This window comes from Leuciscus leuciscus (assembly GCF_965113295.1).
Source record: "Leuciscus leuciscus genome assembly, chromosome: 19".
Taxonomy (NCBI): Eukaryota; Metazoa; Chordata; class Actinopteri; order Cypriniformes; family Leuciscidae; genus Leuciscus; species Leuciscus leuciscus.
Genome location: NC_138743.1, coordinates 26,487,649 through 26,631,827, shown reverse-complemented (window position 1 = coordinate 26,631,827; position 144,179 = coordinate 26,487,649). Strand labels below are relative to the sequence as shown.

At 38.1% G+C, this 144,179-nt stretch overlaps 3 protein-coding genes across 4 annotated transcripts; 2 read left to right on the top strand and 1 right to left on the bottom strand.

The window, feature by feature from the left end:
* Positions 1-52,442: 52,442 nt before the first annotated feature.
* brf1b (BRF1 general transcription factor IIIB subunit b) lies at positions 52,443-118,334 on the bottom strand. Its single transcript, XM_082146946.1, has 19 exons — positions 118,108-118,334; positions 117,324-117,524; positions 112,462-112,542; positions 109,358-109,531; positions 104,639-104,670; positions 102,326-102,398; positions 93,426-93,575; positions 90,200-90,293; positions 89,728-89,854; positions 88,924-88,963; positions 88,472-88,567; positions 88,023-88,310; positions 73,563-73,627; positions 73,106-73,187; positions 72,654-72,706; positions 71,783-72,054; positions 56,188-56,242; positions 53,623-53,794; positions 52,443-53,258 (listed from the first exon to the last, which is right to left on the bottom strand). The coding sequence occupies exons 2-19, from the start codon at positions 117,502-117,504 to the stop codon at positions 53,221-53,223; spliced, it is 2,073 nt and encodes a 690-aa protein (XP_082003072.1). The 5' UTR covers positions 117,505-117,524; positions 118,108-118,334; the 3' UTR covers positions 52,443-53,220.
* btbd6b (BTB (POZ) domain containing 6b) lies at positions 95,896-101,234 on the top strand. 2 transcript variants are annotated; one of them, XM_082146857.1, is made up of 5 exons: positions 95,896-96,432; positions 98,388-98,682; positions 98,771-98,861; positions 98,954-99,072; positions 99,801-101,234. In XM_082146857.1, exons 2-5 carry the CDS (start codon positions 98,477-98,479, stop codon positions 100,831-100,833), a joined length of 1,449 nt encoding a protein of 482 aa, XP_082002983.1. In that variant the 5' UTR covers positions 95,896-96,432; positions 98,388-98,476; the 3' UTR covers positions 100,834-101,234. The 2 variants fall into 2 exon arrangements, with proteins under 2 accessions (XP_082002983.1, XP_082002982.1); XM_082146856.1 differs by lacking the exon at positions 95,896-96,432 and having other exon boundaries at positions 96,460-98,682.
* A 257-nt stretch (positions 118,335-118,591) lies between the features above and the next one.
* Positions 118,592-123,917, top strand: xrcc3 (X-ray repair complementing defective repair in Chinese hamster cells 3). Its single transcript, XM_082146894.1, has 7 exons — positions 118,592-118,954; positions 119,033-119,170; positions 119,245-119,457; positions 121,396-121,550; positions 121,627-121,839; positions 121,974-122,020; positions 123,084-123,917. Exons 1-7 carry the CDS (start codon positions 118,900-118,902, stop codon positions 123,313-123,315), a joined length of 1,053 nt encoding a protein of 350 aa, XP_082003020.1. The 5' UTR covers positions 118,592-118,899; the 3' UTR covers positions 123,316-123,917.
* Positions 123,918-144,179: the final 20,262 nt, after the last annotated feature.

Below are 144,179 nucleotides of genomic sequence, written 5' to 3'. Positions count from 1 at the left end.
GTAATAGGTTTTCTATGCTAAAGTGTACTTTTTTCACAAGGTATAGTTCACCTAATTATTAATATTCTTTCATTTACCCTCCCTCATGTCGTTCCAATCCTGTAAGATCTGTTCTCTTTGTAGAATATAAAAGGTGTAGTTCCATACAGTCCGTCTCATGCACTATATTGCAAGTCCCAAGTCTTCTGAATTCAACAGCTTTGAGTGAGAAACAGACCAAAATTTACATAATCATTTACCGTTAATTATTCAAATTTTCCCATTCCAGTGGACTGTTAACTGCTGTGAGCGGATCGAGTCAGTGATATCAGATTGGAATGAAGTGATTCATTGAAAAGAGCCAACACTTTTGCATTCTTTTTAAAGGATTCAGTCCCTGTTTAGTGTAACTGCATGGAAAAGAACAACCAGCAGTCATTCAAATCTCCCCTACAGAACAGAAAGAAAGTCAGAAAGAATCTGAATGACATGAGTGTGAGTAAATAATGACAGAATTCACGTTTAGGGAACTATCACTTTAACATCCAGATTTGCACATTAGAACACACATATCGCTTTTCAAGTTGACAGAGCTGATATTCAAATAGCCTGCATGCAGAGGATTTAGTGAGTGATGGAAATGAATTTTGATTCATAATCCTTATGGCTCTCAAGGGACCCGCGTTGACACTGCACAGCTCCCTAAACGCGAGCTCCCTAATTGAGGTGGCATGCACGACCAGCTTGATTGGTTCCTAAAGCCCTTAGAGGAGCGGTGGGGGAGGGGGAGCACAGGATATTAGCACTGTTACGGGAATCTCTGCTCGTCAAGCCACCGCTCCGGTTTGGAGGAAAAGTGAGAAAAACTCAGACATGATTAGGGGGAAGTGAGCAGAAGTATTTAATTAAAGATGCACACAGCTTATGTCCGGAGAGACGCCATTTCCCACCAGAAGAGTCTGAGTGGCAGGAGCACAAGCTAGGGAAAGAGAATAGAGTGGAAAGAGAGTTATACTCTAATCTAGGGTTTGGAATCAGAATTTTTGTTCAGAACCGATTCCATTGTTTACTAAAATAGTGGTACCAAATGATTTTCATGGCCTTATAGTTCATTTAATGGTTCTTGAACATTAGCATTCTTCCGCAGATGTGAAACTAAAACAGTGCTAAAATACTCAGAGAGTGTTTCCTGCGCCGCTTTAATGAATCCACAGCCCAAACAGATAAATTATATTTCAGCTCAGCTTTTAGCTTGCACTTTGAATTGAATGTAATTGTGGAGAAACACTGGGCAACACAAAATAAAAAAAAATGATGTCCAAGTATACAACTGATTATACTTGCTATACCATAATATTGTATTGTATAATGTAGAGTTAGCGTTCCATTAAAAGAAATGGAACCATTTTTTGTTTAGTGTTTTAGTTTTTGCTTCTTTAGAAAATGTGTTAATGGAATTTTTAATAAATAAGAATATAATCATATAGTTCCTTAAGATTCACATCCCTGCTTAAGATTCGTCCATACGAAAGAAAACAGCATAACCTTTAATACCTACATCTAAAGTAGACCCACTCAATAGCAACAACTAAATGAGTCTCTAATCAAAGTAACCATGAAATTGCCAATGCATGGGAGAACATATCGGCCAAATTTCACCGTTTTAGATTTCCATAACCTGAAACCTAGGCAGAGAGAGAGAGAGAGAGAGAGAGAGAGAGAGAGAACCCCTGCAAAAATCTAAATCACCATAAAACTCCGGAAAACACTCCAGGAAATCTTCTCTTTTGAAGGGAAATGAAAAGAGCAAGTGCACTCTCAAGTGTGCATGAGTATCACCATTAAATGTGTCTAATTGTGTTTCTCGCTCATAATGAAAGCCATTTGGTAAGGCGTATTCAGTTGATATCATCCATAACAAGGGCACTGTTTAATTGCACAGCTAATGTATTGTTTATTGCTCATGACTTTGACAGCAGAAGCTGGCAGTGTGTGTTTTGGTGGCTCTGTTGTCCCTGCGAGAGAATTCTGTGCTCATTCAAAAGCTCCGCCAGGATAAGCCTCCTAAACCCCAGCAAAATGATCTCCCTCCTCCTCCCGAGGGGTAAAGCGAGACAGCTGTATCTCAGCACTGAACAAAGACAGCAGAGGAACACAGAAGCATCTCAAAAGCTCATTAGAATATTTTTAAATTACTATCGACCATCTATGATGAAATGGCCCTGTATGTAACATATCCCATTTGAGGAAAGGAATTTTACTCTGTAAACCACATGAAGTCAAAGTCAGGTTTACTGTTATTTGCATGGCAAAATGTTGGTGCAAACAACAGTGCAGCGAGAGAGACAATCATTTAAATGTGCACTGAAAAATAAAATAAAATATTTAATGGGAAAAGTATCTGAAAATTGCTTAATTACAGTTTACCTTATATTATATACACTGAAAAAAGGATATTACATTTAATATAATGATCCATGTAGTTTTATAATAAATATGGGTTTTAGAAGAAAAAAAGTAGCCTATCAATTTATAATCAAAATCCGTCCAATTCAACAAGACTTTTGTAGTAAATACTGTTAAAATTGTGCATGTTCTGTGACTTAAGTGTTGTGTTGTGTGCTGTCCACACATGTTCATTAGCTATTGTTCATGGAAACAATGTACTTTAACATTATATCTTAGGGTACACTATACAGTATGTATTTTACTTTTGCCACTCTAGGAGTAATAAACAAAACTGCATGTGTCCTGAGGAAGAACATTGCAGCCGGGGCTACTTCTCTCTGTTTGTGGACATGATCAGTCACGCAGGTACTGGGCACCTCCGCAGCGGTTGGCGTATATAAACACTTACAGCCTGAAATGATTTTACAGTGAATTTCTGACAGACACAACTGCCTTTTTTATCGTACATTTAATAGGATTTTGTTTTACAGTGTGGGCCGTTTCAGCTGAAGGCTAGTTGAAGGGGGATCAGAGGCAGACGGGACCGACATGTTCACAGATGGGATTACTGGTGCTATAGCAGAGCCACTGTTGCCAATGCCAAGTTTTAGTCAGCAAGACCTCTCACTAATATTCTCATTTACCACTAGGCCATGATAAGAGCCAGTGACTACACCTGATTATCAAAGAGTGCAGCGACACATCTGTGATGTGGATGTAAAATATCTGCCCAGTTGCACGCAATATGATCTGGTTCAGAAACACATTTAGATTTATACCAAACAACATTTCAATTTTGAAACCAGTTATGCAGGTTGTCCAGTTACACTCAGGTTTACCCTATAATTAAATTAGTAAGGCATGTCAATAATAAATAATACCAGGAACAAACACACATACCGTAATACTTTATTAATTTATTCAACTGTAAATTAATGTACACTATTTAAAAGTTATCAGAAAGATTTATTTTATGTTTTGGAAAGAATGCTCACCAAGTCTGCATTTATTTGCTAAAAAACAAAACAAACAAAATAAAACAGTATTAATGCGAAATATTATAACAATTTAAAATAACTGTTTTTTTTATTTACAATTATCTTAAAATATATCTTAAAATGTATTCTAGTGATGGCAAAGCTACATTTTCAGTAGCTATTACTTCAGTCTTCAGTATCACCTTTGATCAATTTAATGCATCCTTGCTGAATAAAAGTATTAATTGCTGTAATGTAATAAAAACGTCTCAGGTTACGTATGTAACCCTGGTTCCCTGAAGAGGGAACGAGACGTTGCGTCGAGATGCTGTGAGAACGCCCCTGCGTAATACGTCATGAAGCACGTGTGAAATCAGTCTAATGGCGTGACGGAACGTCATAGGCAGGTGAAGTCATCGACCAGGAAACTATAAAGCATACCCAGAATCAAACCATGCTAACTTCTGATAGGCTGAAGCAAGTCGATCAAAGGCATGCAGGGAGTATGGCAAGGCGACGCAGCATCTCGTTCCCTTTCAAGGGAACTCGAGCTGCGTCGAGACACTGTGGGAACCCCATACCCACGCCGCCGTACTAGCAAGTGCCTTTATGTGCGAATTGTACTAGCACACTAGGGCTAGAGCACTCAGGAACCTGGAGTGGAACCCACATCCAGGCTATAGAACCTGACAAAGGTGAGCGGTGAGGACCAGCCTGCCGCATCACAGATGTCATTAAGGGAAGCTCCCGAGAGCAAAGCTTTAGAAGCGGCCATACTCCTGGTAGAGTGGGCCCGCACAGCCATAGGTGAAGGCTGACTTGCTGACTCATATGCAAGTGTCGACTACCCACTTACTCATCCTCTACTTGCATCCTCCACTTGCACCCCTTCCTGGGTGACCCGAAACGGATAATTGATCCGACTTACGCCACAGGGCAGCTCTAGCGTCTAGGGCCCTAATTGGGCACAGCAGATTAAGTTTTTCCTGGTCTGGGGTTAAGAAAGGTGGAGGATAAAAAGGCCTGCACCGTAATAGGCCCTGCCACATTGGTGGAGACCTTAGGAACATAACCCGGCCTAGGGTGAAGAAAAGCTTTAACCATGCCAGGGGCGAACTTCAGGCATGACGGAGCTACCGATAGGGCTTGTAAGTCTCCAATTCTATTGAGAGACGAGATAGCAAGGAGGAAGATAGTCTTTAAAGTGAGGAATTTTTCTGGAATCTCTTCAATAGACTCGAAGGGAGCCACCATAAGGCCTTCCAACACACTAGCCAAGTCCCATGCCGGATCAGCACACTTTTCTTGGCAATTACCCTTAACCCCAACCTCTTCATATGGTTGAGAACAACATCTCGATGTTGAACCGCCATGTGCTTTGACAGCTATAATTAACCAATCGTCGATGTAATTCAACACGTGAATGCCTAGATGTTGCAGTGGAGCCAAAGCTGCATCCACGCATCTCGTGAAGGTGCAGGGTGATAAACCTAGGCCGAAATGAAGTACTCGATATCGGTATGCTTCGCCCCCGAAAGCAAACCTCAGCAACTTCCTTTGTTGTGGAAGGATGGAGACATCAAAAGTATGCGTCAGATCTATCGTGACAAACCAGTCCTTGGTTTGTGTCCATATCAATGGTGGTTTCCGTGCCGGTGTCCATGGCATGGTGTGCATGTCGGTGCCCGTGCCAGTCTCCGTGTCCGTGCCGGTGCCTTGTTTACTGACCTTATTTACTCACCCTAACGTTGTTCCAAACCTGTATTCATTTCTTTCTTTTATCTTCACCACTTTGGCCTAAATGTCTGCCATTCTATATTTTGTTAAAATACAGACATTAGTTTGGCTGTAATGCCCAAACATAGTAATAGTAAATAGTAATAGTAACAATAGCAATAGTAAATCGTGATAAAATCGTGAATCGAGATATTTCTGAAAAAAATTGTGATATGATATTTTTGCCATATCGCCCACCCCTAATTCATATTTTCATGCTGCATGTGTCACATGTTTTGAGTCTGTTTTTGAACTCAACAGAGCTCCACAATGACACACTCAGATTACATCAGAGGCTCCGTCTCATTATTCAGTGTTGCCAGCATCCACTCTGAACTAACCGCCGCTGTCACCGGTCAGCAACACATGACGAGAGACTTGTGAAGCACGCACATCTCTCCCAAGGGGGGCATAAGATGGCCCAGAGTGTTGACAAACGCATGAATATTTAATGCTTTCGCTTGGATAAGCAGAAAGAAGCCGAAAACCAAAAAAAGCACATACAGCACACCTGCTATCCATCAAAAGACATGTATAATACACAAATACACACATAAACTTGGTCATCACAGTTTCAACCAATTAAAAAGAAACCCAATAGGGCTGGAACCAAAGTCAGGGGTTTTCTCACCTCAAACACGCACATTAACAGCTGTGTGAAGCTGTGCCTCTGAGCCAGGTGTCAGCTTTCACATGGATAAATCAGGGTGTAATGGAGAGAACTTGTCCTATACAGCACGTAGAGGGAAAAAAGGATGAGGGCCATGCCCAGGGCAGAAGCCATCCGCAACAATAGATCAAAAGCCTGACTCAAACATGTGCCCTCCATCTTTCACAGGGACCATGAACACAGCCACAAGAGTCCAGAACAAAGCACTGCAGACAGGTTTTTGAACATTTTACCTGACTCGAACCCAAATGATTGGAACAGAGATTTTTAATAAGCGTAGGCTACACAATGCCCCTGCAGTAACTGGGCAAATATTCAACGTCAATTATACATGGAAAAATGCTTCAAGTCACCATGAAATCATAATTGACAATTCTTATTTTTTATGGAATATTAATGATTGATCTGTTCTGTGCGCATTATTATTATTATTATTTAATTTTTTTAATTCTTGTGTCCTCGTAATCTCAACATCTCTACTCTTCTCTGATTATGTTTACTGGCAGGAGGGCGGGGCAACATGTCACTCACACGACATCACAGTATCACAATTATTTTATTGCAGCTTTAACCCTTTTAAAAGTTTATTTTGTGCTTTTTGTGGTTTATCAACATTCACCTTCCTCTAAAAATCACAAGTGGTCACTGGAGATGCTATTGAGACACATTATTTAGACCTGAGTACTAAGTACCTTGATTCAAATCTGATTCTGATTCATTTAGGTACATATAATGTCCATTTTACTCACATATGAAAAAAATCTTCTTTCTCTGTTAACACTGTAAATCATATAGGGCTGTGGTTATCACATAGATAACTCACATAGATCACACAGGTTTTAATACCATGTATAAACAAGCTCAATAAAAAAACTAATTTACATAGGATGTAATGCGATTCATAAGGAGATAGCATGTCAGAGAGTATCTTCAGAATAATTCACTATCTCACAGCCAGGAGATGCCTCTCTATCATTCACACACCACGAACATTTTCCCTCCTAATCGGCAGTGTAACAAACCATTTGAAGGCTGAATTAATTCGCCTCCTTCACAAAAGAAAAATAATAACCACTTCACTGGGCTTTAAATGTGTTTGACACTCTACGCTTAAAAACTCAAGATGTTCCTGCTGGTTTTCATTGACCTCAAAATGAGTCTGTGCCGCAGTCAGTGCACTGGAACCATAGTGTTTCTGAATTATGTACTGTACTGTAATAGAACTGTCACTTTGATCAGAAAAGCCTTTAGTATCCAATACAAATCCAACTAGGTTTGTTCTTGTACAGACAAATTGAAGGTCAGTCTTGCTTAGCAAAATGACCACTATTCTCCAGGTCATCCAGAGATGTAGGCTATTTGGTAAAGGAGTGCCCGCCTATTATTGAAGATTAATATCTCTTCTCAGAGATTGCGATTCTGGCTCCATCCGAAGCAGTTAGTGTAGTCTGGGAAGTACTTTCTGACAATCCTTACATACACCATTTTACCACAATCAATAGACAATCTGTCAGGCCTTGTATTTTAAGGCAAACATAAGGCAAGACATAAGGAAGCTGTTTGAATGATTTATTAAAGATGATGGCTGGAGATTAATATGTAGAGTATGTCACAGCATCCTTTGCTAAATCCATTATGGAAAATAGCTAAACTTACATTACTCCCTCGTTCAGTCGTTCAACATTCAATACTTTATTACCATATCAACAATTGCAGACATCTCACCGCTATAACCCGGAAAATGTGAAGTATTTCCATATAAAAGGTGACCTTATTGCTTGTCTCTTGCCATATTAATTGCATATCTAGTGTACAGTAAACTAAAACTAATTAGAATGTCAACAGCATGTTCAATACTGGTCCTGGTGATTAACCTTCTGGTAACCTCTATGAGCGGAGCCGGGCTGGCTGATGTTTGTGAACATGGAGGGGACTGCAGTTTTCTTGCGTTTGCTGAGGTGGGCGAATGGTGACAGCTCTGACAAATGGGGCAATGTGGCAAGACCCACTGAGACTAGTGTACAATACTGCAAACACCAAATAGGCTAGCCACAAACACAATAACGCCTAAGTTTTCAACAACTGCAAACTTAGGAGAAGCACACAATGTCAGGTAAGCACAAACTACAACAAAAACTGGAGAAGTGTATGTAGATCTGAAATAATTCACTCTCAAGTGCAGTGTCCTGTTGTGACAAACTCATTACAATTAGTACACGTTAACCTAGACTACTTCTATGTTTTTTGTCCTTTTTGCTGCATGACAACCTCAGTTGCTATTAGTTTTGTTCTATGGAAATATAGTAATATTATATTTTAGTAATCTGTTGACAGATCCAAATTAAAATCATGGTTAGGTTTAGAGTTATGAAAAAGCACCTCTGAAAAGAAAATAAGATATTATGAAGAATGTTGGATCTAATGAAGGATGTTGGGAACCAAACAACATTGGAGCCTATTTGAATTCCATTGTATGGACAAAAAAAAAGTATGAAGACAATTCTCAAAATATCTTATTTCATGTTCCATTATGAGAAAGAAAGACAAAGGTTTGGAACAACGTGATGGTCAGTAAATGACAATGTTCATTTTTGGGTGAACTATCCCTTTAACATCAGTTTGGCCAAGCTGGGGGTACTGTTAGACCATTAGATCAGGTTGGTCCACCTGGTTTCAACAGGTCTTTTCAGCAGAGTAGTACTGGCAGCATCTTTTCATGCCCTTCCGAGGTCCTTCTCTTGAATATTTTAACAGACTGTGTCACCAAAGAGTCAACGAATCAATCATTAGATGACAAAGGAAACCGAATATGCCTTCAGTAGCCTTCATCATTTTGAAATAATTCACCAATCCTCAGACTCCCTCCCTCCTTTTCGACCATCTGCAGGTGTTCTCATACTACTGCTCACAGCTGTCATCTCTCATGGCCGAAGATGAATGAGGTTTTCACCCGTCCCGCTCTCTCTATCTAAGTCTCATTCCCTCTCCCTTAAGAACACTCTGAGAGGGAGTATGTATGTGGGTGACTAGCATTGTGCTGCGGTGGGTATGATTCACAGAGCTCTCCCACGTCTCCTGATGCGGTAAAATGATCATAAAAGAGATTTAAAGAGGGCAAAAGACAAACAGCTGCTCTGCTGAGGCACAACTCTACACAATATGTCTAAGAGAGGACACACAGCCTTCTGGGACATGGTTTATGTCATATATGATTGCGTTTGTTCCTAATGGTGATGTAACTGCCATATTTCAGCCTAACAGTCATATCCTCTGATCTACATCTTGAGGTCTCTGTCATGTCACAACATTTACTGTGATGTTTTAACCACTTCCAAGGAAGCAGACACATATACAGTTAAATAGTCAAATAGTTCAGGCATTTCTCAAACTTTCTTTGGCATGTCCTGCGATTTGCTATAATCTAAAACTTTTTTGAAGGAATAGTTCACCTGGAAATTCTTTCATTATTTACTCACCATAATGTTGTTCCAAAACTTTCTATATGAAAAAAAGAAGATTTTTTGAGATTTTTTTTGTCTATTTCAGTGAAAGTCAGTGGTCATCAATGTTGTTTGTTTCCTAACATTCCATAAAATATCTTCTTTTGTGTTCCACAGAGGAAAGAAATACAGGGTTGGAACGACATGGAAATGGACCCTTTTAACATTTCCGGGTTTCTCAGAAGCGGAAGTCGTCATAGTTGGGTAAACTTCTATAGTGGTGAATGAGAGACTACATTAAATATATATTTTTGTGTTCCCATTTGTTCAAATAGCAAAAGAAAAACTGAAAGTGTTTTCACAACTTTCAAAAAGAGTTAAAAAAAGAGGGATTGATAATGACAGTCAGAAGAGAGAAATATGCCAATTTGTCACTCCCATCCACCATATTAAAAACACCCTCAACTTTATGCCAGTATTTATGCAATTTTTTTTATTTATTTTTTTTATAATTTTTTTCTTAAAATGTATGCTTTATGCTGATCGCTTAGTGTGAAACTTTGCGTGTTACGTTCATATTCTGAGTCCGCTTGCCTGTTCCTATATCTAGTATTGCCTACATACCCAATAAGGTGCGAGTTTGGTCTTTTATATCACTGTATTAGTCCATCTGACCGCAGGGGAATCCTGGAGAATGACTTATTGAGGGAACCCTCAGTTTTGCAGCACAGCACCGCAATATAAAGTTAAGAAAACTAAACAACCGAGAGAAATATATGTCTACTACCTCAGATTTAACGTTTTATCTGTACATCAGTATCGGGGTATAACAGTATAATCTTGTTCACGGTAGAGAAAGCTGCTTACATGTGCAAAACTAACTGTGAAAACTTAAATGTAAACACAGCTTTTGTGTCTTTATCAGCTTTTCCATATATAAACTGGTCCTGATAATCATCACACATAATTACCACTTGCTCCATTTCTGTAAATCCATTTTTATGAATGAATGACTCTCTCACCCGTTGCTCTAGTCTTCATCAACAGCCGCTTGCACCCCCTGCTGGTGAGGTCTACTAACAGCTATGGAGATTATCAATCGGTAATCTACTGATATCCCTGCCGTTCCCGGATGTCAAATGTTGAATTTTCTGTTGAATTTTAACCACTGAATTTGTGGTAGCGAATTTGTAAAGCGAAATAAAAGGGACCGAAAATTGCCTGTCGAATATTATTTTTTAAACAGAATGAATATTTTGGAAGTGAAATCTGAAAGGTGAATATGTGTGAAATGTTTTGAATTGAAATATTCACAGCTTAAATATACAACCATGTTGAATTTCAGCCCATATAAATGCAAGCCCTAAAAATACAATGCATTTAAATGAAAGCAGGGTTAATGCAATGCATATCTTTTCAAGTAGTGCAATTCAGCAAGCTTTTTTTGTTTCAAAAACATTTGTCATTATTTTACTTCAATAGAAGTCTCTTATGTCCACCAAGGCTGCATTTTCTTGATCAAAAATACAGTAAAACCATTAACATTGTGAAATATTATTACAATTGGAACAAAAACTGTTTTCTAGTTTATATTTCATAATGTAATTTATTCCTGTGATGCAAAGCTGAATTTTCAGCATCATAACTCCAGTGTCACATAATCCTTCAGAAATCATTCTAATATGTTGATTTGGTGCGCAATTATTATTGCTGCTAAATTGTTAACAATGGTTCTTATTATTATCAATGTTGATGCTTCTTATTTTTGTGGAAACTGTGATACATTGTTTTAGTAATGATGTAATGTAATGATGCTGAAAATTCAGTTTGCCATCACAGAAATAAATATTTTCAGAAAACAGTTATTCTAAATTGTAATATTTCCCAATTGTACTGTTTTTATTGCATTTTTGTTCAAATAAATGCAGACTTGAGCAGCATAAGAGACTTCTTTCAACAACATTGAAAATCTTACCGACCCCAAACTTGATAACGGTAGAGCATGTTGGCTCTCAACTCTGCTCTGAACATTTTGTGTCTTCTTTAACACACCTGATTCAGATCTTCAGCTTGCTAAGAAAGAGCTCCATGAACTGAACTGTGCCAGACAAGGAAAACATACAAAATGTGCACAGCAGTGGGTCCCCAGGATCAGATTTAAGAACCACTGCAATAAAGTGCTGTACATATACACAAACACAAACATCATGAATAGGGACTATTTATAACATACGGATGGGCCGTAAGCAGTTTATCAGTGACAGTGCCCATCACTCCCATTCATCTCCCAAACAGAATGCAGCCGACATGACAGCCAGCAGAGGCTCCATTTGCTGACAGCTCTGACCTTCTTCGATTAGACATTTCTATTTTCCTCCCATCTCTCTCTCTCTCTCTCTCTCTCTCTCTCTCTCTCTCTCTCTCTCTCTCTCTCTCTCTCTCTCTTTCTCTCTCTCTCTCTCTCTCTCTTTCTCTGGGGGGTGGGTCAGTCCCTGGGTATAATACGCAGTGTTGACAGTGAAGTATGACAGTTAAGAGTTCGACCTTGGGCTGCCGTTTGCAGCCGGAGTCACACACATACCCAAAGTGGGCGATGTACTGATGACCTTGCTATCATATTTCAAAACTCCAGCGCTCAGCAGATGAGCATGTGAGAAGATTTCATTTCCACAAGACATACTCTATTTTTTTGTGTCAGTGGACACGCATCCCATATGACATGGCGTTAACGTGAGAGAACATTTAACGGAACAGACAGTGTGTGGAACTTCTGGAACCTTTTATCCAACATCAGAACTGTCACAACATGGCTAATGATTTGGGATTTCTTGAAGGCTACAGATACTTGAGCTTTGGTCCATGTGTGTGCTATCTATATCTCCACTGAGAGAACATGTACAAGCATACATAAGGGAAAATATACAGCATTTTATATTTTAGATTACTCTGCTTAAAAAAACAAGTCCATTACTACAACATAGAAAACAATCGGCAAAACAAGACAAACACAGTGCAACAATATTACAATATTGATTTATATAATATTCATCTGAAATCCAAGCAATTTTTTCTTTGGAATACTTAGTTAGCTAGCATATTTAGCTACAATGTAACATGTCTTCCTCTATTTAAAAATGTCCTTGAACTTTAAATATAATTAAACTGGAAAAATTTAAATAAAATTAAAAATAAATTATATATATATAATATGTATTTTTTATATTTCAAGTTATTAAAAATAAGTTTAAACATATAGGGAGCAAAACAATGTGCTGGATATATAACTCTAGACAAAGTGGAAGCAATATTGTCATTGTTATAATAATTGAATCTTGATTAAAATCATTGGAAGCTAAAATTTTAATTGAAAGTCAAATTTGATTAATCATCCAACTGTAATGATGGCCAATAAACTGATGAATGACTAATATTAAAATACTATACTATCAAGTCTCTGCAAATGTGATCTAAATAAGCATGGACAATGAAATATCTATATAGACTGATACTGATAATTTTTTAAAAATCTAATTAAGGGCTTCATTAGTTGCACCAGTTGTGCTTGAGCTAGAACACATGAAATATCTGAACTGGCTAGGTTTGTTGAGTGTCACTTTTGACTGCATGTTAGAAATATGACTAAGTCAATCATCGCCCTTCACAAACAAGGAACAGGATACAAAAAGATAGCAAAGGCACTAAATGTTCCTAGACAGTAACTAAAGCATGCGGTTTCCATGCCAAAACTCCAAGACGTACACCAGGGGTCGGCAAGTAACTTTGGCCGCGGGCCAATATTTTTTTTAGCCAGTAGATGGCGGGCCAGCTACACAGAGTAGGCCTATGGATACAAATTAAATACTCAATAGGCCTATAATCGCGGAATATGATGGGTCCGTCACCGTCCGTGGATCATTCGTTCAATCATTTTTTCAAATTAAAACCAAAAATAAAAAGATGAAAAACGACTTGTTTTTCCATTATTTATTTCCTGAACTAAAATGAAAAAACGAATAACGACGGGTTTTCTGATTTTCTGATTGTGCTCAGATCAAAAATAGAAAAAATTAATTACTGGATTAGACCAATTTTAATTTTGATTTTTAATTTAATAACACCTTAGGCATATATCAAGGAAATCATTTTAAACAGATCAAGTAGGCCTAGCCTACTGTGGTAACAGATTACAGCCATTTTTATAAAGGTGTGAATAGCAATCATGCCTCATTCGTTTACAGTCCGACTTTTGTTTTTATTATTATTTTTTCGGGACACACACATACACACCTAAGGTTTAAGGAGTTCTGCGCGGGACTGTTTCCCCCGTCCCGCTCCCACGAGGTTCTATTCAGCAACCGCTTAAAATACACTCGGTGTTCACCCGCTTTATTTCCCGACCTGACGGGTCCGCAAAATTTAGATCTCGTTTCCATAATCTCACATTCAGATGTCTCTAATGGAAAGGAGATTAAGTATAATAATTATAAATGCTATACAAGAATTGTGTTCGTGTCAATATAAATATTAGGCTATTTTAAATTGTAGCCTACTGTCAGCAGAGAAAAAAAATGCCACAGAAAAAAATTATGAAATATAAATAGCATAAATTAAATAGGACAAAGCCTATCACTCAAATTTCTAAGCAACATAAACGAAAATCATATTGCCCTACTGACAAATGAAGTAGGCCTAAGCTATTTTCTGCCGATTCCGAACTATTTCAAACATCCTTGCAAAAAAAGAATGTTGTTCAAGTTGACTGACAATGGTTTCAGTACCAAACAGCTCCTCAGAGATAGGTGTACAGGCGGTCAGAATTAAGTGCGGATACGCTGTCAAAAGATGTCGGGAGTGGGCTATTGTCAGTCAGACCGCCCGCTCCGTCCAAAGTACACCAGAGTTCTGACCGCTACCGTCTTTTGATGCGCGAATGGACACAAAGTGGTCAAGCGTATAACTAGACGCGGCAGGCGCGAATTTGACGCGCTATTCGCGTCCGGTGTAAAAGCACAGTTATAGGCTACTTTAAAATGTAAAGCGCCGCATGATTCCCTATGGGCGTTTCACACAGTATGCGGCGGTGAAATCGCCGCGCGACAACGGCTTTTCTCAAGTCGTGGAAGAGTTTTGTGCAGCATTTAGGACTTACAAAATAATCCGGCGGGCCAAGAAAATATTACTGGCGGGCCAGTTTTGGCCCGCGGGCCGCCAGTTGTCCTTCCCTGACGTACACCACTACTGACCCAAAAGCACAAGAAAAGTCCGTTCCAATTTGCTCAAAATCATATAAATAAGCCACAGAGGTTTTGGGATTCTGTTCTGTGAAGCGATGAAACAAAACTGAAACTTTTTGGCCTAAAAGACTATACATCTCATTTGCAGCAGGTCATAACAGCAAAAGGGTGTTCTACGAAGTACTAAAGATGCTTGCCATTGAATAATTGAAGTGGTTGAATAATTTTTGAGACTGCAGAAGTCATTAAAAGTTGCATTTTCAGTTGAATTTGGGGAATCTTTTTGTGTTGAGCTATTTCAATGACTTTTGTTTGATTTGTTCATTGCAAACAGCTGAAAGTCTGTACATTTTGCCAATACACCTGATTGCAATGGGGGTTGAATAATTTTGATTACAACTGTATATATCTTGCATCTTCAGAATTAAGTACTCCAGAGAGCAGAGTAAAAAAAATATATTCAGCAGGAGGTCAAACTCAATCTGTGAAAGTTATTTGTATATGTAGCCTATGGTTTTTGCTTTCACTGCTTATTTCTTTCCCAGAGAGGTGATTGCAGTGAAGGAGAGTTGGCCTGTAATTAGACAGTCTGTGAACTGTGAGCGGCCTTCCCATCGGGGGCCATCGGCGCAAAAAGAGCGAAGGGGCCGCAGGAAGACCTTCTGAGTGACAGGCAGGTCAGCCAACCCCCGAAACACATTCTTCTTACAGACCTATTAATGAGGCTTTTCGATTCATCACAAAGAAGACAGATGCCTCTCCAGGGGCTGAGGAGGGATGAGACCCTTTATTCATGAGGCCAAGAGAACAGTATTGATTAAATGAAGCAACAGAGCTGCTTACATAATGGTGGTAGAATCATTAGATCATCCAGGGGTTACATAGGTCAGTCAGAGTATTTATATAGTCACAGGCAAAGTTATTCTAGTAAATCAAAACATAAATCATCTTAATGCAGCTTGGCCAAATATCAGCTCATTATTCCCAAGAAACCTTCTCTTTTTTTTACTTGAAATGTACACAAAGTAGTTCAAAAGACCACAGAAGTCAGGGATACGGCTCAAATAGGTAGACGTCCCGCTGTGAGAAAGCATCTCCACACATAATCAATTCCCGCATCCCTCCCTGCCTCTTTCCCCCTATCTCAGTCTCTCAGAGGCTGACTCACATACTCAATTAAGAAGATTAACATCAAGCAAGAGGGGAAGTGTGTGTTGAGTCTCTCTGACTAGCTGAGAAAAAAAAGGGAGGAAGGAGCCAAGCCAAGCACTCCAGAGGAAATCAATGCAGCAACACACCCCGAGCCACAGACAGCGCAGGGCGATACCTATCAGCCGATGTGACGGCCACACATTACAAGTACAATAACACTAATCTTTCTCAGCAAACTGTTGCAAGTGCAGGCTTTTGGAGAAAAAGACACCCACAACTGGAAAGGAAATAAGCGTGTTTTCCAGAACATCCGGAAAAAATAAAATAAAGATGTCATCTAAGATGCATGGCCATTCCCAGTGCATTTCCAGGAGGAATTCTCTGGTTCTCATTAGAGCGTTGAGCTGCAAAGCTGCTCTTCTGTGACAGACGAATACTGCATGGTAAATTTCAGTCAAGCATATGACACTCCCAATATCTTTCAAATATTTTTGCCAAGATCAAACTCTACAACAGTATTCTACTGTATAGTTAAAGTTGACTTGGAAAAGAATACTTCCTCTGTCTGCAATTGGTTGAACAAACACCATTGGTTGCGTCAGAGTTGGTGAGTCGAGCTGGTCAAGATACTCAAAAGAGAAGGGATGCTCCAATATTAAATCTCTGGTTAGCACAGTAAGCCAATCATAATTTTCATGTTATGGCTGTAAACTGCTAAATGGCTGATTTTAAAATTATATAGGTCTTTAAATCAATGTTTTTGGAATTTAGGCATCACAACATTATAATGAATAATATGAAAATTTCTTATTTTGAGATTTGCTAAAAATATATATTTAACATTGTTTTTGAATTGTTAATGTTTACAGATTAAAGATCAACTTTAAGTGTTAGATGACGTGGGTCATATAAATTGAGGAAATTACCATGCACAAATTAATATTGGATATTTAATTATTGATGCTCATTTCCACAATTTTTACATTTAGGTTACATTTGCCAACATCTAACGCTCACTTAAAGTTAATATTTAAAACCACTAATAATTTAATAACATGTTTAAATGTATCTTTGCAAAGCTCAATATGAACACCCATTTTCATTCTCTGCATAATAATTTTGTGATGCCTAAATTTCACTTCGAATTTAAAACGTTATTTTCTGTTATTAACGTTATTTTTCTTGTCTTTAATTTTATAGTTTATTATTTTTTATTTATTTAAACAAAGTACTATAAAAAGTATACATTTTAAAACTGTCCATATAGTGAGAAAATAATTTTAAAGTTCATCCGTATTGGCCAAAATGTTAACTATTGCATTCCTACAAAATACCATAAAATCAACCTCTTGTATAAATGCGGTCCTCCATGGTGTAACTGCGTGTGTTTACACAACAACTAGAGAGATTACTGCTCCTGTCCACTCTGTCCTGTAAAAAAAACTGTAATTAAGTTTAAATGGATTGGTTCTGAGGCAGTGAGTGACAGAGAAGCCTTTCAGGAAGGCGGTACAACAGTCAAGTAAACTGTGATTTGTTCTTTGCTCTTATAGTGAATATACAGCTTACATCTCTTATCTCTTGTTATGTTACTGTCAATTTAATAAAGCATCCATAAATAACACGGAGAAGAAGACATCTACACGTCGATGTCCTCTGTTTAACATGAGATCCGTTGTGGAGGGTGCTAAATCTTCATGCAGTAGAATGGAAACTGACAGATTTTCGGTGATAAATGCCCATTTTAACATATTCTCAGCACATATTGTGTATAGAACGAGAAAAAATCATGTGGTGTGATGGATTGTGGGTTGCAACATCGTTTCCCAATCATCCCTTTAGCTATCCATTAGTATCACATCTTATGTTTTCCATTTAAATGTATAAGTGTTACTGAGAGTCTATAGAAGTGAGCATGTGTGTGTTTGTGTGTGTGTGTGTGTGTGTGGCTGCCGTGGCCTCATGGCCCAGTCTGTCTTTGGGTGATAAGAATCGCTCCATGATCCAAAGCTTAATTGCTCATGACGAGCAAGGGTGGAGATGATTATGGCTCTTTCACATGCCAGCTGCCACGCGGTGAAACCGCGAAGCTTGTTTTTCAACTCTCTAATCGTAGGAAACAACTGCAGCCTATTGATTTGCAATTAGCCTCTGCTCTCAGCTCACACACGCTTCTCTGATACTCAAGGATGAGAGGGGCGAAGAGCACAGATGAAATCAAAACTACTTTATTTAGCATGTTCACTCCTGCTGTTAGGATTAGCCACTGTTTGCTGGATGCATTGTAACTGATTGCAGCGCATACTCCGCGTAGACAGTGTCTATCTATCTACCTATTTTTTACTCAGAAATAGGCCTACGTCACAATAGGGAAGAAAATACTTCAATTTCATTCCACCTTTAAGAATTGCCCATTGAAAATGTGTTAAATGCTAATCAGATGGTTCATGATAATCAAATGGTAAATGTTGAGTACATCAGACATCCATCCTACTTATTATCAATGTCAGACACATCAGTGCAGCCGCATCTCTAATCACAGTAAGCTGACATCAGACACAATGAAATATCAGCATTGACACAATGACACACTGTCTCAGGCATTTTACATATTTTATAGCGGGCCTAAATATCTAAGATAAACCTGCCTCCTTTTCAAAGGTTCATCGCATGCTACACAATAAAAAGCTCATAAGTATTTATATTGTGTATGCAATTTCATGAAAATGAAATAGTAAAACATCCCATTAATTTTGCCTGTGTGAGCTCACTGTGCTATAAAAACCAAATTAAATATAGCCTAACATAAAAATGTTTATTTAGCTTTAACAGATTGCACATTTTGAATCCATTCTAAATTATAGCTTTTCTCTGGCAAAAACGACTAACTTCCTCTGCAGAATCTATTTAATTATGAAAGTGAACCAGTATGTTACCAAGGGAATATAGTTACTGGCCAAACAATCAAATAAAGCAATAACATCAGCAAAGCCCTGCCAATGGGCTTCCAGGATGTCAGATATCTCATAATCTGATTGCTGTGGGAGCAATCTAAGATATTTGATGTTGCTGCAAGATCGGACTAGATTCACAACACTGACACATCTCGTGTTGTCGTGTGGATTGTGGGGTATATTGAAAAGCAATTATTTCAGCACAGCACTTTAATGTGAACTAAGCAGTAATTTGTTACAGTTATAGATTTACAGCTAAAGAGACAAAAACAGCAAAGATTGCAGGATGCATTTCACGTACTTTGAGAGGGGTCGTGCATCAGCTGACCAATTATAGCAGTTGCTGATTAACAGCTTTCTCTGAAAATTAAACACCTCCTTGGGAAACAAACAAAAAATACTTACACCTTTAAATAAATCTGTGTATGAATCAGTGTTGTTTTAGTATTGATATGCTATTATAGTATTTATTAATTTTGAAGTAAATTAAATTTTTAAATAGGCTTATTTTGAGTTTTCATTTTAATTTGAGTAATTTTCTTATCTGCTTTTGTCATTCTTTTTTTTATATGTCTAGTTTTTTTATATATCTATATAGATTTGATTTATTTGTATTTTATTATCTAATATATTTAATTTTATTTAAATTTCCAAAAATGATTTTTAATAGTTTAGTTAACAATAACAACACTGTTATGAATCTTGTAAGATGTGAGAGCACTAAGTAGTCTGTCAGAAAAGAGCACTTGGCTTTTTGTTGTTGTTGTGTTTATCTTCCTCTGTGAAAGAGAGATGTGTTTCCAGCCTGATTGCTCTGTCACAAACAGGCCATCTCCGCCTCACGTCCTCGTGATCAATCAATGAATATTTCATATGCCATGTGAAGTAACACATTAATTATTGACAGGGTCTCTTGCATAATGTCGAACCCAAAATGCAGCATTTTCACCCCCTTCTTATACTGAAAACTGTTCTTTTAACACCAGCATAGAGTCAGTGTCAACATGAAAGTTACAGCAGGCTGCACTATTCTATACTATACTACTGTAGTGATTTATTTCATATTACTGCATTTATATAAAATTGGCCTATATAATAATAATAATAATAATAATTCATTACATTTATATAGCGCTTTTCTCGACACTCAAAGCGCTTTACATAGAAGGGGGGAATCTCCTCAACCACCACCAATGTGCAGCATCCACTTGGATGATGCGACGGCAGCCATATTGCGCCAGAACGCCCACCACACACCAGCTTACTGGTGGAGAGGAGACAGAGCGATGAAGCCAATCAGTATATGGGGATGATTAGGTGGCCATGATGGACAGAGGCCAAGGGGCAAATTTGGCCAGGACACCGGGGTTACACCCCTACTCTTTCGAAAGACATCCTGGGATTTTTAATGACCACAGAGAGTCAGGACCTCGGTTTAACGTCTCATCCGAAGGATATATGATATATGATATCATATGGCTTGAGACTTCCAATTGAACCTTACTTTTTGATACAGGCTGTGCCCAAATGTGTTTTTGATGGACATACAGTATGATCAGCCACTAAGATTCATTTTTCATTGCTAGTGCATCACACAAGTTTATCTTAGTGAGAGACTAAGTTAATGGGTTTAATAATAGACTTGAGTGTTCTCATTATAAGTATGTGTTAGACGTAAAATGACACATGCTGATCCTCTGATACTGTCAGACCAGCCCCAGGGCCGTGTGATTTTTCAGCTCTGGTGCACTTGTGCCCCCAGTGCCCATCTTGCCTCTGGCTATTTTGCTCCTCTATTACTGCAGCCATCAGTCAACCCATTCTGAACCATCTGAACTCACTTCTTCACCCAGCACCACTGACACATATAGTCAAAAGGATGCACACCTAAACCTCCAAACATATGTGTGCTGAGGAACAAAATGTCAGGTTAGTATTATATAGTCTCACTGAAAACAAAAGTGCCCCTAGGTTCAAAGGTTCCTAACTTTGTTTCGGAGGTCTCATACAACAGCTTTACAAGCGATTGTACACACTGTACAGAAAGACAGTACCAATGGTGTCTATTATTAATTTGAGTGTGTGGAAGAAATTGTATCTTTAAGATGTGTGTATGACAGAGCACACACAAACCTTATTCTAATATGGAATTGTATTGGAATGGTGAAGTGAAGTGAACTTATTCAGTGATTGAAAATACCATCATTGGCCTAGAAAGATAACATTCTGGGAGTCAAGACTATAAGAGAGGAAGGATGCCCTCCCTTCACTGTCACACTCTGCAGCCACTCTGTGTGACTGTATGACTGCTGACCTTTTCTTGCAAGAAAATAAACCTCATTAAAGACAATTGGGAATGTTTATCTCTTATTCAGTGATATAATTTTGTTTGCCACCACAAGTGCAGGTCTGATGATGAAACATTGGAAGAACTAGTTATTCAACTCGAACCTTCATCGCAAGGACGACTTGTGCACGACATTTCTCAGTCTGACGTACATTATGAGATGCCTCTATCAGCATTAGCAAGTGTATGCCAATCAACAACCCGATGTGTATATTTCTAATTTATTGAGGTGTTTGTAAAAGAAAAATTTTGCTCCATCCTTTATCTTTACTCAAAGTAGTAAGAACGACAGACAATCTGCATTAATAGACATTTTTAGGTAATAATGGCCAACAACTGATTAGCAGAACTGTTTCAGTAAGACAGTAATAACGTGAGTTAGCCAGTTAGCCGGAGACCTACATAATATAAAACACAAAAGACAAAACTACGTATTTTTGATCACTCGATACATCAATATTTAATCATACTTACAGGTTGTGATTCAGAGGAGCAAGTTTGTCCAAATAAAATGTGTACTGTCCCATCTTTAATGGATGAGCATTTTGCAAATCCTGCATTGACCTCGGTGAGATTTGAGCAGTTGTCATCAATAAAATGACGGGTACACAACTAAAGGTTATAATGCTGTTGTATCGCTGTGTTCATTTTAACCACTGACTTCACATCCTCATCCTTCGGAAATTTGCTTTTGCAAAGCAGAAAACAGCGTCTTCTCAGCATGTACATAACACGAACCAGCTACAGTGTTTGAGGGCCGGTCAAAGTAGACGTTGTTCGCGTGCAGCCAATGAAGACCACAGGCTGGCATAATGCAAATTTGTTACATTGTTACGTATGTAAGTTACGGAAGTAAGACTGGAATTACTGATGACTTGTTTAAGCGGTTCAGAATCGATTCTTTCTTTTAGGAGACGATAACATTAATTGTGCACTTTGATCTTTAAAACTTTGCAGACATTTTACATAAACAGACAGCTATATTACACTCTGCATGAGAGTTAATATCTGTAAAAGCATAATGGGGCACTTTAATACGTTGTAGCGACATTCATTCATTTCAATGGAGAGCTGGCAGTTTCTGGAGACACGAGCGACAGTGATGTGGGATGTAGGCGTGTCCAGTGACGCGACAGTTGAGATATGTTTCTTATGCAAATGAAGCCAGTGGAGCCCACGTGATCCGTAATTACATCCTGAGTGGAGTGTTGGCAGCAAGATAGAGAAGTTAATTTTGGCGTTCAGCAACTTTTCTAATATTTATGATATGTCTCTGTGTACAGTGGAACTCACCGTGCTGACCCCGAACCTGGATGGTTTCGTGAACCCAGATAGATGCGCTTTTGCTGCAAATAAATAGCCATAATGGCAAAGAGCACTCGCTGTTTCTTGTTCATCTTTAATATTAGCATTTTATGTACTGATTCCATTTATATTTAGTCTTTTACCTCCAAAAAGTTTTGTTTTTAGTGGCAAGAAAACTGATTTGTTGTCCACAACATGGAATAACATCCGTGAAAGCCATTTACAAACATTACTAGGCAACCAGAAGTGGGAACGCCTAGAGAAAAAACCGCCAGTAACTGGCAACATGTAGCAACAAAGTCGCTGGTAATGTGAATGCAGCTTAACACATTTTTATGATAAACAAAGTCAGTAACTATGACATTTTCTAAGACTGTAAAGGCCGTTCACACCAAGGTTAAATATTTAGTTTTAAAAATCATTTGAAATGTAAAAGCTGCTGAGTTCACACCACAACTATAACGATAATGACAGAGGAACGATAAAAAAAATTTCAGATGATGAATGATAAAAGCATTGACAGCCATCCTGCTTTAAAGAGCTTGAGAATTTAAAGCGGCAGACGACAAAACTGCAGCGCGTGCTTGTAATAAACAGAGTTTGTTTGTTGATGTGGATGCTAATAGTTGTCATTATAGTCATAGGCGTCGGACTGGGGGTAAAACCAGTACTGATTACCAGGGCCTCAAGGGGAGAGAGGATGCCCTTGAAAAGTCTGGAATATATTTTATTTTACCTGGATATTTTCATTTCCTAATTAAATTTCATAATGAATGTCAGATAAAATGTAAAGTTAGTGTATTGGCTAAATAACTTGGTTGATTGACTGACTGGTCCCACCCCTTGCTAATGCGCCAAATGGTTTAATCCATCTGCAGGCATTATTTTATGTTAGTTAGTTGAGCATCTGGTGGAGCGCAAAATTCTGCTGTAGAAATGTCTTTATCAAAGAAAGCCAAATCAGGCCACCAAAAAAGAAAGGAAATGAAAGACAGGAGAAGGAAAGAAAACAAAATGAGGGGAAACAATTGGTAACTGACTTCTTTTCAAAGAAAGGTGAGCACAAACTAAAACATGAAGTGCTAAACTGCTTGAATATCTCCGCGATCGTTAGTGCTAAATATGAACTGAGACAACCCATTGAAAGAGCAGAACATACACTTTCAGATGATAATTTCGTTATACATGTAATCTGAGGTAAAGGCTAAATAAATAAGCTGTACACTAACAATGCCGTTTTTCATACAACACACCATTATAATAGCCTAAATTGAAACCGGTTTAATTTTAAATTAATAGGCTATAATATCTCAAATTAGCAATAATTAGCAATTGTATAGCCTACATTGGAATATCATTTAGCTTAAACTTAGTAAACACAGTAAAGTAGGCTAGAGAATGTTGGGAAAGGAGGTTTGAAATGTGTGTAGACATATGCACACATGACAAATTATCAGGGTACTCTAAGCATTACAGTTAATAGTTATTAGGGCCCATCAGGACTGCCAATGCACAGGGCCCGGGATCTTGTGCTACGCCCCTGATTATAGTTATCTTTATAGTTATTGTTTTTAGAGTGAACAAGCCTTTAGTCTTTAGAACTTAAAAAATGCTGTAAACTCACTTACTGAACCAATATACTGGTGTTAAAGGTCACAAGTCAAGAGCAAAGTTCCATCGACTATTATCAACAGTGTAGCAGTTTATGAAGCACAGCTCACACAGAAGTCGCCTACAAAACCAACAAGCTGCTTTCTGTTGGTCACATGACCAAATCAAACTTGTTTAGAAATCTGCACTGGGAAATGGTTAACTTAACTTAAATTTATACACCAACCGTGCCAACTGCCGTGATACATGAAAGCTTTAAAACCAACAGAAAGTTTGTACAAACAACAACAACAAAAATCAATGGCAGTTCTCTCATCATGGTACAGTACATTTCAAACTATTGAGTGATCAATTGACATACTGTAGGCATTTCAAATATCACTCACCACTCAGCTGAATTCACTTTTATAAGTGACTCCAACTCCATCAGATGTGAGCTGTGATGGCGAGCACATCATGGAACAGGAAGTGATGTTTGGCTTATGGGAGCAGCTAAGGACAAGGATCATGCTAAAGAGATAGCTCTATCCTTGAAAAAAAAACACACACACAAGGTTGTTTAGATATCTTCTGTGTCATTTAGAGATTTAATGAATGTTACATAACATTTTAGTTATGGAGATTTATGGAGAGCGTCTGCCTTCATGCATCTGAGTCATCTGTTTAAACAAGCCTTAATTTATTTTATGCAAAATGAAGAGTAGTTTGACCCATGAAAACAGACAAAGCAATCAAGGTAGTTTAAAGCAGTCTAGTTTCTCCATGAATCATACTAGACAACCCAATTAATTATAGGTACTATAAAAATTATACAATTTCTGATAGAAAACCTGAAGAATACACTGTTGACAGATATATCTAAATCAGTGGCATGGTGGTTTTCTGAAATGAAAAGGCTCTCACCCTATGTTTTTTTTTTTAGACACATTTACGTTCATGTTTCTATAATGTGTAATCATAATTCCATAACTGAATATGATGTAAGCTTACTTCCATATGATGTTTACATAGTTTCTGTGTTAAATGCTATGAAACAGCATTTAACGTTACACTTTCAACAAGAATACTACAATATCCTGTACAGGTAGGCCTATGTTTAACATGGGCTACTATTTATTAAAATTAAGCAACAAGTCTTAAAGGGGACCTATTATGCAAAATTCACTTTTGCATGCTGTTTGGACATAAATGTGTGTTGGCAGTGTGAGTGCACAACCACCCAATAGTGATACAAATCCACTCACTCCTTTTTTATTAATCCCCATAAATCACAATTAAACCATAAATCTAGTTCTCACAGTGTCTCCCAACGACCTGTTTTCAGAATGCGGCTTTAGTGACGTCACTAAAGCCACAGGCCCCGCCCACGACTGTTGACAGACACTGCCGTTTTAACATAGACCCGCCCTGATCGAGTTCACAGCGAGTTGTACACATCCGCCATTACTGCACTGACGAGAATGTCTCCCAAGCAATGTAGGTGTTGTGTGGCTGGATGTATTAATCCACATAGCTCTATTTACTCCCGAAATCTGAGGCAGCCGCTGAAGACGAGGTGGAATTATTTTGTTTTCAAAGAAAATGCTCCCTCAACTCTACCGAAATTCGTTTATGTACTTACGCACTTCTTATACTGTGTTTACTCAGCTCTTACGGTGATTTTCTGGAGTAAAACTGACGCTTCATCTTTTGTGTGATGTACAATAAACTTAATTAAACTCATCAGTATATTTTTGATCATCATTCGGACCTGGTCCGAAACAGCAGACTCGTAGGCTATTAATAGTGGATACATACATGCAGATGACAAATACGTTATAACCGTAATTAAACTACTAAACTATACCTGTTCCATCTCCATACAGCACTCTGACTCTGTAGGCATTATTGTCCGACTCCGGGTCGAAATGACCACCGTTAGGCTATGTTCACACTTAGCGTCTTTTTTCAAACTGCCAGCGTCTGTTCTACATTATAACCCTATGGAGTAAACCGTTTTTTCAAAAAAGTCCTGAGCGCTTTTTTAGACGCCACCGCCGGCGTCTTTTTCTGCAGCTCAGAGCGTCTTTTTAAGTTGAAAAAAGTTCAACTTTTCTGAAAAGAACGCCCTACGTCAAGCGCCTTTTTGACAGCTGACCAATGACAAGCGGGTAGCGAGACCTGTCGTTTTCATAGCAATGATTTGTAGCAGGTCTTCAAACTGACTTTTGTGTAGTCTAAAATATGCCACAAACCGTGCATCATCCAACCGGAGCTCCTGGACTAAATTGTTGTAAGCACCATACAGTTTCCTTCCCCGTATAATGTCGTGCACCCACAAACGTCTTTGTGAACCGACATTCTCCTCCCCGGTAACTTCAAAAGCCAACGCAAGAGCCAACTTTCTCTTTCTCGACATTTTTTGCATCACACAGCACTAGGCTACTGTTGCAGCTGTTGTTATAGCAACAAAAGACGCGCTCGGCTGCTATTTGTAACCGAACGCTGCCAGCGTTTTTTTTTTTGCTAAAAAAACGCCGTTGTCAACTTTTTCTTGTCAAAAAAGACGCTAAGTGTGAACATAGCCTTACTGAGAGTTTCTGATATTGTCATCATTCAGTGAGATGAGATTGTCCTGAGAGACTGAGCGAGAGCTCATGAAGCTCCGCCCCCTGTGCCGTGCAGCAGCAGCTTATTTGCATTTAAAGGGCACACACTAAAACAGCGCGTTTTTCTGAGCACCAAAAAGTGACAATTTAAACATGCTGTAAAAAATTATCTGTTGGGTATTTTGAGCTAAAACTTCACATACACACTCTGGGGACATCAGAGACTTATTTTACATATTGTGAAAAGGGGCATAATAGGTCCCCTTTAATATGTTCATACTTTTTAAAAAGTTTACAATACTTTAAAAGTAATTACAATCATTTACACACATTGTAAAGTTTTGTTTGACGCTTTTAGTTTGGATACTCGCCTTGTTGAATGCTTGATCCACCAATCAAACCACAGGTAAGTTACGGTGCACACACAGATTAATTTCGAGTCATCCGAGTTTAATTAGTCTGTCCATTTCTACCAGTTTAAGCATTCAGACCTATTTTTGTGGATTATTTTCCCTTTTAGATTTTCAGATGGTCCGGGATGTTAAATTCCCTATTTTAATTTTTTTACCGCTACGCGGTAACGCGAATGACGCCATTACAAAATTACGTCAAACTAGACAACCCAATTAATTTTAAGACAAGATATAAGCAAACATTTGAATGGCTTTAAAGTTGTCGTTGTTGTTGTTTTACATTTTGTATCATTAGATATGAGTATTACATTTTGTATCATTAGAAATGAGTAAGTTGAACCCCAATATACTTACGTTTAGATATGGCAATTTCTCTAAAAAAGAAAAAACTTTCGTCAATGAATTCTGGATTAGGCGAGGCCGCGATGGATCCATCAGTTATCTTCATTTTATGGGAAACGAGGGACGCATTTGGAGGCCGCATTTGAAGGAGCCTTCGAATTGGGACAGTCTTTGTTGCGCCGCGGTGAGGCAATCGACCTTCTAATAATGCGGCCTTGGAAGGATGCGGACGCAGCAGACGTTTACTGAGACAAACTGTCACTCACATTTTTAGATCACATGAAGAAAACCACAACCATCCTATCAATTTCCCATAGACAAAATCAAGTCCCGCCCTAAATTGTTTTCCTTGTTCGAGAAGCCGTTTCACTTGACTCGGATATGTCACAATAGGGAATAAAAAATACTATCAACATTCATGCCACCTTTAATATGCTAGCCTTTTTTTTTCTTCTTTTTTTTTTTAGATCAAGTTATTGGAAGACACACTGTACCTGCCAAAATAATCCCTTGAACACAACAGGGTGTATCTGATTTGACCCGTTTCTTTATCCTGAGCCATCCTGTTTCCTGGCTGTCATCCGTATTGATTAATGTGTTTTTGTCCTTCTGTTTTGGACATCTTGTTTGATTCCCACTTCTAACTGCTTAATTGTTCCTGTGCCTTAATTCTATTACAAAGAACAGTTTTTGTATTGAAATGCACAAGGATGAGCTTAATCAAAATTGGTAGCTTGTTGCTGCTTAAGCTGATTCTGCCAGGGGTCTCATCAGGATACAGAAAGCAGGAGTTTATCACAGTAGGGCGCACATGAAGACTCATTGTGCATGAATATGAGGCAGATGTTTATCAGTATTCTCCAAAACTGCAGAAGAGAACATCAGTTGATAGTAACTGTGCTATCATACTGCAGTGAGTAATGTGTGTAGTTACTCAGTCGCACAATGATCTCACAGTATGACAAATGAATATGTGTATTAATAAACAGTGTTGTTGCAATGACCTGTGAGATGTAGTTTGGAGACCCTATGGAGATGTGTTGTAATCAATATATATATATATATATATATATATATATATATATATATATATATATATACACACTCACCTAAAGGATTATTAGGAACACCTGTTCAATTTATCATTAATGCAATTTTCTAATCAACCAATCACATGGCAGTTGCTTCAATGCATTTAGGGGTGTGGTCCTGGTCAAGACAATCTCCTGAACTCCAAACTGAATGTCAGAATGGGAAAGAAAGGTGATTTAAGCAATTTTGAGCGTAGCATGGTTGTTGGTGCCAGACGGGCCGGTCTGAGTATTTCACAATCTGCTCAGTTACTGGGATTTTCACGCACAACCATTTCTAGGGTTTACAAAGAATGGTGTGAAAAGGGAAAAGCATCCAGTATGCGGCAGTCCTGTGGGCGAAAATGCCTTGTTGATGCTAGAGGTCAGAGGAGAATGGGCCGACTGATTCAAGCTGATAGAAGAGCAACTTTGACTGAAATAACCACTCGTTACAACCGAGGTATGCAGCAAAGCGAAATGAAATTGAGCGGAAGTACGAAGTCTGACGTAGTCAGGCTAACAATTTGCACGAGCTCACCAAAATTGGACAGTTGAAGACTGGAAAAATGTTGCCTGGTCTGATGAGTCTCGATTTCTGTTGAGACATTCAGATGGTAGAGTCAGAATTTGGCGTAAACAGAATGAGAACATGGATCCATCATGTCTTGTTACCACTGTGCAGGCTGGTGGTGGTGGTGTAATGGTGTGGGGGATGTTTTCTTGGCACACTTTGGGCCCCTTAGTGCCAATTGGGCATCGTTTAAATGCCACGGCCAACCTGAGCAATGTTTCTGACCATGTCCATCCCTTTATGACCACCATGTACCCATCCTCTGATGGCTACTTCCAGCAGGATAATGCACCATGTCACAAAGCTCGAATCATTTCAAATTGGTTTCTTGAACATGACAATGAGTTCACTGTACTAAAATGGCCCCCACAGTCACCAGATCTCAACCCAATAGAGCATCTTTGGGATGTGGTGGAACGGGAGCTTCGTGCCCTGGATGTGCATCCCACAAATCTCCATTAACTGCAAGATGCTATCCTATCAATATGGGCCAACATTTCTAAAGAATGCTTTCAGCACCTTGTTGAATCAATGCCACGTAGTTCTGAAGAAGAAAGGGGGTCAAACACAGTATTAGTATGGTGTTCCTAATAATCCTTTAGGTGAGTGTGTATATATATATATATATATATATATATATATATATATATATTCTCATTTTCTCTATGTGTATATATATACACATTAGGCTACCTGTCAAATGTTTGGTAACATTTAAATTTTTTATGTTTTTGAAAGAAGTCCTTATTCTCACCAAGGCTGCATTTAATCAAAAATACAGTAAAACAGTAATATTGTGAAATATTATTACATTTTAAAATAATATTTTTTTATTTTAATACATTTTAGTGTAATTTTTTTCCTATGATGGCAAAGCTGAATTTTCAGCATCATTACTCCAGTCTTCAGTGTCACATGATCCTTCAGAATTCAGTCTAATATGCTGATTTGCTGCTCAAGAAACATTTATGATTATTATTATCAATGTTGAAAATAGTTTTTGCTGCTTAACATTTTTGTGGAAACAATGATACCATTCAAACCTTTATGGTAGATTAAAAAAAGAGAGAGAAATCAATACTTGTATTTATCAAAGATGTATTAAATTGATCATAAGTGACAGTGGAGACATTTTTAATGTTACAAAAGATTTATATCTAATAAATGCTTTAATAAATCTATTAAATGCACTGTTCATTGAACTTTCTGTTTTCAATATATATGAACTTACAGACAGATTTTGAATGTACAGAGAGAAACATGAATGTAACTTTATTGGCATTAATTATTTTTATCTTACACAATTTTTCTTTTTAAGTAATTCGATCTTGTTTATGCATGTTTAGATGGTTTTTACTGGAAAAATATTAAGAAAGTGAATTTTGCAGTGTAGGCGGAGGCAAATCTGTAAAACGAAACATTTCTGAGAACTGCAGCGCAAAAATTCACATGCTTTATATCAAGATCAAAATTTCCATTTTTATTTATTAACTTGTTTCACATCTTGTGAAATGAGATGCCACTTTTCATAACGTCTACACACTGTCTGTCTCGCAGTGGGAAGGATCCGTCTCACACTCTGTCATCTGTCCTATGCGGTATCCTGGCATACTCTTCTCACTTCATCCTCAGAGCCGGAGGGGGGAACAGCGGACGTCTCAGCTCAGGCGTATCATGGTTAATGCCACATGTGGTGCTGCAGCAGCCCTTGCCGATTTTGAGAAAGAAGAGGGAGAGAGAGAAAGAGACCAAGAGAGGATGAGTGCAGGTTTAGCGGAGTCTGGAGAGCTCTGGCATCCCCAGCATGGGCAAGTCACCCTGTACTTGACAGCTTGCCCACACCGCTTCAACATAACCTTAGCAGCTTTACTGAGATTTGCTCTCCACGGGTTTCAGTTCATTTCGTACGCTCAAGAATCCAACACACCTCTTATTCTGCTGCGATGTCAAGGGGTTAGGACAGAGAATAGTCTCTTGTTGAGAGACTCAGACTTGTAATGGGGTTTGCCACACATTTTTTTAATTTTCTGCTGCGAGATTCCACCATCATACAGACTTCAGATTATTCCTTGTCCAGTCTGCGAGTGCAGCCCAGACTCGATGTGTGGACTTTCTAGATCATCAAGACTGACAAATGAAAAGATGACTGATAATCCCTTCTGACTGGTCAATCTTCTTTTAGTCTTACTAATCAGTTTCTTTTATTCAGGCTTATCAACACTGTAGATAAACATCACTTTGAAATATTGGCAAAGCAACAGCAGCCTAATGGTTACATTCTGTATAATGCAACATTTAAAAAACACAGCAAGTTAAAAGAATAACTTAACTTAAAAAAAACGTGTCTCGTGACCATGCGATTTTTCCCATTCCACTGCCCTGCATCTCACTTTTATTTTTGTATTTTTTTTTTGTCTGTGTGATTGGCTGCAGAGAGCACGTTATTGCATTCAATTGCACTGCATTTCCATTGTTTTTCTATGTAAACAATAAACATGCGCTAGATGGTAATATGTTGGACCGCTGCACTCGTATCATTTGAAGCATTTGTGCATGACACAGCATTTTAAAAAAAGTGGCACTCAACTAAAAATATAACTTGATATAAACTTTTAAAGCCCATGCCTCTAGACCTTGCATTAATTTTACATTCCAGTGCCCTACATCTTGCATTTTTAAATCCAAAAAACGTGTTCTTTGTGAATGGCCGACTACATTTTGCAGGACCCATGGCGATCAGTAAAAACTCATTTTAAATTATTTGTAGAAGTTCTATATATATTTTTTCTGCCCAATTGTGTCTGATGGCAGACGAAACTGTAAATTGTGATCGCAGTTTTGTCCATGGGAAGTTAAACGAGACAGATTTCCTTTCTCTAAACCCATGCACTTCATCTAAATCCCACGTATAAAGAAAACAAACAAACGGCACAAGCTGAATAAACAATGCGCTGCCAGAAGTGAAGAAATCTGCTGTTTAACACCTCTAAGGGAGAGTTAGCATGAAGTGAAGTGGTGATCTTGCCCACTCAGGAGGTTCACCTTTCCTGCAGGCTGAGCACAAGGAGGAAGCCAGGAGCCCGTGTGAGGAGGAGGCACTGGAGGGCACTGCTGGCATTAGACAGGCGGGAGGATTCAAGTCTTCAGGGCTTAGTGCCCAAATGCTGCCCCATATTGCTGCCTGGCAGTGGAGCAGCAGCAGAAGGCGGCATGTGAAACGTGAGCGTGTTTGTCGCCACTCTGCTCCACACAAAGCAGACAGATGTCTTCATTATTGTAAGGAATAATGATGAAGGATCTGGATTATGATCTGGCAAATAAATAGGAAAATACAGATGGATACGAGCAGGAAACTGAAACACACATGCTCTCACACACTTATATTCAATAATGCCATGCTGTTATACCATTGTCCATCTGAAGGATCTTCACAATTTTGCACGTCCATGCCTCGCTGCCTGCAACGGTAATCAAACTAAAATGACACCCTTGAACAACAACAGAGAAAAAATAGAGCTTTTGCTGTTTATATACCTGCAGCACTTAGGCAGTGAAACAGGAAAGCGGAGAATATTTGATATTCAACAGATTCTCAACTTTGTTTACATGATGTCCATATAACCTAGCCTTGGGAGTAAGCAACAGACAGCACACAAACCAGAAAGAGAGAATCGGCAAGTACAGACTATGCTGATTCACCAAAACATTCGAAATCATTTCATGTTTACTTCAGCCTCAACGCAGAAAAAATCATCTGAAAGACTGCCTAGTTCCAGGCTAAAATGCATGTTTGAGCTGTTTTAACTCAAAGCAACTTGCACATCTTAAAATATGTTATTTTAGAAAACAATAAAACTTGATTTATATATGAATAAATAAAAATTTAATTTTAAGTGCCATTGTTTTGTCTCAAAGATGCACACGAGTAATGTTTTTTTTTTTTTTTTTAAGGCACATTTATAAAAGCTACTTAAATGTCCTAATTGAACAAAGGCCTAATCCTGGCTTAATCTAAGCCCTGTCTGTGAAACCAGGCCATACTGCAAAAGCCTCAAACTGCAGAACGAGGACCACTTCCTGTGCCAGTAAACTGATGATCACCTTTTTTTTGTATTTTTGAAGGCCAACCCAGCAGTTAGTATCACCCTGCTTCCCTTGACAAAAACCCAATAGAGTTTTGGCTTCTTGCAGAAAATAAGCTCTGTGACCAACAAAAGTTCATGATTCTTACACAAAATCTTCGAAACTGAACACCTATTATGAATTCTGAGGCCTAAATACAAACACCAGGAGACGTAAAACTCTAAATAGGCTATAAATGAACTACACCACAGTCACATGACCAAACAAATCATTCTTCCGACAAATAAGTCTTTATTTAAAAAACATTTTCCCTGAAAATTTGAGTCAGAAGTTTGCAAGAGTGAGATTATAAACACAATGTGACTGTAAAAGCGAACTAGGTGAGTTTTCTTTTTCGGCGTGATGACGTTTAATATCCCTGAAACCTTTCTAGTCCCATTTAGCTACTTATTAGCAACTGCTATTTTCAAGACAAGTAAAAGCCTTAAAAATCACAAGGGGGTATTGTTACTGGTGTATTTTATATTGTAGAATAAAGGGAGAAAATCTCTTGAGCTTGTGTTCACCACAGACCTTATTTCAGGCATTTAACCAAAAAGCTATTCGAAAAATTTCGGGACTATGGAACCGGCAGTGCTAAAATCCTAACTCGCTTTCGGGTTATGATCGGGTTAAGGTCACTATTTGGGCTTCTGAAACATTCGGAATAACCCGTTTACATGCGTGAGCAGAGAGAGTTACTCCTGTATACATGGAATTTGTAATCAATTGGCAATATCCCTATGTAAACGGCGACGCACGGTTAGCGTCTGGACGTACGGACAACCTTAAGACGCAATATGCGTCATTTCCAATTCTTCTTCCTGTATCCAAAGACAACAACAACAGAAGCAGCACGCGGATAATGAATAGTTCGGGGCAGATAGCGATCGCCTTTGTTTGCGCTTTCCTCCTCGCTCCAAAAGTGTGGTGCTGTGCTGCGTCTCGCCATGTTTACCCTGTGTTTACCTCTACTTCTTGTTTACTTCCGGTATACTGCACGCGGGTTTTTGTATGCGCCGTCTCTCCTCAAAGGACCAAGATTCCTTGCGAATAGAACATGCGCAGAACACAAATCAATGTTCCTTTTGACGGGGATATGCCGATACGCGTTTACATGACCAAATATTCGGGTTAGAAAAGGGGTACCCCAGGGATCCTATCCGGGTTTTTGCCGGGGTTTACATGGCCGTGCGCGACCGGGTTATTGCTAATATTCCGGTTTTGAACGGGTTATTGGCTGCATGTAAACGTAGTCAGTGTAAGTTGTGTGTAGCATGCGTACCCTTCGGCGTGCCCTGACCATAGACTGTAAAAAAAGATTGACGACGCCCCTTCGCTCTCTTCCATTGGTGAGAACTGAAGCCGCCAGTGTCCCGATATGGCACTGACATCTTGGGACTTGAGTCTGCGCAGTAGCGATCTCGGGACCAGACCTGCGCAGTAGTGAGCAGGAAGTAAAGCCGCTAAATCAACGCCCCGCCCTCACTCTCGCAGAATGACTCTCCCTCCACTTTTTTAAGTGGCTTATGTCTGCTCCGTTCCTCCGTTCTGTTCCAATTTTTATGTCTGTTGATTGCAGTACGACAAGAGGCTTCTTAAAATAAAGTAAATGCAATCTCCTAAGTCCTCCGAAGATCCCGAAAAAAAGTCCGTTGGTGCTTCAGTAACTACTTCGCTCAGAGAACCTGTCAATCACAGCTGTAAATGAACACATACTTACAGGCTGTGAGTCAGAAGAGCCAGAATGTACTTACAAAGAAGGAATTGCCCAACTTTTTAGAATCAGCCTTCATGCGCAGCCGGCCTTGTACTCTCGCAGGTTCTGGAAACAGTCCTCCGAAAAATGCGGAGCACACAGTCGAATATTTTGGTTGTACTGTTCTGGAACAGTGTTGTAAATAAAGCTTAATAAAATAAAGCTTTTCTAATTGTGTCCTCTTTTGGAAGGCCAAAAAAACCACACAAAAAACAGCGTCTCCACGACATGGCGCCGGCGGCAACAGTAACACAGCTAGAATAAAAGTTACGCCTTCTTTCTTTGCGTATACATTTAGGCGGTGTTATGAAACTATGCCCCCACACACTGACATTTGTGGGGGCGTGTTTGAATGAAGCGTTTTAGGAAGGTGTGGCTGAGCCTTAACTTTTCCAAAGAATACCTCTTTGGGTTTGAGACTTTAAGCTTTGTAACTCTGCAGATCTTATACATGCACTAACAGCTACATAACACACTAAAGAAAAAGGAAAACAAGAAATCGCATCATATGAGTCCTTTAAACTCTCGCTAATACAGGCACATTTTCAGATAGCCAGTGAAATCTGAAACAACCCTGATCTTTGTCGGGATGCCATTCAGCGCAATTATCAATGTCAATTAGTCCGATTCCATGTGTTCCCCATGAGTCAACTCAGCTAATAATGAGCCATATCATTTGGCAGGAAAGTGACTGCTGAATACAAAAAAGACCTTTGTGACCCCGGATATTCATATTCAACACCAATTATGCCATAAGCAAAAGTGTACTGGAGCACTCGTGCCTCTCACAGACTTAAAGGGATAGATCAACCAAAAATGTTATTTCATTTACATAATTTATTCAATGTCATGTTGTTCCAAACCCGCATTACTATCTTTTTTTCTTCTTCCGTGGAACACAAAAGAAGATATTTTTTACAATTATTTTGTCCATACCATGAAAGTCAGTGGAGTCCAGAGTGGTTTTGGACCCCATTGACTGTCATTGTATAAACAAAAACAGTTGAAACTGTATTAAAAGCATCTTCTTTTGTGTTATCCAGACGATAGAAAGTCACACAGGTTTGGAAACAACATGAGGCGGATGACTGAATTAAATTGTTTTGGTTAACTATCCATTTAAGCGGTGTTTACACATAAAGTGATGTGCAGTATCCACAAATCATTAACTTTCAGTGAGAATTGATAAAAAAACAAATATTTGTCATACATACCAAATGTAATATTATAGCTAAGCTAAAACTAAAGCCTTTTCGATTAGCTACAAGACACCCTGATCATGCACCACATTTCTGATTAGGTATTGAGTAAGGGGAGATATTATTTGCCGTCTAGCGACAAACAACAGCACAGCGATCTGACCACCTCCAGCAATAAAATCACTGTCAGTGTGAACAAGGCGTTAAGTGAGTGAGCTCTTCACTCCCAAAATTTCAATCCTTCTTTATCTGCATATGTTGTAAACTAAGATCACAACAGATGGTGGCAGAGAACAAGGCTGACAGCTGGTACATCGCATCATACTCTTAAATAACAAAATATAATCATGTCTGTAGTGAGGAAAATGGAAACCGTGAATAAAGAATAGAAAACCCTCATCCATGAGTGAAAAATGCTTAATCCTGACACTAATGCAAAGAATTTATGCAGCCCGGAGAACAACACAACATGTCATTTCTGTCAGTGCTTTAGCTTGAAATTGTCATTAAACCTGCAATCTTAATTTCTTAAACAACAGGTTTTGTGGTCCTTAATTACCCTGAGACTGGGGGAACTGACTGGGGATCAAAATTCAAGCAGCCACATGCCAGGTGGAAAACACAAAAGGACCCTTCACATAATGAGCTGCCGTATATAAGGGACATAATCAGGGGTCAATTTGGGATTTGGGATGTTGGGAGATCTGGAGGATATCACATGAACTGGCAAGATTTGACATCACCCCTCCCCCACCACCAAAAAAGCAAACCCTTTTGTGATAATTCTATATACAATACATATACTTGTTAGGAAAAATAAAATGAATGGTCGGTCAAAAATTAAATGCACACATGGTTCTTGCTTTGGCAGTGTTTAAAACCCTTTTAAAAACCTGTTAACTGTCACCCCCCTTTTTTTGAGTAGACAAGAAAATGCACATTTCGAACTTAAATGGTTGTAATTAAAGAATGCTTTGGAGTATAGACATACAATTGGTCTTGTTTTAAAGAAGACATTTGGCAGATTTTTGTAGAAGTGAAATAAATTAAGAAAGTGAAACAGGAAAAAAGTTATAGAAGTTTGAGTTTATGGAAATGTACGATGTAAAAAAAATATTATTCATATTTTATATAATATATATATTTTTAAAACCTGGGTGACTCTAAAACTGCAAAAAAATCTGAACAAGTTGTGTTTCAAAATTTAGGTTGATATCTCAAAAAATTTGCTTTCAGTGAGATTTTGTTTGGGCGCAGTACCAAACTTTTTCACTAGGTGACAGCCAGACTCCATTACTGCCCATATAAGGGCGCCTCCATTTCCATATGTGTTTTGAGTGATCTGAACCATATATTTCCACAATTTTCATACAATTTATGAAGTAGACATTCTAATCAGAAGTAATATGGGTAATATAAACACATAAAAATGTTCATTGCTATTTCAAAATAAAGGTCTGAACACGCCTTAGGAATATTAAAATATTCTTGTTGCAAATTGATAAATTACGGCTCCTCTGTAATTTATTTTGAAAATCAGTCACCAAATATGAAAACTAGAGATTGTAAGCTTTCAAATGATATATAGTTTGTCAAGATTAGTTTAGGTTTAGTATAGGATATTACTGTTTTAAATATGTAATGGATTTGGGCCCACCGGTGGGCCCGTGACAGTTAACAGGTTAAAGTAATAAACAAGCAAAATTGCTGCAACACATCATTAGATAGAAACGGAGTGCATTTGAACTTGAAAGGTTGTTTTGAGTGAACATACTCACTGAACAGAGACAGAATGTGTACATATACATATATGTTATGTATAAATATTATATACATATATTTATTATATAAAAAATTATAAAAAATAATTAACAATTATATTAATTGGCACACAAAGCTTTGTACAAATGCGTTGTGCATACTTTGAAACATCTGTTCACTCATTGTAAATGAAAGTTCTCAAAGGTGATCCATGCATTTTCCTGCTAAGATAATTGGTTGGTGTTTCAATAATTAAAGAGCCATTAGGGGTGCAACAAACCTCGCTCTCCTCACTAAACGACACCGTGAAGTAATGATGTAGGTTTTGAAAACAAATCTGTATATGGTGCCTTGTGCGTCAAGAGCTGTACGTACTATTAGTTACATATCGGCAACACTGAAACGTCTCCTATCATTGCTGAAGCAGAATGTCAACCACTGAGGCACTTTTTCTGCTTCACAGCATGTACATTCATATTGTGTGATACATGCATTTATTCCTAAAAGGGAACTGCTGTGTGCTGAATGATATGGTTAATAATAGCACATATGCATGAGTCAGATGGTTGTGTAAAAATATGAATGGTTATATGTAGGGTGGTAATTGTAGTGAGGATTGCATATTAACAGCCTGTCAACAAACATACAAAATGATCACCGGATTATATGGCCTAGTTATGATTATCATAAACTGTCAATGTAATTATGTGTAACGTGCTCGGATAAGTAGGCCTGCCACCAGTAACATGGCCAAGTTTTCATTTTTTTTCTGGGCCTAAATTAAAAAGACATTACTGTTTTTGTATGGGCAATTTGCTAATATGGGGTAGCCTAATGCATATATGCATATGCATATGCATAAAATAAAATATCTTTAATGCACAAAGCTTCAGTGTAAAAAAATACTTTTCGCAATTGTAAATAAAACAGATTTGGAGCACATTTTACAAGAAAATACTATTTCAGTGTTTTACTTCAAAATGTCACGTTTAATGTGTAACTTGCTTTTTCTTTGTAATTATTTGTAAAATTGAAAAACTGTTTCAAAGTAAATCCTACACCAAATTTGTTTTGTGCAATAATGAGTGACCTGTTATAAGCCTTTCACATGACTCAATACCATTGTCCATGTAACTATACCATTATGCGGCAAAAAAACTTTATCTCCACTAAAGGCCATGTATTCTGACTGTATACTTTTTTTGTAAGCATCATCATTCATGGATATTTCATTATAGAGGATGTTTTGGAGGGCAGCTGAGCAACTGCCACTGAGATAATGGAAATGCTAAAGAATAGCTTTCTCAATATTACAGACCTCCTTATGCGCCTGGCGTTGCTCAAGCATTGTAACGCGACACTTGAAGTTCAAACAATTTCAACTTTGACCCCATCTGCCACTGACCTTTCAAAGCACAGCCAATAATTACTAGACAATACACATGACATATGAGACATCCTTGCAATGACTGCTCCCACTTTGCCTGATGTATTTAAGAACATAAACCAGGACAAAATATTTTAAAACAGCCAAACTTCATGAAGACATTTCTTAAGAAGATTCAACTTATTTTTTCTTTGTACATTTCTCAGTTCATGAAATCATTTAAATTCAAGAGAATCCTGCAGTAGTTTCACGAACGTTCAACGGATCCCTTTCTTCTTTCTACAATGTATCAAAAGCCATCAGCAGGACTTTTTCTCTGTTTTAAGCTCAAATTTTCACAGCTTACTGTGTACACTTTCTGCTCTCTTGCTATGATAACAAGCTGTCGGCTGTGTTTTCATGTGGAAGTCAATGAAACTAGCCTTGAAGCTCTGATGCAAGTCATGTTAAAGAACCTTAAAAGTGCACAATTGTAGTGTATGCTGAAAATAAATGGCAAACTGTACACAGTAACACTTTGAGAAACCTTAGAGTGTTTAGGGCATTTTAATTTTCCCTCACTCCCCTGTAATTCACACCAGTGAGATTGGTTATGCAGTAAGAGATGCCCTCCGTGACTCTGAAACCAAATGGATTTGAAAAGTCATATTAGTTTTTCTTTTCTTTTTTCTCATATTAGATAAATATGTGCAGTTGCTTATATGTCCAAGGCAACATCAGAGAGCATTTATGTACACAGTCCACAGAATTATCCCAAAATCAAAACCATATATATATATATATATATATATATATATATATATATATATATATATACACAAACGTTACGGGTCATTTACGTTAACTAATGGGGCCATATTGTAAAGTGTTACAGATTTTTGAAGTCTCTTCTGCTGACCAAAGCTGCATTTATTCAATCAAAAGACAAAAATATTATGTGACAATATATAATATAATGTTATTACAATTTAAATAATTGTTTTCTATTTAATATATTTTCAAATGTAATTAACTCCTGTGATGGCAAAGCTGAATTTTCAGCATCATTCCTCCAATCTTCAGTGTCACATGATCCTTAAAATGTCTTTTTTTAATATGCAGATTTGTTGCTCAAGAAACATATCCCATTATTATCAATGTGGCGTTCAAAAGAACAGTATTTTTATGAAACAGAAATCTTTTGTAACAATGTTAAAGTCTTTACTGTCACTTTTGATCAATTTAATGGATCCTTGCTAATATTAATTAATTTATTAAGAATTAATTAAAAAAGAAAGAACAAAACTTACTGACTCTAAACTTTTGAACCATAGTGCATAGTTTCTGTATACTATATATTTGCAGTATATATTACAATTATCAAATTATCAAATATATTTATAAAATTATATAAAAATAATAAGCATAGCAAAATGAAAAGCATGAAACCTGTTTCTTTGAGGAGTATTCAGGCCGCAGAACCTCGTATCTGTTGTCCAGCAGAACCCCTGTGGTGTGTGTCCATCTGTTGCATCCCACCCTCTCTGGCCTCTCTGGTCCATGCAATGCTTGCCTCTCCACCTGCACTTCATAAAAACACTCAATATGACCTCTATTGTTAAATGCATGTCAACACAGGGCTGAAGGTCAAAGTTCACCCTAGGTCAGTAACCCCTCGTCTCAGGAGACATCTGAGAGGCCCCATATGGAGTTGCCATGGAGCCAGACTGATCAGAAGTGATCAAAACAGACAGGGTGTGTTTATGAGGGTGTATGATTAGAGTTCGGGGTCTGGATCTGAGGGTTTACAACGACCAGGATTTGGTGTCCAAAAGGGGCACCGTGAAGTCAATCGCCTCAGGGGCGTTTCTGCTCCGGGCCTCTTAATCTATTAATGAATTCAATTACAACAGCCACAGCGTGTGGCACAAGGGGGCTGAGGGACGTCTAACTGGCCCAGATGTTCACCAAAAAGACTGAAGCATAATCAGGATTCTCTTTCCCTAACAACCAGCAGGAAGCAGAGAGTGAGAGAAACACAGTGTTATTATTGATATCTAAAATTATAAAAATTTGATTTTGGTCAATGAAATAAAGCTGAAATAAAATAAAACTAAATATAAATATTAGATGACAATTTTTATAATTTTTTTTATCTTTACTTGATAAATAACTGCCGCCATCAAAAGATCAAAGAAAGAAAAGAAAATGTACAAGCATTCAATGTAACTTTAATCACCAAATAAACAAACAACAAAACGTTTGCCGTGAATTCATTTAACTTTTGGTGTGAAAGGGCCTTTACATTTGCTAAAACCTTCTTTTTTTTTGTTATTAAAAAACAAACAAGCAAACCCAACATTAAGAAGTAAAGCAAAAGTAATGTAACAGATTACTTTCCATAAAAAGTAACAATGCAATTAGTAACTTTTTTAGGGAGTAACGCAATATTGTAATGCATTACTTTTAAAAATAACTTTCCCCAACACTGGTAGTGACCACTTTACACAGAAAAGAGGGATGGTTGCAATGAAAACAATGATAAATAAAAAAATAAAATGTGAATAAATTATTTAAAACCCTAAACTTATTGTATTTCAGCTAGTTGCCAAGAAACATTTCTAATTTTCATTTAGTTTTACTTGATGTACTAAATCAAAATGAATAAAAACTATACAGGCATATTTAAAAAACAAAAACTAAAATGACAAAATTACTAAAACATTATTTGAAATGAATACAGAAAATAAAAAATAAAAACTACTTCAAAACATTTATAAAAACTATAATAGGATCTCAATGAATACTAAAACAGCTCTGCTATCCAGGGCATAGTGAGGTGAAGCGCTATCATGAGTGTTTTTAGCACTTGGCTAAACTAGATTGCATGTGGCTAATGACTATGATGCAAGTTTTTGCAAATAAAGTACTCCACAATAAGTAGCGCAACTGTTATTGAATCATCACCTGAATAGTAACAAGCAAAGATCACCCATTTCATCCTTTTTTCAGCTTTAGAGAACATCTTGTTATCTTAAAAAGACAAGAAAACACATGAACCCCACAGGAAGGGCAATTTTTGCACAAAATCTGCCAGCACAGATTTCATTCTCTTGGAAATTATTCTCAGACCTTAGGGTGGCGTTGAGAGAAAGGGTAATTTAAAGAGTGACAGTGCAAATGGATGAGAGCTGATCCAGGGAAAGATGGAGGCGCCCCCACGGCCCAGGAGAGGCGCTGATTTATGAGACCTGAGGGGGGAAACAATGCTAACCTCAGCCAAACCTCCCCATTGACACCACAACCACCCGAGCCTTCTTGAGCCCCTACCCTGAGGCCGAAAAGTGAAAAACGTCAAGGGTTGGAGGAGCCAGCGCCGATACGGGAGAGATGTCTCTCTCACCTGGTTCTCCTCCCACATTATTCCATCTCTATTTCCAAACACCCCCACACACACACACACACACACACACACACACACACACACACACACACAAGCTGGAAAGCAGTTCCAATATGCACATATGCTATTACAAACATGCTTAATATGCAGTGAATATAAAACACAGTCTGATTAGTGTCTCTTTTGCCCTATAGCATTAGTCCTCTAAGGAAAGACATATGAATCCTGGCTGTTGTTTCTTTGGTCCTGCGTAGGATGGAAAACAGCAAGTTCATTTCTGAAATGCACAACAACATTGCTATTTTCTCCCCGTTGATTGAGAGGTGGTGAGAAAGTGCATGTTTTTGAATATGTTTTTGTGTTATGTAATCTTAAGTGCATCAATATATTACTAAAATCCAACATTCAAATCCATGTTTTCAAACCACATATACACCTCACAACATTCAATTCTATCATAATGGCAACAAAAATATGTTGCAACAAAAAGCACTTGAATTGACCATAAGTCAATACATTTCTCAGCTAAATCTAGTGTTCTTGTTATTTCGTGGCATGATTAATGCAGGCAGCCTGTTAAGCTTTAACTGTGTCCTTCTATTGTTATTCATTCATTTTATTAACACAAGTCGTGCAATATCACTAACTGCTTTGATATAAAACTCATTTCTGTGGAATAAGGAGAGGCTTTTATTCACACTCAATGATGCTGACTAATTTGGACCAGAAGAGGATGATAATTATGCTTTTTGAGTATCTGGGTTGCCCTACAGGTCAAACAAGACAAGAACAACCCAAAAACAGCTATTTCATACTCCGGCACACATGTCCATTATTTGCACACATCTTCAACAAACCGTGAAAAAGGCTCCAGCAATTTCCTGGGATGGAATGAACCATAACAAGCGGGTTATTTGTGATCATCACAACGTTTTAGGAACAACGAATAAGGCAAAGCTGTAAAAATGAAGCACTTTTACTGCACGTTAGAGATGACCCTGTAAACCCGCTAAATGAAAAGGCCATGGGTGATTTGTTCCTGATTAGACTCTTTGGGGACAGAGGAGAGTGTAATAAATAACTATGAAAAATAGCATGTTTAACCACATTTACAGATGAAAGGTGCACACTTCACATTCATTTATCAGCACTTGAGCCTTTTTTGCTAGTGTGTGGCAGTGTTTAATTGAGCATACTACTAGTTTGACTGCATTTATGTGTACATGGACACAGCAAGTCTAATTACATTATAACATTAAAATAGGCATGGGTGTAATGATAGTATGCATTCACATATATAGTCTACTCTCACACAAAGATTTGGTTTTTAAATCTTCTGTTTAAGACTGTCTGCACTGTCATTTTTTAAAGGAGCACTCCACCGTTTTTTGAAATAGGGCTTATTCACCTTCTTTCCTACATTTAGATAGGTGGGCAAATGCATTTTTGTCTCAGTGCATGCATTGTTTTAGTTTGACAGGGTTGGCGCTAGCTTAGCTTAGCATAATGAATGGAATCCTTTGTTGCCAGCTAGCATGTCCTGAGTAAAAGTGATATAAAAAAACCCCCAAAAAAACCACCTAATTACTTCTTGTGGCCTGCGTATTCACAACGAGTACAAATAGCGATGCAGATTAACACTAGGCGATTTCCTATGCAGATTTTGACTTGGGACTATATTAGGGGGAAGCACAGGCGAAGCACTGCTACTTGGGCGCAGAGATATCACGCCCAAGTAGCAGTGCTTCGCCTGTGCTTCCCCCTAATATAGTCCTTAATATATAAGTCAATATCTGCCTAGGAAATCGCCTAGTGTTAATCTGCATCGCTATTTGTACTTGTTGTGAATACGTAGGACACAAGAAGTAATTAGGTAGGGTTTTTTTATTTTTTTATATCACTTTTATTCAGGACATGCTAGCTGGCAACAAAGGATTCCATTCATTATGCTAAGCTAAGCTCACACCGACCCTGTCAAACTAAAACAATGCATGCACTGAGACAAAAATGCATTTGCCCACCTATCTAAATGTGGGAAAGAAGGTGAATAAGCCCTATTTCAAAAAACGGTGGAGTGTTCCTTTAAGTAATATAATCAGATCAGTTTGTTCAGACAGTGTAGTCAATATCAGTTACTACAGTACAGTAATGATGTAAAGATCAACACAATGTCAGCAGACTTTCTAATATAACAACTGCGAGCTGTCAGCAAGGAAATTTTGCCTCTGCTCATGTTAGTAATGGCATCTGAACTTGCTGAACTCACGAGGTGTGTGAGAATACAAGCGAAAGAGGGATTTTATGTTTACTGTGTCTAAAACAGCTGCTTGTTCACTCATTCACTCCATAGTGAAAGTCACATAGTCGCCATATGAGGAAGAAGCGAGCAAAAATGTGTGTATATTTGGTCACAGCTATAGACAACTTTGAATAACGTTACGCATTGTGTCTCGAATGAAAATTTAAAACTGAGAATTTTTTTTTATTTTAATTGAATTTCAAGCCATACCAGATCAGGGTTTTATAATGTTGAGATAGGCCAGCATCAGATGCCTGCAAGCCAGTAAACTGTGTGTATGACGTGTTTGCACCTTTACGATTGAATGGTGATGATGTGTTATATGAGTGGAATCGCTCTAAAATCAACCTTTTTTCTGATTATCACACAGAGCCTCATGCAGCTGAACTCTTATTAATTACATTAATTCTCTACAAAGCTGTTTAATTCTAAATGGAGTGGGTTCACCACACTTGGGCTGTTCGACATGAGATCACATGACCAGGTGTGTCATGAAATTGGCCGATTCACTACTACTACTAATAACAACATGTACTGTATACTTTATATAGCACTTTGCAAAGCATGAAAATCTAAGTAGAACAAGCAAACTAAACAATATAACAATCCACAAGAACTTTACGTCACTGTAAAAAGTGATCAGTTGACTTAACTTAAAAAAGTGAGGAAACCTGTTGCCTTAAATTTAAGTAAATAAACTTCATGCGTAATTGAAAAAATTAAGTTATGTGGAATTGTCAAGGTCATTTACAGAATAATTTTAAGGCAATGGGTTTCCTCACTTTTTTTTTTAAGTCAACTGATCACTTTTTACAGTGTCCAGAGATTGATAATAAATGGTTAAGTATGAACACACTAATGAATGTCTAATTCATGGATGTGTGTCATATGAGACTGAGTAAAACAGACAAAAATGAACAAAACAATAGATCAACAAACAGGTACGGCATTCTTTCCCTTCTTCATATCAAATAGTTTTACCGTTTACTACACTAATGAATCTGAGGTCTCGCACATTTACAGAAAATATCTTACTTCCATGTTGAAAAATATTGAGTCTCTCTAATTTAAGTTAAATGATTTAACAGAGGAATACGCTTCACTGCTGTTCGAGGCTAAGCACCAGTCTGTTAATAAAGCATGTCTGTTGTCAGATGTATTTACTTTCATGTTCATTTATTTTATTGTAATGTCGTGATTCAACAATGCACTTTAGTATCTCACTGAGCACCAAGCGTGACTGTGTGTGAGTGGGTGAGACAATTAAGTCTGATTGGAAGTTCGTTGAGCATCTATGTCGTTTCAAAAGTCAGGTTAAATGAAGTGTGCTACAACTCTATAGATTGAAACGCATGACTTCCTACGCACTCTGAGCTAGAGAAATGTGTCTGGATCTGAGCAGTGCTGTCTGTGTAAGTTTACTTTGGGTTATCAGACAGTTCATTTTGTCTGACTACTCAGTGGTCCAAGACTAGTATGGTTAGGACACTCAAGCTCTCTGTTTGAAATCCAATCGTTTCAAAAGGATTCCATGCGATAAGGGTTTTTTCCCCACGCAGATTTCGCAACGGTTTCAAATTGTTCACGTGAATTTGCTAGGCTGACCAAAAAACAAAAAAAAAGCTGCTTGGTTTGAAATGTATGGTTTGATTTGTTATAAAGCACTGCTCACACATAAATCACTTTCAAATCAAACAGCTTTCTGTTAGTCAGCGCTGAATTCAAATTACCAATTTGAAAATGAGCAAAATTGGGAACTTTTCCGTCCTAACGTGCAGCTCCCAAACGCACTGATTCCTATTGGAATTAATCAATTCTGGCAGCGAAATTTCAGTATATAGTAGCGCTATAGGCTTTCTTTTATAAAAACAAAAAACTTGATGCTTGTAAAACGTGTTTTCAGTGTAGCGTGTCAGGCATGTACTGTCTTGTCCCTTCATGGTTACCTTGTCTCGTTTATTATGTTTGAGGTTGTGATGAATACACCGCTGTATAATTTACAGACTACAAGTGAAGTGTCTGATGGTGAAGAGATTGCTGTAGGCTTTCATGATCAAAAGCAAAATTATGTCATGATATAATAACAAGAGGAATGGGACTTTCCGAAAATGTTTCCCACACAGATGGTGCTGCTAGACACACGACAAGGCAGAGCACTGAGAGGAAGCCATAGCCAAACTGCATTGTTTTCATACTATAACAAAAGGTTCATTCTTTTTGGGGTCTCAGGGTCATTCCGCTAGATCTAAAAATATACTTAAAGTGTTAGGTTGATACTTCATGGTTTGTCATTTCTTATGAAAACATACACATAATTTCAATGCAAGCTATATTTTTTTATTTACGTTAGCCTACTTCTGTTTGGGGTCTCAGATATTCAAGATATAAAATATAATTCAGTTACACTTTATTTTGATGGTCCACTTTAAACATTCTACTAACTATAAGTAACTTTGCAACTACATGTCAACTAACTCTCAATAAAATATTAGTACTAGACTTTTAGGTTGGGCTTAGGTGTTAGGATTCGGTTGACAGAATAAGTAGAATAAGTTGACATGTAGTTGCAAAGTTACTAGTAGAATGTCTAAAGTGGACCATCAAAATAAATTGTTACCCATAATTATCTTTTTATCATTTCTTTTATTGCATTTTATACAACGTGTTTGTGGCATGTCAATAAATGAAATGGACACCAACTGCAATTTAGAAAAGTGTACATCATCATGTCTACATTGTGGTAAAACAAAATATAAATAGTAAAATATACTCATACAAAAGGCCTATTAATAATTATTTTAAATAAAATATAAATATTTTAATAACAAATAAAAGCAGTTGAAGACAAAATAAGGTTAATTTCAAAATAACTATTATTATTTAATATGTACATATTTGGGCCCTGTGGGACACCAAACATAAAAAGAGTCATTTAATTCTGAACAGAACATGAAGTTTAACCATCATTCGATAAAAGACAATCAATAATACACATTATGAGAGAAACCAACCAAGATATAATTTGATGCAATAGCTTTAAAAATAGATGTGGAAAGCTTTGCTGACAAGTCTAGTCACTCACAGTCAACAGTAGCAATTATTTGCAGATTTTCACACTTTGCAGTCATTTTTTCGAATAAATACTTTTAAAATGATGCAACCGTGCATCACTGTGCAATGACATCGCAGCTATTGTCACGTGTTGTCCTCTGTCATTAAACTGCCCCTCACATTTTTCTTCAAAAATGACAAAGTAATTAGGCACTCTGGTTAAATAAAGGTTATATTAAAAACAACTAGAAAGAGAATAAATGTCTGGGGTTAAGAAGTGAGCCAGAAGAATGCACAAGTGGCGGAGCAGCAGATGGCTCAGAGGGGGCTGGGCTCGGGCTCGTTGTGTTTAAATAGATCACTGAATGGGGCCCTGGCGAGTTTGTCTCTTCATGGCTACGGTGTGTTATACCTCTTAATGTGCATGTTACATTCTATTGTTCGCACCATTGGGTTTTTGTGCATAATTAAGAGGCATGTGGGACATAGGGCTTTGAGTTTGAAGGTACAGAGGATTGAGGTCTTCTTCAGCTAAACTGTCTCCCAGAACAGCTGAGCAATGAGGGGACTCACTTCAGCAGATATGGCGAGCTGCCCCATCACGGCAAGCACGGTAAATTTAGCAGGCAACAGCACAAGACAACTCTGCAGGGAATGAAAGTGCAGAGGATGTTCTCTACATGGTGTACTGTTACTAGACAGTGATCATTTGGAAACGTGACAGCATCTCTGTGTGCCTGCGTGGGACAACCTCTGAACGGTTACATAATTGGTGCACTGCAGGAAAAGATAGAGTTAGGTCGCATATATCTCTGGTTCAGTCTGCAATAACTCAGAGAGATGCAGAGAGACATGAAGAGCAGGACAGAGGACAAATGGACAACAAATACTAGGAGACCATAATATCTTGCACAGTTTTGCTATTATAAATGGAAAACATGACAATAATTCGGATGAACAGTAGCTATTGTTTACACATGCTTGTAACAGTTGCCCCACCCCTTCTTCTGATTGGTCCACAGTTTTGAAACTGACATGGATTCGCTACACAGTGTGTCAAAAGTTGAACGTTTGACTTTAAATGACAATATCAAACAAATTCAAGTTATGTAAACGATAACTTGCTGATCTAAAAAACATTTTCCCTGAAAGTTTGAGTTATTATTGAGTTATAGCGTGATTCTAATAATTGATGATGAACCAAATTATTAAAAAGTAATGCTCAGACTCTTATTTTTTAATAATTCAACAGCCTGTCATCAATGATTCCTTAAATATTGTAATACATATTGCAAGTTTAGAAGTTTTGAAGTATCTATATAAAATTCTGCAATATTTACGCATATATAAAGGCATTTATGAAGTGAAAACATTTTTATGACCATTTTAATTTGTGGAATTTATTATCAATAACTGTGTAAGATATATTTTTTCCTTTTCCTATCCCATGATCATGGCAACATTTCAATATATCAATTCCTTACATCAATACAACTAAATTCAGCTTCTTCTTAAAATAAAAGTAAATAAATAAATAAATAAATAAATAAAACATTTTGGCACAAATAGCATTTTTTAAAACACAGAGCAAGATGCACAATGGTCAACAGCACATGTTTAGTGCATGTTTACATATAACAATTTAAAAGCAGCGCGTTGTTGTTTCCCCCCCCCCTTTTGAGGTGTATATGCTTGGTTTGGCCTGGTGAACAAGATCAATGAGATCATGTTTGCTCTCACCTGAGTCCAGTGGAGTGAGAGACAGATGAGCTATCTGCCAGCGCACAGCATACAGGAGAACAGTCACATTGTATAAATCACACAGCCATCTACCCTGAACCTCCAGGACACAGCTGGCCTGTGGTACACAAGAAAATGATTATGCACAATCCACAGGCTTTGCCATAGCTCAAGGCCAAGAGCAACTCAAAACAGCCTGAGACTAGGAAGGGTGCAAACAGCATGCATTGTTGCATTTGCTCTGAAACCTAAAGGGACCGTATTAATCACTTATTCATCACAACCATCATTGTATCTTAATGAGTGTCATAAGACATTATCATCCATTATTTTCCACTTAACGTCTACGAACAGCATCTGTGGCATGACGTTGATTACGACAGAGTAATTTCAATTCATCCCTTAACAAAGCACATATTTTTGTTAAAACGTATATTAAAGGAAGTCAACATTTTTAATTCTATCATATTTACTCAACCCATGTTCTTCCAAACATGCACAACTCTTTCTTCTGTGAAAAAGAAGATATTTTGAAGATGTTGGTAACCAAACAGTTATGATTCCCATTGATGGCAAAAATTTATTAAAAACTTTTTGGTAACTTGAACAGTAAAATGTTACCTAAATTGCCTTTTGAGGTAGGACTATATTTTTAGGTAGAGGAACTGCATTCTATGTTAATTTTTATGAACTGAGAGACAAATCAAACTGAAGAAATGTAACCATGTAGTTAAATTAAACAAGAAATTTTACCTTTAGTACAGCGTTCTTCAACCCTGCTCCTGAAGGACCCCCAACACTACACGTTTTCTTTGTCTCCCTAATCAAACACACCTGATTCAACTCATCAGCTCATTAACCCATGTGATAATGAGCTGATGAATTGAATCAGGTGTGTTTGATTAGAGAGACAAATAATACGAGCAGTGTTGGAGGTCCTTCAGGAGCAGGGTTGAAGAACACTGCTTTAGTAGTAGTTGTAGTTGCTTGACATGAAAAATAAACAAGAAAGGGTAAATATATATGAAGAAATTAACCCTGAATTCACAATTTAAAGCATTAGTTTACATTTACTCACCCTCATTTCGTTCCAATCCCGTATGACTTTCCTTCTTTCTTCAGTGGAACACAAAAGGAGCGGTGGTCGTTCTTTTTCAGTCAATTACAATGAATGAGGACGGTTTATGTTAATTTTTACAAACTGAGAGACAAATCAAACTTTCAAATAATTTTACCATGATATAAGAGTGTTATAGGTGTTTGCAAGGGTGGTTCGTTACAGCTCAAGTTCCTCCTTTAATGCAAAAATATGGGATTTTCTTCGTTGCTTTATCATCCATCAAGCACGTGTTGTCTAAAAAAGTAAGCAAAAAAAATGGTGATGAGCATAACTCTCTTTAATAAGCTGCATGGTAACATAACTAACTTCAATTTGGGCTGGTAATTATGAAATCCAGTCCAGCGGTTGCTTGCGGTTATCTATAGAATGTTAAAATCACAGTGTTGACCTTGCTCTGAGAAGACTGTGATTAATATACCAGATTAACTGAAACCAGAGTAGGTGTACAGCCAGACAGAGTGGGAAGCAACTGGAACACAATGCTTTGAAAGAACTGAACCTGATACAGTTGAAGTATAAGGGCACCATGAGCCTGCATCTGTGGACAAATCAAATCAGATGTGAGTGACAGGCAGCAGTACTGCAGAAACAGACTATTATAGTGTCTTGTTACCCTTCAGTCTGACCACCGGAGCGGGTTAAATGGGCTGCAGTTTCTTCATACTCTCAAAAGCAAACACATACTGTAGACTATGCTGGAATCTTAAACCTCCTTGTAGCCACATATACTGCTCTGCCGTGTATGAATTCGGCCATTCACACAGACAGGTTATTTAGGGGTAAATGGTTCTCTTTGGAGGCTTTCGTTCTAATGAGCTATCCGTTGATGAGCTCTGTCAGGGTATATGAGCCACAGGCAAAGCCCAACGCAGTCGTCTGACCTCAGACTCGTAAAATCTATATCATTAGCCATTACAGTGCTCGCAAATGAAAATGGGATTTGTATGTTCCAGCTTTTGTGGTTCTTGAATGCTCAGATCATAGTCACACAAAGACTGCTCTATTCTTATAATGAAATTCAGGAAACACTGATGAATCGCAGTTCTAAACCACCTTGACCATGACTCCTGAACAAATCTGATTTGAGACATTTGTGATTGTATCACAGACGTGTAGCTTTTGGGAAGGAGAGTTTAGGCTGTTATTCTGTAAGATTGGTTTGGTTGCCCAAACTAGAGTGTGTGTGTGTTGATAAAAAGCTAATAATCAATCAATCTTTTTTTTTTTTTAACTGTTAAAATAAAAAAATCTAAATAAAACACTTAATAAAAGTTAGAATTTTTGTTTACCTGCACGTCATGTGACCAATAACCAACATTAGATAACTGTAAACATGCAAATATGTAAATTATTGATATATTAACAAACTCCTGGGGGGTACTTCAAGTAAATATTTTATGTCAAAGGGGTTTGGGTGAGAAAAGCGCTTGGGAATCTCTGCTGTAAGAGGCTGTACAGTAGTTGCTTGACATGAAAAATAAACAAGAAAGGGAAAATATACAGTATATGAAGAAATTAACCCTGAATTCACAATTTAAAGCATTAGTTTACACAAAAGTCATCATTTACTCACCCTCATGTTGTTCCAATCCCGTATGACTTTCCTTCTTCAATGGAACACAAAAGGAGAATTCTTGAGGAATGCGGTGGTCGTTCTTTTTCAGTCAATTACAATGAATGAGGACGGGGGCTTTAAAACTTCAAAAATAATGCAAAAAGCATCATAAAATCATCATAAAACATCCTGAACAAACGTGAATTTATTCACATACATTATATTGTTCTAGTCACTAGTTTCCAATCACAGATCTGTACTCTGAAATCTACATCTTACAATAGTATTCAATGAAAACAGATAAAAAATACACTGCAGTATATTACACATTAATATTTATCATAACCCAACACAGAAGAACATTTACTTTTCATGGAATTAGGAAACACAACATTTACACATTTACATATATACAGACATTTGTAGCATTAAATAGCTTAAAAATAAAAAGTTAAACACAGTGACATATATTTACAGCTTCTTACTATATATGTACAATCAATGCGGTACAAGTGTAAAACAAATCGCTAGTACATTGTCCCACAATGCATCCAACATTATTAAAAAAGCTGAGCAGACATCAGTATCTTCACATGTTCAAATCCTACTGGCACCTGTGAAACATCTTCTCTGAGATCCTCAGCAAACTCCTTCAGTGCTTCCTGTTTCTTAGTGAAACATTGGCTAAAATGGTGCAAAATAAGTGCTAAAATGATTTTATGCACTGATTGTTCTTCAGTCTAAAGCTGCCAGCCACCTTCTTCCGTAGTAGCTCACTCATCTCACAGATGCTGCAGTTTAACCCGTCATATGTAATGCACTGAGCGAGAATGAGCGAGAATGAGCGAGAATGACCTTTCGTAAATGCGCAGCATATTATAGGCGTCTCAAATATGCCTTAAATGCTCTGGGTAACCTTGTACAGGGTAATGAAAGGACAAGTTTGGTGGGCAGACAAGTTCAGTCTAAAAAACCTCCTCTTCTTCAGCTTCACATCCGTAATCTGTAAAGACAAAGGTTTTGAATGAATTCTGTGATTTCGGGATAAATGGTGAAAAAGTCAAAACGGTAAAGATTAGATTAGATGGTAGACTGCTACCAGGACACTTCTGTGATAAGCAAGTATTTGTAGATGTATGACTTGCAGAGGAGACGGGATCGGAGCAGTTTATCAAGATGATAAACACTTTAAATGCAGTCTGCCACGAATGCTAGAGAGTTACAGCCCACTTAGCATTACACTATTTGTCAAGATGAAGAGCCAGACCTTGGAACTAATCTGGGAAACCCTTGATCACTGAACCCTCGAGCCATGACTTCATTATCCTTGTCAGTGACAAGGCTACAATCCGCTGTGACATACTGACCATTTCCACCTATCAGCTCCATGGCGCTAACGCAAGACTCTTCCGCCTCTTCCTCATTTTCCTCTTCTTCCTCTGCGGGTTCGTCATATGCTACAGGCCCAATTTCCAACATGGGGGGAGGGGTGGGGGCCGGAGGGGGCTCTGGGGCTGCAGGAGGCAACATCGTGGTGACCTGAAATAAATAATAAAGCAATGTTTTAGAACAACAAACATCAATTGCCAGATTAACCATATTTATTTATAAATTCACAATGCTCCCCAAACTCTGAATTCTACTGCCAGATTTAAATCTTATCAATACTTTTTGGTTTGGTGCCATGGTACAGTGGCAACTAAATATGCATCTAAAACATTAAAATGTGGTGCTTATGTGGGTAATGCCAGTTTGAATTTGATCTGCAAAATTTCCTGATCCCATTCCTTTTCTCTTTTCTAATAATCTCCATTATTTTCAGTTCTGAAGTGCAGTGGCTAAGATATGTACATATCACATGTACATGTACATCTAACATACTAAATCGTGGTGCTAAATATATCCGTCTGATATGTTCAATCTTGGTGCTCATGTGCGAAATGCAGGTTTAATTCTGGCCTGCAACAGGTCCTGATCCCATTTCCCCCTCTTTCTCATGAATAATTTCCATAATAATGTTTAATACCGATTCTAAGTCGGCACCATAGTGTGGTGGCTAGCATATGTGCATGTGACACTTTCAATCACGGTGCTCATGAAGGAAATACAGATTTGAATCTGAATTCCATTCTCCCTTCTCTCCCCATCATAATTTACTATCATTCTCCACTGTCTTTCCAATTAAGTAAAAAAACAAAAAACACTAAAAATAGTTATTCTTCACATCAGTCGAGCAAAAACAGAGATAAAAAAAAAGATTCAGGGCTACATCTCCCAGCAGGCATCTGTATAAGGAAGTACAGCTCAGGGGAAGCAGAGGCCTAAATCAATTATCATGTTGTGAAAAACGGAGGAAGAGCATGAAAGTCTCAGTGGTAATTATGGCACAGACTTGCCGCTGTACCGTGAGGCCGCTCTTCAGGCGGTGCCAGTAAAGGGGAAACAGCAGCAGCGGGGATCTTGTAATAGGGACTGCCAAGCTTGGCAAACGCCTAAAAGACGCCCTGCAGCTCACCTGTGGGTTACACCCTGAGTGAGTAACCCAGGCTGGGATCACAGAGACATGCAGAGGCCTGATGGCTGGAGAATCTGGGCTGGGGCATTAATGATCTCATTAGGAACAAGACAATTTAGAAAACTTGAGATAATATTCCAGTACTTTTCTGTGTAGTACTTATATTTCATTCTACGGTTCCTTGCCACATCTGAACTAAAACCCCTTGTGTATGAAACGGTGCTCTGCTTGTTCTTGTTTTGTGGGGGAAAAGGGGAGAACTGCTAATGTTTCTGAATAATGTTCCATAATTCTGAATCTCGCAGATAAAGGCACAATACATTATATTACACTGATCTTTTTTCAGAAGATCTCTGTAACAACCTGGATGGGACATCGGGAAGCTTCAGGGCGTGAGCAAAGTTGACCCCTGCAGTCATTTTGTACTTGATTTTTGCCACAGCAAATTTGTCTATTTGTGCATGTACTTTCGTATGTTTGACTTCAGACCACATTGCTGCTTGTTCAAGCTTGACCATTTTGAAGAGAGACAATAAGACACTAAGACCTAGAAAAGCCAATCCATAAAATTTTGTGGCTTGAATGAACATTACCACAGATATTGACTTTCAATTAAATGTATATGCCATATTTACCCCATATTGTGAAATATGCTGGTCCGCTATTTTATTGCAGTGACATTTAGCTATGATGGATTTGATTATCGTGATGGATTTACCGCTGAAGTCAAGTAGGGTTAGTCAAGCAAATTTGATTTGACCTCTATCAAGCTGAAAGCTGAAATATTGCTCATTGGGTCAAGAAGAAAACAGACCGCAAACAGTTCTGCACTGAGATGCCATTCAGTAATCACATTAGAGCCTTGGGTTAGAAATGAGGCGCATAGTTCAAAAAGAGAAGAGCAAATTCTTGCCATATTTAGTTTTTAATGTCCAACCAAATGTGTTAAAAAATAATAACTATGGTTTGTGCTGACATGTGTTTTATGTTAAAACTATACTAACACTTACATTTACTAAATGTCTTTTTGCATATTGCTAGGTCTATGAATATTTGAAGAATGTTTAGGTTTTTTTTACTGCAGGACTTTATACTGCGGGATTTATAATGCGGGACTACTTCACTGTAAAACAATTATTTCCATGTTTTTTTTTTCTTTTATCAAAACAACTTAGATAATTAATGTGATTCCGATTACATATTTCGAGTTTCTATTTATTAAACCAATCTTATTGATTGTATAAAAATTTTCGTTTCAATGAACTAAACATTTTAAGGCAACCCCAGGTAACTTACTTTTTTCAAGTTAAACCAACAATAATTTTTTACAGCGTACTCTGTCAAATGTAAAATAATCTTTGAATGGAAAATCAAACATATTATTAACATTAACAGTAAGGGCCTTCATTTAACCTACCGGTGTGACTGCTGTCCTCTTCTTCTTGGGAGCGGATGATATTAAAGGGCGGAGCCTAAAGAAACAAGGTAGAAAGGTAAAGTAATTATTTAGTGATTTTTCAGTGGCCTCACCCTTCTTCACAGCAGCTCATGCATTGATTGAAGAGCTCAAGAGCCCGTAACAAGCTTAATTTTCCTTCTAAAAATATGAAAATATGAAGCATACTTCCTGCCCCCTCCTTCACTCCCACCCCACAGCAGATTACAGAGGCATATCTAAAGCAATAGATTCACACAGAGACCTGCACTACTGGGGCTAAAGAAGCCCTGTGGCGCTGATGAAATGCTTAGCTTACACTTCCTGGCGACTGGATTTAAACATCAAACACCAGCACTATTTAGGGCTAATATTAAAGAGACCAGTATAAAGCATTAATTAGTTTGATGGGGGAAGGGAGATGGGAAGAGGGAACGTTCTGAAATGAGAATGACCTTGATCTGGCTTCATGTTAGTCCAGTGTGCACCGTGAAGACAGACTGCTATTTATGTCATAATTATGATAAGCTGGTTCAGAGCTAAAGTGGAACAACGGCAGTTACATGTTTTGCCTGTGCATTTCTATATACAAGGCAGAAGAAGAATATATAGGCAAGCTATTTATGTACAAAATAAATAGGAGTACTGTGTATGCTATACTCAAAAACTTAAGACATGTCTTCACTTGCTTTTTTAAAAATGTGAATGTTTGGAGCTTTTCTCATTTCAAAGCTCCATCTGATCTCATAAGGTTTACGTTAAGAGTGTGTCACAAAATCAAGGCTTGGTGTGTAAGGTGTCTTTTAATGCCCAAAGACTCCCCTAATGTGTTAGAATGGCTGAGCATAAAAACAGCATTATAAGTAGGCAGGAATTTGCACAATGCTATTTAAAACAGCACTGATTGTGAATAGAAAGTTGCCTTCAAAAGATTTTACAGCAAATTCCACAGAAAATGCAAGCCAAATAATCCCAAAATTTTGGAAAGCTTAACCAAAACAGACTTGAAGGGTGTACATTGTTCACTCTGTTACACTGATGTATTAATTTATGATATACTTGCAATAGTACTGAAAGTACTGCTTATGCAAATGCAGCTTCATATAGTCTCAATATTGTCTAAATATACATAACAACCCACACAAGTACACTCACACAGGCATATAAACACTCAGTGAAGTGCAGAAAAGCTGGGCAGCGACTGTGCCTCCCTGGTGAGATCTCCCAGAGGACTTTGTGAGAGCACTTTCTTGGCCGATAAGGGAAAGTGCTGCTAATTAATCTGCTTAAGGAAGAGAGGAGGAGGAGAAAAAGAGTGAGCGAGAGAGAAAGTACACGCTGAGAACGGGGCTTCCTTTGTCGTAACTCATTAGGAGTGGCGGCCTACATCAGCCATCTGCAGCATGCTGGTCGAGTCGAGTCTGTTCTGGACAGATCTGCTCTATGCACCAGTGTCCTGGCCCTGGCACACATCCTCAACATAACTCCAGTATTAGGATTATCCAACACATTACTGGAAAACACAATCACCCCCGAGCGGCCTCGCAGAGTGAATAGTCTTGGGAAGAAGCGCAGATCTACAACCCAAGTGTGACTAATACACTTACAAATCTTCAGCCATGGAAGTAAAATGGCCTCCAGCTGAATCTAGAGCACTTATTGTGTATCGGATGCCTTTGCTTGCGGGGACTGAGAAACGTAGATAATCTTACAATACCGAATGCACGAGCTCAACTGAAGGGAGTGAGGATGCTGCTAAAAATGAACCAGAAAGAAGATCTGAGCAGAAAGATCAAGCGATTGTTTTGCCCCTTCAAGGGCACATCAAGGGGGAACAATGGCAGACCTTTTTAAAACAAGAAAGATTTATTTGAGAACCAAATTATGTAAAACACCCCAGAGAATATATTTTGAAATACGCAAGTTTATTTTACTTTATTACAATATTGTAGAAGAAAAGAAAAATCAGCAAAAATATATATTGTGGTCATGGCTATTTAGAACAAAAACATGTGTATCACATTTACCTTTGTACGCGAAATTCTGAGAGCAAAACGCAGTCATCTCAATAGAAATCTGTACATCTGTAGTTTTCAACGCTATTCTCATTGCAATTAGTAACTATTTAAAATGTTGGTGATTTTTGGTGGCTAATTCACATGAATTTAAACAATGTCATTTGTATGTTTCCATGCGATCTGCGATCCGCAGTGACGGGTATGTTGAGGGGAGCTTCATACTTACTTTTTTCTGATAATCATATGTTTTTGTATGATTCACATTGTACGAATTCATACGCCACTTCGTAACAGTTATGTTTTCCCGTGAGATCAGGTTGATAATTTTGCATGAGGGACACGGGCAAAAAGTTCCACCACCTGGACTTCGCATTGGATTCAATTTTGTTGAACTGAACCAATATAAAGCTGCTTGGTTTGAAAGGTTTGAAATGAGCTTGGTTTAGAAGCGGTACTTCCTGCATAACTACAACCCTGTCTGCGAAATTTCACAGAAGTTGAGCTAATGTCACGTTAAATAGATTAGAACAGAGTGTTTGAGAGAAGCAGCCTATGAAGACAGCAGACAGCAAGGCTGCTCATCAGGGTTTGGATCAGAGCCATCAGCTCACAATCTTATGCACATGTCAGAGGTTTCCGCTCTAACACAGACGCACTTACACCGGCTCCTGAGTACAGTGAATACTGACCCTCCCACGGCCTTCTCTATAAATCACTGATGCAATTTATGGCAGACCGTCTGCTCATCTCTAAACACATTACAATCAGACAACTCGGCACACAGGCGGCACTAAGGCCCTTTAACCAGGCAGAATTAACCACCAAAACTCCTGTGTCAGATTGACAAAACCCTGTAAACACATCCAATTATACTTCAAGAGCTCTTTTATGCATTTAATAGCGGGCATCTGCTGCCCAGAGATGTCAGATCAGTGAGCGTCAGAGAGAGAGATAGAGAGAGAAAAAATTTGAGAAATAGAACAGGAGAACAGGATCATTCATATATGTGTATCCCGAGGACAATCTCTAAATGTGACTGTTGAACCCTGACCTTCTCCATCTCTGTTTCCACAGCACTGCCCCTTCATGCCCGGCAGGGGCTGACCACATCACAAAACAATCCTCCACCACCCCTCTGGGTAGCACATTCACATACTACACACACGACTGCGAGTGACACTGAGCTGAACGGCCCCTGGCATATGACCTGGACCACTGAGAACCATGAGGGTCCTGTATGTGTTTGGAGGTTAGATGTCAAGATGAGTACTGTAAAAACAAACATTCAGTATTGTGTGTGCATGCTCTGAAATGTGAAGGGTAAGTGAACGATGATGTCAGTAGGAGTGTGTTTGGTCTGTGAGGTAAGTGTGAATTTCAGTGGAGTGTGATGCACTGGAGTGAGGTCACATTAAGGCCACATATCAAATATGTATGATGTGAGATTATGAACAAGGTTGTTTGAATTAACCGTCTTCATTTGCCCTAAATTCCTGTTTTTGTATGCTGTGTCTCACTAGTTCCATATGAGTTAGTGTATCATGCATACACATTTGGGTACAGACAAGGGACTTGATTCTCTGAACATTGAGACACCGATGAACTAAAACTAAAACATCACTGATACTTATCAACGGCATCACTGTACAAACGTTCAAAAGTTTGAGATGCATCTGGGATCATTTGTTATCTTTATCATGCAGCTTCACTCTCCATTTCTGTTGGGTTGAGACTGGAGAAAACATGATGACAGTTTCAGCAAGTGAGCATATTCATTTTAAGAATTTTTAATGAGCGAACATACCGACTGCTCTACATCAACTGTCTTTTGAGTCAGACTGTGAGATATACATCTTAGCTAAGACTTTTGTCACAAATGACAGCACTGACTGGCATTTTAAGTCCCCAGAGTCTGTGTTCATTCTGACATCCTCATTTACGTACAAAATGTGAAATACTAGCCTGACAAGCCACACCCACATCAAGATGTTGGGTCTGGGAACACAGCATTGGCAGGGCTCAATCCGAAAGGCGGGATAAACGGTTGTCGTTCAAATTCCCTCTGCACGCAATAGGATAGCGCTACAACCAACCAGAGCGTTTTCCCACCAGCGGAGCTAGTTGATAGATTAAACTTTTGCCGTATCCGGTCGGCAAAACTCAGAAAAACTTAACTCCAAGGGCCCTATTTTAACGATCTGAAACGCAAGTATCAAGCTCGAAGCGCAGGTAACTTTGTTGGCGGGTCTTGGGCGCTGTTACTATTTTCCCGGCGGGATAAATTACTCTTGCGCCCGACGCAAATCTAAAATGGGTTGGTCTGAAGTAGCTTCATTATTCATAGGTGTGGTTTGGGCGTAACGTGAAATAAACCAATCGGAGTGACATCTCACATTCCCTTTAAGAGCAGGCACGCTTGTTCTATGGCGGATTGATATTATAATGGCGGATTTGCCAGGTGCGTGCCAGCAGCGGTTCACAGCCAAGGAGGCCGACGTTCTCGTCAGGGCCGTAAAACACAGAGAAGTGACATTGTATGGGGATGGAGAAACCCACCCAAATTAAAATCTATCTATCTATCTATCTATCTATCTATCTATCTATCTATCTATCTATCTATCTATCTATCTATCTATCTATCTATCTATCTATCTATCTATCTATCTATAATGTATGATTTGCAAAAATGAAAACTGCTGCTTCTGTGTAGATGAGAGAATCAAAGTGTATGTGCATTGTGCACACGCTACATTGATTATGGCCAAGCATGCGCCCTTAAAATAGCATTTTAATAACATGCGCAACGCGCCACTGACTTTAGACTAGGTTTTTCCTGGTCAGTGGCGGAATTGTTTTCTAAACCTGCAAAATAACATCAGGAAACGTTTGCGCCGGAACACGCCTCCTCTTTGCGCTGAACCGCCCCGGGGAGCACAAGTGTATTTCCGAGTTTACCGACGTGCGTCTGTGGAGGGAAAAGTCCGCTGTGCGCGGGTGCAAAATAGGAATGATACATGCGTCGGTGTACAAAGTCAATTGCGCAGGGTGCAAGATAGGGCCCCAAGTCTTCCAGAGTCGCGACCAAAGCAGATTCGAAAGCCCGCTGTTCGCCAGCAGTAGCAGCCATCTTCTTTGTTTTTAAGAAGCAGGGAATTCATGCAGAACCGTCACAACTCTGCCGTCATTATGTTAAGCCCGCCCACCGACTCTATACACGTGATTGGCCAGACTACAGTTTGTTTTTTCCAGCTCGCAAGCCAACGGAGAGTTGCTAGACGACACTGGCTGCAAAAATTTTAATTTGCTGCCGCTAGGGTGCGTTTAGATTTCTAGGCTAGTGAAATACTGCAATGCTGTTAGAACTTCATCTGAGACTAAGATATTGTAAAGGCAACTGATCCAAAGCCGCCAACTTTGCCCTCCGACAAAAAATAAAATAAAATGTATGATCCTTGAAATGTCTCTTAGTTTAAAACAATCTCACTGATCTTTCAGTGAAACCTAAAGGGTTGAATCAGAGTTAAATATGACAGAGTACAAGGTTCGATTTAATATACTGAGTAATGAACTTCATTAAATTGAAAATAGTCTGTCAGCCTAGCAAAGCCATAGAGGCAAAACACAGTATCTTCACATATCCTGTATACAGGAGGTCCGAGGCACATTCACACACTGCAACATCAGGTAGCATCTGTGCATTGCTTCCCCCTCACAGGATTTTCACAGGTGCCTGGCACCAGGCGAAAGTGTGAAGTCAAAATGGGTACATCTGCAGAACAGAACTGTGGCATCTTTACTGAAAATAAATCACTAGAACCAGATGGCTGACCTGCATTATTGAACAGGGTGCTACATTTTGGGTGTCCCTCTTGTGACCTCTCAGGAGGAGGTAAAAACGGGCCTATCCACAGGTCAGACGGGGTGCCCTCAGGGCTGAGTGGGTGAAGCTGGTGAGGACACCCAGCCCTTATGCCAGGCTTCATACACCCCCCGGCAGTCTGCACCCGCCCTGGGCCAGATGGTGAATGAGCTGGCTAATGGAGCGAATTCATGCAAGACAAATTTGCCCACTTAACAATCAATCCCAACACTGCTCTGTCATCAATAATTTCCTAGGATCTCCCAGGACTCTTTCAAAGGCAGACTGAATCACTGCTGTAAACACCATCCGGTCTATGAGAGAGATAAAGCTTTGAATAAACTGCCAATCAAACAAAGGCAAATACAATTGTTCGATATGCAGTCTAAAGCATGTTTTCAGAAATACATGATATAACTGAACCAGGTTGGATTTATTAGATTTATTTATTAGATTATTACTGAAACATTATTATTAATATACTTTTTTAAAATATTATAATTGTATAAAAACTATTAATATATGTAATAATCTACAATAAAAATAGTTTAGATTATAACTATACTATAATAATCATTATTATCATAAATATATAATATAAAAATTATAATCAATACAATACAATACAAAAAAAAAGATCTAAATTGTGACTTGGTTAGCCGCAATCAAATTTGGAGCTATAACCGTACACACATTTTATATTAATATTTTTATTGGAAACCATAAATAAATAGCCTACAGTAAAGTTAATGATCTATTTTACATGTGGAAGATTGTTTATTATGATTCTTAATAAAATCAATATGATTATTATTAATAAAACAAATTTAACTATTTACTGAGCATTAGTGTCTATAATCACGCCACAGAACATGCCTTACTCAAGCTAAAATTACTGCAATGCACAGCCTCTCATGCCTTATTTCTTTAGTAACATAGGATAAAAGCTTTGTTACTTGTCTAAATTTAAACAGTTGTTTCCTCATCCTCCAGCTGCAGATTAAACATATATGTAATTCTAGAAACAAAGTATGCATGAGTATTTGAGTACCAAAGCTAACAATCTATTCACATTTGGGTTATATACAGTATAACACGCTGAAGGCTGTAGGGCGGAAATCAAACACTTCCACTATTACTGATGTGTTCTTATGGGCTTTGTAGCTAGGCAACACATTTAAACGGCTCTTAGTGTGATCTCATTTAAAAAAAAAAAACTGGCCTAGACTCAGCCATTTCAGAGGGAGCACTTTTGCTCCGCTGGGCCCATATGCCAGTCTGTCAATAATGCATGTCGATGAAATCTGACAGGGGAGGGAAGTAATATTTCTGTTGAGCCAATATCATACAGCAGCTGGCTTTGTGTAAATAAATCTAAGGGGGGAGAGGGGTGTAATGGGTGGAAGCTCTCCACCAGCTTTGGGTGCCACTATGCAGCTGTAATCCCCGCTCTCCAGCTGGGGGTATCAGCGGTTAAGTTGTAAGGGTAGTCGGAGAGCAGATTTTGGGGCAGGTCTAAAAACACAAAATGCTAATATTCATAAATAATAAAAAAAATAATTAGCTAAAATATATAGATTTATTAATGCTCCTGAAAATGGAATGGGACTAAAATACAAATGCAGCAAAAAAAAATCTGATTCATAAAAAAAGGCTATAATGAACCAATTCTTTTTAATGAGTTGATCTAAAGCTGCAGTCACATTAGCGAAATTTCAGCATGATTAAAAGGTGCTATTGTTATTAGCGCAGTAATGTATGAAGCACAGCTCACACAAAAGTCACTTTCAAACCAAGCAGCTTTCTGTTGGTCAGTGCGACAAATTTACATAACCAACAAAAAAAAACAAAAAAAAATCTGCATGGGGAACTTGTTCGCTCTTACGCAAAACTCCCAAATCTGTGGTAAATGAGACAGGCTAAGGCCTGAATCAGACTCACTCAGGTAGAAAGAAAAAAGCTATACACTAACTAAAGCAAATCTCTATATGGTGATTCTGTCATTTGTCAACTAAGAATCATTTGGCTCCTAAATGTTTCATGAGAGCCAATTACCCACTCGTCATTAAACAAAACACCATATTATATATTTATTCAAAACTAAATCTTAAGCTAAAAAAAAAAAGCATCTAGCTGAAACACAAAAAACAAAAACAAAACATCAGGCAATGGGTTTCAACCCAGTGCCTAAGCTACTGTACAGCTCCAATGACCTATAATAGTCAAACCCACTATTACTTCAGTGACCCTCATTCCTCATGAAAGTGGTTGCACAGCTAGAAAAATATCCAATAATAACCATCAAATATCACTGGACTCAGTGGGGAGTTTACGCAGAGTCTGAGGGATGAATCGAGAAAGGGGGGTAAAAGCAGCAACACATTCCAAAAAAAGCTTCCCTAACAAATACTCACAGAGCATCCCTTTCCTGAAGGACAAAGCTATTACACATTCAGCTCCTTCTTTCAGATCTAGCATGATGGAGGAGATACAGAGGGAAGACATGCAATCTGACCCTGGAGGAGGCAACAATTAGGGCCCAGTTGTTTCCACACCTCGTAGTGTCAAGGCATCTTATCACACTTCCTCCAGGCCACTGAGGAAGGCCCCCAGCGGTCTGACCCGGGGAAAAGGCTTCGAGAGAAAGAGAGATACATAGAGGAGAAGAAAGGTGTGATTATGCTCTTTGTATCTCACCCTCCAGCGGTCTAGTACAACAGAGGGAAGGTGGGATTTGTCCCTGATTTCACTATTGTGACTTTGATCAGTATTTCACCAATACAGCCACGTCATATTACAAATCTTATTGTAATTTGAATCAAATAAAAGTAGCCTTTGTGAGCATTTCTTTTAAAAACTTTTGAACGGTAGTGTGTGCATATACAGTATATGTGTGTGTGCAATATATATATATATATATTAGTGCTGTCAATTGATTAAAACTAAAACAACATAAAGACAGTATATTTAAAAAAAATTTAATGGCATCTTTCTACGAAGCATTATGAATGACTAATATCAGTACTGATGCTGATGTCTCTACTACAAGGATTAGGCTAAAAAAAAAATCGAACAACTTTTAATTTAAGTGAATTTCTTTAAAAATTCACAGAAACCCATTGTAATAAATGTCACATTTAGATGTGCATGTCACGTTTTGAGTTTGTTTGTTTATGTTTTGTTTACATACTGTATGAATTTAAGCCTTCTGAGTCTGTCCCTTGTATTGGGTTGTTGTTTGAAGTCAGTGTGTTGTGTTTGTGTTTGTGGTTGTGTTTCCTCTGAGTTATTCTCCTGGTTATTATTTTGATTCTTGGATTAGAGATTTATTTTGAGTATCTCCATCGTAGTACGGTTCATTACAGCCACCGACCGTAACAGTGCCTTTGATATCAGGGCTCAACAATACGTTTTTTTTTCATTGGCCCAGTCAGACTGTTTGATTTCTACCCGCCTTGCTAAAATGCACAAAGAGAGTGATTTTCTCTCTTTTGTTCTTTGATTAACATTAATGACACAGACAGCAGCAGGTTTATTAGGCCGCTGTCACTTTAAGACCTGACGCACACGACGGTGGATCTGACACGCATCCTATTTTCATACATCTATTTACATTTATTTAACACTTTTTAATTAATTTAAGACTCTGCTTACGAGGATACTCCCCAGTTCAAGCGTGAAAGAGTACTCAATGTGGCTCTGGCTTGTCTGAAGCGGCATTCTGTGCGTGTGTTTCAGGTATATGTTCACAGAAAGCTGCTTCAGAGACAGCACGCCAGTACAGATTTTTATTCTTTTTTGCATCTTATCACGCTTGAATGGTTTAATAGCACTTGAATGAATGGTAGCGTCATCATATAATGTAACGCCAGCCAAAGGATGCCAGGAAAAAACAGATGCTGCGTTGATTGCGTTAAATATTTTTAATTGCATGCGTTAACGCGTTAATTTTGACAGTCCTAATATAGACATACATACATACATACATACATACACACACACACACACAAACATATATATATACAGTATATATATATATATATATACACAATACACTAAAACTATACTGTCTCAAACACTTATTCACAGTCACCAACCATGGCGTTCTTGATCATTCCCTACCACCAAACAAAACAGTGTGTGGGAGTGAGAACGCCTTGAACTGATCACACATGAAGAATTTGACATGCCGCAAAGCCTCCATGAGGCAAGTAGCAATTTTCTTTCATCATAGGGACTGCTGCTTAGGAACAGCTTTTGTCCAAAACCTGTAGCGCTTTGTGTACAACAAAGCGATCAAAACCTTGCAGTGGCAAGGAAAGTGCACAGGAGGATCTATCACCTGCAATCATAATAACATCTGTACATGCATTCCCGCTCCATGCCACCAGAAGAGAGAAAAAGTTTCCATTACGGCTTCAAGTCAGTCAGGGAAGATGAGTGGGAGCAGACTCCTGCTGATACAGCTTGAGAAGTGTGCTGTGACTGAGTCAACCTCCCTCTGTGACTCTAGTGCAGATGGAAAAGAAGGGTAAGAGAGCTCGCAAAGCTTTCAAGATGGCCTCTCGGCATCACCTACAGAACCCTGGCCTTGTAACATCTGCTGAGGTGAGACTCGGTGGGGAGGCCTATAGAGCACAACAGCCAAGTTTTGGAAGTAAAAATCTCATTAATTTTCTCCATATTTTAACAGTAACCCTTCAAAACATGAGATCCGAGATTAGTAAGTGATGATACGCTATCATTAAACAGTTTGGGGTAAGTATGATTTTTTCTAAAGAAATTAATACTTTTATTTAACAAGGATGAATTAAATTGATCAAAAGTGACAGTAAAGACATTTAGAATGTCACAAAACATTTTAATTTCAAATAAATGCTGTTCGTTGTAACTTTCTATTCATCAAAGAATCCTGAAAAAATGTGTCCACAACTGTTTTTAACTGTTTCTTGAGCACTAAATCTGCATATCAGAATGATTTCTGAAGGATCATGTGACACTGAAGACTGGGGTAATGATGCTGAAAATTCAGCTTTGCCATCACAGGAATAAATTACATTTTTAAAATATATTAAAATAGAGAACAGTTATTTAAATTGTAATAACATTTCACAATACTGTTTTAACTGTATTTTGATCAAATAAATGCAGCTTTGGTGAGTATGATATGACTTCTTTCAAAAATATTAAAAAAATATTATCAACCCCAAACGTTTCAACAGTAGTGTACTCCTGTAGACGTCAAGAGTCTGTGAGAATTCAAAATATATTTTTCAAACACTTTGGACAATATTTTAAATTCTCTGTGAAGATATACACTATCCACAATCCTGAAATGGCAGCGCCTTGAATCCACCAATCAGAGAAGTCGGTGTTGCCAAAGAAATGAGAGCCAGACCCATAGTTGCAAATGACAACTAAATCAGTCCAACAAACAACTTAAATATTTATATATAACTGACTATTTATACTATTTATTTCTACTTCAAATACATTTAATTTGATATTTTTTAATAAAAAATACCAAATCAATAGTATTGCATCATTCACAATGCTTCATGGGCAGTTCTTTGACACATGAAAGATATTAATTAAACAGTCTTGTGCATTTGAGCTTTCTCTGATTTTCAAATATTTTTTGCTTCAGAGCTGGGCAGTTTTGTTGATGCCTTTTTTTGTTGAAATCCCTATGAAACCTTATATCTCAGTAATATATCATCGGATAAACTGGACTCGAAGGACAAGAAACTTCTGTACATCTTATTGGCAGCAAGTAAAAAGGCTTTAACGAGGAGATGGCTTAAACCAGAATCACCAACAACTGAGGACTGGATAAACATTGTGTACGAGATCTACATAATGGAAAAACTGTCCTTTTCACTGAAAGTGCAGAGGGACGCTTTCTATAAGATGTGGTCCAAGTGGACGGAATATGTTAAACCGATTAGATCTGATTTTCTGTAAACACTGCTGCTTCTTACTAATTGTGCACTGATTTAAAAGTCTAAATGAACAATATAAATAATATGGAATTAATTTGGTTTCCCCGCCACCCGCCCTTTTGAGTTCTGTTGTCCGTGTTAGAAAGTTAAAAATGTTAAAGCAACGTACTGTACTTCATATGCCCAACAATATGTAAAATTCAACATGCTTTTTCAATAAAAGATAATATAAAAAAAAAGAAATCCCTATGAAGTAAAATACTTATAGACCCAAGAATGCTAAAAAACGTGTGGTGTCATTGGTGTCTGTGGATTTCCTTCCATCATTATTGTGATTTCATTATAGCCACTCTAAAATCCAGAGTTATTTCTAATGACCTCACAAGATTAAATGAAACAATCCAGCTGCTTTGTCTCGACCAAACATGATTCCCATCAGCAGGATGTGGCTCCCTTACTCCCACCACCAGACATTCTCTGGACTAACAGATCTCAATAGAGCCCATCATGCTGAGAGACCCAGCCTAAAACCTTTTCCCTGAGCTTAGAGGTCAAAAACCAGGCACAAGATGACCCTAAGAGGTCCTTCCTACCGTCTTATCTCACTTAGGCCTAAAGTACAACCATTTACTACAAGAGATTTTCTGTGACAAAAGTCTTTAGAGAACAACTTTGCTATACCGCTAGACGGTTCCATGCTGTCCTGGGTCAACGTGACCACATTATAAACAAACAAAATGACTCATTCTGCTGGTCTAGTTGCTAGGAGGTGGTGAAAGGTTTTTGGCGACAAGGCGCCCATTGAGACGGACCGAATGACACACTCCACAGTCGGTTGCCTTGGTTTCCTGCCCTGTAGAACGCAAGATGACGGGTTCAAACAGTATGGACATTGAGAGCCCACTGTAATAATGAGCGAAAAGCCATACTACTGGAAGTGGACTAACGTCAGGGTGGAAACAATGACATTTTAGTGTGGGAAACTGAGCCGGGTCAAACAGAAAGGAGGATCTGCGAAACACATCAGGGCACACAGGCTCACTGGCTATTTCCGGATGTGCCTGGCAAAATAAATGAGAGGTGCTGTGAACTTTACTCAGTGTAGGCCTGGTGGAAAGCACATCTCAGGAACAACTCTAACTCATTCAGTCTGACCTTAACCTAACATTTACAAATCAATCTCCACTCACATTGTCATGGAGCTGAAAAAAACAGACTGGATCTGGTACAGAGCAGAAATACATATACTTCTTCACTCCCAAGTCTCAAGGGTCGATGCTGCTCCTCAAATCGTCAGTTTGATTTCAAAGCGGTAGCTGTTACTATAAAACGAGGATCAGAAACAGGATCAGGCAGCACGCTAGAGCTGGGAGGCGAAGCGTTCTGTCGTGCTGTCACTTTTTCTGAAGTATGCCGAGAAAAGAGGCATAGACAGGTCATCCCCGCGCATTGAGATCAGATTTACACTTCAAAAAGCAAATCTCTGCACTTTTAAGAACGGTAAGCCTTTACAAAAAGACAAGGGGTAGAAAAGGAAGGGGGTTTGAAGAGGTGAAAAAAGGAGGAAAGACATTAAAGAAAAGGAACTGGATGCCAATTATCTTCTTATCTTTCAGGAGGAGAGCTTCTCTGTTGCTGTTAGTTTGGAGGTCGTGCGGAGGTTTAATCTGGCAGCTGGTGTTTGAGGCTGGTAAAGGGGGATGGAAGTCTGATTCTACCTGGTTAGCGGAGCGTCTAGAAGGAGTCTGGGAACTACTAAAGGCAGCGAAGAAGAGTAACAACAGCATCTTTATGCAGGCAAATAGATCTGTGTTAGTCTATTCAGCCCCCAAAAATACCTTGTATACCAGTTCATATACCAAAATATCTTTGAAGAAATGTGCTTTGATCAGCTGGCGTGAGAGTTCCGTGACGAGTAATGCATGCATTGTGAATGCTAAGCAATTTTAGACATTTATTTCTGCACACTTCAGTCAATCCAGAAAAGAAAAGGGGCTACTCGCTCTTTTGAACCATTTGTTTCTAAAAGTACTGCGTGAAATATCTTAGACAGTTGCTACTTGCAAGTTGTGGCAACAGAACTAAAAAGTATTTGCCCTCCCATAGCAGCTCATTACAAATGTTCCCATGATTCAACAGAAGGGGGAACAAGCTCTCTCAACTGGATCTGGAACTAAATTCAAGTTTATCGTCCAATTTGTTCCACAGTGTCATCAGACTATGATGATTTAATATTTTTACACAGGCCTCTGCTGGTTCGGCTCAGCTGATAGGGTGAACAAGAGTTCAAGCAAGGTAAGTTTACATACATCATGCCTTGCAACAATTAGGGGTTTTCATGAATACATCTTTGTATTCAATTAACAAATAACATTTGACTTCCAAATGTAAGTACCCTATGGTCTTAAACACAGAATTCCTTAATAATAAAAAAAATTACTCAATATAAAGTGATAAAAATAGATAAGTTTGGGGTCAGTATGATTTTTTTTTTTTACATTGTAAAAAAAAATCTGTTTAAAAAATGCTGCCTTGTTGAACGTTCTAATCATCAAAGAATCCTGAAAAACCATCAACAGTTGTTTAAAAAATATTAAGCACAACTGTTTTCAACATTGATAATAATAAGAAATGTTTCATGAGCACCAAATCAACACATTGGACATGTGACACTGAAGACTGGAGTAATGATGCTTAAAATTCAGCTTTGTCATCACAGGAATAAATTACATTTTAAAATATAGAATTAAATTCTATTAAAATAGAAAACTTTTTTTTTTTTTATATATATTTCACAATATTGTTGTTTTTACTGTATTTATCATCAAATAAATGTAGCCTTGGTAAGCATAAGAGACTTCTTTAAAAAAAAATCGTACCGACCCCAAACCTTTGAAAGGTAGTTTAACAAAAATAATAATCATTTAAAAATATATATTGCATTCCCACCAGACAAAGCAAATGATAACACTAGCACACTAGCCAGCTATGTTTTTATATCTTCAGGATATCCATTATATTTATATTAAAAAAATCTCAAATGTAATAAAACTAATGTGAGAGTTGTATAGTTTGTTTCAAACACATTCGTTAATGTAAGATTCAAAAGAAAGGGGACAGTAAATTGCCTTTTCGAAGCTTCAGAATATGAGGTCTCCGACAGTGTTCGTATGTCTGATTCATCATCATCTCACCATTCAGTATGAAATTAGTAATTATCATTAACGAAATGGACTGGAGGAAAGGCATCACACAATGAGAAATTATCTTTCAACGCCAAAGTGTAGAAGTCATGATCTTGCGCTCCGTCTGTCGTATATTCATTACTTCTCTCACAGGGACGTTTGGAGCCCTGGAGGACTATTAATTGGAGAAGGGGCAGGCTCCCAGCATGCACTACAGGGTGCCAGGTGATGGCAGACAGACAGTCCTGGCACTGAATTGATGACAAGCTTTCTCCTGGTGGAAATGACTGTGAAGGTCAGCCAAAGGAGCAAAGCAAAGACAAAATGTTGGAGGCCGACAAGAAGAAAAATGTAGTCCTCCAAGGGCAAGGGAACAGCCTTTTTTATCAAGTCCTTTGTCTGAGGAACAAAAGAGGCCCTTTACCACTTGGAGTGGGTCCCTGTTACTACATAAAGACAGACTTAGTGGTTTCTGGGAGTGAAAAAGTAGAAAAAGTCGCAAAGCACAGTGTGAGCCAACAGTAACCAAGTAAAAAACAACAACAACAGATTCCCTATTCATTAAATTCTCACCTCTTGCCCATGAGGCTTGCGGGTTTAGCGAGCCCGAGATTGCTCTTGTTTGGCTGCTTCTTGCGGCGGGTCAACTTCTTGCGTCCAGAGCCACCGGCGGGCACCTCCTCGGCTTGCTGGGTGGTGTTGCTCCCACTGCCCTTGCTGTTGAGGTCCCACAAAACATCATAATTGATCTTACTGGAGATCTTTTTCTGCTCCAGCATCTTCTCTATGGCCTCTCCCGCAGTGCTGGCCAGGATCGGTTCTCGCTTCTTGGACGGCTTCTTTGGCTACACAAATTGAGATAAAAATTGTTTACAGTGAAAAACAAACATTGGGGTCAGTGCTTAGATGGCTCTGCTTCAAAGCGAAGAGTTCTGGGTATCATTTAAATCTGAGTATCATTTAAACAGTGTATTTTCTCTATTGGGGCTTGATAAAATGATGTCAGACTAACAGCTGTCAACAAGAAGGTGACAGAATCCCATTAGTAGCCTGGAAAAGCAATCAAGCTCATCTGATCTGGTCACCGCTGACCATGTTCCTCATCTACCAAAGTGTAACAAGTCTCTTCACATTCAGCAAGGGGACGACTGTATCTGAAATTGCTATCAGGCTCAAGGCACCTCATTAGAGGTGCAGAGCGGGGCTGACTAATCCAAGCTCAACTGGGAGTCACAGTGCAGATGTCAGAGCAGACAGGTTAAGGAGAGGCGGCACTGAAAGCCTGGGGTGAAACCAGAGGAGCAATCGAAGTTCAAATGGAAAGTATGCGGTCTCCTAGGATCCCTAGCTGCTGAGTGTATAAAGACCTCGGAATGGGAGAGAAGCCCATGTCGACATAAGTAAGAGCCAGACACACACATGCACACACTCATGACTTACTCACCTTCTCCTTATAGGTCCCTTGCTCCTTCTCTTTAGCTATTCTTTCTTCTTTTTCTGAAAAAATAAAACCAAATGGGAGCACAATGGCTTTATCAAATGGAGCGTTTTAGAGTAGACACAAAAACCAATACAAAATAAAGGGCTTTAAAAACTCAACAATCTTTTGAGCAGATTAACTTCAGAAGGTCAATCGTTTAGTTATCACAGGTGTTTTTCATTTACGTATTTTTTAAATATCGAGCCTAATCTCACAAGGTTCAGTCGTGGGATGAAATTGAAGTAGTTCACTTTGCCAATTGAGTATTTAAAAAACAAAATCCTTCCTTTCACTGATTTTTTTTTTTTTATCTCTGTGGCTGAGCAGTTCTCTAGTTAGACACATGCCTCTGACGTCAAATCGGGTTGTGTTAATAAATGCACAGGTACTAAGCTCTTCTTCTCCTTTTTGCTTACCTTTCTGTTCCCTCAAATACTCCTCATTTTGCTTCATCCACAGCTCTGTCTTCGCCTCCACCTCTATCTCGTTCAGAATGTACTGGAGAAGAGATAACAGAAATAACGCTAAGAGGTGATAATTTGTGAATCTGGGATGCAAGACATCAGACAGTTTTTGAACTTCACATGACCCTGCTAAAGTTCAGAAGAAGTTTAAAGCTCCATCCTCAGAGAACAACACAGTAATGTGTTATACTGAAAATACTTTTTTTCTCTTAATTAGTATTTTTGTCTTGTTTTTCAGTAAGAAAATAATATATATATATATAACAGGTAAATTTATCTTCTTGTAAAGATGTTTTTGAATATTTTTTTACCTTAAAACAAGACAAAAATACTGATTAGGAAAATTACTTTTGCAGGGTAAGATAAAGCGAATACATACATTAAATCCATAAACCCATTAATAACATACCTTTTCAATTTCATCTTCATCAATCCCATCTAGATCTAGTTCCCCATTGCCTGATTTATCTTCCACTATAGAAAGACAAATATACATGCATTAATAAAATGAGAAAAACATGATGAAAAGGAGTCTGATGCACGTGACAGTGTTTACCACCAGACAGCATGCACGATATTCAAGTGAGTTTCTATTTCAAAATAAATCAGAAGAAAATCATCCTGCTTGACTGCAGTCCACAGCTGTCAGAGATGGTATGCTATACAGGAAGTACTTTGGTGGCATCCTCTGAATAATGCACGCACTGCCAGCTCATTGTTGTGTAATTGCCATTAATAGGCTTAGCAGTGATTTGAAAGGATTTTGTGTGTTCCTTAAATACTTTCCAAATTGTCTTGAAATCCACAGTGTCAAATTTATTAATCCCTAAATTGAAATCTCATACTGAGGCAAATATGAAAAGAAATGTTATGTATGCTAAAACAATGCCCTCAGGTACTAATAAATGTGTGTTATAAACACCACCTGAATACTACTAGCATGTGTCTGTAGGAAAAAATAAATATGTATGAGATCAGGGCAAGAAGAGTGAGCTGTAAATATACATGATGAGAGAAAACAATCACAATATAAAGCAACATCTTTGCCTGTAAATGGGAATCTAATGGGTAGTAAAAACACGTGAACTTTGCGAATGCAATAATCAATAGCGTTTACTCATGATGAATCAAAATAACATAAAAGAAACACTCTGATTCTGATTAACATTTGTATACAGTTTTGTGTGATCGATTTAAAAACCTAAGCAAAGATTAAACTAAAGCAAACAGTGAAACGTGCTAAACTTTCTCTGTGACTTATTTTCATTTAACAAAAATGTTTTTTCTAAGTGTGAAGAGCTGCAAAAGTTGGCCTGGGAAAAGTGTGATTGGATTGGTGGAGCCTCAGTGGATCAGGACCAGATGTTCATTAATTGAACATAGAGAGATCTGAACGTCGTCTTTACTGTGGCCATCCAACTCACATTCACACGCTCTGACGTTCTCACAGCAAGACTGGCTAGGGAGAACAGATTTAAATATCTGAACTGAGACAAACGAAAATGGGTCACAATCTGCCCTCATCTAAGATTCGTACACTTGCATGTGTGAGGTATAAGATACATCACACAACTTCAAAGGCTGTAGTCTCCAGTATTAGAGATACAAAAAAAGAGATTCTAATTCCAGTTTGACTCAAACAGTCATATATAAAAACTATTTTTTATTCTATACATTATTATACAGTAAACATTACTTTAACAGTAAAATGTTATTAAAATAAAATATTATTATAAAATTAAAACAAATACTAAATGTACATATAAATATATTAAAATATACCAAATTTTCCAGATAATGTTTTAATAATATACTTTAGTGTAATGGCAATATAAATGCATGTTGTCTTCATAATATTTATAATTATAATCTCAAATTGGTCTTTATACATAACAAATATGCAGCAGCCTTTATATTTAAATTTAAAGACCCCTGGTTTAATTTAGTTAAATGGTTGACATTCTTCATGAATAACAAGACATCTAGTTTAATAGCACATCTGAAGGTAAATCCATCCTCCCCTTGAACATTGACGTTTGTTACCAACAGTAATGCAAAGATGCATGTCAAAGTATGTGCAACAAAGCTGAGTGCTTCAAATGTGTTGATCAAGAAAATGTGTATGTATATAGTTGCGTAAGGTGTGATTTTTTCCTAACTCACAATGTACGTCACATGGTGTCAGTCAAAAGCCAGTGTCTCATTTGGATTGTTTGTAGTTGTTCTTACTGCCTTCTCCACACCGTCTATTACATCTTCTAACTATCTCCTACTGCCTGCACCTCTAACACCTGCTTTTCAAGGGGGAGGTGAATTCTAAATCTTTAGCAGGACTGTAATTGAATCCAGGTAGCTCGTCCATAAGACGGAGATAGGATACTTGCTCAGGCATGGGCCAACATGGGCACACTGGTCTATGAGGGAATTGAGCTTGTTTGCAGGCAGCTTGCTAGGGCTGTCACATATCAAACCCAGTGGAGCAAATCACAGCGTTTCACCAGAGCGATTGCACAGCCGGCTTGGATAGAAGGGAGAAAGAAAAACAACATGGCACGATCAGGTTTCTGCTCTTTAGAAGGTTGGCGTGTGGCTGATTGAGGTTGGTTAGATGATGGTAGCCTCTCATAAGGTGCTCCGGTTTCGTAGGGGGTTGAAAAACGTGAAAGAAGTCACCCAAAGGTCACATAGGGTAAGCTATGCAACCAGCAGGAAACGGTATACAACCAAGTCACTAACTTCTCTAGGCTTAATGTGCGGCCAGTCGGCCACATTAGCGAAATTTCAGTGAAAAAAGGTCCATTGTCAATAGCGTAGAGATGTATGAAGTACTGTTCAGCGAATTCACATAACCATTTTGAGCATGAATAAAATCTGCATGGGGAGCTTTATTGGTTAAAGCTGCCGTCGGCAACATTTTTTTGATCATATTCAGTGAAATTGACACTATAATCCGACAGAAAAACATAAATAAGATGGTTTTAGAAAAAAACCCGAGCTTCTAACTCCACCTAGAGCGTGTTATTTGTTTTGCAAAAATCCACCGCTCCCGGATCATCGGGTCCAATCAGCGCAGGGGGGTGTGAGATCTGACTGTCAATCACAGGTCGTGCACACGCCACAGATCCCCCTCACTCGCGCACGTTAATATCACAATGCACACGCCACGCCTGAAGTTCGCCTGGAGATTGCATGAAGCGTGATGGCGGAGAGAAAATCTACTAACAAGCTTCCAATTCCTCGGTTATTGCTATCTATGGATAGATTAGCCAGGGCAGCCTACCTCCGAGTCCATGGTGTTGATAGATGCTGAAGAGACGGACGCGTTCACATAAAAATAAGGTACACACGCACAGTGATGCACTGACGAGCACGACCTCGATGGGAGGGTGCTCGCTGGTAGTGGGGAGGGGCATGAGAGTTGTAAACATTAAAAATTTTGGCTAATCGACCCAATCTGCCAGACTTGCCGACTGCAGCTTTAAAACTAGACAGAAAAGCTGAAACCTGAAGCTGAAGAGTGTCAGATCAATACAGATCTGAATAGATCAAAACAGCAAAAACAAAATCTGTTATTATTTACTCACCCTTATGTCTTTCCAAATTAGTTTTATTTTTTCTAATTAACTCAAAATGAGAAAATTGTAATAATTTAAACTCCCTGTTTTCTATTAAATAGAAATGAACTGGCACAACAGTATGACTTGTGGATAAAAAATAAAATAAACATTATTTACTCTCAAAACAAACATTACACGATGGTGTTTGTTCATTAGATAGATTCTTCATTCACCATATGCAGAATGCAAAACAAGATTAAATGGGCATAATGCAATATGCTCCAACATATTTCAATGAGAAATGAGCCTCTAATCCGAACATGCACTTGACTTGACTGAACCTAATCCAGATTACATAATGAATCATGTGAATCATTATGCAAATAAACAGATCCGCTTGATGCTCTGCTTTGAAATGCCACAGAGAAATGCCCATTTTGAGACTGAAAAAATTAATGTTTGTAGATATTTATTTTACAAGCCCTTATATTTTAAACTACAACTTAATTTAATCAAATCAATTTATCCATCAACTGGTGTTATACTTTGATTTATTAGATTTCTCATAATGTCAACAAGAGAAGTCCCTGTTCTGAGGATCCACTGAGATTTACTCTAGCTTATTTTGCTGAATGCTTGAAAAAGAATCGAAAGACCTTGCGGTTTGAGAGTGTTTCACGCTCATACAAACAAAAAGGAGGACAATGTAGAAAAAAACAACCTCTTGCAATATGGCACGATAACCTCTAAGGGCCTTTTCCAACCTCACCACCTGCTCCCACTGTCTGTGCTGTGGGCAAACAGGCCAAGGAGTGAAGAATTTATATATGTGTGTGTGTATTCTTGTCTTCGGGTCAGCTACAGTAGGCAGCTACACTATCTTTCAGATCAGACTAGCTATCTGACTTAACACATTGACATTCGGCACATGCAGTTAACTATAAATGTGGATAGACTACAAAAGAGCCTTTTGCTCTCCGCTATCCCTCAACATGTTTTGATCATGTCAAACACATCCACTTGAAAGGTTAAACGCTGTATTTGCCTGCAGAAGCTGTGCTTTCCCATGCGTCATTCAGTGAATGTCCTCCTAGACACGCAGTCTCCCGTTTCTCTCTCATTCCCCGAGCCACTGGCCAATCACTCTGAATCAAGCACAGCTGTCTGACTGCACGCAGGCCATTAGATCAATACTTTACACATGCGAGCAGCAATGGCATTAACAGCAGAGAGAGGGAGGGACAGCGCTCAGAGCGCATTGGACCATAAGGCAGCAGCACCGTAGCCGAAGCTCAGTGCAAAACAGTAAATGCAATGCAGCAATGCAGTATGGGAGGAGTTGCAAGCAGGTGTAATCAATCAGTGTCCCTGCTGCAGGAAACTCATGACATGCCCCCCTCAATACATACAGGAGGACAATTTCACTTTTTTACCCCTGGAATAGGAGCTTAAACCTGAAAGATTTAGGGTCCGTTCACACAGGATGTGTTCTTGCATCCATCTGTGGCGTTTTAAATTGTTTTTCAATGTAACGTACACTATATGGATATTTTTGGAGTGTATTTTAGATTTTTGGGCAATGCATGTCAGTTTTGTCAGGGACTCAGCATGAGTGCTGCATTTTTAAGATGCTGTGTTGAGTTAAATGAAGATCAAATTCATCACAACATTAAAGTATAATGCACAGTGTGAAAAAAGTATATTCATTTTGAGATTTGCTAAATATTACATTTAACAGTAATTCAATTATAAGGGCCCTATTTTAACGATCTAAATGCATGGTCTAAAGCGCAGGGCGCAAGCGCACTTAGGGCGTGTCCGAATCCACTTTTGCTAGTTTAATGACAGGAACAATGGTTTGTGCGCTCAGCGCATGGTCTAAAAGGGTTGTCCCTATTCTCTTAATGAGTAATGGGTGTTTTGGGCGTAACATGCAAAAAAACAATCAGAGTCTCATCTCCCATTCCCTTTAAAAGCCAGTTGCACTCGCGCCATGGCGGATTCTCTATTTACATGACGGAATTTGCAAGCGGAAAGACTGAATGCTTCTCCAGAGAGGAAACTGCTTGTGCACGAGGTTAAAGCGCGCAAGCAGACCATCTACGGCATCAGTTCCCAACAGGGGGGTCGAGGCCCACAAGGGGGCCTCAACGAGCTCTGTGGGGGGTCGCGTCATATTTTGAAAAGTTTTGAGCAATTTGCATTAAATAAAAGTCCTTCACTTTTTTCTGTTAAAAATTTATATAATGAGCGAGTTCATCATGAATCCATTTTCCAAACCGTGTTTTTGTCTTATCCTGAATCACTATGGTACACCTATAATAAGTGATTACATTGGGACTATTTTACCCTGGTTCGGATCGCTGCCGCTGCGGAGTAGCCCAGTACCTGCGTGACTCGTCATAGACGCACACAGAGAGATAAGTAGTTCCGGCTACAATGTTCTTCCGAAAGAAGCATTATTCTGTTAATATAATATAATAATATATAATATAATATAATAAAACGCAAGTTTATTATCGCTCGCTATAGCGCCAAAAGCCTAAAAAATAAAGCCTCACATTGATAAAGCCTCATAAATAACATGCAAGTATTGAGGCCCCGGACAGAAGTCATTTAGTAATAGCCTATATTCATTCTTTTTTTTCCTACACACAAGTGTGAATACTGATATTTTTGTTATTGCATTTAAAATAGGGCAAATTTATAGGCTACTCCTAGGCTTACATTTTTAAATTACAAAGGGCCTACTAATGTTATTGTATTTTCAATATTATAGGCTATTATTTGTGCATAAACATATCTGTTTATAGTAAACATACCGTTTGTTTGAAAACAACATATTTTGTCATCCTTGCTGCAAGCTTACAAGAGCGATAATATCATTAAATGTGAAGGGGGGCCCTAAAATATTTTCTTGGGAAAAAGGGGGTCTCAGACAAAAAAAGGTTGGGAACCACTGATCTACGGGACAAGCCGGATTCCACACAATATTAATCTTTTACATTTTTTATATTTGGAATGTTTGTGTGCTGCTGTGTGTCCCTGTGTGTGTAATAAGCAGAGTGTACGCACGTTGTGGACCCGCCTATAGGCGCACATTACAAATGTGCTCTTTAAATTACAAAAAAAAGAAATACTGCGCCATTGACTTTAGACCAGATTTCAGTTGGTCATTGGCGCAGTCTATTTCAGTTGCCTCAAAATAGCAACGCGTCAACAATGCGCCTGAACACACCTCGTGGGCGCACAGATGGGCGCAAATGCATTCGCTGTTTAATCAACATAGCGCAGGACGTGAAAATGATAACTGCGTTGGGCTGAAATGAGCAAAAAACACTTGCGTCGTGCTTGGCGCTGCATTACGCCGGGTGTATGATAGGGCCCTTTATAAGTCCACAAGGGGCTGAGATTTTTTTTTACTTACATAGAGAAGAAAAGAAACGGGGGATGGGATTAGAAAATGTCAAAAACTGGATACAAACTGTTTCGCCCACATGCGAAACACAGGTCAATGTATGAGAGCATTTGTGCTACTGTAACTGCTTGGCTCCACGGCTCCAAAATAATAACAGTACTCACAGATGATTCAGAGTCATTTAAAATTTTTTTATAAAAAACACATGCTGTCTACGCAGAGGAAATTGAGATTCTTTTGAAGCCTGAGCGTTCAACTTTCTCAGTAAAGCTGTGACTCTTGTACTGAGATTCTCAATGCTGTAAGCTGCTCATCACACTAGAGCATCAAAATATCCTAGTTTCAAAGAGATCCAAGAAAGGGAGCGTCCCAGGAAGCTTTGTAAGAACAGGCAGGTCTCTTCTTTGAGGAAAGTTCCTCTCTCCTCATGTTGGCTAACACATGGCATTTAAAATGGCAAAGTTCAAACAAGGTTCATAAAAACCACAGCAAGCCCAAGGGAAAAACCTTCCCATTTTTTCATCTTTTCATTCTCTCTCTCTCTCTCTCTCTCTCTCACACACACACACACACACACACACACACACACACACACACACACACACACACACACACACACACACACACACACACACACACACACACACACACACACACACACACACACAAACACATTCAATCAGAAATGCATTACCCAAGATCTGTATGGGGTTGGAATATATTCAATAGTGAAAAAAAAAAATTTGATAATGGACTCCCAAACCCCTTTATCATCATCAGATAAAATTTATATTTCACTGCACTTTCTGCTCTGGAAAAAATATATTGATTAAATAAGCAGGACTCCTTGGATGCTTTTTGAGGGAGATTTCTGGGCTAAAACTGGTGAGCCAGTGGGAAGTGAACCTGCGTGAAACAGATGCTATTGATGAAAAGGAGGCTGTGGAATTGGCCAGTCACTTTCTTCACTGCAGTGAAAATGAGATAGTGAAAGAGAGAGAGAGTGAATCTCATGTGTCCCTAGAGAACTGAAGAGACAGTCAGTCTGAAAGAGTCAGACACTCCAGTACCGACAGCCTGTCAGAGTGAGAGAGGCATCTGCCAGACCTCACACATACACAGACACACACACACACACACACACACACACACACACACACACACACACACACACACACACACACACACACACACACACACACACACACACACACACACACACACACACACATTCTTGGTCACTCACTTTCTACCTCTCTCTGTCTGCCTCATGCATTCCCTATTTAAAGAACAGAATTTATGCAGACCTGCACACTGCAGCATCTTTTTACACTTTATTTTTTTTTGTCTGAATTTTGGTCCCTGCTACACTGGAATATGAAATAAAATATACAACTAAAATAAAATAAAAATAATTTTAAGGACCAATTCTAATGTACATAGCTAGGTAAAATATAAATTTTTTATTTTATGTTTCTGTTCTGATGAAGCCTAAATTCTGTTCGTAGTCATTTATTTATTGTGCTTTGTTAAGGGTCAGTTTTAGTTCAACATTCTGGTTTTTCATTGTAATGGAAAAAACCAAATAAATGCAATGCTTTAAAAAACTCTCTCAATTTCCTGCTCATTGTACCGTTTTCTTCAGCTTTCAGCACAAACAAATATACACAAGCCAACCTTCAGAGTGACCAACATTGCATCTTTGGCCTTCATAGTCTGCTGTGTGTATTGTTGTGAGCAGTGATTCATCCATGCTGAGTGGAACCCCATAAAGCCATCTTTATGAGCGACTCTAAGAGGCTTTCACTCTGCAGAATCATCACCTTCTCCTGCAAAAGGACAATGATGACGAGGAAAATGTATCAGCAAGCGGCCATAGCAGAAATAGGCCCCGGAAAGCTGCCCAGAGAGCAGATCACAGTCTGGACTGCTTTAAAATAAAGCGGCTCTGCTCCGATCTCCTACACTGGCCTGAGGAGACATATGCTGTGTTCAGATAAACCACTGCTGCTAGTCACTTAAAGCTACAGGGAACACCTAGGTCGAGGAGTCGGCAGGGGTCAGGGTCAAAGGTTAAAAGGGAATGGCCCGAGTTCAGCAAGCGAGCAGGTGCTAAGGTCAGAGATGTGTTGCTGGGACGGTCTTGTGATATTCTGTTGAATCCTGTGACATTGTATTTTCAGAGTCGCCTTTCAGTAATCTAAAGCTCTTGGTAAATAAAGTAATCTGTTGCAGACATACACATCAATCAATGGGTCCTGACCAGTTTCACAATGGGTCTAACTCAATGTTATCAAATGGATCAATACTGCTTAACCGCATATGTGCAGGTTATTAGTAATATGATAATTATAACTACAAAGTTACACTAATGTTCAAACTAATTCTTTAAACATGAATACTTTTATTCAGCAAGGACACATTAAACTGAAGAGACAGTAAAGACTTTTAAAATGTTACAAAGATTTCTATTTCAAATAAATGCTGTTCTTTTCTACTCAGAAAAAATTTATCAGGGTTTCAAAAATTTAAAGCAGCAAAACTGTTTTAATGTTAATAATAAGAAATGTTTCTTGAGCACCAAATCAGCTAATTAAAATGATCTCTGAAGGATCATGTGACCTTGAAGACTGGAGTAATGACTGCTGAATATTTTCCAGCACAGGAATACATTTAATTTAAAAAATATTAAAATAGAAAACAGATATTTAAATTGTAATAACATTTCACAAAATGATGCCATGATGAGCATAAGAGACTTACCGACCCCAAACTTTTAAACAGTAGTGTTTGTATAGTTTATGTTTAACTGTATCCTCTCATTTTTAACTGCTGAATGACATTCAAACAACAAATACAGTTATCTGTGTAAATAAAACAAGACAGCATCTAATAACTTCGGAGTAAAGCCCCATACGTTTCCCATCTCTGAAATCATATGCTCTCTATAAACTGAAATAAGATCAGCATAAAAACACTATAATGAGAAAGTACATCTGTGGCTTTTCCTCTGCAGTACAGCATGAAGCAGACAGATTGGAGCAGCTCTTATTAAATGTCTTAAAAGGATTTCAAAAAGCTCAAAGTGATTATGTCTGGCAGACCCTCCATCGCAGAGCTGACTTTCACAATAGCAAAGGGTTAAAGCTTTCCTAAAGATTAAACATTCACCACACTTCCTACGGTCATCCATCATATAACAAAGAAAACCAGTGGCTTTGAAGAACAAAATTCTGATTGATATACTCAGAAAAATATTTAGTTTTAATAAATAAATAAATGGACCATGAGAGTTTGGGCCCACATAAAATGGGACAAAATATTGTTAATAATAATATATTATTATAAAATTGTATCTCAAACAATTCAAATGGAAGATTAGACTTCTAAGATTAGATTTTTTTTTTAGACTAGTAACCAAAAGTCCAAATCATAGTCTCTGCTGCACCAATTCAACTGATATAAATACTAGTGTAGAACATTGCATAGAAACCGTGTCTATTCCTCGTTTAGTGAGATCAAATAATAAATCTAATGCAGGATCTAGGAAAAATCTAATTGTTATTAAAACAGAAAATGTTGCTATTAGTAAACAAAAACTATTTCTAAAGCTAGGTCTTCTAAACATTAGATCACTCACACCTAAGGCAGTTATTGTAAATGAAATAGTCACAGATAATAGCTTCGATGTACTTTGCCTTACTGAAACCTGGCTTAAACCAAATGATTATTTCGGTATTAATGAGTCTACTCCTCCTGGATACTGTTATGAGCATGAGCCCCGTCTGATTGGTCGTGGCGGAGGTGTTGCAACCATTTATAAAGATTTTCTAAATGTTACTCAGAAAACGGGTTATACGTTTATTTCATTTGAAGTACTTGTACTAAATGTTACGCTCTTAGATGTTAGAAAAACATCCCTATTATCTCTAGCCTTGGCTACCGTATATAGACCGCCAGGGCCTTACGCTGATTTCCTAAAAGAGTTTGCAGATTTTCTCTCAGACCTATTAGTCAATGTCGATAAAGCATTAATTGTTGGAGATTTTAACATACACGTAGATAATCCAAATGATGCGTTAGGAGCTTTATTATAACAGATTTATTAAATTCATTTGGGGTCAAGCAAAACGTCACCGGACCAACACATCGTCTTAATCATACACTCGATTTAATTATATCACATGGAACCGATCCAACCGATATAGATATCATTCCACAAAGTGATGAAGTCACTGATCACTACATGGTAACTTGCATATTACGTACTGCTGTAATATGTCATGCGGCGCCGCGTTATCAACCAGGCAGAACAATCCTCCCATCCACCATAGATAATTTCTCAAATTGCTTATCTAATCTGTCTCAGCTGCTGCCTGAACCCAAACAAACAGATGAACTAGAAGAACTAACTAGCACTATGAGCACCATTCTCTCAAGAACATTGGATGTGGTTGCACCTATTAAATTAAAAAAGGTCAGAGAGAAAAATAAAGCACCATGGTATAACAATACTACGCATGTTTTAAAGAGAGAAACCCGTATTTTAGAGCGTAAATGGAAACATACTAATTTAGAGGTCTTTAGAATCGTGTGGAAAGACAGTATGTCACGTTATAAAAAGGCCCTAAAAGCGGCCAGGGCTGAGCACCTCCGCAAACTAATAGAAAACAACCAAAACAATCCAAGGTTTTTATTTAACACCGTGGCTAGACTAACAAATAAACAGACGTCACCCGAACAAAATATCCCGTTACAGTTCAGTAGTAATGATTTCATGAACTTCTTCACTGAGAAAATAGAAAGCATCAGAACCACAATTGTAAACGTTCAATCTTCAATCGCGCCTTATAATTCAGCTTCAATTATCACCCCGCAAGAACAATTACAGTGCTTTACAACTATAGAACAAAAGGGAGTTAAATAAACTTATCACTTCATCTAAAACAACAACATGTTTATTAGATCCTATACCAACTAAACTACTGAAAGAAGTGTTACCTGTAGTGGAAGAGCCTCTCCTCAATATTATTAACTCGTCTTTATCTCTAGGTCATGTTCCAAGAACATTTAAACTGGCAGTTATAAAACCTCTCATTAAGAAACCACAATTAGATCATAATAATCTAGCAAATTATAGACCCATTTCAAATCTTCCATTTATGTCTAAAATATTAGAAAAAGTGGTGTCCGCTCAACTGGGCTCTTTCTTGCAACAAAATGATATCTATGAAAAGTTTCAGTCTGGATTCAGACCGCATCATAGCACTGAAACTGCGCTCGTTAAAATCACAAATGATTTACTTTTAGCTTCTGACCAAGGCTGTATCTCAATACTAGTTTTACTTGATCTTAGTGCTGCGTTCGATACTATAGATCATACATTACTCTTAGATCGACTACAAAATTATACTGGTGTTCAAGGACAAGCACTAAGCTGGTTCAAATCATACCTATCTGACCGCTACCATTTTGTCTATTTAAATGGAGAAAAATCGATCATAACTCCAGTAAACTATGGAGTGCCGCAGGGATCTGTATTAGGCCCTCTGTTATTTTCAATATATATGATGCCACTTGGAAATATTATAAGGAAACATGGAATTAGTTTCCATTGTTATGCTGATGACACTCAAATATATATTTCATCACGGCCGGATGAAAACGCTAAATTTTCCAAATTGACAGAGTGTGTTAAAGATATAAAAGATTGGATGACGCGTAATTTTCTTTTATTAAATCCAGACAAGACAGAGGTAATACTTATCGGTTCAAAAAACCGCCCACAAAACCTCGCACAATACAACTTTAACATCATAGGATGTCCTGTTACTTTATCCTCTACAGTAAAAGACCTGGGTGTTATACTCGATTGCAACCTGTCTTTTGAAAATCATATTTCATATGTTACAAAAACAGCCTTTTTCCACCTTAGAAACATTGCTAAGCTACGTAATATGCTATCAGTTTCTGATGCAGAAAAGTTAGTTCATGCATTCATGACCTCGAGACTGGATTACTGTAATGCTTTATTAGCTGGTTGTCCTGCATCCTCAATAAACAAGCTACAGTTAGTCCAAAATGCCGCCGCTAGAGTTCTTACGAGATCAAGAAAATATGATCATATAACACCGATTTTATCATCACTGCACTGGTTACCTATAAAGTTCCGTATTAATTACAAGGTATTGCTAATGACTTATAAAGCCCTAAACGGCTTAGCTCCAGTCTATTTAACGGATCTTCTATCACCCTATAATCCATCGCGCTCTTTAAGATCACTAAATTCAAGGCTTTTGGTCATACCTAGGATATCCAGAACCACCAAAGGAGGGAGAGCATTTTCACATTTGGCTCCAAAACTCTGGAATAGTCTTCCTGATACTGTTCGTTGCTCAGACTCGCTCTCCCAGTTTAAAACTAGATTAAAGTCGCATCTCTTCAGCCAGGCATTCATATAATCCTACAGTTCAAACTACAATCCGGCCTCTAGCTCATAAATGCCAGAGGAGAACTGGCCCCCGACTGAGCCTGGGTTCTCCCAAGGTTTTTTTTCTCCATTAGGTCACCTGATAGATTTTTAGGACACCATTAGGTCACTTGATGGAGTTTTTCGGTTCGTTGCCACTGTTGCCTTTGGCTTGCTCAGTTGGGGATATTTTGGGGATATTTAATTTAATTTTATCAATCAATAAATTCCTCTTGAAACAAACTTTGTTGTATTATTTTAATTTAATACTGTGAAGCTGCTTTGATACAATCTGTATTGTGAAAAGCGCTATACAAATAAACTTGACTTGACTTGACTTGACTTGACTTTTCTTCCCTTTTGTGATGTTTATACACTGTAAGATAATTGCAAGGAATTTACACGATTATTTTACAATAAACTACTCTATTCAAAAATGTACAGTAAAATGAATGCATGCTGGGTCATGTTCTTACGAATTACTGTTAATCAACAGCCAAATGATGCTGACATCACAGTAATGTACTGCTCTTGTTTTACAGTGAATTCACATGATAAAGTTGTCTTTACCATGCCACTGTAAGAAATTATATTGTTTTAGTACTGTAGTGTTCCTTTTGCTTGGGATCTTGGACATTTTATATTCATATTCAAAATTCTGATCTAGCCAAGTCAGAAGTATGACAAATGAAAACATTTGTTAAAACAATGACAAGCTAGAATATAAAATAAGCTAATTGGCCTATTTTCAGTTAGTCAAACTATATTATTATTAGCATTATTTCAGCATAAAGATTTACCAATATCTTTACCAATAGCAATTATTAACCTGAAATATACTGTAATTTCACACTAAGATTTGTAACAGTGTACGAGTGATACAGCTTCTCAAATGAGACAAAAAAAAAGTAACAAAAAACAAAACAAAATTCCATTGGGTATCAACTGGATCATAGATGGAATCGTTTCATGTGAGTGATAGGTTGCTGGAAGGGAGGGATTGAATCTTGTCTGGCTATTTGACTACCTTATTGCCCAGTTTAATTTTAGTTGTTTGTGGCAGGTATTCATTTGGACTATTTCCCCAATTGTTTCATTACCTTTTAAGAAATTAATAATTTCAGTGACTTTTCCAGGCCTAGACATAAGTTTTATGGTACCTGGGGATTCTTTGTAGTACTTATACTGTATATAAGGTACTACAAGGCTTCAACTGTTACTTTTATCTGAACATTGAACACACTCTATCACAAATAAAGGCAATATCTCCAGAAAAACAGGAACTTTCTTTTCTTTTTTGAAGGATTGAGTGTCTGCAGTACAAGGCCACATTTTATCATATAAAACACCAAGGACAAACACAGTATGCTATAATGAGCACCCTGTTTGGCCAAATAACTTGTGCTGAGGAAGTGGGACACTCACTGTTTCTAGTCTCCTCTGCGATGCATTCCCGAATGGAGTCTGTTAGACCAAGGCTGGCTGCACTGGGCAAAGGGCCGAAGAGGGCTGTCAGGGGCATACGTGTGGACTGACTAGAGATCGGTACCGTATCCTTACTCGCCTCCTGATCCTCCATCCCTTCCTGGTCCCCCCGCTCTAGCACCTGACTGATGAAATCCTGGTTGAGATGTTGAGCTGCTGCCTCCATTTCCTCATCCTCTGGATCTTCGTCCCCAGTCACCCCAGAGGCCAAAGACACACAGTCATCATCTGGGTGTTAGAGAATAATATAAAATGAACACTGCTGTATCTGCACGTGCATCAGCATAAAACCACACAATAATCTCTATTAAGAACAAATCATCAGTGAATTGTACTCAGATGAGCCGAGGTGTACTAAATAAACACGCAGAGCACTTGATTTGATCTACCTTCTCTTGTGTAGGAGGCATAAATCCCTCTCAGTTTGGTTCTGCTGCTCCCTGCCAGCTGTGTCTCAATCTCATCGCGGTATAAGTTGATCTCGCCTGCAGACAACGTACACGCATGCATACATGAGCCTGACGTCGCTGATTGACAGTTCAATTTTTCTGTCTCACAGATATTAAGTATGCAACATAGATTCCTTGCTAGAGTATGTTCAATGTTCAGAATACATAATGGCACGTATTATGTATAGTCCAAACATATTTAGACCGTTCATTAAAACAGCTGCTGTCGGTAAGGTGGGCGCTCCATACCACAGAGGCATTTTCTATTCATAATCATTGAAAAAATCTTGAAATGCTTAGTGTAGCCGAGATAACGCACCACAGATAGCATTCAGATGCCTTGTTGAGTCAATAGAGAGAATCAATATCTTATTCAAGGAGGACAGACTAACCTTGATATTCCTCAAGTTTCTTGGTTAACTCGTGCTCCAGCTGAAACAATGACATTTCAATTAAGAGAACCATTTATCAAGAGTCTCATATGGCTGAATATTATATTCATAGCATCATATCAGGTCACACACACACACACACACACACACACACACACACACACATATACATAGACTATTATTTAAAAGTTTGAGGTCAGTAAGATTTTTGTTTATATATATATTTTTTAAAGATTTATAAAAGTCTCTCTTATGCTCACCAATGCTGCATTTATTATGTCAAAAATACAGTAAAATATTCATATTATTAAACATTATTATGAATTAAAATAGCTGTTTTCGATGTGAATAAATGTAATTTATTGTTGTGATGGCAAAGTTAAATTTTCAGCACCATTACTCCAGACTTCAGTGTCACATGATCCTTTAGAAATCATTCTAATAGGCTGATTTGGTGCTCAAGAAACATTTCTTCTTATTATCAATGTTGAAAACAGTTGTGCTGATTAATATTTATAAGGAAACCATGATACATTTTTTGCTTTTAGGATTCTAATATTTATTTATTTGAAATGGAAATCTTTGTAACATTATAAAAGTCTTAACTGTCACTTCAATTTAATGTGTCTTTGCTGAATAAAAGTATTAATTAAAAAAATTCTAACTTAACCCAAACTTTTGAATGTTAGTGCAATTTTGTAGTTATCATATTATTGATCCCTGATCAACTTGCATTTTTTTCTAAATAAAAGTATTAATTTACTTTTCAACCTTTCAACAGTAGTGTATGTCCCAGATGAGTACCTGCTGCATCTTGAGTTTTTTCTTTCCAGCAACAAAAGATGGAGGATCACATTCTTGCTCAAGGTCCACTCGCATGAACTCATCAATGGTCAGGGCACTGGTGGGGGTCTCCTCAAACTCCGTCAGCCTGGGCATCAGTGCAGAAGAAACGTTTGGGGAAATGTTACAGTACAGGCATCAGGGGTACACAACCTATCAAATGAGTTTTAACTTGGGATGCACCAGTATTAAAATTCTAGGCGATACGAATAAGTCGTTAACTACTGTATATTATATTATACCACAGGGCTGCTATCTGCTTGTATTCTGATTGATTTTTCTGATTACTTTTCTTGTGACAAAGAATATGTGGGGTATTAAAATTAAATAAAAAATTAATTTATGTATCGAACAGTCGGGTCACTACTTGTTTTTGTGTGACAACAACATACAATTTCCCTAAGAATCTGCTCAGATCAGCCATGAAATTCACCTTTTTCTCAGCGTGGCCTCGCACACCTTGACGACAGATATCACCTCCTTCACTGTACGACGGAATTCATGCATACGAGCTGCCACGAGCAGAGCTGGGGGAACAAGGGAGGAAAAAACGAGAATAAATGTTTTGTCCCCCAAACATTATTGTTCCCAATTTGTATGACATTTCACAACCATGCAAATATACAATGTATGTGCCAGACAAAAGAGTTGAGAGTGCATTTTCTATAGTAATGGAGCATATGTAAAAAGAATCTCTGCAGATGCTGAGGTGTGTTGTGCGATACAGTAACCTGTTTAGTAGGCATTATGTAAATAGAGCTGGGGAGATGTGTTTAAGAGAACAACAATAAAACAAGCCTCTTCAATCCCTCTTCCATCCACTGTCAACATAAAAGCTTACTTCTCAAAGATGCATGCAATTTATAGAGACAATATTTCTATGATTGTATAATATGTTTATTTACTAACACTTGTGTATGAATTTATGTTGTCCTAAAAAGCACACAAAATAATTAATATTAAATTAAATTAAAAATTATTTTTAATACAATATTATATTCTATATATTTATATTTAATATTTATCTTTATTGTTCTGGCATACCTTTATTGTAGACTCAGTTATTCAGTTTGTAATACAAATATTTTTTACATAAATATAAACATTTTATGTTAAAAACAGCAATATTGTGAAATGTTATATCAATTTAAAATATTATTCAAATGTAATATATTCCAGTGATGGCAAAGCTAAATTTTCAGCATCATTACTCCAGTCTTCAGTGTCACACGATCCTTCAGAAATCATTCTAATGTGCTGATTTTCTGCTCAAGAAACATTTCTTATTACTATCAGTGTTGAAAAAATTTGTAGTTTTGTGGAAACCACAATCATTTTTTTCATTGATGGATAGAAAGTTCAAAATAACAGCATTTTTATTTTAAATAGTTTTTTTTTGTAGAAAGGAAAAATTATTTACTGTCAATTTATCAATGTAATGCATCCTTACTAAATTAAAGTATAATTTTTTTATTTTATTTTATGTAAACCATAAATATATCCTAAATACTGCAAACTTATTGATGAATTATTATTTCTGTGTGAAAACGTTTGCACAAACACACACATGCACAGTAGGTGACCCCCATTATTTATCTTTTTTGATTTTCTCTTGATCCTTGTTTTTACAGTGTTTACACTCTGAGCCAGAAGTTGAAGTGTAGTTGTGTTTACTCCCCTCGCTCTAAAACAATCAACCTCAATACAGAAAACTGACATTTACACTTACCATATTCCCCTGAACACTGTGAATGATTAATGATGAATTATTAATTATTCAGATATTGCAGCAGCGGATGTTAGCTGGGAAAAGTGAGACAGTGAGAGAGGGCTGAACTAGAGATGCAGGCAGGAAGTCTGCCTTCTATTCCTGTGCAGTCAGGGCAACTAGCTGACGGCAAGGTACAGGGACCAACAGTTCTGCTTCAGATCGAGGGCACCAAGATCTGTGCGGTGGTAAAGCACTTGCTGATCTTGTTTTTATCCTTGTTATGAAACTCGCTGCTCCAGTTCCTATGTCAAACTTTTAGCACATTCAGGGATTTGCTTTATGATCTGACAGATGAGCAGAAATAGTTTCGAGCTGACAGAGGAGGCATCTAGTGAATCTTTTAACAACTTGGAAGTTAATCCAAAACAAACAAAGGACTGAGGTTTAAAGGGATAATTTGCAGAAAAAAAAAAAAAAATTCTGTCATCATTTATACTCACCCTCATGTTGTTCAAAACTTATATGATTTAGAAGAAAGAAGATATTTTGAAGAATGCTTCAGCTGTTTTTTTTTTCTATACAATAATAACCAATGGGATCCAAAAGTTGTAAACTCCAAAATAGACAAAGGAAGCATAAAAGTAATTCACTTAACTTCAGTAGTTTAAAGGGCTTTTCACACTGCGCTTAACCCTGGGTTTTCGTCGTTCTAAACACCGCTTTTAAAGGGATAGTTAACCCCGTTCATAAAAGTGCATCCATCCATGATAAAAGTGCTCCACACAGCTCCAGGGGTCAATAAAGGCCTTCTGAAGCCAAGCGATGCGTTTGTGTAAGAAAAATATCCATATTTACAACTTTATCGACTAAAATAACTAGCTTTCGGCAGACAGCCGTACGCATCGAGCCGTGTGGATTACTTCATGGATTGCTTCATGCCGATCATGGATGGATGCACTTTTATGGCCTTCAAAACAGAAACGGCCATTCACTGCCATTATAAAGCTTGGAGGAGCTAGGACATTTTTTAATATAACTCCGATTGTATTCGTCTGAAAGAAGAATGTCATATACACCTAGGATGGCTTGAGGGTGAGTAAATCATGGGGTAATTTTCATTTTTGGGTGAACCAACTCCGGAGGGTTTTGCGCTTATGTTGCGCTGTGTTAACTCCGCATTGCGGTGACAAACTTGTACAGTGTGAAACTATGCTGTGTTAGAATGTTACAACTTGATGCTTAGCAACCGACAACCAATCGCGTGCCTTATATTCACGTGCTTTGGGAAGTCACGGAAACACCACGTGATGTATATAAACAGTTGTTTCTGCGTATGATAGGACAAATGTCAAACGACGATGGAAAACGTGACAATTGGAGTGAAGAAAAGTCTGTTTCATTCTTGCCTTTATACAGTAGTCAACATTTGAAGTGGATCAAAACCTTTCATCAAAGTTATACATGAATTTTGAACAATACCCATTCTTGTCTTAGGACAACTTTGATGAACTTTTTGATCCACTTTAAATGTTGACTACTGCAGTTTCGAGAAGAAAAATCAAGAAAAAACTTGATATTACAGTCTGCAGTGTGAAACGTGAATAAAGATAACAGAGGATTCAGTTTACCCGGGAATTAGAATGACCCAGGGTTAACTATTCCAAGTGTGAAAAGCCCTTTTAAGTGTTCTCAATTTAATTTGGACTTTGAATACATGAGTTGAACAATGATTTTATTTGGAGTGGACCTCATTGACTTTTATTGTACGGACAAAAACAGTTCTTTAAATATCTTCTTTTGAGTTCCACAGATGAAAAAGAAAATCCTACAGGTTTGCAGCATCAGAGTGAGTAAATGATGACAGATTTCTCATTTTTGAGTGGACTATCCCTTTAAGAGACCTCCAAATACAACAAAGGATTTATCATTTGAACATTAGACAATCTACCTGCGCCACACAAGCCTGATGGTCGCCGCCCAGTGTGCATCCAGTCTCTTTTCATCCTCTGCAACAGTCTCAGAGCAGTCATCGAAACCTCATGAGTCTTTTCACCGAACTCCAACATATGGGCGAATCGTGGAATGTACAGACACGGATCTATAGATAGAAATCAACAGATCTGTAATCAGCGTCTGGACACAAACCTGAGAATATAACCTACAATTAAGTATATTACAAATCAAGGCTCCACATCTCTGTGAACCTCATTTAGCTGATGCCTTTTCAAAGGATAAAAAAAAAAAATCATAATTTTTGTGGTTCTCCTTGACTCCATGTTGAATCTAGAACACAGTCCCCCTATGGGAACCTTTAAAAGTGGTTTGGCTAAGAGTCACTCTGTGGGAGCAAATATCCCTCACTTCCACCTACTTCTAAGTCCTTAAAACTAATTCTGCTGGCCCAATAAAGCCCAAACATCACAGCTGTCCTATTAAGAAGGAAATGAGCTCAGCTAAGAAAGGCGGCCATCTACAATCCTATCTAAGGCTACACTATAGGGACTGCACCTGCACTTACGAAACATATGTTCATTGAAATCTCCCTAGACTGTCTGTCACTGGCCTTTTTATACATCTAGGTAATTTTATATTAAATTATCATATTAATGCAGTAGAGCAGAGCAGTTGACATAGCAAATATTCAGTGCCATTTGTGAAACAGGAAATAGTATAAGTCATTTAAGAAAAATTTAATTTTCTCATGTAACATTCTTTGGAATGATCCATACCGCACTGAAAAATAAATTGATTTTCAGACTTCTATTTCAGTCATGGCTGTAAAATTATCTGATTTGTGAGACTGTGGCTGTCAGAGTTTGATTAAGGGAAAAATGATAAATGAATAGAGAGAAATAATCAAATAGATCTGTAAGACTTGTTGGAGGGGATTTGAAACTTGGTATTGCAGTAAAAGAGGCCTTTGAAATAATTCTTGGTGAGGGTTGTGGACAGCAGTACAGGATAGGATTTGAAATGTCCTTTATAATAAAGTCAGATGCTGCATTTCCTATAACAGACCCCCCTATAGAAGCAAAATTATGGATGATGCTCTTCATTTTGATTGTAAAATGTATTCTTATCTAGGCTGAATTAAGACATTCCATAAAAGATGCACCCAGGGACCATCAGACATCTCAACTGACCTTGTCTGATGTGTCTGTAATTGTTAAAATCATAATTTGCTTAGGGGAAAGCTTGATTCTGATGCAGTGAGAGCGCTAAATTAAAAAGTGCTAATCAAGGCCTTTGGCAATTACAGTAGTACATGGCAGAACTGTATTTTCAATATACAGTTCATTCTGCAACCTGACAAAGTGGCAATGAATGTGCGAAAAAATCCACATAGAACTATAGAAATTCATAATTGAGAGAACAAAACAGCTGAATTAATATTTTTTTTAATTGTTGTAACACCTATTGTAAAAGCTTTAAGAATTCAGGGGGTGTACAAGTATTTAATACTATATTTTAGTTTCCGTTTATAGTTAAAAGTGCATCATTTTATGCCCTTCCCTCGCTAACTTCCCTCCGTCTTGTGGACTCAGATGTATGTCATTGCTAACATTGCATGAGTTCCCACTATTAGTTGACATAATGAGCTTAAATGGAATTGTGTTGCATTGTGGTATACGAAGCTGCCTGAGGTGTACATACTGTATGAGTAAAGTCACTCCCTCAGTCAAATTGAGGAATCAAGGGTATGTTTATATAAACTTCCCTCGTCCACTTGACGAAGTGGAACGTACTTCAAAATGGCGGTAAAGATAGCCTGAAGAGAAGTTGTAAGGAAAGTTCGCAAGTGTTGGTCTGAAAGCAAAGTAGAATGCACCCCTTGTATGTTTTTGTGCTAGAATTTAGTTGTTTTTATTAATTCCAATATTGGCAGTGCTTTTGAACTTCATACTGACCCCTATTGGTTGGGATGCATGGATTTTGTTTACGAGCTGCTGCCAATTCACACCAAAGCTGTTTGTTTGTATCCGCTTGTTATGTTGTGATGTAAGGAAAACAGTTTCCAGGTTCAAACCTCTAATCGTTTCAATTGAGAATCTCAAATTGAGAATCTTAACAGCTGTTTATGAGCACTATTTATTCATATCACCAATTATTCAAAAGTCATGGTGTACACAACAGTCTCAGGGCTCTCGATGTCCAGGACATCAATATTTTAATGTTTCATAAAACATTGTCTCGCCATGTGAGATTTTAATATGGAAATAGAGGTTAGGATTTTTTCGGTTTTATTACAGTACACTGTGAGTGTATATTAGCAACATTTGTTGTATGCTTTTGGCATTGGAAAGAGCGTTTGGACCCGGAAATAGTGATGCGTTATATTGTGAAAGCACCTTTAACACTTAAAAGCACTTTATAAAGTGTTAGTAGTAGCAGTTGTCAGAAATGAACTGCATTATTGGCTGGTCATAAAATGCCAACATGGCACCATCCATGAGTGGGCGACTGCTTCATGTAGAATAAACACAGCTATTTCTAAAAGCCTGATATGACTGGAGTCTGCATCTCATGCGCGTTTACATCATTTTAATTTCTCAAAAGGTGTTACTAAATTCATGTAGCTATAAAACTTTTTAATTAACATAACATCAGTGCACATTTAAGACGTTAACCAGATTCTCTAACCCAACGTGACTCACTGTATAAGTGCTTTACATTCAGAACATTTCACTCACTGTGTGCATGTTTCACAGACTCTGGCTGGCAAAAAATATCATTGTCTAAATTGTGTGAGATAGATAAGCCGCTTATCGTAGGCGAAGGATCCAGTTTCCAGCGCCGGAGCCCTCTGTTGGAGATCCGGGAAAGCTGTGCAAGCCCAACCCCCTCTCTCTCATTGCACACTGTAGATTTAACATGGCTCCTGGCTGCCAGCGAGCCTTCAAACATCAAACCTGAATGTATTTTCCTAGCAGCTATGCTTCGGTCGGCACAATAAGGTAAATAACGACTAATGATCTACTATTTAAGTTCCTCTGCAGTCATTGCTTTATTGAATCGCGAATACTGATTCATATTACTTCGACTACAGAGTCCGTTTTGGTGGACAAGTCTATGCGGACGGTAGCTCTGTTCTGATGCTCCTTGATCTCTTTAAACCCGGTTCGTAAAGAACGCTCGCGCTCGAATCATTGATCGTGCATGTTAATGGTGAGCAAGAGCGATATTTCTACCGAGGACATCAAAGATTTGCTTAGTAGGTTGAGCGCTTCGTTGCAGATGTTTATCCCCTTATGAGACATTTAAGGCTGCATCAGCAAATTGTACGGATCCTATGAAGTTGAAACACTGCGACTGAAGCTCGGTGATGATTGTGGGAAAGCGTTACAATGTCGAGTTCTGTTTTGCGTGTTGGTGGAAAAAGTTACTTAATGAAATAAAAAATGCCTTAAAAGCTTCGCGCGGGTTTTTCATATAACGCAGATTAAATCTGTTTGGCCCCTGGTAATGATGACATGGATCAAACTAGTGTAAGATATGATACATCTTGAATTTTGTATGCCCGTGTTGGTGGAAGTGGTGACGTGAACATGTCAGTAGAGATGGAAATCGCGAATTAAACGATTCCCGTTAACGATTCTGGTTGCTTAACGGCCCGTTAAGTTAGTATTATTTTAGTAGTAGCCTACTTTTTATGACTCAATTGCATTTATTGTTATGACATTATCAGTCAGATTCAACAGAACATAAATAAATGCAATGCATTCATTCCAAAGGTGTGCATGCACAGACATTTCGGTGATATTTCAAAGGCTTTTTAGATGCAGCACAAATTAAATCCGACATAAATGCATTTCGAATAATAAAATAAAATGCTGTGACATATTTAGTTCAGAATGTGTCCAGCACAAGTTGTCCTAACTACAAGTTGTCATGCAGCTAGTGAGTAAATACACATATGTCTTACATGCCTTCAACACATTATCAGTTCGTGCTCATTACAGTACATGAAAGTAATAATTTGCGAGTCAAGCTAATTCAGTAACTCTACGACTGATTCATAAATGTTTTTGATGCACTAGAGCCGATTCACAACATTCATTCTTTGGTCGCGTTGTATGTTTTTGATTCACTAAAAACAGGCGACTCATAAGAATCGTTCGTTCGGGAATCGATTCGACAAAACTGCTTGCTGTTGCGCTGACAAGTAGTGCAGGACTAGGACACACTGTCAGAGTATTTTAGTAATGTGTTCCGCGAAATCTGTCGGTTCGTTATTTATTTTTATTTTTAACGGAACAGTTCTCGGTTCCCAACCGTAGTAAACAATGCGCAAGGGGTTAATTCGTGCTCGTGTGAGCAGAGAGAGAGAGAGAGAGGGCTCGCGGTTTGGATGTGTGTGTGGGAGGCGCCTCTGGGATACTGACGTCCGATTCACTCGTAGTTTGATTTGTCAACAGAAAGCTGGGCGTCCTCTCCCGCTACACAAAACGGGCTTTACAATACAGAGTAAAGACGCTGAGAGAGGGGATACACACAGTTATGTAGGCAGACAAGGATCCCGTAGCACTTTCAGCGGTCGACTCAGACCTCTGACTTATTTAACCGAACAACTTTGATTTACTTGCAACGTCTTACTTTCACTGTATTGGCGCGAGATCAAGAAATCGTGAGGATGCGATGAGAAAGAGGAAAAAGTCTTCGAGCTGGAATATTTCTGCTGGTCGGGCTTGTAAATGTGCCAGAGAGGGAAATATGCTATGGAAGAGCGTGAATTGAGTGACCGAGGCTTTTAGTTTCTCATTAAATCAAAGGGAGCTGTTTCCCCCCGATACACCTGTCTTATAACTTAGATACTCTGCAGACTGGTGGATAGACTTGCTGATGCCAACAACGCCAGATTGCCTATATGGCAGGATCATGAAGTTTTTGACGTTTTTTCTTTTGCTTCCAGAAACCTTAAAAAGGACAAGAAAGAGTGGGAAACAGCTCAGCAAGCTGCCAGTATGCTATGAAATCGTGACTTTGTCCTTGAGGAAGAAGATGGCTGCAGAACTCTATCCTGCCAGCATAAACACCAACCTTCCCAACAGTAACAGCACAGCAGTAACAGCTGCCGGCAAAAAGACCATCGTCCAAGTCACTCAAACGGTGACCACGCCGACTACGACTGCCACTCAGCAGAATATCAACAATAATAACGTCGAGACTGCCAGCTGGCAGTCCACCCATCCGACATTGCGAGAGAGGTAAGGGCGCGTTCGGCTTGCTTTTCGAATAATTTAGGCTGTTATCGGTCCAAAAACATGATATTCTATTGCATTTTGTTCCCTTCAGGAATGCTTTGATGTTCAATAACGAACTCATGGCAGATGTTCATTTTGTTGTTGGTCCTCCTGGCGCATCTCAAAAAGTTCCAGCACACAAGGTGAGCGCATCCTCCCGTGTCAAAATGCATCTCGAGTGGCTCTTTCATCAACCGTATGCTTAACCGCTTTTGTGTGGCATTTGTTTTTTCAGTATGTGCTGGCAGTGGGGAGTTCTGTTTTTGGTGCCATGTTTTACGGAGATCTAGCGGAAGGAGAATCTGAGATTCATATTCCTGACGTGGAGCCTGCTGCCTTTTTAATCCTTTTGAAGTACGTCTTGCACTTAATTCTAATGCATATGGGTGAATGATGTGAAGCTTTTCTTTTTCTTGATCGATTAATTTATTCACAAATTAATATATACAATGACTTAACACCCTTTTTTTCTGAATAAAAATAAATAAAAATTCTTAGAAGAAATCTTAACACAACTGGTTCACTCTTTAGAAATATTTGAAAACCTTTTTTCCACCAAAGTAATTTGGTGCAACAAACATGGAGAAGAAAAACATAAAATAGTCCCTCATGACTGTGTCGAGGTCAATAATCTCTTAAAATATCAGACAATTTGACTTTTTCTGAAAGTTAGTTCAGGATATGAAAAGTCATTTGGTGCAACTCATACCCAAATGTCCTATTTATGAATTTATGTTTTTATGTACATTGAAAAATATATTTAAAAACATTTTGACAATAACAACAAATATATGTGTTGAAGGTAAATGTTATTGCTTTTTATTTGGTTACTTTGAGTCAGCACATTCGGAATTTTCTTAAATGTGTTTTTCAAAAAAATATGAATCCAACATGAATACAAAGAGTACACTTTCAAGATGCATTGTAACCTTGATTTTTACTACTTTTTTTTTCTAAATCATCTATTATTTGTCAATGACCCATGCATATAACTCTAAACTCAATCACTACAAAGCCTAATGCTTGCAAAGATATTGGAAAGATATGATTTCTTAGCCCTTTTTTTTTTTGTTCACTTTCAGGTACATGTACAGCGATGAGATTGAACTTGAAGCGGACACAGTGCTGGCCACTCTGTACGCTGCCAAAAAGTATATAGTGCCTGCACTGGCTAAGGCCTGTGTCACCTTTCTGGAGACGAGCCTAGAGGCCAAAAATGCCTGTGTGTTGTTGTCCCAGAGTCGACTGTTTGAGGAGCCTGAGCTGACCCAGCGGTGTTGGGAGGTCATTGATGCTCAGGCTGAGCTGGCGCTTCGCTCTGAGGGTTTCTGTGAGATTGATCTTCAAACGCTGGAGATCATACTAAAGCGAGAGACCCTCAACACCCGGGAGGCGGTGGTCTTCCAGGCGGCTCTCGAATGGTCTGTGGCTGAATGCAAAAGGCAGGGACTTGGACCGACCGCTCGTAATAAAAGGGCAGTGCTGGGTAAGGCTCTCTACTTGGTTCGCATCCCAACCATGACCCTGGAGGAGTTTGCCAACGGAGCTGCGCAGTCAGACATTTTAACGCTGGAAGAGACTCATGATGTCTTTCTGTGGTACACAGCAGCTAATCAGCCCAAGCTGGAATTCCCACTGCAAAAAAGAAAGGGTCTGACACCACAGCGCTGCCATCGTTTCCAGTCCTCGGCTTACCGTAGTAACCAGTGGCGCTACCGCGGACGCTGCGATAGCATCCAGTTCGCGGTGGACAAGAGGATCTTCATCGCAGGTCTTGGCTTGTATGGTTCCAGTGGTGGAAAGGCAGAGTACAGCGTCAAGATCGAACTCAAGCGCCAAGGAGTGACCCTGGCCCAGAACCTAACGAAATTTGTTTCAGACGGGTCCAGCGGCACCTTCTCTGTATGGTTTGAACACCCGGTCCAAGTGGAGCAGGACACATTCTATACAGTCAGTGCCGTATTAGATGGGAATGAACTTAGCTACTTTGGACAGGAGGGTATGACAGAAGTGCAATATGGAAAGGTGACCTTCCAGTTCCAGTGTTCCTCGGACAGTACCAACGGAACTGGCGTGCAGGGGGGTCAGATCCCAGAACTGGTTTTCTATGCCTGAAATGTTGTCAGGACGTCCCATTGCAGTGCATTCCACTCACTGGAATTAGGATGGATTGAATACAGGGTCTCGTGAGGCTCTTGCCTTCATTATGTAGCAGTGGTGAACTCAATGGTATCGGCTCTTCAGTACCACAACGGGCTCAGATGGAAGGAATGTTCTTCAGCTTTATTTATTGCAAAAAATATATATTTGATTTAATTATTGAAGCTGCAGCAAGCAGATCTATATATATATATATAATATAGTTGTACTGCTCTGATAGTGGACAGAAGCCACTAGTGTGTCATGTTTTGTACATAACTTATTTGTTTTCAGCTTGATGCTGATTGACAAATAAAATGTCTTGTATTAGTGATCAGCTTCCTGAACTGCAGATTATAAATGTTTTTGTGACTCAAGTTCAAAGTTGTTTTTACTTCTTATACATGCATCAGTGAATGATCTACAGATTCTATTCTGCACAGTCCTGGCTTCAGAAAGCGAGGGAGGTTGAACTCAATCTATATTTTAACTGTCCTTAAAGTGTAAGTATATACACTTTAAAATAAAAAGTATTTTCTATCTTATGGTGTGCATTATATAATAACTGAAATCCGAAAAATGAAGCCACACTCCACAAATGCATTGGGCTTGTGTTAATGAGACACTGATTGTTAAGTGTGGATGAAATATTCATCTTGAAAGGCCACATAAAGAACCTATTATCCCCAGTGGACTGCACGAGGAACTGAATAGGGAGTCTGTTTGAATTGAGCCCATAGAATCTGCTGCTCCACCGTTTGCATTCTAATTAAGGCTTTAGTAAAAATGGAGCAGATGCAGCTTGGTAAAACAGCAGATTTTTTACCAAAAAAATAAAAACCCTACAAAAACAGATGAATATGGAATTATGACACATGGAGAGCTGTTAATCAGACTGCATTCTGGGATCATGCCCAGTACTTTAACATTGGGATGCTCGCTGGTGTATACTTGAATCATTTTGTCTCTGCTTCCTATAATCTGATGAGTCTGTTTTAAAAACTGCAGACATGTTTTGTTCTCATAGTGTGCACAGAAGGTGGAAAAAGGTTTGCAATGAGTATGATGGAGCATAATGGATTTTTTGATGACGCAGTGCCCCCTAGTTACATCTGGCTAGACTGCAACTCACTATGAATATAATTTTCAGACAGGTAAAACATGTTCAACCTGGGTCTGAATTACAGAATATTGCAGAAAATGGAGCTCAACATGTCTGGATGAAAGTACAACAACAGCAAATCTTCTCCCTTTTGATGCAACTAGGAATCCATAGCCCAGATCAGATAAACAGATTGAGAGTACTTGTATTGATCCAGCCATGGTGTATTATTGATAACCAATTTAGCAAATGAATTGTTTTGAGAGATGCTGCCTGCTTTATTAATGAGGTTCATTCAAAAGCACTGTTCCGGTCAGCTGAATTACATTAGATACGTCACAGAGAGGTCATTACAGGGAGACTTACCGACGGCTGGAGCGTTGATACAGAGTTCTCTAGCCAACAGGAGGAAGGTCTTTCCCAGAATGTAAACATTAACCTACAACAATAAGAAATATAACTGAAAACTGTGAAGTATTCAATGAGTTCAACTTTACATGTTACCAATCACTGATTCTTGACACAGGGAATTAAATATGCTACATAATTACTTCTCATTTGTCTTTATAAATAGCAACATTTCCACTTTAAAAGATACCAGAAGAACATTCTTTATTTTTTCAAATCCATTATATGATCATAAAACCAGATAACAACCCAGCACTTTATAGATATTTTAGTGGAAATAATGAAAAAGATTTTTCAGGATTCTTCGATGAATAGAACGTTCAAAAGAGCAGCATTTATTTGAAATAGGAACCATTAGTAATATAAAAAAACAATTTACTGTCACTTTAGATCAATTTCAGCATCCTTGCTGAATAAAAGTACTTCTTAAAAAAAAAAAAAATCTTACTGAGCTCAAACTTTTGATCGGTATAGCAGAGGTCTTCAACCCTGCCCCTGGTGAACCACTGTCCTGCAAAGTTCATCCCAACCTGCTTCAGCACAACTGAATTTCACACCAATATGATTTTCAAGCAAAGCCATGTGAAAACAGGCCTGCAACCTTAGGCAAAAAAAACCCCGTAATGTCTGCTTACGCTGCAGTATACAGAGAAGGAGACGAGACCTTTTTTTGAATGGATGTCAATGGAGGAGAGGCTTCACTTCGCTGAATAAACCACTTTTGTGAGGAAATAGCTTATCTTTAAATGAATCGACAGCCCATTGGCTACCCTTCAACATGTTTGCTCGTTTTGGATTGAATTGTGAGACAGGTATGCTTCAGTTTACGACACTTCTCATTCATTTCTATGGTATCCGCAAACAGTGATTGACTGTCGCACAACTATGAACAAAATTCAATGACGTCAATAATTCAATAACCTTTAAATGCATCATTATGCAAACACATGAGGAGAGTCTCCGCATGAAAGACCCACGACCTGAAGTGCAGATCAACGTGCTGCTACATTTCTCTCCGAAACGGTAGGAAATTAAATTAAATTGAATGTGGAGGATATAAACTGTGACAAGATGATTGGCAGGGCAGTTTAAACGGTGATGCACGCAACTAAGCGACATAGCGGTCCGTTAAAGACCCAATTATAACGAAGTAGTATGTCCCAAAGCAGTATAGTCACAAAAACTAGGCCAATTGGGCCGCAGCACATCTCTGTTTCAAGTGATCCTTGAGAGCTTGATTAGCTGGTTCAGGTGTGTTGGATTAGGGTTGGAGCTAAACTCTCCAGGACAGGAGCAGGGTTGAAGACCTCTGCAGTAGAGTATATATATATATATATATATAAACACTGTAACATGTTAATATATGCATTTTTAACAGCACTTCAGAGACCCCATTGTAATGATGAGGGGGTTATGACCTCAGCACCAGGTCCCTAGTTTGACTGGCATCCAGGCAGGATATATTGGGGGTCTTGTTAGATTTGGGTGTGGCTGCACTTGCTAAAGATTCATGACATATTTGAGCCTCTGCCCCAACCATCTAGTGTCTGTTCAATAGCAGATACAGTTCAGTGGACAGCTGAGGGTGTAAAAATAACATCACACCAGTGCTTAAGCACCAAAATATCTGGCCCTAAAATAACTGCTAATAAAACCTAAATGGTATATATTGTCATAAAGACAGTACTGTCTATTGTTTCAAAAACAACATGTTGTTGTTTAATAAAGCAATAAGGCATTAAAAAAGCAGTATTATGCTCTTATTGTAAAATCACTGGACCATGGCCTTGATTGTCTTCATCAAGTGGTCAACATCAATAAGATAAAAGATGCAATTATTGTGCCAAGTAATAGTTGGGTATGTGGGTACCAAAAACAATAATATAGAATTATTCTTTATGTGCAGTCACAGGTGTGTGAGTATAACAGCTTCTTTCCTGAAATATCCAATCAGATTTCAGAAATACAAAATTTTTGCATCTGCATTTGTATTGTATTGTATTGTAAAAAGCAGGCCTTTTAAATTAACAGAAACTATGCAAGTATATGAGGTGGACAGAAGCTGGACATCATCATTTCTAACATGGTGTCTGCTTGCCTGTTATGACATATGCAATATATCATTCATTATTTCTTTCATATGGTCATATGGAGGGTATCAAATATTATTTAATGGTTGAACATCATGCAACTTAGCCGCTTATATTGCATTATGTTATTCAGAGTATTGTGGAAAATATATGAAAGAAATTGAAATGAAAGGGAGCAAACCTGTAAAAGATCACTCAGGTCCAGGAGCATGTCTGCACATCAGTTAAGGAAGGGAAGGAGAATACAAAACAAATGGATTATATCTTAAAAATGTTTAAAAGTGTGATAAAGATCTAAACATCTTTGTCCAACTACATAGCTAAAAATAAGAAGTCAATTACGCTTTTAAATTAATCCTGGTCACAGTGATTAATTAGACATCGGACGGCTCTGTAATTGTCACTGGAGGAGTTTCGACTTTCACTGATCATCTCTTTACATCAATGGGCTTCAGACAGGATCTCCTTATCTCTGCAAGAGATTCACCCTGACCATCTGTTACTGCTCACCTGATTGGCACACACACCTGAGGCACGTGCCTCCATGGTGACTAATGTCCCCTTTAGCACAGAGATTAGCATCACTACAAGACAAGCTAATCCCACTTTATCAGAGGTCTGACGGCCTTAATCACGGCCTGGTGAAAGAGAGTATTTATACTATTATGACTGAAATCAGTGATATTGATAACTGTCTTTATCTCTTAAATACTACAAGACTCATGTCTCTATATGGTTTTTAAATCAAAATGTGATTTTTCCCCCCTCGTTCACCAAGAAGACACCAATGTCTTCATAGTTCTGCAATCTTGTAATTATTAACAAACCACTTTATTAATGCTTATGTCTAGGACAGTGGTTTCTTAATCTCTTTCTTAATTTCTTAATCATTTTACACTGTCTGAATCATTCCCTATCCCCTATATAGTGCACTATGTGTCATTCACCATATAGAAAATATTAAATGTGTGAACAAGTGACCAATTTCAGCCGCAGCTTCATCATCTATTTATAGGGCGGGACGCTTTGGATTCAAGAGAGCATTTGATTGGACAGAAAATCTGATGAGAAGCTGAAGTGCAGAGTGATGTCATCAAAATCACTGATTGATATTGGTGGAAGTGAAAGACTAAGTTTTGAATGCTTATATCTTGTAAATACAAAATTTTCCATTGTCTTGGAGCACACTAGCTTATAGATAACAGTAAAGCTAAAATATTCATACAAGTAAAAGATCACACTATTTCATGTGATTTCTGATTTCAGATACTGATCTGATTCTATTTGATTGTGATTTGACTTCATTGTTCTTGTTTAATGCTGTGACTCCTCCCAGAATGATCAAAAACGTATTTTTTTAGAGAAATATGATACATTATCATACAATACATGACTTGTAGTGTCCACTATATTTGTAAGATGCATGCATTTGAAGGGCTACTTGTCTTTAGAACTGGCACTTATATATAAAATGTACCAGTAAGCAACAAACCAAGAATCTCAGCATGATATGCCTCTGAAATCATGACCAGTCAGCCCAACAATCGACAGATCAGGCCAGTGAAGCTCATTGAATCAATGTTTCCAGAACAAAAGTCAATCTTCACCTTAGAGAACCTGGTCTACAAAGATGTTAAAACACTGCTAATTGGCTAAAATGAACAAGGAAATGCTGAGATATTTGAAAGAAGCTGAAGTTTAATAATCTCACACTTAAAAGTGAAAGTCAAGATAATTCTCACATAAAGTAATTAGTATACACTTGTCCAAAATAATTCTGTGTATCATATCACAAAGATGCATGAGATAATTGTAAGGATGTTTGATGAGGCAAAGCAGAACACATTTAATATTAGTCCACTATTTGAAATGGGTTTGGCGGTCTGTAAAGAACTGAACGACTTCTTTGTGTATCTGCTGTTTAGCGTGAAGTACCGAATCTTTGCATGCAAGTGAAAGAGCCCCACCCAGGGACAGGTAACAATTCTCCTTTGGCAACTCTAAACGGTACACCAGGTACCCAGACAGGCCTGACGCTACACAAAAGCAGAGCGGAAAACTGGGTGTGACCCAAGAAGACAGACAGGAGGGTGCTTGTAAGAGTCTGTCTGTTTGTGAGACAGAGAGAGAAAGCAGTGGTGTAACACTATCCAGGCATGCTGCGTTGTAACAGGTGTGGCGAGTTTCAAACCCACAAAATTTGAGAACATCATTTTGACAGGTTGGGGAAAAACAACCTTAAAATTTGGAACAGGGAAAGTATATTTTCCTTAAAAATCACTAGTTACTATGACTGAGTTCCATATTTTCACTACAGTAAAGGGGACATGAATTTTTAGGTTAAAAGAGTGTCACTTCAATAGCTTTTGTACACAAGCAGGACGGACACTGAAAATCTTTTTTTTTTAAATGAGGGAGTAGTGGCTCAAAGAGCGACTTGCTGGGCTTCTTTTCATGATTTACTCCAGGGAACATCCTCTGAGATTCCAAAAGGTGCAGTAAGCTCTTCCTCTTCCTCTATTTTGCCTCTAACAGTATATTTTAGCACTATTGTTTTCACATCCTGACACATCCCTTTAGACCCTGAACCGGGTTTTCCATAGGGAAAGCATGGACTGGTAAAAGAGACTATTTTAGACCAGAATGAATTTCTATGCTAGTCCAGGTTGGTTTATGCTGGTTTGGTTCTGTTCCAACTTCTGATGAAGCATAGAAGGAAACACTTTATTACGATTGTCCACTTTAGACATTCTAAGTAACTTTGCAACTACATGTCATCTAACTCTCATTAAAAGTATTAGTAAACTATCTGCTTAAAATGTGCTAACTCTTTATTTTGATGCTCCCCAACAGACATTCTGCTGACTATAAGTAACTTCGCAACTACGTCAACTTATTCTACTTACCCGAATCATAACACCTAAGCCCAACCTAACAGTCTAGTACTAATATTCTAATTAAATTAGTTAAATTAGTTTGACACAGAGAATAGATTGGTCACGTGACTGTGACCTGCTTGATGTTAAAAAGAGTTAAGCGCAATAAGCTGCGGAAAACAACTCATTGTGGTGCTCGCACTGTCTGACACACACACATGTAAACACAGTCAGTTATTGTCTTAAACGTACAGTATGGAATTTTTCGCCACTAGGGGTCGCTAACCTATTTACAATAACAAAGGCGTAGTTTGATGACGCAACATTTGCTAAGAATTATGGATTTTGTCGTCAACGTCAAGCCGACCGATCTAATCTATGGATCTAATAATGTTTATGGATGACTGAATACATCAATGCTTTTATCATGACTGTGATATGAAGCAGTTCGGGATTGCTAAGAGACAGCTATCAGCTATCATATAAGGAATATGGACATTTCATTCTACCGAACTAACGTTACACGCGAGTGCAGAATTACTGCTCACAGTCACAGGTCAGTTTATTAGACAAATTAAACTTGTGAGGTAACGCAGCGTTGTTTCACTTGGTCTAACATTACACTATCACACTAAACTGCATTTGAATGTGTTGAAATGTATGTGTTAGTTTGTCTGTATGAGACTAGCAGTAAGCTAGATCAACATTAGAATAACATACAGATCATATTCTAACATTTCATCATGTTGAGCTATATAACATTGATTAGTTTTATGTAAATGTGCTCACCTGTTTAATAAAGTACATGTAGAAGCGGTCGAAGACTCGGACGTGGAGCTCTCGTTTATATACTGTCTATGGGAGCTCTAGGCATCTCGAAAACACCGCGCTGATATTGATTCTCGTTTTAGTTCTCCTTTTGTATCCAAAGTCTGCTTGCCATGGTCCATAATGTTTGAACGAAACAACAACAGCGTGCAAATAGACATTGCGAACTACCGTCAGTCGCTTTGGTTACTATCAGAGGGCTCTGGTTCATAGCTCTGGTTGCCATGGCAGTACGAGCGGAAACCAGGGACAACGCGGATATGACGCCATTGACGGCGACAAAACGGAAATAAAGAAACGGGACGTTTCTCGAATTAAATTACAAATTTCTCCTGGTTTGAAAGTTGTTGGAAACAGTCGGGATAATGTAAGTACACAACTAAAAAATATATATAACATAGATATAGTGATTTTTGCTGTTTTTAAAGCAAAAAAGTTACATATTGTGCTAAGTGAACAAACAGTTGGGAAAGAAATCAGATGCGAGTCAATAGGATCCGTCCATTAAGTCTTAAATTGACAGCAGCCTAACACAGTACACCTGCTGCTGTCTGTCAAACAAACAAAAGAAAAAGAGAAAATCACTCACTGCTCTTGACTGAATAACTTTTGTAGTTTTAATATGAATCAATGTATATTTAATTCATCTGAAGACTGCAGTTTTTAATTTTTGATTAAGTTTCTGTATTGTTTTTTACTTGATTGCTACTGTTAATTAGACCTTATGTAGGCCTACCTGAAAAACTTAAAGCACTGTTTATTTCATTTGTTTCGTTGTTTTATTGTATTTGTCCTATTGTCTGGATTGATTTGTTGTAGTAATGCTTTCTTTTCCCAGAAAGAATGTAAACATGTTATATATATATATATATATATATATATATATATATATATATATATATATATAGAGAGAGAGAGAGAGAGAGAGAGAGATTTATATATATATATATATATATTGTTGTTGTTTTTTTTACAAGTTATCACATATTGCATTTTTCTTCAATATTGTGGAGCCCTAGTTTGAGCTACAGGAATTTTGCCTATTAAAGACCTTAAAGGTCAAAACATTTACTCTTTCTAAGTTGGCTAAATCCTACCGAATTTGGGTTGAATGTGCACACTTTTCTCGATGGACTACTATTTACAAAGAGTTTCACTAGGGTTTCACACCCTAGGGATCATTGTGGGAAGGATACGTGGCGTTCCCTCTGTCCTGCAGACCAGGTAGAGGCAGGCGGCTATGACGTGTGTCATCTTTCGCCCTCGTGTCAAGTGCTTGCTCACAACCATCTTGAAGAAATTAAAGGCCGTATCCAGGCAGTGCTGGTTCAGCTGCAGCTGGCTGCCGAGGTTGTGTATCTGCCGTTTCCCTAGAGACAGGACACACATATGCATCAGATTGAGCAAACATACACACATGCATACGCGCACGCTTGCGCACCGAGGCATGACTTCACACGCAGGTGTTTGGTTTTCCAGTAGCACTGATGTCATGAGAACGGTGCACAGCCAGACAGGCTTTTAGTGGAGCCTGGAAGTGAAAATGGGCAGAAAGACAGCTGTTTTACGTCCCGTGTGAGAATACGTCCCTCTTTCCCCTTCTTTCACAGTCGTACATTTACTCCTTCACAGATGATCTCAAAACAGGCCATGTCATTGGACACATAAATCAGTCTGCCCTGAAATCCCATGGCGGCCCTCGATGCGTTTAGCATATTAAAATCCACATTAAAAACACAGTCCAATAGTCTATCTGGCAGAGTTCTGTTTACTTAATACATCATTTAGCAAAAGACCTTGTTCACACAGACAGTGAAAGTCTCCCACATTCCAAACAATGGGAATGATTTAGGTTGCTTCAGATGGAGTTGATGAGTTTCACAAGTCCATGTCATTAATTATGCTTGAAATTGCACACATAGACATGTTTATAAGAAACAAATGCTTTTATCGATCTGTCCTCTAAATGTCCAATATGTGTTAATGAATTCAGCAAATGCTTAGAGTAAACACATCAAACTTTTTCTTTAGCCTAGGGATTCACAGACCGGAGTCTATGGACCCCTAGGGGGCTGCAAGTGGGTCCAAGGAAACTTTCAGGGAAAAAAGAGTTTTATTCTATTTTATAAATACTAGTTGTAAATTATGTTTAATCATATATATATATATATATATATATATATATATACAGTATATGTATATAGCTTTCTTTATACTTCAGGAAGGCGGTCCTTCCCATCATATTTGGGGGTCCTTGGTATCAAAAAGTATGAAAACCCTTGCTTTAGCCTACGGTATAGAGTTAACATAATCACAGAGCCACAGATATTAAGGTCGATGTTGGACTTTTTGTGTGGAGCCCAAAAGCTGCAGTGTCAAGTGTCGTGTTGGCATGCCAAGGCCAAATATAACTCTGAAAGCTTTTAAGAGCGTAATCCCTCTATTCTGGAACCACTGTGTGCCAACCCTTCGTCACACACTCCAGACCTGTCTAATCCCAGAGTATTTTTCACGCTGCACATGCCATTGGATTAGCAGCCAGGTCTGCAGTGACCTCCCTAAATGACAGCAGAATTGCATAACTGCCGCAACACTGCAGGGACATGAGACACCTTTATTTAATGAATGAAATCTTGTGTTTGTGACCACAGGGACACTTTTGCCAGTCGGAAATGAGTTTACCAGAATCTTTTCTATAAACTACAACTAGCAGCCAGACATATTCATATCCACTTTTATGTGTCAATCATTTAAAAAGTGTTTAAAATATGATCAGATGTTTCTGTGATTAATAGTTGAAGAGTCATGAAGAATCATGTGTTTATACAGTTGGTGACCTTGATTCTCAAAGTATTTTGAGACTGTGTTATCGCTTTCAGCTCTGAAAACGCACCAGTACAGCCAGCTGTAATGGAGCAATATGTGAATTTAATGCCACAAAACACATCGTTCTCACAGTTCCTCTGATTCACACACACGAGTACATATTTACACAATGCCGTGCCTTATATTTGTTAAATCAACACACACCTGGAATCCAAACACATTTATCAGGGAGCTCTATGAAATGGATCAACAGTTAATTATGTCTTGTGTGATTTTCAGAAAAGCGCAGATGCAAATGATGTAAATTGAATTAGTGGTCGGGATGTAACTGGGTCAGAAATGAATGTAACGTTAGATGCGATAAGTAAGGAATAATGTTACATCCAGCCGGTGGTTCTCTCAAAATAACCCCGATCAGCCTGAAGGGGGTTATTTTGAGAGAAACGGCTAGATGTACATTATCCCGCTTATTACACGGCTACTTGCCACATAAGTAAATAATTAGACACGAAATATTGATCTGAGTTGAAATATTTTATTAGGTCTTTAAACGCAAAGCTTCCGCGGTGAGAGCAGTTGCAGCGGCAAGTTCAAACTAAACGGACATTTAAGAGATACGGTATAACGGTACAGTCACTCATACCACTTATTACACAGCATTTCGCCACATAAATAATTATGGGGATAAGATATATTGATTTTAGATTAAACTGTTTTAAAATCGTACCTGTTTGTATCTCATAATCCAACAGTGTACAAAACAATAGTCACAAAATGGCAGCAGCTGCGTTTGTCCACGATTCTGGATGGCATAATTAAATAACTGTACACAAAATATTGATTCGACTGAGTTTTAATATTTTATTAGTTCACCAAACACAAACTTCCATGAAGGAAAACCGTTCCTAGCAGGCGTATAGCACTGCTGACTTCATTAACCCGGATGAGCCTTCGTTATCTGTTTTCAGCGGTTGTTATCTGGGAATAACTTACCGCTGGATGGCGCTATTGACCAATCAGAATCAAGGATTCCACAGAGCCGTGTAATAATGAAACATAATATTGAAGGAATATTTATCAACGAACGAGAATTCTGTGTAATGCATCTAATGCCATATTTGATTTTAATTTTAATTACAGTCAGTCATTTGGCTTTGTTCCAAAAGATGTGGAATATAATGCAAGATATCAATGGGCTATTTTTATTTCATTCCTTTTTTTCACTCCTTTCTCATTCACTTTCATTATGTGGAAAAGAGTGTCCAGGACATTCTTCAAAAATTCACCTTTTGTGCTGTACAGAAGAAAGAAAGTCATACGGGTTTAGAACGGCATGTGTGCGTAAATAATGACTGATCTTTTCATTTAGGGTGAAATATTACTTTAAGCCTGCACATGTTTTAAAAACATGATTATTTACTGACTGCACCAACACACTGCTGCTGCTGACTAATATAAAGGTGCGCCGGCCTACCGTTCTGGAGCGTCTGAGCTCGCGATTCTTTTCCCAGACTTGTGTGGAACCCACTGCCCAGGACCGGAGTTTTGGAAGTACCTAAAAATAAAAACAAAAAAACAATGTATTATGTTTAAAGTTTCAGACAAATACAGTAAATAAGAATAGTTTTGACTTACAGTGGGCTATATAAACAGGTGTTTAAATACAAGCCTATTAATACAGGTGACAATTTAAGCTTTTAAATAAAGCTCTATAGCACACTCCAGTGGCTGTTTGTGTGAATAACAGTTTTATCGTTGTATTGTTACTACAGTGACACCTACTGGTTGCCAAAGTCTACTGCACTTCACAAGTGTTCCTATTAGCAACCAAAAGAGATTGATTGACACCCCTGAGACAGATAACCAAGTATACTGATAAACAATGAAGCTCAGGAGAGTGACTGACAGGATGATACAAATGAACCACAACAGTATTTCACTTTGCCTCTATGTAAAATATTGCACAACTATATATGTCTCTAGCTTCTGCTTTGGGTATGTTACAGTGAATATAGAAAACTATTACATATCAAAACACAAAACTGACATGCAGAACTAATGATATTCCACACGCTTCTCTTCCTTTGCTTTCAACTGTGCTTCCACAAGGTCTGTTTATAATGATGAACACCTAAAGTTCAGCATATATAATAATGCATTTTGTTGAATCCAAAGTTGTAATGAATTTTAATTTCTCCAGGTGCCATTGTAGATACGCTGCCATGGCTCTATACCACAAATGATCACACAATGGCTTGGTTTCAAAGACAGGGCATAGATTAAACCAGGATTAGGCCTTAGTTCAATTAGGATATTTAAATAGCTTCTATAAACATGCCTTAGAAAAAAACATTACTGGTCTGCATCTTGAGACAAAACAATGGCACGGACATATTTTAAGATATGCCAGTGCAAGTTGCTTTCAGTTAAAACAGCTCAAACATGCATTTTAGTGTGGGACTAGGCTTAAGATTTGTCTGTGAAACCAGGGGAATATGTTTTAATCCTGATATCACTGCATATTTTTAAGTTGAAAATGTAGAGCATATCATTAGTGAGGATCATACATCCATGTGTGGCTACAACTTGAACGGCCGGGCGTCTCTGAAGGCTTCCTGTTTCTCCTGCCACACCCAAAACCAGGCAAGACTTCCATTAAAAAAAGGAAATATTTATTGGTTAGTTCTAGAACTATCATATCTAGAAGTCTTGCATATGGCTATATTTCTTATAATATTGGCTTCTGTTGTACGATGTCTTGTAGAATGACAACAACTTCCTTTTTAAGCTGAATGTTGTTTTGACTGACCATACAAGGAAAGAGAATAAATTCTCTCTCTCAGAGACCCGCACGCTGCTGGAGGACTGGTCTGCGAAAGAGATCCTCAGTGAAGAAAACTACAGACTGGTAGGATTTTGTCAGGCAATATACTGTAAATCATTTCTGATATGCAGCGGTTTTATTGTTAACTAAATATTGTTCACGTTCATTTAAATAAAATATAAATGTTGAATGAAAAAAACATGCCAACTACAGTAGAAAAAAGTTGCAGCCTTAAATTAAGTACAATCAACTTGGATATTAAAGTCATTTCAAATTAAAGCAACACTGAGGAACTTTTCCTCTTTGGTCGCCCTACAGGTTGGAAGCGGAATTGTCCATTACCCGCAGCCTACTGTCGCACGCACGCTCGCTGTTTATCTAGCACCGGCTTTGGAATGAACGACGTCCACAGACAAGGTAGAGTATGTTGCATGATTTCATGAAAGTATGATGTATTGCGACATCAGAAACGAAGAAAAACTAAATAATGACTATTGTAACGCTTGACGTAAAGCAAGTCAAATTTGTAGTTTTCTTATATCTCATTCGAACTACAGAAATGCGACCCGGTTTGGTAAACTTGCATAGTGTGGTTATAGCAGATATAGGGCTGCAAAGCGAATCCAGAAGTGCCTTTCACCCTGTTACGACTTGATGAACCACTGATACGATTTTGGAAACATTATTTAAGGTAAAAAAAAATTCCTTAGTGTTGTTTTAAATTGCATTACACTGACTAAAATAAATTAGTTGAGTCTTGTTTAACTTAGTTAAAATCAATGTAAAAATTTATGTTCTCATAACTTTTTATTCATTATATAGATTAATGTCATAAAACTGAAATATAAATTAAACCTAAATATAAAAACTAAATAAAAATGACAAAAGTTAAAAAAAATAAAAAAAAAATTACTCAAATTAAACTAAAATGACAATAATTTTTAAATATAAATGCTATCATTATCAAAATATTAATAAATGCCATAAATAATACAAAAATAACACTGGTATGCAGCTGTATGCAACATTATCTGGTGTTCTCTGACCTAGGTGACGGTAGTGAGAGATACACCCTGCACATCTGATAACCGCACTGCTAAAGAAGCCTGGCTGGCTCCTCTTTCTTTAGTAAGAAATCCTGATGCTTTGATGGCATGTGTGTTTGAATTTCTCATTGTTAGCTCTGTATCTCCACTTGTAGGCCCAGCGATCTGCCATCTCTGAGTGGCAGATAATGTTCCTGAATCAGGCAATTGGATGCGATGTCTATCTCTGACACCAGGCGAATGGGATACACGGTTGATTCCACTCCAAAAAGGGTGGTCTTTCACTCTGCCTACAATCAGCCACATTCAACAGTCACAGAGGCAGGTGAAATAAAAAAATTAAAGGGATAGTTCACCGGGCCCAATATGAAAATTATATCATTATTTACACATACTCTTGTTGTTCCAAACCTGTATGACTTACTTTCTTTAGTGGAACTTCAGTATTGTGCTGCATAATATTTTTCTGGAAATATTTTTTAAGGATACTTTGATTAATAGAAAGTTCAAAAGAACAACAATTATTTGAAATATGACTATCTTATGACATTATAATTTTTTTTACATTCACCTTTGTCCCCAAAGTTCTGAATAGTATGAAATGGACATCAAAGGGTCCAAATTTGCATTGACCGCAATGTTCTTCTATCTATCCACCTTATTTTTTACGTAAGAGTGGGTGCGGTCATTTGTAAATTGAATGTGTCTGGCTTCTAGTGTTATTCGCTTCCGGTTATTTTTAGCTGTACAAAACGGCTCGTTTACACTGCTTGATATTGCAAACTGGTACTTACTGTACTTACGTAATCATCAACACACTGTTTGGTAGCGCAAATAGTTTTACCGTTTCCTGCGCTTTGTTATTCTTTCAGTTATTTACCTATAGCGGAAAATGAATTGCAAGTCACATTCACATAAAAAAGCTTACTTGAGCATTGCGAAAGAAGGTGGATACATTTATGTATATATTTTCTTTTTGTGTGTGTGTTTTTGTGAACTATCCCTTTTAATGTTAATTGTGCAGGTTCTACCATGATAATATCTCAGGATTTTTTTAACCTTGTTTCCTCAGATTGACAGCATTGCTGTATAGAAGTGATTAATGCACTAGGCGTAAATGGGCGGTAATGATGCTTGACACATCTGCAGCATGTATGATAGGTAACTCATTGGGCATGTTTAATTTCTGATACATTATAGAACCTATTGTTGATGAACTATAAAATGTACATCGTATACAATATCTTTAATGTAAATAACAGTCGTATAGACGTTCAGGCTTTCATGGGCCATACTTTTCTCTCAGTCTTGCATCTTTATCAGCCCCTAGCTCATTTGATGGAGTGATTTTGCACAGGAAAACTCCTAAAGTCATGACCCCGCAGGTGCAGGACCCCTCCGGGTTTGTAAGCAAGAGCATTAAGCTGGGTGTGGATGCTCAGCTCTTGGACAAAGCCACCAGGAAAGACAGACATGGGTTACATTATATGACAAATTGAGAGGTACTGTTCTTCCCTGGTAAAATAAGCCGTTACGGTTCCAGCATTCATAAAGGAATAATAAGAGGTAACTTTCCACTTCTGAATTATGCATAGTAGATTTAAGCCACATGCATTATGATACTTACAATTTATGTTAACAATTTGTAGTTAATCTAATGCTGAAACCACACATTATTTACTAGGACGACCATGGAAGCTGTAAAAAACATAATTTCACTGTTAAATAAATAGTGAATCAAAATTGTGAACTTTGCTTCTTGTCATGTTGAGCCACAGGGCAAGTGCAATGAGATTTATTTTTTAATGGGTTAATAAGGCAAATGAAAAGTCAAGCCCATTTAAATGAGGGGGTAACGTAGGTGTCCAGTCCTGTCAATCATCATTTCTGAAGATCATTTGCTCTAAGAATGTCAGAACTGCTTTTGCAAATTAAATGCACTGTGATCGCTATCAGTCAATTAGGAATGAAATTTATAATGAATGTTGGAAGGATATGGTTCTAAGCTTTGTTGATTATAGTCAATCTAAAAAAAAAGTATTATTTTATCTAAAAAGAAAAATGGGTCCTGTTGATTACCAATTTCCACATTCACAAATCCAAATACTGAAATTCTAGACCTCTCTTTCTCTTTTGTATGAAAGAAATCGAGCAATAACTCACATTATTTAAATTGTCTAAAAACTAAATATTTGCCTTTAAGAATATTACCCGCTTACAACTCTTCTCCTATTTTTAGTGACATATAATTCTCAAAACTTGTCATTATGCATTATTCATTGCTTTTAAATCCCCCCTTTATTAAAAAATGTTACACTCTGTATGTTGCTTTTAGCATTAATAAAGTAAAAACATAAAAAAAAAAAAAAAACAGGCTTGGCGCCCGGTGCCCCTCAAAGCACAGGTGGATGATTGCCCTCATCCCAAACCTGTGTTCAGGCTCAATTGAAGTTGAACAACTCTTACCATCTGCAGATACAAACTGGCCAACTGCTGAAGACACCCCTCCGCTGTTTTCCACAAACTGAACCTCAGAAACGATGATATTATCCTCCAGAACCGAACCACAGGCTGTGCAGACCGCACTCCCCCGGGCTGGGTCTGTGTCGATGTCTGCTCCACCACAGTTCTTACACTGACGACTCATACTGGCAGGAAGATGCAGACCTGAAGAAGACAAGAAGTACACCATTACTGAACAACAAACGTTTGGCAAACACACACATCATCTGCATCGTCAGTTTATTATCATTCGGACAGCATAATAATAAGAGAATTCATAAAATTGTTTCATAACATGTAATATGTCGTAAACGATATAGTAGCCAAACTGCGTCCAGACCGGGATTAGAACACGGGTCGCCCGCTTGCAAACCTAGCTGATATTCCGCTCTGCTACTCGACAGACTGCGCGCGAAAGACACACAATGCTCACTTTAGCCATTTTCACTATTGTTTATCGCATAGCATTTCTTATATATTAGGATTCATTTCAAATTAGTATTATCTCTAATGTATATTTCTAGTATATATAAACCTTGCTAAGCTAATGTTTTGATATGATTTATATGTGAACATACGCTACAAAATGAAAAGCTAGCTTTGCACAAGATCTGTATGATACGACCGTAAACATAATACACACAGCTCAATGTATCGCTTTATTTTTTCTTTCATAATATACAGACGCGCATACATATATAAGTAATCGTATGTTATTAACGTTAGCCTCCAATAGCAAACCACTCACCAGTCAAAGGAAGTATAAATACTTGACTTAAGATCAAACAGTTTAAACCGGTATCCTCTAGTCTTATTTATTGTTAGCTTTTCACATCAACTATTTAATCGGCAAACAATGCATTTCATTGAGCAACATGTCTAGAAGTTATGTATAAATATTTCATTTATCTAATAACACCATTACAGCTGAGACTTTCAACCAAGGCTTTTTCTACCTAACTGGATACGACATTATGGGCTGTTTTAAAAATTTAATATAGAGGGGTGGCCACTATACAACAGTTCTTTGTTTAGATATTTTGATGAGTTAATTTCACTAATATGAGCCCTTTATGACATAATACATCTTTTATGGAAATATTAATCATAAATGTATATTTATTACAATCCCAGATAATCAACTCAGTTAAATGTTTACACTCAAAACACCCCCATTTTGATGTGCACTGGGCCAGTGGCGGACCCCGGTCTTAAAGCGCGATAATATGAAGGGGCTGAGTTATTTAGACAATACTTTATTGCACTCTTTCTCTTATTGACTTGCTAAAATTAAGTATTATTCGTTATATTTGTAGTCGTTCGTCTGTCCTTGAACTATAAACACCGACAGATTTAAATAATAAAATCGGCCATCGATTGGATTAAAGACTTTGATTTTGACAGAATTTATGACATGTTGACCAGGAAGTAAATAGTGCGCTGTTCAAAATGTGAGCTGAGAGGTTTAGTGGGTTAAAATAATATTTAAAACGTTATTTTATTAACGTTACACCGTTTAAATGGAGATTCGCGGGATGTGATGGAGTGGGAACAATTTGAGCTAAATCCAAGGATTATTGCTGCTGTTAAAAGAGGTTGGCGAGAAATCCCGCTCGAATACATTCAGTCTAAAGTTGAATTCGCTTCTTGTTTAATGTTGTTTTATTGTTTAGCCCATTTCAGATCAGCGAAGGAGATCCTCTGTGTGTCTGGTCCAGATCTGCAGAGACTGACACGCTTGTCCAAGACTGATGTTCTGCGCCTTCACTGTGCAGTAGCAGCCGCTGTGCGCAAGACCAGCCCGGTCACAGGTGACCTTCCACTATTACTGCAAATGAGAATCAGCTATTTTTGAAGCAAAGCTCTTATTTGAATGTATTCTCAGCTCTGCAGCTGATCCGGGGAGAATGTCCTGTTTTGGAGCCCGGACACAGGCTGTCTTTTGCCTGCCCCGTTCTGGACGGTCTGATGCGCGGTGGTCTCCCGTTACGAGGAATAACAGAGCTGGCAGGAGAGAGTGCTGCTGGGAAAACTCAGTTGTGTTTGCAGCTTTGCTTGTCTGTCCAGTATCCAGAAGAAAACGGAGGGCTGAACTCAGGTAAAGACATGAAGCCTCTTTTTTTACTCAATTTCTACCCAATAAAATAAATATTTAATAAATTCTAATGTCCAATACTATAGTTAAAATGCCCTCATATATCCAGGTTTTCCAAGACTGGAAATGCTGGTTCTTCCATGATAGAAAACAAAATCAATAAAATAAAGAATATCTTTATTTTTCTCCTAGTGAGCCCCAGCCCTATGATTGAGAACCACTGCTTAAAGGGATAGTTCACTTTAAAATGAACATTCTGTCATCCTTTACTCACCCTCAAGTTGTTTCAAACCTGTATGAATGTCTTTCTTCTGCTGAACACAAAGGAAGATATTTTGAAGAATGTCAGTAACCAACCAGCTAACTGGAACCATTGACTTCCATAGTAGGAAAAAAAAAAAATACTATGGAAGTCAATGGTTCCAGTTAGACATGTGCCGGTATTCGGTAATGCGATAAATCGCGGTAATGAATATGCACGATATTGTTATCGCGGGCACTTCAAAATACCGTGAAAAATAATAGATCCGAATTTAGATTTTTAGAACGCGCATTATAGCTTATTTTCCATCAACCGCTTAAACAAACACTGCGTATGCTGCGCGAAACACGTGCGCACTCTGATGTAAACAATCGCCACGTGTATAAGCATGCGGCCGGTGCGCACTTCTAGTCTAATGTAAACAGTCCTCACATGGAGAAGCAGCATGTGGAAGGAGGAACGCCACCGCCTACAGTCTATGGCCGCCGCCGATCTATCCGGATCCATCCCGCTTCTAAAAGCAGAGCTGCCAACTCGACGCATTCAGCGCGAGACTCTTCACACGCTCACGCCACACATCCGTTTTCTCACGCAGAGAAAAATCGCGGAGCAAAGAGGACACGAAGACCGTCAAACAAGACAGAGCAGGTTACTTTTGATATGAAACAGGAGAACAATTGTGTCACAGAACGTTACATTTAAACCATTTAATGACCAGCAGCATGTTAGATGACTAAAACATATAGATAAAGAGGAGTATTTTGCTGAATATGTGCACTGCAATTTTTTACATATTTATTATATTTTTTACGTGTGTCATTACATAATTGTTATTATAATGAAAACCACATTATATTTGATTTAATTAGTTATTTGTAACCTTTAATAATACCAGCTGATAGGGCTCTATATGGTTACATAGCATTATGTGAGATATTTTTTTTTTCATGAGAAAAAAATAACATGTGGGCTATCTACTGTAGCCTTCCTAATATTTATCCAAAATAAGTCAATATTGAATCAAGATTTAAATCAAATCCCAAGTATTGAATTGAAATCGTTAAATTTGTGTTAAGCAATACAAACAGTAGCCTACCAGTCATTGTACCATGTAATCATTGTAACATGTTGTCACTAAACTTAATAAAATTCAGTTTATTTACCAAATGTTTTGACAATCACAATTACACCTTGTGATGCAAGTTTTATTTTATTTTTTGCATCCTCCCCCCCCCCCAATCCATTTGTTTCTCATGTGCAATTAAAATATCGTGATAATACCGTATACCGTGATGAAAGATCACTCAATTAATCGCAGCATGAAAATGTGATACCGGCACATGCCTAGTTCCAGTTAACTGTTTGGTTACTGACATTCTTCAAAATATCTTCCTTTGTGTTCAGCAGAAGAAAGAAATTCATACAGGTTTGAAACAACTTGAGGGTGAGTAAATGATGACAGAAGTGAACTATCCCTTTAAGACTATTTTCATTACAACTATCATAAATGCCTCAAATAGACACTTATTTCAGTATCTTGTCAAATCTGAGCACGAGATATACCGTCTGAAACTCTAGTGGCAACGTGAGATTACTGGGGTAGAAGAAGAAAGTAATTGTTTTGACAAATCTCTGGTGAAATGCTGTTTTAAATCACATTTGATATGGTCATTTAACAGGAGCTGTTTATATTTGCACTGAGGACTCTTTCCCCATCAAACGACTGCTGCAGCTCATTACCCAGCAGTCCCGGCTCAGACCAGATCTGCCTCCAGCTCTGATCCACAGCCGGCGTTTAACTGACAGCGTCTACATCGAGCATGCAGCTGACCTGGTGAGACTGGCAAAAACTCCTCTTAACAAGTTAATAACCATTAGAAAGGTATGAATGCTTGTACATATGTGAGCAGGAGGCTCTGCAGGCGTGCGTGTCTCAGCGTGTGCCTGTGCTGCTGAAGCGAGGTCTGGTCAGACTGGTGGTGGTGGACTCCGTGGCTGCCCTGTTTCGCAGTGAGTTCCAGGCTGATGAAGCTGTACAGAGGTCACGTCACCTGCTGGCTTTTTCCAGTACACTCCACCGCCTGAGTCATGCGTACGGTGCACCTGTAGTCTGCGTCAACCAGGTCAGACCGCCATCTGATTTATAACACTTAATCAGAGATATTATACAATATGTGCTGTAAACGCTATAGACCTTATCATTCGCATTTGAATAACACATAAATAGTTCTCACTGTATGATATTTATCCGTTCCAGGTTACAGATGTTATGGACGGCCCAAATCCTGGAAGGTGTGACTATGGGTGAGTGTGTTCGTGTCAGTTTTGGCAGCAGCAAAAGGGCCAAAATATAACAGCTCCAGCTCATTTCAGGAGACTTAATGTAATTACTAGGAATGTGCGCCATGACTAATTTCATTAACGTTTAAACTCAGAGAGGACAATCAAAAATTTGTATATGAGATTTATTTGAATTAGCCTACTTAATCTATGAGTCATATCCCATACCCCAAAAGTCATATCCCATACTAAATGCCGCTAAAAAATATATGCGATGTGCTTGCTTTGCATTATGATCATTGTTTTCATTAAACATAAGCAAGCCTTCACTTAATCAACATTAACCAATATAGACATATTTATTCAAATCACCTGAATCATTAGGCAGTGTAGCCTATTAAAATCAGAATCCCTCAAATAAAATGTAGCCAACACAATTCAGCATACATCAAGCAAGGTATTGTTCATTACCACTGCATGTACACACATGCCAGGAGGCAAAATCACAAGAAAAGCCTAAAGTGTACCAACAACTGCACGATTTAAAGGTATTCTATGCGTTAGGATATTGACATAGGATCTGTTGTTGTAAAGTTATTTTCATTCATAATGGTTCCCCTTTAAACCGGCATAAAATGTCATATCAGTAGGCTATTTTCCCCTAATAACTGGTACCATAGTATAACAAGCCTTATTGTTATATGGCTATTTGACATAGCCTATACAAAGCTTTTCTGTTTTCTTCAAGTCAAAATCCATGTGTGGACATTTATCTAAGCCTGTTGCGATCGTGTGATCAAGAAAGGTAAAAATTAAATGATTTTGTTTTCCGCTCCAGATATACAATAAAATTATGTACAATTTAAAATGTGACATTAACGTGACAGTAATTTGAACATAGCCTTTGTAAAAATATAAAGCAAAACATTGGCTAAATGTGCAAAAAAATATTAACTAGTATTTCCAATGTCGACTAGCAACAGTATTTGACTAGTCCCTCACATCCCTAGTAATTACAAAACTGGACATATCATACTTTGAGCTTTTGAAGCTCTCTAATAAGTCTTCTATATCTTAACGTACACAGGCTGGTGGGCAGTAAGGTGCTTCCTGCATTGGGCATCGCTTGGGCCAACCAAGTGATGGTGAGACTCATGCTCACTAGATTGGCAGGACAAGTCAAATCAGACAGCCGAAGTTGTGCTCCGCGTAAATTAGAAGTGGTCTTCGCCCCACACCTCCCTCGAGCGAGCTGCCTGTGTGGGGTTTGGGAGGAAGGAGTGAGAGGGATCCCCGATGACGCTCTTCATGATGAATGATCTGCAGATGGAGGAGACTATATTCACATCAATATGACAGTTAACAGCTGCTAATGGACACAAATGTTTTTAAAGCACATTTTGTTAGGAATGGCAAATTTTTTACCATTTGAAATTAATACACATTATTATTAATATAAAATTCTCACAGGTATTATGTGCAAATCATTTTGTAAAATAACCTTATTTTATAATACTTTTACATTTTTTTTATTATTATGCCCTTGAGACACTGAATATATGTTTTCCTTATGTATACCTGTATGTTGTTACAGTTTTCATACAAAAAGAGTTCCAATGCAGCAATAAGCAAGTTGAATAAAGGCTAATCACTGCCTCACAGCCGCCCTTGAAGAGAACAAGCTGTTTTATTTCTACTATTTCAGAAAACAAAGCAAACTCAATTTGCTATAGAACTGTCTTGATCAATCTTCTGATCTACAACACTCAAAATAGCATTAACCATGTTTATATTACCAGTCTTGAGACTATACCATTTCAAACAGAAAGGCAACAACATCAAATATACAATAATTGTGATAGTAAAAGTACAGATTTGTCAAATAAATAAATACAAATAAAGTTAAAAACAGTGGTGCCCATTTTCCGATCCCCTGTTTTGTTTTTATCATTCTACCAGCATTTGTTCTATGTTTGGGACCTGTTCTAATTCACCTGTGACTCAGTGAGTTCTGACCAGCAGAGGGGGCTGAGATCCAACAAAACTACATGCCACATCTTGCAAATGGGATTGCCATAATAGATGATCTAAAGGCGTGAGACATGCAATAAACATGCATTATTTTATTTATCTGATTGCTGTAATATGTATAATATTTCACTATATAAGTGAGGACATTTGGTTCTCACAAGTATAGACAAACCTGTACACATTTTAAAAATCTTGTTTTAATGTCAGAGATTGACTCAAGACAAGGGTCGATGTTTAGCTGGTTAGCAGAGTCTTGAGTTGCACATTTCAAGATGTCTCTGCAAACAAAAGTGCAAAAATGCCTGGCAGTGATTAAAGTCCAGCTACACAGAAAGGAGTTTTTGGATAGGCCTATAATCCTTCCAAGCTACTTAACACATACTCACACACACACGCAATGAGCGAGTCCCTTTATCAACATCGGAAACCCGAGTGTTAGTGCACACAAACAAACGCACTCATTTTTGCAACCAATGCTGTGAGCAACCACACTTGCGTTTGAGCCCGTCCTGTCACCATGGCGACAATCACATGGGCTGTCTGTCCCAGATTGTTTGACCACCCCCACCCTCAGGAAGACGAGAACCTCTCCATCCATCGCACTGCAACGTCAAATCAACCCCCTCCATCCCTATGCTACAAAACACAGACACATTTTCCTCCTTCCACTCAGCTGTTTACTGCTGCGCTGATGAAAACCTCGTTATGTAACTCCGCCAGTCCTAACGGGACACACACACACACACACACACACACACACACACACACACACACTGACGGGCTTTCAGAACACACGCACAGCCGCCCACATCTGCCACCGTCTGCAAAATGACCGAGGGCTGCTCACACTTCAGCTTGCGCACTTCAAGCGGCCGGATTCTGGTGTGTCATCAGGCAGGTTGTTAGTATGCATCCCACGTCTACTTGTCTCAGCCAGGGCAAAAGAGAGACGGATGCAGTGACTGCAGGTTGCAAGGCTCTCTCTCTCTCTCTCTCTCTCTCTCTCTCTCTCTCTCTCTCTCTCTCTCTCTCTCTCTCTCTCTCTCTCTCTCTCTCTCTCTCTCTCTCTCATATAAACATGCATATACGGCCATCTTGGGAAAGAGAAGTAGAGGAAGAGAAAAATGGATTCTTGTGTTGATACCTGAGGAGGAATGTGGAGCATGTGTAATAATGTGGAAATATTTGCTGAATATTATATTAGGCTAAGGAAGATAGAAATACAGCTGCAAAAACACAATGCATACCTATGAGGTTACACACTGTGACATATTCACACACACCACACACACACACACACACACACACACGTTGCACTATGTTAGTGAGGACATTGCATAGACTTTATTGAATTTTATACAAGGTTAATGATATTTTCTATGGTCTAACCCAACCGCTACCATTATAACCTATACCCAACATAGAAAAACACTAGATTAAAAATAAAAACATGTTTTGGTCAAATTATAATCCTTTTTAAATGCCCTCACAGTATCATACTATTTCACTATATAAGTGAGGACATTTGGTGCTCACAAGTATACACTGTTAACGATTTTCTTGTATTTTTACAGTACAGTACTGGCAGCAAGGTTGCCAGCAAGTTACTGTATTTTGATTTACAGTAACTGTACTGTAATTTACTTTACAGTACAGAAGATCAGTACTGTAAACTACAAAACAGTACTTTACTGTATTTTTACTGTATTTTTGTAATGTTTCTGCTTCTGCTGTAATTAATTATACAGTATTGTACTGTAATATCTATATTGATACATTATTGCTAAATATTATAATTTTCTAATTACTAATAATGATAATATTATATTTATATAATATGTAGTTATTACAGTATATCAATTTACAGGTAATAATATTATAATGCAACTTCAGAATAACTGCAAATCAATCAATCCAAACAATGTTATTGTCAAAATTTTTTTTTATTAATCAGTTACACTGTGTATTTGTGAAAAAAACATTTCATTTAGGAACATTGCATGTCCAGTACACCAGCACTTTACAGGTAAACAGCTTTTAAAGGGATAGTTAAAGGAACACGCAGACTTTTTGGAACTTCAGCTTATTCCCCGTATCCCCCAGAGTTAGTCCATACATACCCTTCTCATCTCCGTGTGTGCCGTAACTCTGTCTGACGCACCCACCGCTAGCCTAGTTAGCACAAAGACTGGAGGTAAACGGCTCCAGCTGGCATACTGCTCCCAATAAGAGACAGAATAACCCAACATTTTCCTATTTACATGTTATGATTTGTATAGTCACAGCGTGTACAAATAAGGTCACATGAGACACGGCCATCTTCTAACCGTACACATACTGGGAACTATATTCTCAGAAAGAGAAGCACTGCTACTTCTGCGGAGTGATTTGCTCGCAGCGCCTGAGAAGCTCGGTGGTGAGGAGAAGAGTTCGCTCAGAGTGTAGCGCTAATCACTCTGCCCATGTAGTAGTGCTTCGCCTTCTGAGAATATAGTTCCCAGTATGTATACGGTTAGAAGATGGCTGTGTCTCATGTGACCTTGTTATTTGTACACGCTGTGACTATACAAATCATAACATGTAAATAGGAAAATGTTGGGTTATTTTGTCACTTATTGGGAGCAGTATGCTAGCTGGAGCCGTTTACCTCCAGTCTTTGTGCTAAGCTAGGCTAGCAGTGGGTGCGTCAGACAGTGTTACGGCACACACGGAGATGAAAAGGGTATGTATGGACTTCACTTATCTAACTCTGGGGGATACGGTGAATAAGCTGAAGTTCCAAAAAGTCGGTGTGAGAGGTTGAGAAACTGCATGACTTGCGGCTGTAGCTGGACATACTTTTAAATTTGGCTGGGACTTTGAGGTGGTACTGGAACCTGGCGGTGACCAAAACTGAAAAAGACATGACACACAAAAACACGTATGACAAAACCTGTTATCCACAGCACCAATAAAGATGAGCAGACAGTGTAAGAGAGAAATTGTAAAAGAAAATTCTGTAGAAATAACAAAAATTAAATAAAAAGAAAACAGCCAATTAAAAAAACAAAAATGTAACCTTTAGATTTTAAAACTTTAAGTTTAAAACATTGTATTAACATGGCTAATACTTACAGAAAACTCCTTCCCAGGCTGCAAATAAAATTGTCCCACACTGTAGAGCTGTAAGAAATCAAAATACATATTATTCAGTTAACTGTTATGTTTCTTGTTGAGGACATATATTTCATTCATCTGCTTACAATACATCTAGGTTAATAAAATAAAAATAAGCTTCACTTGACCTCTTTAAATATTCTAACTAGCTTTTTTGGCATGCATTTTACTTGTCTTTGTTGCCTAATAGATCATTATTAACTCAGTTTTTTTTGAACAATTTACACCTTTATTCATATTTTTTATTATTATAATAATCATTATTTGTCATTACAAATCACAATGCTACAGAACTGGGTCTCCCGCCTAAATAGAAATGAAATAAAAGGCTAAACTGGTTCCAATAGCCAATCTCTCTAAGCCCAAATCACCCATTTTGCGTTGCAAAGGAAAGTGCAGTATTTTTAACCCTTGTTTTCACGTGTTTTTGTGTCTAAACGACTTATTAAATTTGGTCCAGTATTTATCATAAAAGTTCGTAAAATCATAAAGTTCGCCATCTGAGAAACGGACAAATAGCAGTTTGAGCAAAATAACGTTATGTCTATAAGTGCTTGTTTTTACCACTGACGGGCTCGGATGTTATGGAAAGGATCCCTACAGATAACAGTTAACGTTAGACATGTTTGTTATCATAAGATCCTCCAAAAGTAACATGTCAAATGCAGTAATTTTATCTCGCAGACCATCGTATAACACATTTAACGTTAGTTAACCACCTCGATTTGTCCTTCCACCGTTCCAACAATCACCAAGTCTGTTTTGGTCGAAATAAACCGTAAGGTAATGTTAATTCAATGTTCAAATCTCGAGTTAGATTTGAAAATGTCGGGACAAGCAACGGGGTGAAAGAGCAGATCTAACTAACGGTGTTTTTGCAACCGTCGCTGGCTAAACTTCCACTGTTATTTGTACACTATAGTGTAAAATCCTAAAACCTTATTATACAATTCAAAATTAACTTACCAAATGTCCAGATATCCGCAGAGATCCATCCATCCATCCAGCGAGTGATCTGCGTCTGCCTGCAGTTGTGCTCTGACGTCAGTGGGGCGGCGCGCGCGCTCTCTGTTTACAGCAACCCTGTATTATTGCCAGGCATATTACAGCCAGGCTACAGCTAGGTTACAGCAACACTAAAATTGACTGTAAAATGTTCCCGCTCAAACAAAATTACCCACAATACAATGCAAATTACGGTACTTTACTGTAATATAGAAATGCAGTATTGTCCTGTAGGTTATTACAGTACTGTGCTGCTAAATCTACAGCGACATTTAACAGTGTAGACAAACCTGTACATGTTATAATTATGTGTTGGTGTTTTATGCATTATTCTATTTTTATTTTATTGCAGAGTATTTTATTGTACTGCACTATCTATCTATCTATCTATCAAAAAAATTGCCCCCTGGAATTAAAAAATAAAAAATATTAATTAATAGTTATGCACATCCAAAACCCACATTGGGCTCATGTGCAAGACGACAAACATAGCGACAAAAATAATTGTTGAAAGAGATTTGGTCACATTTCAGTGTTTTTAAAGCTGTTTTATTTTATTTTATTTTATTTTTTATGAAAAAACACTTTATATTAGATTCACATTCAACAACACTCACTTCAGAGACAGTACATATATACGACAGCTCATTGCAGTGTCTGCAGCTCAGTCCAAAACTAGACAGTATGCCTTTAGAATGACAGATATTAGACAACAGGTAAAACAAGTTGAGGAATACATAACATTCATTACAATAAATTTTTGTCCTCATTTGTTAAATCAGATGCATACTCGCTTTACTCAGAAACAGCTTTTCTGGCAGGTTTGGGATAATTTGACTAAGGCCTTTTCTTATTGCAGAATCTAATCACGTCCCAACTCCCATCAAATGAGTCACAGCTGCACTCCAAAACCACATATGTGCAAGAATGAGGGCACAAATATATATGTGGTGAATATGAAAAGACATCGATTAGTACAAAAGTCAAAAAGAAAAATGAGTCTGATGGCTTTTGTGGCAGGAAACAGGCAGCAGCTGGTCGGTTGCTAAGACGACCAGGATTAGTCCTGCGCCATTGGCCCTCAGCTGCACTGCAGACTCTTTCTCCAAGAGTCTTAACCCCAGAAACATCCCACCATCTTTTATATCACATCATTGTTGTCAAAATATACAAATGTTTCATGTAGCCTAATGATTGTGCGTAGTCTACGTACTACCTTAAGTCAACTTGTCGACAAAATCGATTAACAGAACCAGAAAACTGATAATAACTGGCTTAAGAGGGAAACAAAGTTCTATATATCAGTATTTTTATACATTGTAATAGGAAGCAAATGTAAACAAACACAGAGAGGGAAGGATGGAGAATATGACGTCATCTGTAGTGATGCAGTAGCACAACCCCACCACAGGGGGAGCAGTGAGTTTCAAATGAGACGAACTATCACTGTTTTACAAGCTTTTTTATTTTGTTACTCGTAAAATTAGAGGCTTTAAAGAGCCGTAAAGAGCAAACACAAGTAAACCGAGCCATTTACTACTGTCTATATCTGTGTCTGAAAAACAGATATAGCAGGACTTGACAAACAAGCCATTATAACGTATCAATCCAGACCAGATTCAACTTGACTAAAAGAAGTCTGCATTAATATCGAACTGTTCTGTTGCTTTCTTTATTCATATTGCATTGGAAAGAAAATAACTAAATGAACCCTGCAGATCAGCAGACATGGCAATGCCACAGGGAGCAGGCATGTGAAGTCCTGACTGAGGGTATTGTGCAGTGGCAGATGAAACAGTTTGAGATACACAGTAGTTTTATTCAGAAAAGTAGGCTGGGTTGACCCGTTATGCAGATTTTGTAGACAGGAGGTTTGCACTCTGAAACCCCCTTCACTGAACTAGGTCACACTTTGTCATGGAAGCAAAGAATTTCATTAAAAATAAAAGAGAAACGAACAAACAATCATGTTTAATATACTGTCAACAACTTGTGCACGTTGGAGAAATAACGGAATTTGCTAATACCGAGTTCAGCATTACAATATTGCAATAGTTAAATGATCTTTCCTTTTATTTGCTCTCTGTCTTGTTCTCTGTCATTGTCAGGCAAGACCAGACATCACTTCCAGAACGTTTTGGGAAGAATCCGTAATGAGACAGAGGCATTGTGGCAAGGAGGCATCTCCATGGTGACAGGAAACCAAGCTGGAAAACACACAATAGTCAGCAGCGGTGGGAGGTAAATGTGAGAAACGTAGAGAGGGGTTTGACATGTGTGAACAACAAGTAAAACTGATGGTGAGCTTCAGAATTTCTTACACTGTGAAAATATAATTACTGTAAATAACTTCTTGTTTTTGGTCCGGATTTATTCAATTATTCACAAAATACTTTACTTCAGTTTGCCACCTCAAAGATGAGCATGTTTTTAATGTCTGAATTCAACAGAATGAATGATATACGCATTTGCGTTCTGTCACGGTTGGTTAAAGAGAAGCGCACAACTAAATGCGTAGAAAAAAATAGTCTTTATTAAATCCACAACGGAAAACTCAGGAGATTGGAGGAGAAAATGTAACCACAATCCCTTTTAACAGACAATACCGGACAAGGTAACTGAGGGCTTAAATGCTGAAAAGGAGTAATCAAAGTGAACAGAAACAGGTGTGTGGAACTATTTAACAACTAAGGAAACTGACTAGTAACTGGCAGGCAAAACAGGAACAAAACAGAAAATAAAGTATTTTTTAATTATAGGCCTACTTGATCATTGCTCCTTCTCTATCTCTTGTGAGAGCAACATTTGTGGAACCAGGACTATTGTATAAGATAATTAAAGCATAAAGCATAAGGTGAAAGAACATTTCAGATCAGTTTCTGTTTTTAGCAACGCCAGCATTGTCCTAGACTGACTGACTCCCTCCTGCCTGTTCCCAATAGTGTTATTATGTAAGCCTCTGAAATGTACCGATTTTGCATTTTTATTAGTCACATATCAAAATGGCATTAGGAGTGAAGGATGTCAGAAACCCTGACATTACAATTGGGTTGCCCTCTAGAGAAATGCACCACTGAACGCATCTCACGACATGTACTTTTACTTTAACATTCATATTAAAAGAGGATAATGTTGAAAATAAACAGTATGGTTGCGGTATTTAATTATCATACATAACTACAGTGTCTCTGGTGATTTCAGGGTCACAAAGGTCATATCATTAACGAAAGACAATCACTGGGGTGCCATAAACTACAACATGATGACTGATGTACTGCATGAGCTAAAAAGACTCCAGGGCTCCAAATTAAATGGTCAGCATCCTTTATGTTTGAACTTTATTGGACTGTCCCTGTTCGTGTAGACTGATTGATTGTTCCCTGTTGAGCCTGACATCATGCTTTATATTAATTTGACCCGTGGTAACCTTGGAGTATCCACTACATTGTTATGTAATTTCTCCTCTGTTTTCTATTCTTACCCATTTTGTCCTTCTTCTGTTCCCTCTACTTTGAATAATACCTTCTGTTCTAAATGACCCGGGGACAGAGCACAAAAATCTGCAAACACATCAGAGACCATCTGTGATGTCTGAGTCTTATGTATATTATTATGTGTGGTGAAGGTTACACCTGGAGGATAAGCTCCTGTTATAGTAAAAATTATAATTCTGATATCATTTACTCGCTCACATGTCATTTGAAAACCTTTCTTTCTTATGTGGAACACAAAAGGGGCTATTTAGCAGAATGTCCAAGCTGCTCTTTTCCATTCAATGAGGACATTCTGCTTAACCTTCTTTTTCGTAAAAAAACAAACAAAAAAAACTGTTTGATTATATAATTCAGCAATAAAACAAATCTTCCTAACCTATAGTCTCCACAATCAGACATTGATAGAAAGCTCATACTTCTGCGTAAGAGCTCGTCTTAACTCCCTGAATAGAATCGACATGCAGCCAAACTAACTGCAATGACTCTAAGTAGATCTGACCATCAAGCGGATGTTTACAAGCATTGGCCATGCCTGTAAGAAATCCTCCCCATAATTACACTCCCATTGAGAGTGAGTGTTTCTCTCATAGTAAGTCTCTCTCATAATCCTAATTACACACAATTACAAACAGGCACATCACTGCAGTCTGTTACAGTATGTGAGAGAGAATGACACAAAGATGACCATTAGTCAGGAATAAACCACCAGGCAACAATTCCCTCCTAGCAGCATTTTCTAGTAAGGGCTAAATTAATGTCAGGCTCAGGCTCGAAAATAACCATTTCCTGGTAACACTATACAATAAGGTTTCATTAGATAACATTAGTTAACTACTTTAGTTAACACAAAATAAGAATGAACAAAACTTCTACAGCATTTATTAATGTTAATTTAAAATGTTTACTATTAAAATCAAATGTTGTATTTGTTAACATTAGTTAATGCACTGTGAACTAACATGAGCAAACAATGAACAACTGTATGTTTTATAAACTAACATTAAAGATGAATAAATACTGTAACAAATGTATTGCTCATTGTCAGTTCATGTTAGTTAATATATTAACTAATGCTAACAAATGAGACCTTATTGTAAAGTGTTACCCACTTTTCGAGCACCAAATGGGAGTAAACATAGTTTTTGGTAAATAAGGTACTTGTCATTTAGGATTTGCAACATAATTTATGGTTTTAGCTGAACTATTAGAATAACAAAGGCAAAATATTTTTTTACTGTAATAATTAAACAAATAAATAAAACGAAATACAGTTTCATAGACAGTAAAGACTTTAGCATTGTTACAAAAAAAATCTATTTCAAATAAATGATGTTTTTTTAAACGTTCTATTCATAAAAAATATGTATCCCGTTTTACACAATAATAGTAAGCAGCACAACTGTTTTTACCATTGATAATAATTATAAACATTCCTTGAGCAGCAAATCATCATATTAGACAGATTTCTGAAGGATCATGTTACACTGAAGACTGGGGTAATAATGCTGAAATCAAATATTCTATTTGAATATATATTCAAATAGAAAACAATTATTAACACAGACTTCTTTCAAAAACATAAACTTCTATTTCAAAAATGTTTTACCGACCCCAAACTTTTGAACGATATAGGTTCTGTGCTAAAAGCCCTCTAAAATATGTATTTTTCCATTTTATTGTGTTAATTAGGCCAGACAGATGAACCAGACAAAGTAACCAGTCACTAGTCAGTCATCCTGGGTCTAATCAATACCTATCCGGGTAGTGATGATAGAGTACCAGTCATTGTCACGGCCCATTTAGCAGGGGCCGAATGAGGGTGTTTGAAGAGTGTGTAGGTTTTAGCAGTAGTTGCAATGAAGATAAATTTGATTGCTGAATTAAAAAAAAACATCTACTTATTGATCAATATTCACTAGGAGTATTTTAAGCAATTAAAATAAAGGCTTGGGCTAAAAAGGCAAAGTCATTTACAGTTTTCACACACTTGCAGGCTCAGAATCGGTTCTTCAGCTCACATCAGTTTATTCATGCGTGTGCAGGGGTATCAAAAAGCTGTTCGAAAAAGTGAGACAAATCCTTTGTGTCTGGAGTGAGAGCCACAGGAGGGAGTGAAGCAGACAGTCTGGATATCAAATCAGGAACATATTCTCATGGATAGAATGGACTTCACCTTTCTGAACAGTTTTATACCACATGCACTGGTTTTGCAGCAATGCACTGACTCTAATCATCTACAATATAGCTTAAAAAGAGAAAGGCATTTATTCCACTTCACTGATCTAAAATCATTAGACTGACCCACAAGAACACACAATTGATTGAGAAAGTTAATAGTTTTAAGGCAAAGATAGAGTCATACACTACAGTTTCCCAGAATTGCATTAAAGCGTTAATACAATAAGTAGTTTATTTTTTACCACACTGCACTGGGATTAAGAAACGTCAGAGACATTTAGGCAAGATAGACGAGGAGAGTACAAAGGGAAGGGAACTGAAGGAACAAAGCGGATGTTGAGGTATGAGTATTTTTATCATGAGTGAGTCTGTGTAAACATGTTTGAGTGAAGCATTGATAGGGGGATATTTGACCTCTGATATTATGCAACTGGGTCTGACTCACTGTCTTGCCTCAAGGGTTCAGGAAAGCACTGCAATAAGATACTTAGCATAATACAAACGTATATTCTCAGATACAGTATACTGTATAACCATTGAAAAACATCTTTGAGCGGTATAAATAATTATTAAATTGGTAAGTAATAAACTGAATAATAAAATTAGGTTTTGCACTTCTTTTTGCTTCGTTTCTATACAGTATTATTATAATTATCATTATTATTACACTGCTATACTTTGCTGATTATAAATTTAACATTAATAATTCATAGTGACAACACCAGGGGGATGACTGACGGAAACGAGGCCAATGGAAGTGGAGCCCAGGGCCCAGACAACGAGCATATGAGACAAAAGACACAGACGTCTTAGGAGACCAAGGCGATGCCGCAGTGACGAGCATCCGAGGTGGAGCCAGAGGACTGAGGCGGAGCCGGTGGGACTGAGGACCAAGTGGAGCCAGAGAGATGGTGGAGCCGAAGGGGTGAAGAGGCGAAGCGTAGCTGAAGGCCCATAAGTCTGTAGTGCAGGAAGGGTGACATCTGACCAAGGCGAAGCTGGAGGGACAGGGACCAGGGAGCCCGGTGGAGCCGTAAGGACGATGGTCACAGGTGAAGCTGAGGGAGGGAGGAGCCAAGGCGGAGCCGACCGGTCGACAGATCCAGCGGCACTCTTTACTACGTGGAGCTGAAGATCGGAAGACCAGAGGCAATTATCTCGAAATCCTCTCTGGGACCGTACACTGGAAGGCGTGCCTTAGACCTGAAGCATAAGGACCATTCACTGGAGGACCATATAAGGGAGTTTTCAGATCTGGAATGCCTAACTCACTATCTGGACCGCTCGCTCGTTATTAATACATTGAGAATAGAAAAAAAAAGTTCAGCACAGAACACAGTATATTTCTGATATCTAAATGGACAATGGGCTCTGCCTCAGATGGTGGTTGAGTCTCACCTCTGTGAGTCTGTGAGTGTGGAAAGGTGTTTGGAGGAGAACTATGACTCTGTGTACTGACCCCTAAGACTGATAAACACAGTCCAGATGGGGACAGAGGGGCCGACAGAGGGAGCCCAGCAGGACTGGCCCGCACAGTACCTCTCAGATACCTCTCCAGTGTCCTCAATAACCCCTCTCCCCTATCGTCCTCCGAAGCAAGAAAAAAACAAAACATAAAATTAAAATATATACTTTATATTTATTTCTCAAAAGAACCTCACTACTGAAGATCTTAGAGGAGCATGGAGAATGAAAGCAGCAACTAACAGTATTAGCAATAGACGAGAAGAGATAAGAGCTCTTTAGAAGGGTGATAAAATGCTCTCTTTGTGTGATAAGTATATGTGATGAGTGCTAAATGTGTACACAGCCATCAGAGCATACAAAGCTAGTGCGCAGTTAAACATTTAATTTACATTTATTTTCTTATCAATGCTACTTCCAAGAAATGCTATTTTATACACAATTCATGTGAGTTTGGATAAAATTTCACAAAATATAAAACATCATAATTATTATTATTTATTTTTTTTACATAAAAAAGGTAAATACAATTCTGTTCATATAGCCTACATTTTTTAAATGTTACTGACTAGCTGAAGCTAAAATAATAATGGCTCTTTGAGGAACACGGTAATGCCTGCATTAGTGCATCCTGGTGTGATGATTTATGAAAAATGCCATGCCAAATAGATAACACCCCCCACTGCCAGTCCATCTGCACACGCAACCATTGACACACATCCACATAGTGTTAAAGCAGTATTAATGCGATCTTTAGACATACACCGACCATCTGTCCATCATAAAGGCAACAGCCCATTTTCAATCTGTTTCCCCAACTCTAAGACATGTGATGAACTAAACATATATCCATTTCATGGAAGAGAGCTATAGTGTTGCATAAGCCCTTGAAGACTTGTGTAGAAGCTTGTGTAGTATCCATCTGTACCATTAAAGAAGAGTCTCTCCCTGTGGATGAATGTGCTGTTTCAGCTGGCTGGAAACTAAGGCGAGCTTCACAGTGCTGCATCCAGGGAGTTATTTCTGGCTTGCCTTGCTAACGCGCATTGCTGATGACTCTTTAATATGTCCTGTCACTAAGCCCTTTCCAGGAAGCTTTCTGAATCTTAGTCTTTAAAGGGAGAAAGGACATGTGTCACTTCTATTCTATTCTATTCTATTCTATTCTATTCTATTCTATTCTATTCTATTCTATTAAATAACCTATAAACTAAAGACCTTTATAGCTTGATATTAATATAGCTTGAACATTTACACTATATAAAACAATTGCAGTATTTTCTTTACGTATAAATGTCAGATTCTGTTTGCATTTCAGTGTTGTTGTACATTAAATGGAATGTAAATTTATTAAAATTATTAAATGGATGCCGCCTTATTGGGACAATAAAGCCCTTCCTACCCCTACATCTGACCCTAACCGATAAACACTTTATTATTAAACACTATTTTCACTTTTCGTTTCTTCATTTTTATAAAAAATAAATGCCTTTCCGATCTGATATGTGATGGGAAAAAGAAGTAGAACGAGTTCAACACTATTGCTACTGTTGACAATCCAGCATCTTCCATAATTTTGTCTGGCCCAACTAGACGTCGGTGGGCGGATTTAGTGTAAATAGCCTCTGCTGACAAGGTGGGCTATTTGCACTTAGTGTAAATAGACACTCCGAATAAGGCATGGCGCACCAAACATGTCATCACAAGAGAAAACTGCTCTCATCAAGTGATTTCACAGGGTATTTAAGCAGAAAGAACAAAAGCTAGACGGAGAGAGGGGGAGGGGGAGAGGGGGGAGAGGAGGGAGAGAGGGGGAGGGGGAAAATGAATAAAACCAATGCATAATTAAAGATGATGTTTCCAGTCATTACATAATTTAGATCATACATTAACCTGAGTAGAGTGCAGAGTCACTTTCATCGCGTGCCCGATGGCAAGCCACATTTGTGCCAACAGTCTAGTCCTGTACCTCCCCCTCCCCCCTCAAAAGCAGCTTATGGATTACAGCGAAAACACTTGCAAACCCTGTGTGACAAAACACTGTCTTAAACAAAAACACATTGTAGGTCAAGAATATAATGACAGCGGTCATTTAATCACTCAGCATGCATCTCAAACATATGCAATTTTTATATACAGTATGTTGTGCTGTTTTATTGTGTGTGTCCACTGATGGAACAAGGCTTTATGTAAGAAGATAAGGCAAGGTGAGCGGCTGACAGACCGGTGTTTTGTCTCCTGGCTGCACAGCAGACATCCCAATCTACTTTACTCTCACCTGAACACTATCGTGTCACATGTCAAAGTGACTAAGATCAGGTGTGCCGAACTTGCCACACGCCATCCGTGGGCAAGCCACGTTGTGGGACTGAGAGGTTTTTTATGTCGTTATGTCTCCAGTCGTTTAGTCCACGTAAATCTCATCCCTGCAAGCTCGCGTTCATCTGCCTCAGCTATTGAGCGCAATGCCCACATCTCAAAATCCAATCAATAACCAATGCAGAGAAGCAGTGCTAACATTTTTTCTTTTTCGATAAGCACATAAACTGATATGCCACAACACAGAGGAAAAGATCTGTTGCTACCTCATCACAATTTTAAACAGAATACAAATCAGTATAATCAGCACAATATTTTTTCCTAAATGGTTACAAATAATGTACACTCATGAGATGAATCCAGTCATTAGCTTAATAAAAAGGGTTTAATTTTTAATGGATCAGGTCATCCCGTGGGGGCAGTGTTATCGTTAACTAAAATAAATGTAATAAAATAATAAAATAATTAATAAAGAACTACTCAATTTATCCCAATAAATGTATCATCATTGTATCATGTATCAGCGCATTTCCGCAATGGCATTAGAACGTATGTAATATGACTTTTGCTTTTGCATGATGCGGAATCCACACCTCTGAAAAACTATATACAGCTTTAAGATGCTGATCTATTATTGTCAAGGTCATTTAGACAGGAAGTGCCTCTCAAGCAGACAGGGAAGTGAAAAAGATAGGAGGTGAGTGAGACTAGAACTCAACAGATGTAACTCATTCATTCCCAAACCTTTAATCCCATTACTACAACATGAGATCAGTTTTCTGTTCCACTGGTATGGAGGATGACTCTGCTCATGAACACTCATTATGCCTGGTAACCCTAATAAATACTGTTAATACATATGCGAGATATGAGCAATATTATATTATGATTATGATTTCATTCAACTATATATAATCATATCAGCTGTCTGTCCTTTTCTATGAGAAATGTTGTTACATGATGACTGTTAGAACTTGGACAAAGACACAATGCCACTGGTTATCTTTGTCTTTATAATGGACTGAATGTACGTTAAGTTGAAAACACACACACACACAACAGTCAGTAATCAAAGTCTTTCACAAAGCACTTCGAAAGACTAAAGGAAATGAGTAGGTTGGAAATAAAACTGCAGGAGCTTTAATGAGAGGATGTGAACATACTGGTGTTTACAGTAATGACATAAGAGCATAATTACTTATTCCTTTTCTGTTAGGCTATATTTTTTACAGCAGATTATATGCCTAACCTGTTACAAGCAGATTTCCTTTCATTAGATAATTAATATGTAATATTTCAGAATAGTGTCTTGTTGTGCCTATTAATTATGTTTTATGTTTATGAAATTGTTCGTGGTGAGATGGGTTTATAGACAAGGAGGGCAGGTGGAGGGCTGCCAGAGGACTGTGATACTTTCAAGCTGTACAACACTGACAGGGTGTTCACTTAATCTGTCCCTGGGCTTTCTGACATATTGTGTTTTCAAAATGTTCCTGCACTTTTTCGTTAAAATACCCAATTGTAATTCACATACTTAATTGCTCTCTTTCTCTTTCTCTCTCTCTGTCTCAAAGCTGCATTCAATGGCATCCATTACTAGCTCTAAAATGACGTTTTGGAATTAGCAATGGAGACGTGGGATGAGATGCATTAGAAGTTAGTCCTAAGAGCGTTTTAAGGACAAAAGCCTGACAAATGGCTTGAAATATAACATTTGAACAATACATTGAGGTGTGGTAACCGTAGTATAAACGGAATAATTGACTTGGAATAATAATTGCCTTGGTCCATTGAATTATTAGAAAATAATGATTCAAATAATAATAATAAATCCATTTCTCATCTTGGCCGCATTACCACCTTGGGTGTGGAATATTTTCTAATAATTCAATGAAAAGAGTGTAAACACTGTTGTTGTTAAAACATTGCTCTGTTTAAGAATTCCAACCACTCCAACATATAGCAACAGTGGGTCAACCAATTGCATGAGTTTGAGGCGTTTATCTATCTGTTTATTTGACCAATGGCAGGCTGGGCAGGCAGGCGCAAATTCCGACACACTTTGGCATTACACTTTGGTGTTACAGAGGTTATACTCAGCTTCTTTTACGTCCAAAAAAAAAAAAAGGGAGATGGAAACAAGGTATACTCAATCCAGTGTCTTACTTATGTGATAACAGGATTTATGTAAGTTTACAAATTATTATTACAGTTTAGCTTGAGAAATATTGCATATTTCATACCTAAGTCACTGCAAAGTATATGCAGATATCTTTGCTTTAAAAACAGGAAGCCTAATTGCAGAAAAGACAAAATGGATAAAAAAAGACTTACAGCAGAGGAAACGAAACAGCTTTAACTGCAGTACGACGCACACAAACATTGGCCTGTGAGTCCTCTCAACACAACACAACCTGTCTGGTGTTAAAGGCCTGGAAGATGAGAGATGATGCTGGTGTGGGACCTGCTTCCGCAGTTTTCAGAGACTGTGAAATCCTGAATTGCAATGACTGAGACGCTGAGCCTATTGCCGAGGTAACAGGGCAGCTTTTGAAAAGGGGACTGACAGCTTACTCAATGCAGGCATGGCCACGGGCTGCACATTGCTTTGCAACGGGCCCTGAAGTATAGCGAGAGACCTGGCAAGACCCTGCATTCTCTTCACACACTGGCATTTCAGCAGGAAAGAACAAAGCAAAAGCATTTAACATACAAGTATATATATATATGCATTCTAATGCTGTACTATCAGAACATCAAAATATCCTCAATGTTTTTACAAGGGCAGGTACAATCCCTTCCTGTGGTTCAGTTTTTTATACAAGATAATAATTCCGAGCTGCGGGTGACCCCAGAGGCATAAGCTCTCTCCACCCCTCCCCATCCATCCACATGCCTCCATTTTGCTGCTGAGCCTGTTCCTCATGAATTAATGAGCCTTGCAGTTCAGCAGTGAGGCCACAATGTGCTGCAATGACTCTCAAGTGTCCTGCCGCAGCCTGACAGCAATTCAGTTATCCTATAAATTCGGTCATACATTCCAATTAACTAACTTGACTCCCCTCCAACGTCACCTTAAGAACTGGCTGAATTGTTATAGAATTGCATCTAACCTTTATCGTTGAACAGAGTAGTTCATTAAAATGCCACACCTGCACTGCACTTAAAATGATAGTTCACCTAAAAAAATAAAGATTCTGTCATCATTTACTCGCCCTCATGTTGGCCTCAAACCTGAACGACTTTCTTTCTTCTGTGGAACATAAAGGAAAATATTTTGAAGAATATTGGTACGTAAACAGTTTAGGTTCCCATTGACTTCCATTGTATGAAAAAAAAAAAAAAAAAAAACTTAATATTAATAAAAATATTTCTCCAAAATATATTTTATGATCCACAGAAGAAAGAAAGTCATTCAGGTTTAGACTGACATGAGGGTGAGTAAATGATGTGAGAAACTTTCATTTTTGAGTGCACTATGTCTTTAAAGGGATAGCTAGATCACCCAAAAATGCAAATAGGGAGAGAATGTAAGAGACGTAGAGCAGATGTGTGGTGATGTAGAGCATAGCATCACGTGAGCAGAAGGGCATACAGGGGGAGGGGCGATATGTAGAGTGTAACGGGATAGTGGATGCAGTACTTCTCTTGCTTGTCACATTGCTGTTAAACTTTAATGTAATCAGAGTGGCATGGCTGGCAGTGAAAGGCCTTAGAGCCAGACACGCATCAGAGAAGGGATTGATAAAATGATGTAATACAGGAAAAGGAAGAGCAGATGAAAATTGACCCCATGTCTCCTCTTTCACCCTCTCTGTTCCTCTTTAATGCTGACTTGCGTCCAGTGCCTCATTTGAATGTTACACGGTTGTTTTGACCTTGAGCTATTCAGACTAGAAATGGCTTTCACTGTCTATATCTTTCCTCTCTATATTGAGAATTGTGGTGCACAGTGAAGTGTGAAATTTTATGCACAACTAATGTCACCAAATGGAAGGGAGGGAAGACAATTTTATGAAAGATGGAAGATAATTTGACAATGTTAACATTTCAACAACACATATGTTCTAATATGTTTCCAAAGCATGTCAAATTTACCAGCTCTGTGGCAAGGTTGTATAAGGACACCTTACAGCAACCAACATCTTCCTTCATCTGCAGTGGAACAGTGTGTGGAGTGACAGGACAAGTGTTCAAAGAAAGGAGAAGAGGACAGGTGAATAAAAGTCATAATAGGAGTGTGAGATGCCCAGGTGCATCATGGGAGACTGCAGCACTGCAGTGGTAACTGCAGTAGCTCCTCCTCCTAGGGTCTTACGCACACACACACAGATTCGCACAAACGCATTCATCATCAGCCTCTCACATTCACAAGGACAGGGAAACATCACAGAAGGAGGAGTTTTAAAGGCACGTGGCACAAGCATGAGTGGACAGCGACACACTCTTAATGTACAAATCCCACATGCAGACTAGTAGATGAGATGTTAAATCATTCATAACTCAAGGCAGGCTGCGCTTAATTGCTGTTTCTATCTTTGCTCTGAAGAAAAAAGCCTGTCCTGCAGTGTATCAAGCCATTCAGCAAATAGAGCTATCAGACATAAAACAGAATGGAAAAAGAGAGCCTTTAGCTCCGTTCCAAAACCTAGTGAGCATTTTAAGACAGCACTGTGACAAGCTCAGTGGAAAAAACCTATCCAAACATAAGAAATGTACTTCATTCAGTACTGAAAAGTATCAATAAAAACAGTTCAATCTAATTAAAATTTGTTATGCTTGTTACAGCATCTTAGTAACATGCCAATGTCAAACTCTAGTTGTGTTGCACTATACACTATAGACTTATACACTATGTACTTATGCACTAGCACTACATACCTAACTCAACTGTGTAGTGTGTGAATTTGATCAACATCAGAGTCTGATAACTCCTTCCCCTCTGCTACGTAATTAAAGCTACAACAGTTGAGTGCATGAAGTGTCCAACATTTCACACTCTTTTTTTGGAATTTTTAGTGTGAACTCACAAAAAGGTATAGAATAGTGCATGCGAATTGGGACGCACAATCTATTGGAATCTGCGTGATTCACGTGATTAGTTTGAATTGTGGGTGTGTGTGTGTGTGTGTGTGTGTGTGTTTTCTCTACTCACTGCTCCTAATGTGTGTGCACTGGGTTAAATGCAGGGGACAAATTCCAAGTTCCCATGTGTAATAGGCATTAAGGCCGCTCACTAAGCTGTGATGCCGTACACATAGAGCAGTATGTAATGCAGCAAAGCTCACAGTTTAAGATGTGAGAGTGCTTGTAGGTGGGAAAGATTGAAACATTCAAACATTCAAGTCACCTCCCCTCCTCTGTCCCAGTTCCTTCCCTGCCTCCTCATGGCCTTTAATCTAGAGCTGAGAGCAGGCAGGACCAAACTCTTATAAAAGATCATAATTACAGTCAGCAGACAATTGATCCCCATGTCCCTGAGTGCACAGAAACACTTTAGCAAGCCTTTTTCAATGGATCTTGTCAATGGCGCTTTGAAATCCTCTGCATTTCCCATGGCTATGTGGCAGACACAGGTGTCAGATGAGAGAGCTTTGATGAGCCTCTTGCTTCGAGAAGAACACAGGACGGCATTGTTACACGGCCTGTTGATATGGGCATGAAAGCCAGGGTACCGTGTTTCCATGTGTTAAAGTGATGCCAACAGGGGCAGCGGGGGGTACAGAGGTCTCAGAAAACCAAATACAAGCCAAACCAATACACTTGATCAACATTGTTTGAACAGATGGAAATGACTTTATTCATTTACTTTACCGTAAATCATGATCATAACCCCATCAAGATGCTTCATTAAAATGAATTAAGCCATGGCTGGGATGAAATTTTAAGTGTGGATGTTAAACAATAATTGAAGGGTCTGGAAAAAAGCCCACTTTAGCCAGTCGAAAACAGATTCATATTAATTAACTAAGAAACCATTTTAAAGGGTATGTCAGCAGGCATAATGCCAATATGAGATGAGGTCGATATAAATCTACAAAAGTTTGGAGTTTTATTCAAAAAGTTTTATTCAGCACAGATGCATTAAATTGATCAAAAGTGACAGTAAAGACTTATTACATTGCTACAAAATATTTATATTTTAAATAAATGAATTTTCCTTTTTTCCTTAAAACTGTAGCAAGGTTTCCACAAAAACATTAAGCAGCACAACTGTTTTCAACATTGATATTAATAATAAATGTTTATTAAGCACCAAATGATCATATTGGAGTGATTCCTGAAGGATCATGTGACAAGGATCATGACGCGTTTACTGGCACGAGGGCGGGGCAACCTGTCACTCACATGATATCACAGCAATAGCAAACCACAATCATCCAATCAATTCCAGATGGACAAAATCAAGTCCTGTCCATGTGTGTGACCATGAAACCCGTTTCACTCGGATATACATCACAACAAGGAAAAAGAGACGACAGCAACTTCTGTTTCATTTAAAATATGCATATATGTTTTAAAGTTATTCTAAATAG

Bases quoted from the DNA above. Each gene is read 5' to 3' on its own strand.
- btbd6b (XM_082146856.1), top strand. From the start codon at position 98,318: ATGCCAACAACGCCAGATTGCCTATATGGCAGGATCATGAAGTTTTTG. The intron at 98,862-98,953 runs GTGAGCGCATCC...TTGTTTTTTCAG, and splicing joins AAAAAGTTCCAGCACACAAG to TATGTGCTGGCAGTGGGGAG. The intron at 99,073-99,800 runs GTACGTCTTGCA...GTTCACTTTCAG, and splicing joins GCCTTTTTAATCCTTTTGAA to GTACATGTACAGCGATGAGA.
- brf1b (XM_082146946.1), bottom strand. From the start codon at position 117,504: ATGAGTCGTCAGTGTAAGAACTGTGGTGGAGCAGACATCGACACAGAC. The intron at 88,311-88,471 runs GTAGATCAAATC...TCTAACACCCAG, and splicing joins TGCCTCCTACACAAGAGAAG to ATGATGACTGTGTGTCTTTG. The intron at 53,795-56,187 runs GTAGGTTAAATG...TATTTATTTCAG, and splicing joins AGAGGACAGCAGTCACACCG to GTCACCACGATGTTGCCTCC.
- xrcc3 (XM_082146894.1), top strand. From the start codon at position 118,900: ATGGAGTGGGAACAATTTGAGCTAAATCCAAGGATTATTGCTGCTGTT. The intron at 119,171-119,244 runs GTGACCTTCCAC...ATGTATTCTCAG, and splicing joins CAAGACCAGCCCGGTCACAG to CTCTGCAGCTGATCCGGGGA. The intron at 119,458-121,395 runs GTAAAGACATGA...GTCATTTAACAG, and splicing joins AAACGGAGGGCTGAACTCAG to GAGCTGTTTATATTTGCACT.